This window comes from Lutjanus erythropterus, chromosome 19, assembly GCF_056507025.1.
Source record: "Lutjanus erythropterus isolate fLutEry1 chromosome 19, fLutEry1.hap2, whole genome shotgun sequence".
NCBI lineage: Eukaryota > Metazoa > Chordata > Actinopteri > Lutjaniformes > Lutjanidae > Lutjanus > Lutjanus erythropterus.
This window is the reverse complement of record NC_139335.1, coordinates 24319944-24464122: the sequence shown is the minus strand read 5'-3', so window position 1 is coordinate 24464122 and position 144179 is coordinate 24319944. Positions and strand designations below refer to the sequence as shown.

Here is a 144179-nt window from a genome sequence, read left to right as displayed (position 1 = left end):
TCTCTCTCAAACTGTCAAACTGCAAAAAACAAGCCAACAAAATGCTGCAGTAAAACTACAGTAGGTAATATTTTATGTATGGTACTATACTCTATTATAGTGTATTTGAATTATACACGGTACAGTTATTTAATTTGTACAGTTCTTTGAAACAACTTTACTGTAGCTTTAAGCAGTCAATAAAATGTAACAAATATTCAAACGTAAATTAGATGGTAATCTGCATAAGAAAAAAGAAATAAGAAAAAGAAAAAAAAGGTTACAGTAATCATATTTTGATCAATTTGACTCAGACATATGTTATCACTCAGTGATATCCACTGTAATAACAAACTGTTCTATGGGAATGGCTTATAAAAGTGTCTACTCCATCACCTTTCAAGGTAATTTCTTTTGCACTGTACATTTTAGGTGAGTTATATGTTGACACTGAGCTGTATCCACAAAGACTGAACAAACAACATCCACTGATGATTCTGGGGAAAGGTTAGTGAGTGCACCTTGAGTTCAAAATCCTTTTTTTTTTTCCTTTTGTTTTTTTCCCGCAGGCATAACCTTACAATATCTAAATTGCATTAATTTATGGCAAAGGGAACAATCAAGTGCGTGTGTGTGCGAGTGTATGTGTACACCACAACAATAGCAAAGCTGAGGCTTATTTTTAGAGACAACACAAAGGCGCATCTTCCCTGGAGTGAAGCCAATGGCCAAACAAAGCTGTGTTTAGGAAGAGCACACAAGCCTGTACATACACACAGGCACAAATGTACACACACAGAGTTTGGTTTAAGGATGTATGAGTGAATGATATTATCTAGGTACAAGTACAGAATTATAAATACAACCAGACTTCCCAGTGCAACAGCTATAATCGTTTGTATTACAGATTTAAACAATGTAATGAGGCCTTTTATAGACAAGAACTGGCTGCCTGTACACACTCAAACAAGCTAGCAGCTTTGAGAGGCAGAAAGCAAAACTGGATGAAAAATGCTGAGACAACTTTGCTATTTGCACATATTTCCCATTTGTAAGGCAAATTATTTGACAGTTTGGCCTGAGGGTGTCACCAGTGGGTGAGATGAGCTGGCTGTGTCCCAATTAAGGGGCCGGATCCACCACCGCCACACGTTTGTAGACCAAATATTGCACAAATGGGCCTGTCTCCTTCAAATGCAGACAGGAAATATAGCCTTTCTTTGACTGAATTTGGAGAAGAAAACCGAGGGTTTATCTTTAATGAGTTTGATGACATCCCATAGTGTTGGATCGTGGAAGTTGTTGTTTTTATACAACCACCACTGCAGATAAAGTCTATGACATGTCACAGGCTGGAAAAGGTTGTTATTAGGTTCACTGACGTTATGTTTAGTCACACTCACTGACTTCCTTTTTCACTGTCTGATATATCCGATATATCCTGTGTTTTCTGATGAATTATAGCAACTAGTGGCTAGCAAGAAACTCACCGTAACCCTGAATAAATTACAGATTTCTCTGCATTTGAACATTGTTGGAAACATTTGAGGTGATGTAAGTGCTCAACTCAACAAAATATACAGCACGTGTCCTTTTTTTAATGCAGAAATGTTACATATTATAGCTTATAAATAACTGAAATGTGAGTATTTTGTCCTCCTTGACTTGAAGACTTGAGATGTGCTACCTTTTCAATTTTTTTGTAATCTAACCATATAACGTCAAACACGAATTTAACACAAAAATATGTCAAACATATCAACATAATTGTATAATATACATAAGTTTGTTTCACTGGTGTATAATCACCTTAAAATAAGAATCGCTGTGTTCTCCTTACCTTAGAATAAATCGTTTGTATCTCCAGAGGGCATGGTTTCTCTTGCCACTAAATCCTACGCACTGGTCCTTTAACATGCTAACAATCATCAAGTTATGTTTGGCTGGAGATGCAAAGCTGTTCAATTCAGTTCCTGAATCCACTCGACTGATATTCACATCCTTCCATATACAACACTGTCAGTTATTTCTCACTATCTAGACTCTAAATAAAAGAGGAGTGGACCGTGCTTTTTAAAAAGGGTGGTGTACGTTTGTGCAACTATAAATGGATTTTCAGATAGTACATAAAAATGATGCATTCAGGGTCCAAATTGACAACAACACTGTTGCTACAGTACAAACAATATTTCAAAACAGTCATGAGACTGTTTTATTACTGACAACACAACCCTAATAACTTGACATTCCGTACATCTTAAAATAACATATTTTAACTACATTTAGTTTTGCTGACTACCAGGAAATGAGAATCCACACGACATACATTTTTCTATGTTCTGCAGAATGAAGCCCATTGTTGCAAATGAATTTGTTTGTTTGTGTGTGTGTGTGTGTGTGTGTGTGTGTGTGTGTGTGTGTGTGTGTGTGTGTGTGTGTGTGTGTGTACTACATGCATCAGGAACCTAAGAAAATGGTAATGCACACATAGACACACATGCACACAATTGTTTTCCTGCTGGGTTTAAAGACTTCCCTCTGACACAGGAATTCTTTCATGTTGGACACTGACATGGTTTTTAGGTGTGTGTGTCTGTGTGTGTGTCTGTGTGTGTGTGTGAGTGTAGTGGGGTGAGGGGGCGTTAACGTTTATACACGCATTCCTGCAGTGACAGCGCTGAGTAATGACTCCCACATGGCAGAGAGAAGTTTGGGAACACCTAATGAAAAGGTAAAAAAGGAGACCTCCACTCATCCCGCCAGTCTCTCTATTCTACTCTCGGCGCTTTCCCACTTGTTCCCTGGTAGTTTTCATCTGTCAGCACCTTTTAAAACCTCACACTGACCACTGGACTAATCCTCCTCCTATCAAATATCAGACACCTAACTCCTCCCGCTGCATCCACAGTGACTGAAAATACTTTCAAATTAACATTGGCACTCTGCCTTTAAAACCTCCAGGCTGTGCGACACATCACATCCGAACCTGTGAGAGCAAGAAGCCAAAGATGCAAAACTGTCCAAATACGCTTCTTCAGACAGAGACATTACTTGTGGTTGAGGAGCATTTGGTCACTGCATGGATTTAACTGCACTTACAGGCCATTAACAGCTGCTGTTTCTTCTTTAAAGCTTGAATCGGGTGTGAAAAAGCTGCCACATTACATAGTGCAAGTTTAAAGCTTCTTCCTTTCAGTCATTCATTTCGCTGCCTTCGTGGTTTCTTAACATTTTACTTCACCCATTTGTATGTTTGCTGACTGAAGGGCTCATAAAATTTAATTAAAAGTTGGGAGAGAAGAGAGGAAAAGATGGTCTGCAGTATACAACCAGACCCACTTTTTAGTCATTCTCCAATTACATTTTATAACAAAATATTTGGCTCTTAGAGTTAGAGTTGATGTAATGTGATATTAAAGTGATGGGTGGGGGGTTAGTATCCCTTCTAATCTTTTATCATCTATCTGCCATTTTCCCTGCATTGTGTGTAACTGCATGGTAACAGGAGGATGCAGATGAGTTTTCAACTAGGGTTGGGCCAATCGCAATCAATCCAAGTCATCAACCGCTGAGCCCTTTACCATCATAACATTGTGATTTAAAAGTCTTCCGTGTTTGAAGTTGCTGTAAGGCAGGAGTTGTCGGTGAAGAGAGTCGAAGTCATTCCCCTTCTGATAGACCACCATGGGCCCTTACTTCAGAAAAATGTTTGTATTGTGGTCAATGGCGAGACACAAATCATGTTTTGATCCCATCTGAATATATATATATATAAAAGGACAAGGAGTCACTCGACAACACAAAGGAAGAACTGAGTTTAAATTATTTATTTCTCACCACCTTAATTTCTTAACATCATCCAACCCTTAGTGTTTCTTTTTTTAATTAGTTAATTATCATGTTATCTTGTTATCATGTTTAATCTAGACCTGCAATGTGTTATTGTCAGAAAATAGTGAAAAATGTCCAGTCCTGTGTCTAAAAGTTCAAGTTGATGTTTTTAAATGTTTTGATTTGTTTAGTCCAAAATCCAGTGATATTAAGTTTAATATAATAAACAGAAAAAAGCTGAAATTCTTCATATTTCAGAGGCTGAAAACAGTATTTTTTGTCATTTTTGCATGAAACATTACTTGAATGCTTAATAGAGCAGTATCAGTGTAGTTTAATTCTTTTTCTTTAAATCACAAGTTAGTTGCTAGACTTACTAGCCTGACATGGCATTCTGCTTTACTAGTCCTGAATGTTGAGTCCTGCCTTCCAGCAAACTGCTGTGTATCTGTAATCTCCCTATTTCATGACATTTAATGTTCAGACTGCATTCTCCACCAGACTCCACGCAAATATTATGTAATGTAGGTGAGTCCCCATTTCTGCAGCCAATTTTGAAAAGTCTCCTCTGTCCATGGTAAACCTGGACAAAGTTGTTGTTGTTGTCAACCACAAGAGGGCAGCCACCCATGAAGGGAGGATGCAACAACAGTAACGTTCTTCATAAAAAATGCTGCTCAGGCAACAATGCAAGAAAGCAGCAATTGTATTCAGCATTGTAGCGAAGAAAATATTTGAACTTGACCCTGGATATCTTTTAAATAAACGATGATCTGATTTTGTTCACTTCATTCACGTTATTAAACTCATATAATCATTAAAATCCCTCCAAAATAAAAGCACCAACCATTAAACTTCAAGAAAAGACGCAACAGCAATGGAATGAAGTAATTTGAAGGCAATGTATAATAAGGTTATTGCAAATTACAAAACTCAATGGGAATATCATTTAAATTTAGCACTACCATATGGGCAGGATTATAGATGCACAGAAAAAAGTGTAATGAGTACAGCAGATACACTTTGCGCACATACACATTTCCTGTGTCCACTGCAAAAAGAACAGTTTTTCTTCCCTCGCAACGCACTAAACATTCATTCACTGCACGCTGACAGAGATACATTTATCACACACACACACACACACACACACACACACACACACACACACACACTGGTGTTTGACAACGCCCCTTTCATTTCCAGCGTCTGAAACTTGGAGTCACTCAGCAGAAGTTATGATCTGTGTAACAAAAAATACCCACAGGGAAGTAAAACTACTTTATGATAAATTAACAAATAAAATAGACATCTTGATTTTTAGAGAGATACTAGCCTACACAGATACAGACACAGCACGAATTATTTTTAGGAATATCTTAAAATAGATTTTATCTCCAACAACAGCAAATAAGATCGCCTAAAACTCACTATAAACACATCTGTGACCAATATAATAGTGTTGGTGTATCACAGAGGCTTTTGACAAACACAGTGAATGTGAATGGGAGATACATAAAGTTCCATTCAGCATTCAAACAACATGCAAACTAAAAATACAAAGTTTACTCACCGGGATCGGACTGGAAGGAGGCAAAGCTGTGTGGAGCTCCAGGTGTGACTGAGTGTCTGTGTGAGAAGGGAAATGAAGGGATGATAAATTGGAAGAAAACAGCCTCCAAACGTGACAAAACGGCAGCTGGAGATCTCACTGCTAGTCCCAAAAAAAAAAGTTAGAGGCGCACGTTCACCGTCGAGAGTGCGCGTGGGAGGCGCTCTAGAGCTGGAGCTGGGTGTGGTTTGGGATTTAATATGCTGGGAGGTGTGTGTGTGTGTGCGTGTGTGTGTGATTGGTGACACCAGGAAAGACTCGGCGGGAAAAAAAAAAAAGTTTCTATAAAAAAATCATTTGAGGAGCGACGGGAAGTTTAAAAAGTCTGTGTTTCCTCACATGGCAGGCTGACAGAAAAAAAGAGAAAAGAAAAGAGAGGTCAGACAGAGAGGGAGACAAAAGGAAATTAAAAAGATAAAAGGGGATGAAAAGTCATGAAGAGGAAGGTATTAAGAGCGGAAAAAATACTGAAAAGGAGAGGAACAAGAGGGGAATGTGGATATCATAGGTCAAATTATTTTGTGTGTATGTGTGTTGTTACCAGTGGAGGACTCAGGCTGTCTGAGGAGCAGGGCGAAAAAAAAAAAAAAAAAAGGGCACCAGCTGTGTGTGGTGGGTTCCACAAAAATCATTATGTATTTAAGGTGAAAAAGTTCCAATTCCTGGTTTATATTTTACCGCTCTGAGTGTCATTTGTGTTCAGTTCATGTGGTTTTGACTACGCTCTATGTTTTTAAGTTGTTGTACAAGTTTTTAGTTACTTGAAGGAATAATTTGACATATTGGGAGGCCAAATCTTTCCCCCCGTTTTCAGTCTTCATCAGTGGTGGAAAGAGTACTGAAAACCTCTACTCAAGTACAAGTACTATAAAACATCACTCAATTACAAGTAAAAGTACTAGTGTTAGAAAAATACTTAAGTAAAAGTATAAAGTATTTGTCAAAAAAACTACTCAGAGTATTAGTTACTTTTAACCGATGATGTCACCATCACCTTTCCAGACTAAGGCTCAAAATTTTCTGTATTTTGTTTTACCAATAGTTAAAACACTAACAATCAAATTAATCATTAATAATTGATTTGATACAAAACAAGTGTTTTTTTTTCCCCTCATTGTGATTGGCTGATTTCTTGTCTTCTTTTCTCTCATTTCAAGTTTTTATTTCCTTATTCAGCAAATGTCTCCAGCAGACAAAATAAAGCTAGATGAGGTGCAGTTACTGCCACAAGGATTGATTTTATATCCATGAATAAATTTTTAACTGGTTAAATTCTTAATGTAAAATCAATTAATGATCAGTCATTAAATAGGTTTTCTGGTTTTCTTTGGCTTTTTGCTAACAAATCACTTTATTGGCTACAAAAATGCAGATAAAAGGTTTGGGTATGAATTCAAATTGTACTCAGTACTCAAGTATGATTTTAAAAGTAACTAAGTAGATTACATGGCATGATGAATACTTGAGTACAAGTAAAAGTACAGATTTGACAATCTACTCATAAAAGTACAAGTACCCCAAAAACTACTTAATTACAGTAATTTGAGTATTTGTAATTAATTACTTCCACCCCTGGTCTTCATGCTAAGCGAAACTAAGCTGCTGGATTAATATTTGATGGACAGATATGAGGTGGTAGCAGTTTTCTCATCCAACTGAATTATTATTAGTTTTTTTTTTTTTTACTGTTCCCAGTGTCACAGCATAATTTTTTGCATTCATGGATTCATTTACAGCTGACGGCGTTAAAAACCTGTGTTTATACACTGCCACACCCACCTCTAAAGGCATATCAGCTTTGGGGCCGAGTCGACAAACACCTTTCCCGTCAAGACTTTCCATTTGCAAATAACATACATCTGGAAAATCAACACTTAACTGAAACCTCAACAATTAGCGAACACATGTAAGAGTTTGCTGTGTCATGACTGACTAAGTTTACATCATGAGGTGGTTCGATGTTACCATTGTGGCGGGATGAGATTCTTTAGGAGACAGTTAGTTGGGACAGGCACGAGGTAATGAAGAGGGCATTGTCAAGGCTGTTATGTAGCACATAATTCAGGCAGCCAGGACTCGGGACCGCCATGACTGCTGGAATGAGTCATCCAGCCTCATGTTAACAGTTTAACAAATTTTTAAATCTTTACATATGAAGTAAATGAGAACTTGAGCTTATAATTAATCACATGTTTGGCATAGATCTGATTAGCGGCACACAGACTGTGCATGAGGTCAAAGAAGTCAGTATTTTTATCCTTGGTGTTTGTTTTGACTTGTGAACCTATTTGGTCAAAATTGTAAATACCAAAAGTAAGAAAGTTTTATTCATGTGTTTTCCATGATACATTTCAGTTTGACTTTTAATTAAAAAAAAAAAAAGAACCAAACAAGAATACTTTGACAAAGTTTACAGAGTGCAGCTGACACTGACTGGTACATATTTCAAAGTTTTCACAGTTTAGCTTTAATGTTAGATTCAAGTCAGACTCTGAAGCTTTGAGAGTCCATTACATACCAGTTGTCCTCCTCATGTATACATGTTCATGTAGGAGACGGCAGGCAGGAAAGCTATTAGGATTCTCTTAAAAAGCCTCAGGACACCCGCTCCTGTTGCTGTGTAAAAATAGCAGGTTACCATGGACAAAAATTCTTGTTAGACCACAAATTGGTCTCAGAGTGTTTGCACACGTTCACATTTGTGCACATGAAGTGTGCACAGACTCAGACACATGACATAGCATGTACATAGGAACACACACACATAATGTTTTGTGCAGGCAGGAGAAGAATGGGTGGAATCTGTGAGCTGATGATGCCACATCGTAACACTTAATGCAATGGATTCTCTGTCTGATTTGCTTTCTGTGTTTTCCTCGTTGGATTCCTTGTCTGTAGACATCGACACACACGTGCACACACACAACCTGACTTGTTCTTGTATTTTCTGCCTAACCATCTGCATGTTCTTGTGCATTTATTGTTGTCTATTACAGCCAAAGACTATTACATTTCCATAAAATGACATAGAATTGCATTTTCTCTTTATTCTTTATCATCCCTCAATATTTTAAAAATAATTTGAACCAGAAGAGATCACTCTGTGGAGTGCAGATCCCTACCAGGCAACAGATGGTGAAGCACCTACTGCAATGCAACCACGACTGCCAAGTATCACAACATTAAAGTAATGTATTTTGATTACCTTCCATTGCTTTTGGATTACCTCAAGTGAAATTAATTAGCATAATATAATGTTTTTATGTTATTTGTAGGTTTATTAATTGTCAAGATATTCCTTCCTTTGTTAAATGCAAATGCACGTCTAGATTAATCGCAGTAATTATGTAAAGGATAATGAGCAGGTGTGATCGGTTATTATTGTGAAATATACTCACTGTACTTTATCCCACTTATTACATGATTACCTACCAAAAAAGAACAATAATTTGATACAAAATGTTAACTTAAAAATGATTTTGTCAATTTAAAAATGATTTTATTGCTCCACCAGAGTCTATGATCGGGACTGCATCCATAACAACAATCTGTTCTTCATAGCATATTTCTTAGACCCTGACTACAGAACCTTCTCGCTGTGAGACAACAGTGCCACCCCAGCCAGCTGGGGGCTTGGGGTTACGTGACTGGGGCAACTCCTTTCAGTGCGGAGTTTGCACGGGTACCAGCCCCCCATGATCCTATCAGGATAAGCGGTTATTGACAATGTATGGATAGAGTACAATAATTCTGTGCAATAACTGTACAGTGCAATTACTCTGTGTAATAATTCAATTTGTGCAATAACTCGACAATGCATATAACATTAATGTTTATACAAATATAGCACCAATACCAATATATCTATAAATATACATTATAGATTGTATATATTTTTATGCACCCTTTTTTAATATATATATTTTCTTCTATTTGCTTAATACTATACATTTTTCTATTCTTGAATGTACACATCTGTATTTCTGATTCTGATTCTGAAATGCTGCATGGACCAGTCAGAACCAAGTATTTAACAGAGCTGTGTAATAAGCACATTTAAATGTACCTTAAGTATAAACTATTCAAACTTCATACTCAAACGTCAAGCAAGCTAACATGAACTTATTTCAGTCTGGGTCTTGTGAATATAGTTCTTTACCCTGAAATGAATTTTAAAATTGTAATCCTGATAAGTAATGTCCTTTTTTTACCAAATGTAAATGTAACCTGATTATGTCTTTTTTTTTCTGTAACCAGAATGGAGTACAGTTACCTTTTTTGGTATCCTAATTACGTTATCCCATTACATGTAATCTGTTACTCCCCAAGCCCGCACACATAGACGCATAGATACAATCAATCACACAATTAAACCCTAGATTTTTATGGACAGAGTGATCAACTGTAAAATACAATCATAAAATTGGATTTCCCATAGGGGTATCTGTAGTGTGTCTTTATTTTATCTGTCACCTGTGTGTCAGCTTTCTGTTGAGCGTTTCAACATCGCATCGCTGTACATCACATCACTCACACATGCAAGCCCACAGCTAGTGCCTGTTTAAACAACAAAGCGATCCCATCATCCTCAGCTCCTCTGGCAATTGACCCTCCTACCACTGCTCTCACCCAAATACACTTTTACACACACAGGAGTGGTGGGAACAGGTTTGACCTCTCTGCCAGGTGTCAGGTGTCTGCCACACAGGTAAACACACTGCAGACATTAAGAGACCCACTCGCACTGTACGTCACTGTAGACACACACAGTATCAGTTACCTGCTATTGTTATAGACCTATAGGTGAACACAATAAGGTGAATACATCTCCACCCAAAAACCCTGTAATGAGACTTTTTAGTATGGTGTAGAATCTCACAGCAGATATAGATTATCGTTGGCTTATGCTCTTCTGTGTAGTTTTCATCTTTGAGATAATAGATATATGCTCAAAAATTATATTCAGTCGAATACAGAACAAAAACAACTGACAAAATAGTTTTTTGCAAACATACACTCACTTACACATCATCTTTTTTTGAAACCCTCAGTAAGTTTTTGGGAACTGAGAAATTGTTGAAGTTTTGGAAGTGAAATTCATCCTCATTCTTGCTTGATATACAACTTCGGTTGCTCAACAGTCTGGGGTCTCTGCTGTCGTATATTGCGCTGTTCTTCACTGCAAGCAGGCCAGTGTTGTGCAGAATATGTCTTGGCATTGTCTCATTGAAATAAACAGGGACGTCTCTGAGAAATACATTGTCTGGATGGCAGCATATGTTTCAGCATCAGTGGGGCCTTCAGATGTGACAGTTAGTCATAATGCTATCATGCCACAAACACACACCCATCCTCTTTTATCCCAGAGGACACGGCGACAATGATTTCCAAAAACAATTTGAAATGTGGCCTCATCAGGTGTCAGCACACTTTTCCACTTTGTACCCGTCTCAGATGAGCTCAGGCCCAAAGCAGTCAGCAGTGTTTGTGGATGTTGTTGATATAAGTCTTCCTTTTTGCATGGTTGAGTCTTAACTTGTATTTGTAGATGCAGTGACGAACTATGTTTACTGACAATGGTTTTCCAAAGTGTTCCTGAGCCTATGGAGTTTAATTTCTCCAGCTTCTCTGAATCTTTTCAAGATATCATGGATTGTAGATGGTGAAATCCCTAAATTCCTTGCAGTTTTGTGTTGAGAAATGTTGTTCTTAATCTGTTGAACTATTTGCCCTCACAGTTTTTCACAAAATGGTGAACCTTGTCCTATCCTTGCATGTGAATGATTGGAGGATGTCCCTTTCATACCCAATCATGATGCTGTCACCATGTTACTAAATAACCTGTTTACCTGAGGAAAACAGGTGTTTTCTGAGCATTACACAACTTCTGTTCCAACTTTTTTGGAACATATTGCAGGCATCAGATTCAGAATTCAGTTTGAAATTTAAATATCTTGTCTTTGTACTATATTCAACTGAATTAAGAATTATTACTATTATTCATTATTAATAAATCTTCTTTCGTTCTTTTACACAGAAAGAATTTCACCCACAAAAAGTGTAATCTGCAAATACAATACACATCTCCTTTTAGTATTGCTGGCTATGTATTATGTCAAATGTATATGACCGTGGGTCCTTCAGTGGGAAGACGTTTTCCATAGAAAAAATAGCACCTAAAAACTTCTGATTAAAAAACAGTCTTGGTTTCAGAAGAAAGGCAGATGCAGCCCACATTGTGAAACACTGTTTTAGACATGTTTTCCCCTTTCTGGAATATATGACCAAGAGGCTATTGCATAATAAAAAGTGGAAGAGGCCCAACCACTGCAAACTTACATGCATTTATCAATTATCAGTGGTGGAAAAAGCTTTCAAAACCTTTATTTTGTTAAATATATTTAAGTATTTATTTACCTTTATTTAAGAAAAAATACTCCTTCAAATTAAAGTGTGACATCAAACACTACAAATACAATTGAGCACTACATAAAAGTATTTACTGTGCAAAATGCAAAAACATTGAAACATGCATCTTATTTGTCTTTTTTTTTTTTTTTTTTGGAAAAGCTTCTGTGAAATCAGGCATTTTCGGCCGCAATAATCTCAAAAAAGCTTTCTGGGGGGACCAACAGTAGGTGAAATGCACAAAACATATACACACCGTGCACATTTAAAGTATTTTTCTTGCCTTTGACACAGAACTCCAAACTTTAAAAGAGATTTTCATGAAACTTCATACCAGCAATAACTGGAGCATGCTGCTGCCTTCCTTCAGCTACAGGAGTCCCTCCAGTGTGACCATTAAAACTCTAATCTCCCCACCGTGTGTCCTTCTCCAGCACTTCCACCACCTGGATGCATGCCAGACACACACACACACACACACACTCACACACACATGTAAAAACACACACGCAGGTCTGCAGCCAGACAGGAAGCACCCCCCCCCCCCAACGCTCCTGTTCCTGTTTCTCACAGCATGTGTGTGTGTGTGTGTGTGTGTGTGTGTGTGTGTGTGTGTGTGTGTGTGTGTGTGTGTGTGTGTGTGTGCTCTGGAGAGGCCTGCTACTGTAGGCAATCAGCAGGAGGCAGATTGAACAGCACAGGAAAAACAGTCCACAAAGACACAAGATAGAAGATAGTGGAGGATAGAAGCAATATTATTGGAGAGGAAAAAATACACAGAAAATTATACAGAGAGACAGAAATGGAGATAGCGCCCGAGTCAGAAAGATGTGATTGTGGAACAATGCTGGCGGTCAAACTGTTTTCTACACCTCTCTCCTCCCTCCCTTCCTCTCCTCTGTTAGCAGGGAGGGGGAAGCTCAGGCAGCACACACGGGTGCAGATAAATGTGAAAATTGACATTTATCAAAGTTTTAGTTAAATCCTTTCTTCCTCAATTTTTAGTTTAATACAAGTTGTGTACTTATAGGCCTACTATCATACAGACCTTAATGACAAACGCTGACATAAGGCCCATTTACACTGGACAAAAAAAACAACTAACACCCACTAACATCTGGCTTTTATCTTCAGCTGGAAAGAGTATAATCGGCATTCAGTCCTGGGTCAATTGACTCTGCAGTATAGTGCCAAGTATTTATCAGCTCCAGCTCCAATTGTCAACATCCGGGTGGACACGTTAATTTTCGCCCCTCTTCCAGTGAAGTTCGCCTCCGTCGGTAACTTCTGTGACTCTTTTGCGTGCATGTGTGCTGTTTGGCCTGATCTCGTCTGACACGGTGCATCAGCCCGGCACGGGAGGGATTTGCACCAGCTCGATAGTGTGTACTTAGACGTGTCTTTAGGCGTCTTTCCATCAACACAGACATGAGTTGAGTCTCGGCTTTCCAGCAAACATGACCAAAAAAAAAAAAAAAAACATAAAGGCAAACTTGTCTACTGCCAATGGAAATTGCCTACTTTATTCAGGTTTAGCCATGTTTTAAAAACCTGCATATACACACTAATTTTAGCATAAAAACCTTACAAATACTAAGCATGAAATAGTGACAGCTTCTCATACCTAAATGACAGAATAGGTCTCCCTGCACATGATAAAGCAAGATGCTTTTTCAGATAAATCCACTTTGAGATGATATTTTGGAGGTCAAAATTACCATCTTGGTGTGGCTTGTTGGCTAAAATAAAAAAAATGGAACATATGGTTATGTAACAGAAATGTCTGTTTCAGTGGATATAGTTTCAGGAAAAAAAAAGAGATTTAATTTTCTTATTTAGGTGGAGACGCAAATATTCAGCAGCTACATACCTCACACCTACACCTGCCTTGTGTGTGGGTGTGTGTGTGTGTGTGTGTGTGCGTGTGTGCATCAGATCTGCATTGTTTTATCTCCAGATCTGGAGATAAAAGATGGCACACACAGAAACACATGCTACTTTCCATTGGATTTGCATCCCCAGATTTTCATTCATTTGCTTAAGCACCTGGCCACATGAGGCGACGTTGGACAGAGAGACAGAGAGCTAATAGACGCACACTGGGATTAAACTGAAAATTGAAATTGGAGAAAGAAAAGTTACTGGGAGTGACTGTAAGATTTAGGTCAGGAGCCCGGCAATATCAGGGTTTGTCCCTCGAAAATGCATACAAACACATAAAGGAGGGCAGAGCCACCCAAACCCCACAAGTCAACAAGGAAATGACCACTGGCACAAGCTGCTCTGATAAGAAGGCCGCCATTAAGGATCTGTAATTTACACTGTCATCACAGTTTATCAGCACTTTCTCTCTCAGCAGATGAAAAGACACACCTACAAAAACACACACACACACACACACAAATCCGGCCTTGTTAACACAAATTTAAAACCACACTGTTAAGTCAGCATCAGTCTATACCACATAGTGTATTATCAGAGTAAGATTGGTAGCCATATGTTTGTGTATGTGTGCATGTGTGTGAATCAATGTATTTGCAGAATTACTATTCTATATAAGAAGAATTATTATATGGGAAAACAAAAAAGAAAAAGTAACAGAACTACTGTACTGTAATAATCCAAGTCTAATGTTTGTAATAAGACAAACTGACAGTGAGATCATATTTATTAAGTTTGTGAATTCATTTTTACACTTCCTTAAAGATGAATTTGTTTTGGTTGCCAAGAAATAGTTTGTAGTGATGAAATTGCATTAGTCAAATAAACTAAAGACCATGTCATGATGATCTTGCATCATCATGTTGAGCCTTGTGTGTGTGGATCACCATGGCAACATGTGAGACACTGTGACAGGAACTACCACAAATGTGCTTTTGAATACATTGCCAGGTGTTTATATTTCTGTCTGTTCATGGACAGATTTTGTCAACACGCATCACAACTGTCTGAGATGCAGTCAGAAAACTTTACAGGTGTGGAGTTGAGGCCGATGTGAGTTTGAGGCCGGGAGCGGCCCGACACGAGTCATGTGCTCGTGTAATAATGTAGTAATGACTATTATGGTTTAGAAGGTCAAAATGTTGATGGGCTTCATGGCTGGTGTGAAACCATCGCAAGATGATCTCGACATGTCTTCGACAAGCATACGCAGGGGATAACAAACCTTGGTGAGGGACGCCCTGGTAGCTCAGTTGGTCCAACATGCGCCACATGCACAGAGGCTTAATCCTCAGCAGCGGCCACGGGTTCAATTTCTAACCTGCAGCCCTTTGCTACATGTGTTCCTTCCACTCTCTCACCATTTCCCTCTGTCAACATCTGCCCTGTCAATAATGACTAATGACTTTTGTCCTGCTAGAGATCCTGCTAGAGTATGTGTCTCCAGGACCATATTTTGGATGGAGTAGGGAGTGAAACTGGGAAACAGTGATCCGTGACTTAAAACAAATGTGAGCCAGGGCGTAAAGCAATGGCCCCTTCCCAACTTCCTAGTCCTAACTTCCACCGCCCTTGCTCAGACCACACCCATCATCTCACTCAGGCTTCATTTTCGTCTCAACTACACACCTGTGAAGTGTCGTGACTGCATCTTGTGATTGTATCGCATTGATGAAATCTGTGCAGACAGACAGGCGTATAAATATCTGGCAAAGTACTGAGAACCACTTTGGGAATAGTGGTGTCTCCAGGAGCACATTTTACCATAATGACACGCACACAGACTCACAAGGTGAAAACAATACCAGCCACACACTGTCACGCCTCGTATTTATTATTACATGAGTGACATGGCACAGGGGTGTGTCCCTTCACCACCACCTAAAAAATAGCTTCAAGCATAATCAATTATTGAAAAAGCTTTTATAATTTGTGTTCCTGATAGCACAGTTACTCCACATTTAGCAGATTTTTTTAATTTCTGCGTGTAGATTTTTCTCCTGTCTTCAACGTTTCAAACTACTGTGTGTGTGTGTGTGTGTGTGTGTGCGCACAGAGGAATGTGGAGGAAAACACGTCTATCTAACACTGTGTGACCAGAAATAGGCTACTCGCCGAGCTAATCTTCCTTCCTTTACATAAACACTCTGACACACAAGGACACGCACATACACGACTGGCTTCCCTTCCTTGGAACAAAGACATTTTGAATGTCATCACAACTGCCACCCAACTGTCGAATTCAGAGACACAAACATATGACGAACCCAGGCCAGACAGAGAGATAACAATGGTTATTCTGGGGGTTTTCTGTTCAGGCAGCGAGACAGGACAGCTGAGAAGGACAGGGGACACCACCCAGCATCCCATCAGCCAACCCATGACCTCACCTCTCGACTGACCTCTGACATCCTCAGACATGCCTTCAGTGTTGTGATGGCGGCTGTTTGAAGTGTGAAGGATTTGGCAGGTCAAAGGTCAAGTAAGGATAGCATCCCCACATCAAATCTACTTTAAAACAAAATCAAAGTGAGTGATGTTCAAAAATGTGAATTTCAGCCTCTGGGATGATGTGATTATTGTCACCTTTTTACATGATGGTGCTGTCTCACTTATGATCACAGATGTTGTAGATGTTGTTTAAAGCCATGTTCATCAACCACGACAGCTTTTCAAGGTTAAATTGTGAGGTTTGAGTGTCATTGTTTAGGGCAGTGGCTCTCAAACTGTGAGATAAGTACTCACTCATTACCCAATACAGAGGCAAATTCCTCTTTCTTTGTCTTTTAATGCAAACTCCAGTTTGGTTTGCACAGTTGTTGGATTGTGAATTATTAGGGTGTTTGTGTGTATTTGTCTTTTCAGTTCCATTACTTCATTTTCAGGGTTGAGAGGGTTACTTTAAAAATGTATTCTGGTACAATTACTAATTATCTAAAAAAAAAAAAAAAGAAAAAAAAAGAAAAGAAAAGAAAGAATACCAAATGGTGAAATTATTCAGCTAAATATAATGTTTTATGTTAGCTGTCAGGTTTATTGTTTGTCCAGTTATTACTTCCTTATGCACAAATGCACATTTAGATTAATAGCCGTAAATATGTGCATTTAAATCTACAGGAAGGAACTTTCCTATTTTGTTAATTTTCCACAGCCATAACCAAAAAATATAACATAATGTAAATAAAATTTGTCCTTCTGCTTCATTGGCTAACGTACTACTCACTGTGAAATGTAAACAAAGACTTGTTTTACCTTATATTAAGAAAAATCTGATGCAGTGGCAGGCATTAAGAATGACTACATAGAAATATGGTCTTGTTTGCTTATGTAGGTCATATAGAGGCATCAGTATTAAACTGAGACTGTTTCATAGCCAGTTAAAAACGTCTTCTAATAGCTTTAAATGCACCTTGTTCTATGCTATTTGCACTTGATTTCTGTGTAGCTAACATTAATAGAGTCCTTGGATGATGACTGCATTTTCACAGTTGGGAGGCAGAACTTGCACTGTACTGTGATGCTGTTCCCTTTCTGTGATTTAGATTGTTTGATTAGCTCGGTCTGGGGAGTAGGGTGGCGTATGTGGTTGGTGGTTCGGGTTGCGGGCTGGTGAGACAGGGGCTGGGGGTTGGAGAGGATGAAGACAGAGTTGATGTCTGGGATTCCTTTGGCCGCAGCCCGACCAGAATAACTGCGAGAGGTATCTGAAATTCCTCGTCCACTTGGAGTGGATGTGTGTGTGTGCACATGCTCTCTATTGCTCAACTATATTGCACAAGATTGTAAAGATACCGCATGTAGCTTTTGAGCAAAAATTATTTGTATTTACAAGACATTTAAATCATTTTGGCAAAGTTGAGTTACAGCTCAAAAATACGCACAAAAGAAAATAATATTAAGAATGATCTAGACGGGTGACTAAGAGATTTGCATGGGATGTCATTCAGGGAGTTTCCACATGCAAACACACACACAAGCATTAACACAAATACATGCATCTACATGTACACAATATGTTCCTCATGATGGTTAGCCATTATTTTGCATAGTCCAATTTTAATGAGTGTGGGTGTGTGTTACTTTGCATTTTTGTGAGGTGTGGCCCGTCTAACGAACATTAATATTTCAAACGGAACATTAAACGTCTCTCAGAAAACTGCTTGTCAAAATCTTTGTCGTTCTATATGGACGAGCACATGTTGTGCGTGTCGGCCAACAAGGTGCAGTTAAAACAGCTAAATTAGTCTCAAAGGGGATGACCCCACATGACTGCAGCAGCTGAGAATTTCATAAGAGAGGGAGGACGGAGGAGGAATGGAAGGAAGTGGGGAGGATCTGATGCAGAAGAACGATGGAGGAGGAACTCATTCTGCTTGTGGAGAAATGTCTCTTACTATCAGGTCCCTCTGACTCTCTCAGTCATTTCTTTAAGGCCATGATGTCACAGCAGGGTGCTGCCATAGACACCTCAGTCAAATAACTCCATATCCATTTTCCGATCAGATCGGAAAGTGGATATGCCTGCAAGAATCATATCCATTTTCCGATCTGATGCCATTAGGCCAGTAGGTTCTGGAAATGAATTTCCTATTCATTCACTTCAGTGACATTTCAGAAAAAAACATAAATAAGTAATAATAAAAGGAGCCAACCAACTTTGAGATGAACTGTGACCATTAAACATTTGCTTCAGAGCGAAAAAATTACTGAAAAATGGAAAAAAGGCAAAGGTACAAGTCTGTGTACATAATTATCTTAAGAGTGAAGAAACTACTCATCCCATAAACCATTACGAATGATCCCATTTTTTTCTGAAATTTAATTTTTATCATTGTTATAGTGTTTATACCGTTAATAACAGTGTTGTAATATGTTGTTGCTAGCAGAACTACTTGTTCACAGGTGCGGTCAATATTTCTATGGTAACAGCGAGCTTCAACAATCACAGACATCTGTAAGACTTTGTCACTAAAAAATAAGAATGATTTTTCTTAGGAGTTTGCTGAAATGACTCATACTGACATTTTTCTTAAGAGAAGGACTCCAAACACTTGTCTTGCAAAAAAAAGTTGAGTGTGTCAACTTTTACTGCTGCGCAAATATGTCTAACCGCACATTCAAGTTGTTTTACCTTGTAGACAGCCACAGTAAGGCCGCACAATGCATTGTTTTTCCAGAGGGCAGTTTAGAGTCTGAACACAGCCTATATATAGATGACACAGACAAAAGCAGGAGTGTACCTGGAGCATTCAAATCAAGAACCCCATTTTTGAAATTTGATACTGCTGCATTAAATACATTAAGTACAAGGGATGATAACAATGAATTGATGATGAGTTAATTGGCTGTTAAGAATTTGATTAAGTAAAACTGAATAGATCCACTATCAATTTCTATGCGTGTTTTTTGATAATCAAGTATGTGTAGGCCTTAATATGTAACCCTGTCAGACAATGTGCAATATGTTGCTGTAGAAATGAAGATTTGATTGAGGAGGGAAAAATATACTTGGTATTGTTTGATAGAAGCAGATTTTTAAATATTTTTTATACTTAACTGATCTATCTATCTATCTATCTATCTATCTATCTATCTATCTATCTATCTATCTATCTATCTATCTATCCATCCATCCCTCCCCTTAAAATATGATGGTAGTCAATGGTGAGGGACAGATCATTTTTGATCCCGTATGAATTTTATCACAAATTACACATATGATGTTTGCCAAATTTAAAAGACAATTTTTATCGCAGCATCAGCGACTATTGGCTTTCGGAGGGAGAAAGTCATAACACCACTTATGTGACCATTGGGTGTGTAGACCTTTTAATTTCCCCGTCTTCACAGCTGTCTGCTTCATTACAGGTAACTAACTAACTTTGCTGCTTGTTAGTTGGCCAGCGCAGCTAACCTGTATCCAGTCCACACGACCATGGGGATGGACAACCTGAAGCCAACTCCTAAACCAACATAGAGTTGCTTACTGAACTTATGGACAGGTAAATACACAAGCTAACATAGTGGATGGTTTTCAGAGTTGATACCAGTATTGAACATATTTCAGTAATACCCAGTCCCACTGCTTCAGTGGATCCCTCTGAGTTAAAATGTTGGAGTTACAGGGTTTAATCTATTAATATTTCAGTGGTAGAGAAAGTGAAGAGTGAACAGTTTATATTAGTTTTTACTGTAATATCTTTATAAAATAAAATGAAATCCACAAACTTTGTTTCCTCCTGTACAGCATTATTTTTCACATGCAGTTTGTTGACAGCAGCCTGTCCAGATAACACCCATCTTTTTTCCATAAACGACTTACTTCCTCTTTCCTCTACAGTTGTGTGACATCTGTGCCCTGCACACACGCGTGCACACACACACACACACACACACACACACACACACACACACACACACACACACACACACACACACACACAAAACTCCCACTGTTAATCCTTATAGAAAAAGTGTGAGTTATGTTAAGGCTGGTGTGTGTGTGTGTGTGTGTGTGTATATGTGTTTGTGTGTGTGGCATTGTTCCCAGTGTGATGACTGCTTGTGCAGCCAAGGCTTAACTTTTGTGCTGAGTAACTCTCTGACCAAAATCTGACCTGAGTCTATTAGAGTGTGTGTGTGTGTGTGTGTGTGTGCGCGCGTGTGTGTGTGTGTGTGTGTGTGTGTGTGTGTGTGTGTGTGTGTGTGTGCGTTTGTGTGTAGACCACTTGCTGAATGGACAGAATGTGTCTGACTTCATGATGGACTAACTGAACTGTGTGTGTGTGTGTGTGTGTGTGTGTGTGTGTGTGTGTGTGTGTGTGTCTGTGTGTGTGTGACATTTAAAATTTGACAGATGATGTAACTGCTTTCTGTTTTAAGAGCTTCTTTTAATGCATTTTTGTTTTGTTTTGTACTGCTAAAAAAAAAACAGCAAAATTCTCTAATTTAAGCTTCTTAAACGTGAATATTATATCTATGACATTAAACTGAATATCTGTGGACAAAACAAGACATTTGCGGACATCATCTTAGATTTATGAAAAACTGATTGATATTTTTCACAATTTTCTGACATTTTTCGTCGCTTGTGACCAGCTAGAAGTGACGGTGTCTGCTTATTTTTCTGATAACTGCTTTGTTCTTGCTTACATCGCTCCCTCACTTCATTCACTCTCTACCTCTCTCATGCATTGAGTCGGGGAGGAGGGGCCGACTTTGAATGGCGTGCAATGGTGTGATGTGCAATACAGTTGAGCAATAGAGTGCGTGTGTACATATACATGCAATGGGATGAAGTGGAGGAGGAATTTTAGATACATCTCACAGTTATTCTGGTCACACACACATTTCATACACATGCTAAAGGAAAATCTAGATTCTTTACAACCAGAGCTCATAGATAAAAGTATATAATAAGCAAGGGGGGATATTTCATATCACTGTTATAGGGGTTCACCATAAAAATCTAAATTAAGTCATTACCTACTCACTCTCATGTTGTTTGAGGGTCAAGTTTTGTTTTTTAGTCCACAAAACACTGCTGGAGTTTCACAGGAAATGTGTTGCAGAATCTCCCCAACAGTGGTAGTGAATGGTGACCAGTTTTCAAATGTTAAAAAACAACAGAATAAAAACATAAAATGCCTCCATACAGCTTGTCAGGTGTAATCCAAGCCTCCCAAAGCCCCAACATGCCAAGCTGACTAAAAAACTGTCTGTGTGTGGTGGTGTACAAAAACAGCATGTCAAGGTATTAGGAGACTTGGATTATGCCAAAAAAGCAGTATGGAAGTATTTTATGTTTTTTTTTTTCAGTTGTTCTTGACATTTGACCACTGCTCACCATTCACTTCCATTGTTTTGGGGTTTCTGCAGCACTGTTTTCCTGTGACACTCCAGCAGTGTTTTGTGGATTAACAAAATAAACCCAATGTTCAGTTGGCATGAGAGCAAGAAGATAATGACTCAATTTTCATTTTTGGGTGAACTATCCCTTTAAGTTCATTATTTCATAATTTTTTTAAAAAGAATTTATTATTTAGCCAGTCATGCAGTGTTGTGCAGACACTCATCAGGTCCATATATAGTACATCCTACATCACACAGCATTTCAGAGAATGATAGAAAAAGCAAATATTTAATCATGGGAGGTAACAAGCGAGGGAGACAGACAAAAAACAGGAATGTAATGATGACGTGAATCGAACAGCTTATCTTGAACGAGGTACAGAAGAACCTACATTTATTTTAATCGTTTTAATTACACAACATGAATGAGGTAAAATGTTACAAAAAAGTAGGACTCTGCGCCCTTTATAGATATAAACAGCTCATTCAAAACTAATGAACAAGTACACACCAAGGAATGAATATTGTATTTCATTTGTTCCATATTATGTCGATGTAACCCATAAATATACACACTGGATCTTTAAATCAGTCTGTATATATTTGAGAAACTCCTCTCCTCTTCTCCCAGACTCTTTCATTTTAAATTCCATAATGTGCACTGTATACCATGAAACAATTTATAAAGTCACAAACTTCATAAGTACAGAGGGACTGTGATTGGGTGCCATATTTACATCTCGTGTCTAGTTCATTTAGTACATCTATGGGAGGGAGAGATGCTGTCATGTAAAAAAGAAAAAAAAAAGTCCTGTGGCAGGTAATGGACCAAACCACTGTGAGACATATGGGGGGAGCGCATTGTTTTGCATCCGTAATAAACACAGGTGCCCTGTCACAATACTGAATCTCACTAGCTGGCATTGACTAGACATCGCCAGACAACAGTGTTTATATTTTTCATTTTTTGATCAAAAATTATTGCCGTAGTCACTGGATAGTCGTCCCTCCCGTCCCCACCAAATTCTACACCCTTGCCAAAAAGTGATATATAGTTTGTTTTCTCTCTGTCTGGAGATTCAGCAGAGCGTTGTAAACTGGATAATGTCAGCCTTGAGTGTCTTCTCCTTCCATTCAAAGAGCTAATTCAACCTCTTTAGCTTCTCCATTAAAGGGTGTCCAAAGGCACTTGGAGGAACAGCGAGGGGGGGGACAGACATTATAGAATTTCACAAACTTCTCTTCCAAACTTAAATCTCCAGCTGCACTGTTGTTTTTCTCTGCTTGGACTTTCATCTTGCCTCGAGGGATAAATTACACACCTAATGACAACCCTGTCTTTGGTCTGTCTGTCTGTGCTGCACCCCTTGGTCTGTTTATATCTTTGTATATGTCTGTCTCAGCGTTTGCCCCAAGGACATTTATCACTTTTTTGTGGGAATAAATAACATCTCCTCCTTATTATTTTCGTTAACTACAAATCAGCCATATAGCCATAGTCAATTTATGGAAACATTATGTAATTTGACCAAACAAGTAGGCCTCCTCCTTTTGTTCTAAATGTCTTTTACAGTCTCTGAAATCTCAGTTTTTTTTTTCCTTTTTTCATAGACGGCATGCATCCTCTTCTTGGCAGTCTAAGTCTAACACAATCTAATTTTAACACAACGTGTTTTGGCCAACTGTTGGTTGACAGTCTACCATGCATGTGAAGGCAGTGAATACAACTTGTGTGAATAAGTTTGTCAGTTAGTGACGGATGGACCAACACAAAGAAAATATCACGTTACACACTCTCGACTGGGCAAACAGTTTGGGGGAGGGGAGGCGCGCACACACACACACACACACACACACACACACACACACACACACACACACACACACACACACACACACTTAAATACACAAACTCGGCCATGTAAAAAACACAGAAAGGTGTGTGTAGAAAGAATCAAGGGATGTTTAATTCACACACATTGCACACAGGTGTGCACAAACACTGTCATGCAGACAAATGATACTCTGCCGACCAATCACCTTTTCCTGCAAAGCCATTGAGCCAATAACTTGATCACAAAGTTTGAATGTAGGTGAGCAGAAGCAACAGACTGCAAAGAGCCACATAACAATATCAGCAGCCCTTTCTCACACACTTAGACACACACACAGAGAAAAAGAGAACAGGGAGAGACAGGGAGTAGGGGCTTGTACTCAAGGTCGCCCAGATTTTGTGAAAAGGAGAAATCCATAATATATTAATGTAACAAATCATAAAATGACCATAGTATGTCATCAGAAATTAAGAAAACATTCCAAGTTGAAATACTTCTCTGACGATAATGCTATAACTACAGTGTCCTTCTTAAAAATTTCCACTCCAGGCTGGAATGATGGAATGTTTTTGTGTGCCTGTTTCACATCATTACAGTTCAAATTAATGCTGAATGTTTGCTCACTGACTAAGTGCCTGTTTGTGATTCACAAGAAATCATTAATAATCTTTTAGAAGGAGTAGATGTTTATCATGGTTAAATTGAGAAATATGTTAATGGGGTCTGGCAGGAAGCCACTGAACTGTGTATCTCCATGTTAATGTGACATTTGAGTACATGAGCATAATAAAGGTAAGCAGGAAGACATTAACCTTTTCTCACTCTGGGACCTCAAACAAGAGATGTTTGTCTGTGTGTTTGTGTGTGTTTGTGTGTGTTTGTGCGCATAACTCAGCCAACAGCACTCCCTAGTGGACACAATTAATCATCTCAAGGCTCCACTAACTTCAGGACAATAAACTTCTGCAAAACACTTCCTGCTGCTCTCTCAGGTTAATAATCATCGTTGTGTAAAGACAGTACTGAGGAATACTGAATTAATGCTGATGCTAATTAATGCTAAGTTTCAAAAACACTGGGAAGAATTTAAATCAGGATAAAAATGATGGGACATCTTTCTTGGTGCACCACTGGGGCAGCTCTTTAAATAAGACAGCTATATTTTTAAGAATTCTTATCAAACAGCAGGTTAAAACATTTTGCTTGAATCTTTAAAGGTATGACCTCAATAATGTGTAATAATAATGTCAACTCATACAGTTTTGTTGCACTTTTCAGCAATATGCATACTTGTTTTATTTAAAAAGAGGATATGCTGCTGAGGAAGAAGAAGGAGAAGAAGAAGAAGAGAGCTGCAATGATTAATCAGTTATTAAATTAATCGGTTTGAGTAATTAAAAAAGGACAGTAAACGCTATATCTTTGTGGACACAACAAGACATTTGAAGACGTTATCTTCGGCTTTGGGAAACTGATCAACAATTTTCTTGACAAAGCAACTAATAACTGATTAATCAAGACAATAATCGACTAATTAATCAACTAGAAAATAAGTGTTAGTTGTTGTCCCAAATGATAATAATTACTACTACTACTACTACTACTACTAATAATAATAATAATAATAATAATAATAATAATAATAATAATAATAATATGTAACTGTAAACGGTATTTTAAATACATTTAACTGAAATACTGGTCAACTCTTAACTTTTTTGCTACATTTGATTGCTACATGTATAACATATTACATACTATGATATTATGATATGTTACTTACAGGACATAGAGATGTTAATTCAAGCCTCTCGCTGCTTTACTGTCTCATTCTGCCCGCAGACTGCAGCCGAACAGCATCGCAGATTCGTGTTGTGCGTATCCGGAACCTTCGAAGGGGGAAGACTTTGACGGGAGGACACAAAGATGGCAGACGTACCAGATAACGCACCAGAACGTGAGTTTTTAAATTAAAAAAATTCGGGGACTTTTACTTTCAAAACAACATGCATGGTTTCCATTTAGTGTTGTTTAATGCTGTTTCCACTGTAATGTTGGTGGATTTTAAACAAGCGTCTCTGTTACTGTTGGCAACGCAGTTACTATTTCTTCTGATGTTCATGTTTGTTTTGAGCGTTTTATTATCCTGACAGGCTATCAGCTAGCTAAAACATTCCTAAATATTCATGTAGACGGATGCTGCTGGGAGCTTTGGGGTAAAATTAAACGCTTGTTGCATAATGACGTTCAATGACGCAGTTCCTAAAGTCTCACAGTCATTAGATAAACGTCAGCGGATTCATGTCTTCGCAGAAGTTGTTCAGGTTGGCCTGAACAATATTGAATTAATCCACAACAATGTTCAGGCTCTACTAAATGTTTTTGGTGAACTGCCACATTCACGTTAGTCCCTGAAATGTTGCTGAGTCATTGTGACACAGCTCACAATCTGTGTGAAAAAACCTCATTAATTGAATAATTAATATAAAAATGTATTATTCTTCATCCTAGAAACAAATTCAATCCACTAAACGTCAAGTTTCTTAATTTAATTTCTTTAATGTTGTTAAAATCATTTTATGTATTGCTTTATTTCTATTTGTTAAGCCACAAAGTGTTTGCACTCAGCAAAATATTCAAACCCGCTTCATCAAATGGAATACTTTCTTCATACACATTTTTCAGAAATTTAATTTGACATATTTGGTGTGTATGGAAGCTCTCGTTTTCACTAGAATCTTAACAAAAACGTCCTGTGTTTGCACACCATGACTTTGAAATGATGTCCCACCAGCAGCAGGCAGTGGTAGGGATGGGATGAGACCACATCTTTGAACATTTTGCCCCATATAACTTAACATCAATCCTGATGGATCTTATCAATATTTTGGTACTGATCGGTCAGGAATCGGCACTGGTTTAGCATTGGTTCTAGACATCCATCTCAAGGCAGTGGGGTTAAACAGGTTAAAAACGATGGATGTGCTGATATTCAGTGTCATGCAATAGAAGAAAATAAATAATCTGCATAAATAAAGTTGAATTGACACGCCCACCCTAAAGAGAGATGTGTCATAATTAATCAGTCGTCTAGAAAAGGGAGTCATTTGACATTGTTTTGTTTGACAGAACTATTTGTTGAAACAGGAAAAAAAAACTTGCATTTTGTAACTGATTAATTATTAATCTTTAACTGATTAATCAGTCGTTAGTGTTTTCAACTACTGGTTAAGGAACATGCACAAAATTTGCAACCCTAGTCATCAACACTGTCATTATGTCAGGAGTTATTTTAAGCTCAAGAAAGAAAAAAACAAAACAGTCAGTTACTGTTATTATGGTTCTGACTAATCAAAAAGTTACAAAGAAGTAAAAAGAAGCAGCAGTATTACATAACTGAGTCATGTTGTGGGCTGTGTGTCTCTTCCTTCATGTAGTAGAGTATTTGTTCCTCAGTGCATCCATACAAATGTCTTATTAACAACTTAGTTGTTTGAGAGAGGGGAAAAGACTGTTGAATTGGTATCAGTGTCAGCAGATCCTTTAGGTTGCAGTATTGATGCATTTTTCTTAACCAGTAGTTGAAAATGTTAACAATGGATTAATCACTAATAATTATTAAGATATCAAATGCAAATTCTCATTTAATTTTTTAACCATTCTAGCAGCATATTATTTATGTGAAACATTAATTCAAGAAGCACAAACAGAATAATACAACAATGAGGCTCTCGCTTGTAATGTCTGCTCTTGTCCACCAAACAAAATAAAGTGAAATGGGGCGCGATTACTGGCATTTCAAGGCAGGCCAAATCAAATCTGTGAGCTCCAGAGAAATGGCATCCAAAACATGCATTATCAGTTAATTAATTTTTAGTTGGTTAAATTCTTAAAAGCGATTAATGATTAACCATTAATATCCATTATTATCCTGATCAATTTAAGATGAACCAGCAAGGCAACAGACTGATAACAGTTGATCTCGGTTTCATCCTTTCAGACTGCCCGGGTACACAAAGTGAGAAAGCAGGAAAGACATCAGCATGTGAGGGCTGTCCCAACCAGAAACTGTGTGCATCTGGAGCCACCAAGGCCCCTGACCCTGGTAAGACTGTTACCTCATCTTGATTATCATGATAACTTCATACACACAGTACAGCTGGACAGTTTGAGTGACTCGTGGTCGAGCTGATTGTTGAACAGGAAAAGTTAGTTGCTTTAAATGAGTCAATATTTCAGTGGAATCTTGTTTTGTCTCATTTGAGAATCTCACATTTGTCATCTCATCTCCAGCCATAGCAGAGATCGGAGCCAAGCTGTCGACAGTCAAACACAAGATCCTCGTGCTGTCTGGGAAAGGAGGCGTAGGGAAGAGTACCTTCAGCGCTCACCTGGCTCACGCCCTGGCGAGTGACAGCACAAAGGAGGTAAAGTAAAACCACAGAGCCATTCAGTGGTAGTTCAATAAATCAAAACAATTAGTCTGTCACATGATTTGCTTAAACTCACACAAATTACGTCTGGGATGATATTCTTTTGTCAGAGTCAGAGGGCAGAAAACTGTTCGTTGTCAGATACTTTGTTCAGCTCCACTACAGTTGTTGATATTTTTTAAATGTGTTGAATAAATGAATAATAAATTTATTTAAAGCACACATTATGTAGTAAAATTTTCAAATCTCCAGTCAGCTTTAAGCACTGACTTAATAAAGGGCCCTATGAAATCAGCTCTATGGTTTTTTTAACAATCAGAAGTCAGTTACAAAAAGATGACAACCCCTGGTTTATGCTGTACCTGAGGATTAGTGTAAACCCAGTTATTTTGCCTTGTAGAAATCATCTAACACCACCAGAGGTCACTGTAGACACGTTTTAGCTGAGGTCACACACCTGAAATCCTATGACCAGTTCAGCTGCTGTTATGCTGGTATCCAGCTAGTCTTTGATACAGTAATCAGGTCACACTTAGTACACAGCTGCATTTTTAACTCCCACAAGTTCCAGCTAAACCAGTTTTTAACCACAGCCAAACGCAATTCCCTTCATTGTTTTGGTCATGACTGTTTTGAATTCCCATGTAAACGGCTTACTGTAAGCTGTAGACCTTGCTGGTCTTGGTCTTTCTGAGGCGTACAAGACTTCAGAATGGAAAACCAAAAGAGGCTGAAAAATCAATTTTCAGATTTAGCTGGGTTAGTGTGGATGGACATATCTGTGTTGCTTCTGTATGTTTTCAGAGTTGAATTATCTGCCATCCTAATACCTACCTTATTCTGTGGGTTTGAGTGTTTCTGATGTCATGTCAACAGCACTGAGCTCCTCACGATGTCTCTGCCTCTACGAAAAACATGTGCAGCTGCATGTGTAGCTGCTGTGGTCCAGAGAATTCTCAGCCGTCCCCCTCCTCTTTGATCTCCAGTTTTATCTCTCCAGCCCACAGGTCACTTTGTTCTAGCCAGGTCACACACTGTAGCATGCAGCCATGAAATTCTCAGTGAAGTTTTTGAGAAAGACCACAGATGCTTGTTGTATATATTTGTGCTGGATTACAAAAGTTCAGCCCATCAAAGATTTCATTACGCTGGAGTCTAAAGAGTTTATGTTTCTCTGCTCTCTCTGTGATTTTAGGTTGCCTTGCTGGATGTAGATATCTGTGGTCCATCCATTCCTCGGATCATGGGCTTAGAGGGAGAGCAGGTGAGTTGTGGGCGGAAAGTTTTACAGTAATGTACTTTTAATAAAACTATTTTTACACCACATATATTCATTTTCTTTCTTCTGTGCAGAAATTGTGTTGTTTTTTTTTTTTATCAGCAACACAAGGAAACAGTAGTTTTTGCTTAGAGATAAATCAGGTTAAAGTAAGTGTTTATTTTCACAACAAAAATTGCTGTTGCGTTGCCCTCAAATGGGGTCTTTATTCACACATATTTACATATTTAATAATAAATAGGTAGATATGAAAGATCTTAGTGATAAACATTGCAGAAAGTACAAGAGCAATGTAGAGTGTGGAAATGCAATTAACAATAGAAAAATACAATTAAATAGCTTAAATACTAGTAGTATAAATAGTACAAGTAGTGAGGTGCAAAAGGCTTCAGCAGCAAAAACAGTATAGGGAGCAGTATGGCAGATATGGTCAATATATCATTTTATGTTGTTTATATTTTATTCTAAAATGTGTGGCATGGACGGGCTTACAACTTACCTTCCTTTGTGCAGCCCTGTGTTGTAAAATAACAAATACATCACTCGGCTTCCTTGATTTGTCCTCTTGTGCACAGGTTCACCAGAGTGGGTCAGGCTGGTCTCCTGTGGTGAGTCAATTTAAGTTTGTCAGGCTTTAGCTTTAATGTCTAATTCTTTTAAGAAGTTTCGTTTAACATAAATGTCTGTGTGTCTGTATGTGTCTGTTGCAGTATGTGGATGAAAACCTGGCAGTCATGTCTATTGGCTTCTTGCTCAGTAGTCCCGATGATGCCGTGATCTGGAGAGGACCCAAGAAGAATGGTATCTGATTTTGTGTGTGTGTAAAAATAAGTTTTACTTTTTCCAAATGTCCACTGTACCACTGTACACCCACCTGTGTGGTGTTTGTCTAAAACTCAGGGATGATTAAGCAGTTTTTGAGGGATGTTGACTGGGGTGAACTGGATTACCTCATCGTGGACACGCCCCCCGGCACCTCTGACGAGCACCTGTCAATTGTCCAGTACCTAAGCTCCACCCACGTCGATGGAGCCGTCATCATCACCACACCACAGGTAAGACACGCCCACTTGCTGAGACATATAACGTCACGGTTACTGCCGTTAGTAACATTAATAGCATTTACGGCAACTGTAAAGGGAAATTCCACCCTTAAATATTATCTGCGTCTACTTTGAATACTGGTGCTTTACGTTGTCATTTACTACATTTCCCAGAATGACTTTAAACCACCTGGAGTTGATCGTTTAGCCGGTGGTTTTTATGTAACTCTAGACAGTAATAATGGTAATGATAGTCACACCCAAAGCCACAAAGATATTAACTGACAGAGAATGAGAGCAGACAGCAGGCTACAATGCAAGAATCACAGCCCTTACTCAAAACGCAACATTCGTGCAGCTGCCTCCCATGATCTTAGGGCTGCTCTCCATGGGGACAGAACAAACAACGAACAAGCTAACAATGACATTTTTATAGACGAAGTAGGTTTTGTTGTAATGTCCACAAATAGAGAACATCTTTTTGAATTTGCTCTAGCAAACACTCACAAAAGAAACAGACGACATTAGAATAAGAGAGCGGTGACCTTGGTGGACCATTAGGCAGTGCAGTTTTAGTATTTTAAGGGTAAGATCTAATTTTATCTCAACTGGAAAACCCCAGTCCCACTCCACCACTGTGGTGACTATCACCAGTCGTCTCTTCACCTACATGTTTAAGCCACAGCTAATTCAGTAGGATACCACCTGTTGCCGGGGGGTAATTGAAAGTAGTTCTGAGAAGTGTAGAGGCTCATGAGGCAGATTGAGAGACTCATCTTATTATTTTAAGTGACGTTGTATGAGATAGTTATCGATAGTCAGTGTGTTACTGGTAGAAGATGGCGGCTGGCACACTCCCAGTTTGGAGAAGCAGCAACAGTACTGCTGTAGGAAGTTGCGCAATGAACTGCTGTGGACGGGGTCAGCAACAAAATATATTTTAGACACCTGAAAAAAGGTCCACCTTAAAAAAATGCTGAATTAGTTTAAGTCTTTGCTATATTTAGAATATTTTCTCTGCTTTACTTTGCCATCAGACAGCCCTTTTCGCTGCTGTATAAGCCAGATATCGCTCTGTCCAAATTAAACACACTCCATTAGCAAAATCAGTAGTTTAATCTCGCAGAACACAGGAGTTGCTGCTAAATTGCCGCCTCGATCTGTCAGTTTGTTTTGTGTGCCTTACATGTGTTTAAAAGTTAATTTAGATTCACCAAAGTCATGCAAAAAAAAACCTGAACCTGCAACTCCTGTGCTCTACGTAGTAAAACGACTGATTTTGCCAAAGGAGTTTATAAGCCATATCTGTCTTATATAATAGTAGCATCCCACTGTGACAGTCAGGTAAAGCAATGGAAATATTCTAAATATAGGGTACAATTAAACTGACTACATTTTGCTGATGACCCTGTCAACAGCAAAACATTGCTTGGCTTCCTACACTAGGACTCCCAAAACTGGGAAAACACATCAACTTTAGCCCACTTCAAATAATCCAAACTATCCCTTTAACCCAAGATTTTCATCAGCCTAAATTTTACCACATTGTAATTGCTACATGTCAATATTATAGGGACAACCAAAACATTTTGGAACAGTGAACATGTTACAGATATAGTACCCTTGATATAAAAGTTCTGCCTGAAATTTTAAAGAAACATGTTTGGCATTTTGTTCCCACTAAATTAATCTTGTTATTGCAAAATAGACACACATTGACAGGAAAGCAAGTGGCAGTAACTTACTTCCAGTGCATCTTTACGAAACAACTGTGCAGCTCCTGTGTCCCTTTCACTTTTTTACAGTGTTATTGAACTGCATGTGAAACTATCTGCAAAATGAAACTACTGTATAGTAACAAAAAGAGGGCACTATTTTATCATAAACCTATAAAAAGTCAATGCTTCATTGTGACTTTAAAAGATCCTGTAACACCTTTATAAAGCTGTAATCCATCATATTTAGTAGATATTTATTTACACAACACACAATAAAAGCAGTAAAACGGTAGCAACATGGCACATAAAATACAGAACAGAATGCAGAAGGAGAGATGTGTAGGCAGTATGAATTGTATTTTAACACATAAACACAGCACAGTTGTGTCAGTCTTTAGTTACTGGGTGTTCATTCTTTCACACCTGGTTTGATAAAGGACTCCTGGCAACATTAGGTGGGTTTGTGTTCCACATAGGCACCAAAAAGACTGGTGCCATAGCAACAGCACAGATTCAAACCTTTAGACTCGCAGACACGCCTATAAACATTTCATTCATAATATACATACATACATACTGTAAATTCACTGAGTCAGAGTTACATGCAGACAGTATTACAACAGTGCTCCAGTACTCATTCTATCTGACTCATGTTAATGTTAATTTAAAAAAAAAAAACAATGAATGCACTCATAGGCCTTTTCTCCTGGATTGCACCTACTAGCAGTGATATCAGGATAAAAACCAGGATTGTAAATATAATACTTGGTCATTGTTTTTGAGTGGAATTGGACTAAGGAGGGAGAGTTTTGAAAGAAATCTCTGGATTTCATGTTACAGTAGATTGTAAAGTCTTATCCCTGTACTGTTTGTTCTTGTTTAAGCTGTTACTACACTTGTTTTTTTTTTGTTTTTTTTTTGTATCTGAAAGACTCAAACCGACACTTCCTGGTGCTTAAATTAGGCCAGGGCCTATGAGTTCAGACAGCATTAGAATCACTTCCTCATTCCTCCAGCTCTCACTTTACCAAAACTAACCACACACATGCTGGGAATTACCCAAGAAAACAAGCCAGTTTTTTTCATAACAGGAGACACTTTTCCAGGCTTTTGTTTTGAAGAGGAATTTTGAAGTTTTTTCCAACATGGTGATAAATGGGAGCTGCCCAGTTTATCAAGACTAACAGCTTTTTCTCAAGGGAACCATAACAGCAGTTGTTAGGGAAGGGAAAACATTTTTTGAGCTAATCCTTTCTCTTTCGCTCTCTTTACTCGTGTCTTTGTTTCCTCCTTGTCTTGCTCTCTCTGCGTAGGAGGTGTCGTTGCAGGATGTGCGGAAAGAGATCCGGTTCTGCCAGAAGGTCAAGCTGCCGATCATCGGAGTGGTAGAGAACATGAGTGGCTTCGTTTGTCCATCATGCAAGGTTACTGACAGATGCACATGCACATACACAGTGATGCAATCAGACGGTCAGACAATGCAATCAAATTATTTTATGATAATGTGCATAAACTGGGAATACCGGTTTAATCTTAATCATCATGTTCTGTTAAAAATAAAAGAAGCAACTGTATAGAGAATGGAGTAGAGCTCAGATGCATGTGTCACAGAATTTGGTGAACTATCTGATCATTTAGGCAAAACAAGAATGTCTGGACTGTTTGCCAAACAACCACAGAAAAACACAGCACAGCAAACAGGAACTGCCGCAGGGCTTACAGACATGGTAGAACCAAAATGACCACACAGCTATCAGTTCATCTGTCACAGCAAAGCATGTTGGGACAGGCAGTTGCTGAGAAAGATTAAAGCTGCTCTGCCCTTCGTTTTGCGTCTCATCACTGGTGGAGCTGCATTTTGATATCAAGATGTTTGAATTCGTTTCCCTTTCAGTTTTAATTAGGTTACCGTCTTCCCAGCACCTACAAAGGGAGCGTGCAGTGCACGGGTTCTTTCAACCACAAGCGAACACACATACGAACCAGAATCTGTTTGTGTCTGTTGTAATTTTCCTCTCACTATTTTGTCCCATATCATGGTAATGGTATATTAGACCCGGGCAATAAAACAATAGTAATATGTATCTTCATCAAAAGCAATGAGAAAATTGTTTAGTTAAATGTACAATACTTTCACTTAAATACATTAAATGAAAACCACCATGAAAGCATAAGGTGAATATTCCATGCATATCTCTTGATAATCAAGTGTGCTACAACTGACAGGCAAACAGCCAGTAGTTTCACAGGTGTGTGGGCGCACCATCAACATGTGACACAATAACAGAAACAGAGTGTGGTGAAGAAATTGTTGATTAAAAAAGGCCGGTAAACTCACAGCATTTTATTTTTTAAGTCTACCTGTGTGCCTTGATAAATAAAGTGGTTTAGGGCTACAACTAATAGTTATTTTCATTGTTGATTAATTGGTTTCCTGATCAATCAATTAGTTGTTTGGTCTATAAAATGTCAGATGGTGATTATTTGCAGAAGATTGTAGTTGCTTATTGTTAAAAACAAGAAAACAAAAACCAGCCACCAGCTGTCATATCAAGAATGTGCAGTAATGTCCTGCCTTAATCACCTTATCTTTTCGTTCATTAGATCATGTGTTAATCACACAAGAGCTGCTCCCGTGGTAGAAACAGTATTGCTAAATCTCCTATCAGTGGTCACCTTTCTACCAGCAGTACATATCATATTGCCCAGCCCCTGGAGGCAGGCCTCTGAATCAGCCTCCCTCCTACGGACAGCTTTATATTTTAGATGCCAGTGACTGAGTAGTTGAAGTGAAGTAGATGAGACCGGACGGGACTGATTTTCCAATCCTACACCTGCAGATTTTGATTGTGAACACACCCATGAATATGTTCTATCCCATGAAATAAACTCTGGTATGCATCTTGAAACCATCTATTCACAATAACTGAATTTATTACTGACCTTGATGAAACTGACTACGAAGAACAAATTTCTACAGTTGCACAGATCCAGTGTACAACCTCAGTTCCAAAAAAGTCGGGATGTTGTGTAAAATGTAAATAAAACAAACAATGCAATAATTTTCAAAGCATTTTTTGTATATTTCTGTATACAGAATTTAATACAGTACAAAGACAAATATTTACTTTTCAACATAATTATTTTTTGTAAATATACATTCATGCTGAATTTGATGCCTGCACACCTTTCAAAAAAGTTGGGCAACAAAAAACAGGGGAAAGGAACAGGTTAATTGGTAACAGGTGACAGTACCATGGTTGGCTGTTAAAGGGTCATCCTCAAAAGGCTCACTTGTTCACACACAGTTTAAGAACAATGTGTCAACGGTAGTAAACGGTAGGAATTGAGGGATTTCACCATAGAGATTCAGAGAATCCAGAGAAATCTCTGCTTGTAGCGGGCAGGGATGAAAAACAACACTGAATGTCTGTGACCCTTGACCTCAGTCAGCACTGTATTAAAATTGCATTTAAAAAACACTGATTTTATAGTGGATATTACTACATGGGCTCTGGACCACTGACCACTGTCAGTAAACACAATTTGTTGCTGCATCTATAAATGCAAATTTAGACTCATGCAAAGTGAAAGCTATGAAGCAACCACATCCAGACACTCTGCAGACTTCTCTGGGGCTGAGTTCATCTGAGATGGACTTATGCAAAGTGGGAAAACGTGCTCTGGTCTGATGAGTCCACATTTCAAATTCTTTTTTGGAAACCGTGGATGTTGTAACCTCCAGGCTACAGAGGAAAAGGTCCATTCAGATTCTTAGCAGCGTGAACCGAAAATTCCAACATATGCTGCTGTCCATATGACGTCTTTTTCAGCAACATCCTGCTTATTTCAGCAAGACAATGTTAAGACACTCTGCATGTGTGGCTTTGTAGTAAAAAAATCCAGATACCAGACTGGCCTGCCCACAGTTCAGACCTGTCTCCCATTCAAGATGTGTGTTGCATTATGAAGCGACACCAGAGGCCCCGAACTGCTGAGCGCCTGAGGTCATATATCAAGCAAGAATGAGGCAGAATTTCACTTTCAGAACTTCAACAATTAGTGTCCTCAGTTCCCGTACACACACTGAGTGTTATTAAAATAAAGGGGGTTCAACATAGTTGTAAACATCCCCTACTCTGTTGGATTGTTTTGCTGGCATCACATTCAGAATGATTGTTTCAAAATGTATACCTAACTTTTTTTTTGTCCTCTCTCTTGCAGAACACGTCACAGATCTTCCCTCCTACCAGCGGGGGTGCTGAGCGAATGTGTGCTGATCTAAATCTACCCCTCTTAGGGAAGGTACCCCTAGACCCAAGGATAGCACGGAGCTGTGACGAGGGCAGGTCTTTCCTCAATGACGTGCCTGACTCTCCTGCTGCGCAAGTCTACCAGAGTATTGTGGAGAGTGAGTGTTTCCAAGAATGCACACGCAAGCATCCGTTTTGCCACTTCTCACTTACATATCGCCCTCATATATTGTAGATTTAGTTACAGTCCTGCATAAGTGTGTGACGTACACACAGACACCTTCCGACTTCCAGAGAAGTCCCTTAATATTTTTGATGACTAGATGTTTTACTTAATGTCCCAATTCCTGATTAAATGTAATGAAAGAAGAAGTGATGGCTTTACAAATGGGAAGCAGTCGACTAAAGGGGAAGAGGGCTAGATCGAAATTCAATAACTTTACTTTCATCATGAGATTAAAGTTGAGGAATCAAGTGTTTGTGGGTTGTATAACAGATGGTTCACTCAGGGTGATTACAAATACTTGTTTAAAAAAAGCAAATCCACATAAAGATTAATTCAAAGGTCTACACTATTTGTTTGTGTCCGTAGAAATCTTCATCAAACCCGTCAAAACTACCGTTCTCATCATCAAATTCCTCTCTCCTCCCACAGGTATTCAAGACTACTGTTCTAACCGTGTGACAGAGGAGCAGAGCACCACCTGAACCTGCTCTACTGACGATCATGTTGGACCAGAACACTGAGGTGGCTCACATGTTGACAGTGTGGTACAAATGATTAACTACTGAATAAAAATCACACACAGGAAAGCTAATAATGCAACATTCACCAAAGCCTGCCAGAATTATCTCAACATCTTCAATGATTATTTAGTTGTACTATGATGGGGACGAGTTAATGAATAGTAGAAATCTTTACAGCTTCATAATGATGAAGGGTCCTATCCAAATAAGCTTTTGGGGCTAAGTTTGAACATTAATGCTTACATTTCAAAAAACATAACTTGAAATGGAACACTTTTGTACTTGAGCTGTGATAAATTCATTTATTATTTTATATAAGATATAAGGTAATTTTAAATGTTTGTGTTAAAAGATAAAGCAAGCAATATTATTTATGTTGCTGACACTTGAAAAGACCAAAACTAACATTGCATCATGTTGTCCCTCCTTACTGCCTGGTCACACATGCACAAATGATCCATTATTAATTATCATTCACCTCAGCAAGCAATACTAACTTAGCTGCATTTGCATATACTAACCCACTGGTTCATACTGAAGAATTAAATCTTTAAAAACAGGTCCCAAGTATACTTTGCTGACAGCAGCTGAGTGCTGAAGTTTTTATTACTCAAATGGAAGTAAATGGACGTGCGTTTGTCTGGAACTATTTTCAGCTGCGGATTAATACATTTGGTGTTTGAGTGAGTATCAGGAGTAGAAGGAATAAGTATCGGAGACTGAGTTAACATGTCTGTCAGTGTAACAGTGTGGCTCAGTTGTATCATTTTAATTAATTTTGGACAACAGTAGCACAGAGGAATCTGAGGCTTTGGATACACAGGCAATACTTTATACATCAATTCAGTGTTGTTTTTGGTCTTTTTGTGGAGTTAATTGGCAATAAGAAAAATATAGAATATCACCAGATTCATCTTTTAATGTGAAAGTAAAGGTTCAGTCTACTGGCTCCCCACATGTCATGAAGACTTCCTTTAAAAAGAAGCAAAGACTCCCATTCTACTATAGTGAGCGATATGGTATTTGTGGAAGTAAATTCTCTGATCATGTAGTACATGAAGCAGTAGTATCAAACATTTAACCATTCCCTACAAGGCCATTTTGTTGCCCTGACACATTTGTATATCCAGTGGCCCTCACTGTCTGTGGTTGCACTGAATCAGTTGTAAACAGGATGAGAAAGTCAAATGATGTCACCATCAGTGGGATTTAAATTAAGTTGCTCAAGTAACCTAAACACAAAGCACAGTATAATCAGCATAACATGAAATCCCCCCTCTAATTTGATTCCTTTTTTTTCAGTGATTTGAATCCACCTTTGAAATGAGGAGACTGTAGAGATGTTATCGTTACAGACCACGTCCATGGTTTGCTTTGTCTCAGCACTTGTGTGGTCAATGTTTAAATGTGAATTCAGAAAAGTCCCTAAAAGTACCAGCATTTGGCTTATGGTGAGTTCAGATTTTCTTCACTGACGAGATGTAAAGTTCAGATGTAGTTACAACTTGAGTAACTCAGTTGATCCTGATTTATAGTAAATAGCAACAACATAACCTGTAGAGGTTGACTCCCTGTTGTCAATTACTGTTTTTCAATTATTTGATTATTAATTTGTTATAGACAATTGTTTAGGACACATATTGTTTTGTGTAATGTGCTTGCTTTAACTGATGTATAAAATAAATGACCAAACATGAAATAATCTTCAATGATATATCTATCAAAGTTACCAAACTACTAATGATGGTCTTTGTTGTATCTGTTTATAAATGAGAGATTACTTGAGACAACATGGACAGTTTTAGTCCTGCCTTGTTACCATGTTTTATTTGTGTGTGTATGTACAAATGTTCTTGTGTACTCTGCCATACATAGTTGTAGTTCCTCTGGGGTTCACTGAAAAGTACATGTGAAACTCCGAGTGTATCCTGCAAAGAGACAAAACAACATCACTCAGTCAAATAGAAAAAAAAAGTGTTTATCACACATAACCACACATTACTTTTATGATATATGTCGTTGCAGTCTGTTGAGTTACTACAGATTTGGAAGGTGAGGTGAGTTGGTTGCAGTCTGCAAGCTTACCACTAGATACGGCTGAACCCTACACACTGCTCCTTTAAGCAATAAAAGTTTTGAAACAAATACATCACTACTGCAAAAATTGTGGCATCTCAAGGATTCAATACACAGGAAACCCTATATAGAGGCTACAAAACAGGTTTCTCACAAAAAAAAAACATTGGAAGCAGTGAAGTGAACTGTTTAAATATGGGAGAGGATTAAAAAAAATAGTTAAGCATCTTCAAGAGCTTTGGGAAAGCAGCAGTGTGTTCCATTGTTCTAAAAATAAACTATTCTTAACACCAGGAAGCACCAGCAAATTTCAAAGTAATGATCCTCAGTCAGCCTTTCTATCATTAACTTTACAGGAACTTTACTAATACTGCAGGAATTGTGGCTGGGATGAGTTTAAGTAAATAGAGTCTGGTGAATGTAGGTTGCATGTAGGGCTGGTTATCAGAACTCGGTACCTTTAAGGGTATCAACTGAAATAACCCAATACCAAGTATTATCAAAGCTTCTCCAGTCCAGTCTCCTGCAGCTGATCCTTTTTGTACCCAGGTCTAGAAAAAAAAAAACAGTTTACATGGTCTTGCTCACAGCCAATCACAGCTTGAAAGTGTTTTTCATCAAGAAGAACCTTCAAAAAATGGTATCGAATGAAGTACTCTGTCGGTATTGGTATCACTTTAAGAGTACTGGTACGGGTATAATTTTTTAAACGATACCCAGCTGTCAGTGTAGTACAGTGAGACATGCATGGTTTAGCCAAACCAGTTCTAATCCTAAAATAGATAATAATGAGGACTGATATATTGACAAAGGTTCATGACTGGACTGGAGGAGAGAACAAACTGTATATCAATACTCAGTCATGTGTGACCATTTGCTGGATATTTGTGATTGGAAACCAGTAAACGTGCCAGCGTTATATTATGCTTGACTCCACATGGAATAGGGGAGCAATGCAAATTATGGACATAAACAAATGTATTTCCTCTATTGCGATATTCTGTTATGCAAAAAAAGTCCCTGAATCACGTGAACAATGACTTGTCAGACCAGAATAATGTTTTTTTTGGCTTTAGACGTGTGTGGAGTGTGATACAGCACTCAAAATGATATGTGTAAATCAATCACAAAGCAGTGTGTGTATTTGACACACAAAACAACACAAAACTGGATACACTGTTAAAAAAAAGTTGAGACAACTGACATGTTTTGTCATTATTTGGGTGCTTGAAAATTGAATCACTGCACTTGAAACTATTTAATTATTAAATATTATGCACTTTCTTTAATGAGTTTAAACTCAAACATTCAAGTTTATCCAAAGAACAAAAGTAAATTATCTCAGCACAAGATTATTCATTGGTAAAACGAAAGAGTTTGAGTTACACTCAGAAATGTATTGAAGTAATTTGCCTTAATTTTTTGAGTTTTCTCAAGTTTGTTGTTTTTACAGCGCTCCATTAGACAAACTTAATGCTAATTAATGCTAACTCACCTCCTAATAATAATGACATGTCTGCCTCCTGGTCATTAAAGAGGTACTGTGCACTTAAACATGTTTTTTGAACTCTAAACAAAATTTTAAAACTGTATTGTGATGAAGTACATCGCTACTGGTGTCAATAATTACATTTCTTAATAAATTTATAAAAATTAGCATTTCCAGCATGTCCAGGTTTGGTTAGCTCTAACTACTGCTGCACTGAGCTGTCAGTCTGTCTCTGCTCCGATGTGTCATGATCAAAATTGTGCCGTGGGTGGAGTTGGCTCAGACCTGGGAAGTTACTCTTTAAAATGTTTCTCACATGCTTTAACACACAAAAAACTGAAACCATTCTTAAACAAACTTCCCCTCCAGCCACACAAACACCTCCCTCTTTTAATGAAAACGCCTCCTTGACCAAAAGTATTGTGTCCTTTTAAACAATAAAACACAATCATCTCTACTAGTAGCTGTCTGCCATGCAATGTCAGCGGAGCTGACGCCGTCACCATGGCCCAGTTCGAAGAGGTTCTGGACGGAGTGCGGCTGGCTCTGACCTTGACCTCCCTGCTGAGATCCGGGCTCTGCTGGAGGATTTGGTGAAGGAGCGGATCATCTCAGAGGCCTACAGCAAGAGCTTGAGTCTGTGCCCACTTACTGCGGGGATCGCACCTGTCCCGGCTCGCAGCGAAATGGCATGCATACCGGGACTTGATCTAATTGATTCTCCAGGATCCACCATCCACAGACCCCTGAAACAAGGTCAACTCAACCAGGTCTGCCGAGCACCGTCCATCACCGACCACAACTGGACAAGTTCGGAGCCTGAATCACCAGTGGATGAACTTAACAGCGTAAGGTCCAGGTCAAACATCCATCCACCAGTGATGGACGAACATTACCTGAATCACAGGCTCTTTACTACACCGATACTGTGCAGTCATGGATTAAATGATGAAATAGCAGAACTGCTGAGCAGCACAGAATTGATGCAGAAGCCAGCAAGTGATAATGAAAGAATAAATGAGGGGAATTCAGAGAAAGAGAAGGAGTGGTTTGAGCAGGTAGAAGAGGCAGCTCGAAGGATAGCCGTCCCTCTGTGGCAGCACTGGGACAGAGGACGAAGGATGTTGCTGCCTCTGGTTCCTTCTATGCTTAGTGGCTGTTACACAAGTCAAAACACAGTGACAGACAGTGAAGTACGATGCCCTGTTTTGAATATGGAAGAGGAAACTGAGCTTGCAGTCGCATGCAGGACACTCAGCATGTATGCTGACAACTTTAACTGTACAGAGGCAGAGATTACAGACCCAAACTTCATGCTGGACACAGTGGGAGCCGCTGACATACCAGAAGGCCTCTTTTTCTCAACATACGCAAGCGTGGCAACAGCTGGATCTAATACGGATCATTTCGATGTCACTGGAGCAGCAAGGAGTGCCTCACCTGTTGAAGCCTGTGCAGCAGCTGACATTGCCAGGCTGGTGGGCGATTTCAACGTCCGCTGGGTGACCGACAAGACAACGGACACATCAGAGGACCTGCTCGGTTGGCCAGCAGACGTTCAGTGTGGCTTTCCAGGATTAACACAAGACTTTGCACATTTATTTTCTTCCTGCACACAAAAAGATACTAATGCACAAGATAACTCCTTTTACTCAAAGACAGATCACAACACAACATTAAGTACTCTAGACAATGTAGACAATGTTTCCAGGGCTGCTTATAGTGCAAAAACCTGCAGCACCGACGACATGACAGACTTCTTTGAGCACAAAGAGGACAAGGAGAGGGTGGATTTACACTGGGGTAAGTTTGGACTCAAATCATCATATCATGTCTCTGTGTTTTCTATTCTTCTACATCTCTTTGTCTTTGTCTGTTCTCATTTACATGATCTGTCCAGGTTTAGAGGAATAATGTTAAAAACTTGATAGCATGGTGGTGTGGGCATCTCCCATAGTACTTAAAAAATATATTTATATATATCCATGCAGGTGCTTTCCATTTTCCCTTTCCTGCTTTCCACCAAAAATCACAAAATGAAAGTAAACTGTCATCCACATGGGATATGTTCCACTTCTATTACAAATCAAGCTGACTGTGTAGTCTCTCCCTGTTTTATTTTAGGTGAATGCCCTGATTTGGTGGTTAGGCTGTGTCTTACTTTCAGTTTCATTTTGAGTTGTTCAGGGCAGTGCCTAGGAAAGCATTTGGATCCTAAAGTAAAAGTACTAATACAACACTGTAAAAACACTGTTAAGTGAAATCCCTGCACTGAAATTGTACTAAAGTAAATGTATGTGAGTATAATCAGTAAATTGTACTTAATACAGAAAAAATGTCCCCTTCTTGTTCTATATCCTGTATTATTTGAGATTATTATCACCTATGCATTCATGTAAAAGCAGGATTTTACTAATGTAGTTAGTAGAAGTGGAGCTCATTTTAAACAGTCAGGACTGCAACTAATAATTATTTACATTATGCTTTTGTCTGCTGATTATTTTCTATTAATTGATTGATTGATTGTTTAGTTTGTAAAAATCCTAAAAATAGCAACTAATGCCATCACAAATTACGCAGAGCCTAAAGAGATGCCTTTACAGTGCTTCTTTTGTCCAACTAACATATTTTTTTAGTCAGTTAAAAAAAAGCAGAAGGAGATTTTCATTAAATAATTTTATTTTTGACGTCATATTTTTTGGTTATTATGGTGAAAACAGTACTGCTTTTGTCCACAGGCCCTTTCCAAATCAACAAAATCTGAAAAATTCTTGCAATAGTTTTAATTGATTAACAAAATAGTTACCAGTTAATTTTCTGCCAAACGACTAATTGATTAACCAACTAATCATCTGAGCTGCAATAGTATATATAGAGTCAAAAGTGCAATATTACTTTCTGAAATCCAGTGGAGTAGATGTGGAAAGTAGGATGAAAAGCACAGTACATCAAAGTTAAGTGCTTGACTAAATGTACTTGATTACCTTTCGCCAGTGCAAGAGGGTGGTTCCCCTTCCCTAAAAAAATGCAGACTTAAGCAGATTTGTTGCCAGTCTATTGGGATTACAGAGTGTCTGTCCTCTGATCATAAAATATACTGCACACCGAAGTGCATCTTGTTTCTGTGGTGCAGATAATCATGACAAAACCGAAGGCTGTCTGTTTCAGAAATTATATAATTAGGAGTTCCTTGTCCTTTTCATGGTTGTTTTTGCAAATCAAGCAACACTTCCTGGATTTAGGTTTTTTGTTTTTTTCTGCTGTCACCAGCCCCACAAAAGAGCACCTGCTGGATCAGCCCTCAGAGCTGTGCAGTGCATCCTGTTTCTGTTATAAAACATAAGATACAATGCATTTGAAAAAAAAAACGATTTAGAGAACCAGTCAGAGGATAATACAGTAGCATTAGATAAGCAAAGTAGTGATTCAAGATTGGTACCAATCTCACGTCCCTGCTGGCCTGAAATATTTACACTTGTGTAATGGACTTTGTTGTGGGAAATCTGGTGTCTGCGTAAATGAAACAAAGGTTTGGCGGAGGACAGGAATGTTAGGCACAAATGGTGTTTCACTCAGCAGAGATGACTGTTAACACGACTGAATCACAAGGGTGGGACCTGACTTTCTTACAAAAGTGTGTGACGTACTGAGCTCTCTGTCTACACTTTATAGCTATTCATCTACCAGCAGTGAGCAAAAATTTTCTGCATGTATTCCCCAGTGAATGCTTCAAAACAACTCCGCGAATTTCATACCTCTGCCCCTCTCTTTGTTGTTGCTTCCACCCACTTTCTGTCATTTCACTCATCCTGTCCAGCTTCTTCCACTTCCTTACTCCCCCTTATTTCCCAGTATTAAGTGTGTTTCTGTGTGTGTCCACGTACGCCCGCTGTTTCTGAAGAAAACACTATTATGTCACTAGGTGGACCTTCAAGTATTAATGGTATGCTCCTGTGTGGCAGCGTGGCAGTATCTAAGTACCTTCCTGGCACTGATAAACAGGTAGAGCAGGTACTTTCCTCTTAACCAAAACTCCCTGTGTTTCCTTGTTCAAAACAGGTGCATGGTGTTGTTTTCACATGTTGTAAGGGGACACACACAGGGTAAAGGGCTCAATACTGAATCATGCAATATGACCACATATGTAGAATTATAATATTTGGAATGGAAGCAATACAAGAACAGTGGAAGGGACCTTTAATGGGTCACATGTGGGTGACGCATGCTAGACCTAAAGGAAAGAAGATTTAGAAAGAAGTTAAAGATTGTTCGATTATAATATAATCTATGAACTCTTTGAGATTGAAAATTATTCAATGAATTGTGAAGTCTTTTGTAAATAAATAAATATTTTTGGATATATTTTCATACACTTTCTTTTCATTGCAAGACAAAGGACAAAACAGGACAAGTACAAAACAAAAGAGTACAACAGCATGAAGAAAACAGGAACAGTGAGTACAGGCTAGTTAACAATTTTGTCATGGAATAACAGCAGGTTAGTTACATTAGTAATCATTGACATGTGCAGATGTGTGTGTGTGTGTGGGGGGGGGGGGGGGGGGGCTGAATAATGTGTACTTTTTCTCCACCAATGCTACTACTAATAGCACTAATAGTCATAACAATAACAATGGTGATAAATTAGAGAAAAAGTCTGGGGGAGTGCCAGCCCATCCACAGGCAGAGCTGCAGGATCAAGGGAGCTACAGAAGGGAATAGCAGGGTCAGTCTGGCAGGATCAACCACCGATATGAACTTTTGTATATGTATTTTAGAAGGTTTTTTTTCTTTTTCACTGATTGAATCAGCTGTGGGTCAACCCCAGACCCTCGTGGGAGTTGACTGACCCATACTGGACTTGATCCCTTAAAATAAACTGCTGCCAGACCCCACGGAGGGAGCCAGTTTATGAGGGACTGGCAGCCAGCTCATGATAATTTAAATGAATAAATCTGAAAACTTTTCACCGACCCCGTGGCAGAGTGCCAGGGAACCCTCGGGGTCCCTGGACCCCTATATTTGAGATGCACTGTCTCAGAGGACCCCAGACATGAAGGACTGAAGAAAAGGAAGTGACATGAGCTGATCAGGGACAGATATATCAATAATATTGTTAATAATAATAATGTACTATTAAAGTAAAAGGTGACATTTGAGTCTGGTGTTGGCTGTCTTCACATCTGAAGTGACTTTTTTTTTTTTTTTTTTTTTTTTTGAAGACACAAACCGAAACTTCATGTCTGATGCAGACACAGGCTGCTGCTGTTGCCCCTCACGGTCTGTGACACTGTCACCCCCCATCATCTCTGTATGGCAAAGTGAAAGTAAAAACAGGTCTCATTGTTAGAGCAGGCAGGTTGTGCGCACTTGGAGTTGGTTATGTGAGGGCGTATGCAGATATTGATGTATTGACCGCGGTGGGAATTTTTGTCGCACAGGCAACATACAGCAGAGTTTCAGAGGACCATCATCCAGGGGGTCGGCGGCCTGACAGGTACAGTGCATGTTATTCTGGTTCTGATGGCTCCGTTTTACGCGCGTTTATCCAAAGTGCGCAAGCATGGACAGGAAAAGACGTCGGGTATCTTTTCGTTCATCTACATTTCTGTCATGTGTGTGAGCCACTTTACAATGTTTTCCAGTTGTTTTACCGAATTATTTGCAGTGATGAAAGTTTAATAATCAGGGAATCAGAATGAGGATACAGGATGTCTAAAAAAGTTTTATTTTAAATATTTTTGTCTTTAAATAACGTCCAAGCGGATAATATCCGTTTGATGGGTCTTCTTGACCAGCGGCATCTTGGATGAAATTAAGAAAACTTTGAGCCACCGCACGGCGAGAAAACTCCATTACGCATGAGGTAACTGCTGCTGTCCGCCATCGTACTCCAAGCTGCAGGACCAACCTGAGGAATACTTTGTTTTTGTTTTTGTTTTGTTTTTTTTAAACGTTAACTTTAAAACAAACCAACCAAAAAAACTATTTAGTCTGGCATCTGTGTGGTGTTTCATAATGTTTTCTTATTTATAACTATTTATTTATCATCATGATTTGTTTTGTTTTGTTTTGTTGCGTTAGTCTCTAAACCTATTTTTGTAACATCCTACGTTTTGTCCAAAAACGCTTTTTGTCGAAGCACCTTGAGTTGTATAAAGTTTGACTGACTGACTGACTGACTGACTGATTGATTGATTGATTGATTGATTGATTGATTGATTGATTGATTATGTGGGTGTATCCTCCAACACATCGCCTGTGCGTAAAGTGGTGCGTGAACAAATGAGATGAGAGGTTGCTGTCAGGGGATGTCAAAATTAAAACAGGGTTTTTGTGGGGACTTCCAGAGAATAAAGAGAAAGTAATTTCATTTGGCTTTGGCAACACCGAACAAACGCATTCATACCAAGAACCAGCCAGTGGTTAGGGTTAGGGCTGGGTTAGCATTGTAAGAGTGTGTGTGTGTGTGTAGGTGTGTGTGAAGTTATGTGGCACCAACGTGGATTTCACTCATGCAGCTTTTCTCACCGTTGCCATGTGTTGTACTGCATTTAGTCATACTGTATATGTGTGGTTTATTCAAGAAGTTATGGTGACAGAACATACAACACTGCTATATTTAAGTTTGCATGTTACTCATAGCCGCTCTGTGTGTGTGTGTGTGTGTGTGTGTGTGTGTGTGTGTGTGTGTGTGTGTGGCCAAAGTCACCCCACTGCTGCTGATTTGAGGAACAACTGTACAGCACATGCAGACGATAATCTTGATATATCAGGAAACAGTTATGATGAGTTCTATCAAGCAAGGATGTGTCTTTGTCGTATAAACACTATGTTACCAGAGTTAGCAGTATTTACATACATACATATAACCAGGCTTGGGGAGTAACAGAATTACATGTAACAGGAATATGTAATCAGGATACAAAAACGCTGTAAGTGTATTCCATTACAGTTACAGGAAAAAATGTAATGTAATCAGATTACAACTACATTTAGTGAAATTGGGATTATTTGTCATGAATACAAATACATTTAGACATTTATTGCATATTTCTTGAAGTCTGAGTATGAAAAGCATACATAAAGTACATTTAAATGTGCATAATTACAGCTAAAATGTGCATTTGCACTTAACAAAGGAAGAAACGTCTGAACAAACAATCATTAAACCTTACAACCATAAAACTAGGGGTGTAAGAAAATACTGACTGACTGAGTATCACAATATTATGTTTTGTGATACTGTATCGATTCTCAAAACACTGTATCATGATTTTGTGATACATGGCAATGGTTCATTTTCAACCACTAGATAACAGTGTTGTTATCTCTTGTCACTGTTCTGACTGCATAAAAACTTTTTTTTCCTAAAATTAGATTTATAAAATCACCTTTAAGAATCTTATTATTATTAATATATTGCAATATATTGAATCCTAATCCCTGTATTATGGTATGTATTGTATTGCCAGATTCTTCCCAATACACAGCCCTATAAACATTATATTATGCATATCAGTTTCAGTTGAGGTAATCCAAAAGTAGCAGAAAGTAATCATGACTGTATTGGAGTGCATTTTTAAAGTAACGGTCCCAACCCTGCATACAGCATACAAGGGCTGGGAAATATATTGATATTTCATCAGTATCGTGATAAGAGACTATCATCATCATCTTAGATTTGGCAAATATTATATTGTGAAATGGCATAAGTGTCTTTTCCGGATTTCAAAGGTTGCATTACAGTAAAGTGATGTAATTTTATGAACTTACCAGACTGTTCAAGCTGTTCTATTTTTCACCTTTACCCACTTTATTATATCCACAGCACTGATGATTATTTATCACTAATCTCATCGTGTTAATATTTTGCTAAGGCACCAACGGTCATCCCCGCAATATTGTCACAATATTGAGGTATTCAGTCAGAGATATGTTGATATTTGAGCTCTACTGTTGGGTATTAAATACGCACAAAATAACTCAGAACAAACCAAAATAGGTAGACAGTGTGCCATCACAGATTTCATCATATGTTTGCACTATCTGAGAATTTACAGTCTGTTATTTTTAGTAAAATGTGTTTACTGTATATTGCAGCAAGATTATCTTTATAAGTCATATCACCCATCTCAACAACATATCAAGTCTGTGGCTGCCATCAGGACCCCAAACCTATCTGTGTTGAAAAGCTGCAAGGCCAGACAGCTGTGGCTAATTCTCCTTTAGTTTTTCATTTGGTGGAGCCGTTAGAGTCGTCCGAGTTTGGTGGCCCGAACAAACAGCGAGGAAGATCCCGGTAGATAATGACAGAGGGTGCCAAACATGGATCTGACAGTCAGACTGTCTTTGGTTATGTCTCCCCTACCTTATTAGCAGCACCTTCTTAATAGCCTCTTGTTGAAATACAACATTAGGGTATTCACTACCACTCCACTCCCAGCTAATCTAAAATGGAGCAAAGAGGTGTAGTGTGAGCTGAAGCCTACCTAGCAGCTAGCCAGCCAACTTTAAGCTTTAATAAAATTTAAATGGGTGAGTTATATAGAAAAGTCACTATTTATTTTGGCTATAGAGGCCAAAACCAAGCTTTAAAGTTGGGCATTTTATTATGGGGGTCTATGGGGAGCCCCGAGTAGCCATTCAGATAACTGCTGTTTTAGGCACTTCCATGGTGGCATCATGGAAAACTGCCTGTCTGTTTATTACAGGAACTTCCTGTCAGTCCTTGTGGTCTTTGAGGCAGCGGTCACTGCTGTTTTGTCTGCCGACAATCCAGCTGAATAGGCTCATCAGACAATTTACTGTGTTCTTGTTTCCAATGTACTTAGTCATCGAGTTTTAAAGCTCATCCTCCACAGTGATCCTATAAAAAATACGTGTTTGTTAATGTAGAGCTGTATCCGCTGAAAACCATCCCCATTTCGGGTGAGGAGACTACCTGAAATCATCAAAGTTACAACATTCACGTTCACCTCAATAAGCATGAGGTAAAAGTGCTAGTCTCACAATATTACATCTGCCTTTCATTTATGACTAGGTTAGGCTCCGTGTTTAGGGATGGCTTTGTGCTCCATGTTTGCTTGGCCTTTGTACTCAACGAACTGTTACTGAAGAAGAGAGAAAAGGGGAGGAAATGCTTCCAAGAATACATTTTTGTATTTTTTATATCCAATTTGTTTAGGATAAAGCAGCATGCTGACACATGATGGTGACTTTATATAGTGAGTCAGGGCCTGTCTATCTCTGAAATAATTCCACATTGAGACGAAAGTGACAGCCCACGGCCGCTGCCGACTACACAAAACTACACACTGTATTATGTAATGTGATCCAACCTTAGATGGCTTATCAGCTGATGATATCGTAAGGAGAACACACTTCTTTCACCCCAGTAGTGAGGCGTCATGTATTGTTTAGCCTGTATTTGGTGTGATGAATCGTTTATTATAGGGTGCATATATAATTTGCTCAAAAGTACACAATTAACCAGTCTGTCTTCTTTCTTTCTATGTTTCTGTGTTAGTCCTGAATTTGAATACCAAATTCTGCCAGTGTTTCATGTCAAGCTTGTTTGTGTGGGGCCTTAGTTTCACCTTCAGGAGAGTATTATGACACACAAATACACGCATTATAAATGAGAATGAAAGGATGTCAAATAATGACATAGTAGTACTAATACACAAATTGTCATGGAAGTCTTTGGCTCCAGCATGGAACACAGAAACCTCTTTGTTGTTTTTCTATTGACCTCGTTCTTTCCAGGCCTTCAACTGTTTATCTCTTCTGTCCCTCTGTCCCCGGTCTTCTTGCTTAAACCATTCTCTATGGTCTCTGACATTATTATTGTTTTGACATTTTATGCTTGTAGTACGTGTGGCAGGAAATGAGGGAGACAGAGATGCAGCAGAGGCTTGACTTGAACTGGGGATGTTGCTATTCATGGTCGATGTGTGAACACATCTCAGATCACCAGAAAAAAAAAACCTAGGCTGTCATTCTGCACATCTGAGAAACCAACAGACAAGCAAATCTACATAAAAGAATCCAGGGACTATTTATCAGATAGCTCAAAGCCTGTCAATGTTATGTGTCACTTTACTTGAAATGAAACCAAAAAAAAAAAAAAAAAGTAAGTAATCATAATGTAATGAGGGACTACTTAATAACTAATCATTATGATGTATCACTTGAAGGGACACAAAAAGAGTAGATAATGGTAAGGTGATGAGAGACTGCTCAGTAACTGCTCAGTATTATGCATCACTTTTCTTTAGGGAAGACAAAAAGAGTAAGTAATCATAAGGCAATGGGGGACGACTTATAACTACTCAGTTTCATGTATCACTTTACTTGAAAGTGACACAAAAATAAGGGTAAGGATCATAAGTAATGAAGGATTGGTTACTAACTAATCAGTATTATGTATCACTTGAAGGAACACAAAAGAGTAAGTTACCATGAGGTAATGAGGGACTACTCGCTAACTACTCTATTATGTATCGCTTTACTTTAGTGGGACACAAAAAGAGTAAGTAATGTTTAATAAGCCTTTCCTAGTTTTTTCCCATTCACCATGTGGTTCTTTGTTAATGATGTAGGACTCTTTGTGAGTGGGAATAAATGACTGTAACAGTGTAATGCTCATGTTTATCTAATCATCAGTTAGACAAAACAGACCCCTGGCTTGTCAAAGTTGAATACTTAATACACCTAACATTATGTAAATTGGAGTATTTGAATAGGCATTTCTTCATATTAGACTATTTGCTATTGGCATTTTCATAAATTGCCATGTATATTTTGGTCATTTCAGTGTCCATGTCTTTGGAGAGACTGTAAAGCGTTGATTTTGCTCTTTGACCTCAAAGATATTTGAACACATTTTTATCTGGTGCCTAACACGGCGGCATACCAACGTGCCAAAAGTATTATGTTTACAGTCAGATTCAGCAATGAGGAAATTGTGAAACCTAACGTGGGAATATGTGCAGAGCTTGAAAATGTGTAACTGTTGTTGCTGTTATGACATTTGCTAAGACGTGCCAGTTGACATTTCCCATGTCCTGCTCCTTGTGGAACCTTGGCCAACCTCCTTTCCTCTTTCCTGCACTTAGATATGCCGTGTGGTACTGTAGATTGTGTCTAGAGGGGAACCCCAGACTTGCAAAAGAACTTTGCGGGAGTTATAATTTTAACCTAAATCTTGATGTTTCCCGAAACTTAACTAAGTGTTTTTGTCACTAAGAAGATTGTGACCACAGTGTTGTCACATTAAAAAACACATTGTCCAGCGTGCAGGATGAAGTAACAACACGTAATGTTGGCCTGTCTGCCGGGCACACTTTCAGCATATTATGACACTTGCATTAATATCTTAATTTCTTTGAATATTTTTTTCATTTTACATGTCTGTGTCATCAGGTGCCAAGATGCTGGAAGTGGATCAGGACCCATTTATCTGTCCCGACTTGGGAGATCTACCAGGTTAGTGTTGTTGGAACAACTTGATAATTAATGAATCTTTAATGAGTGCTTATTGAACAACTGTGATTCAAGGACTATAGTAAATAATAGAGAACAGACTGGGGGATACATAATGAAACATTAGGGAATGATAAGAATATTTATATCTGTGAACCAGCATACTGTCCAGCTTTACACCAGCAACTGACTTATTAATTATTAATTACTTAATCATAAGTCTCTCGTTTTGTGTCCCCTCAAGTAAAGTTATATATAATACGAAGCTGTTACTAAGTAAACCTTCATGACTTCATGATAAGGGACTTCTTAGTAACTCCTCAATGTGATGTACCACTTTACTTGAGGGTTCACAAAAAATAATTAATCATCAATTATGAGTTACCTGCTGGTTCATTACCAGTTCATTCCTTATGAGGCTGATCCTGATTCATTCATCGTCAATATGAATAACAGGCCAACATGTCAGATTTAAATTAGAATCTAATGGCAGAAACAATCTAATGAAATAATCAAATCAGCCGTCTCTGGAAGATTTTCAAAACATCAATCAGAGGAGCTGAAATCTGGTATTCATGCACTAATAGTACAGATATCGTAGATCCTAGACAGGACAGCAACCTGTTACAGATGTTTAGTCTGATAATGCTTATTATTTGTGTTTTAGATGATTTATTTGAGTACATGAATGAGGAGATAGTGGGTAAGTTTATTTACTTTCATTATTTATACATATTCATTATTTATTCATTCATAGTCTACAGTCTGTAATAATATATACACACAATCAAGTATGACCACAAAGATTAATCTATTGTCTAATTCCCTCTGTGCATTATCTTACCCAGACCCAGACGTGCTCTTTGGCGATCCATGTTTGAATGTTGAGGATGAATTCAGCAGCGTTGGTAAGGATCGTCTTTTTAATTTGTGAGAAAAAGAAGAGTTGTAAAATTTTAAAACAAAGTCATTCGCAGGGGACCATGGATGGATAATAAACAGAAGGCACAGCTCAGACTGACCCCAACATATGTAATATTAATCTTTAGGATGCCATACTGTACATTTCTTCTTCTGTGAATTACTTTTTGGTAAATAAAATTAATATATATTCATTTTTGCATATTTCATATAACATCATATTTTTGAACTATTTTGGTCAGTTGTCAATGCCAATACAGAATACATGCACATATTTTTTCCAGCTGATTGCATACAACATCAAGTCTCTTTTGTAATGGAATTAACATACTATATATTATTATGCCTGCTCTTATCTTGATGGCTGACTGGCAGATGCAGACCTAAAATACAATGCATAAACCTCCACACCACAGACATACTCGTCTAGCGTGTGCATAGTTAAAGCGCCATCTTATTGGCCTGTCATAGAGGAAATAGCAGAAATGTTCATTTCAGGCCAATGCCAGTATTTAATGAAGTCCCAGTGTTTTTTGGCATCGCTAATATAAAAATTTAATTCATTTGCTGAACAATTATTTATGTCTATTTATTCATTTTGGTCACCTTTTGCAAATGTGTAAAAGTGGCACAAAAAAAAACCAGTTGTAAATTCAAAACTTGTCACAGATATGTGATAGGAAAAACTGGAAAGATCTTGCAATTATTGTTATTATTTTTTACAAGCGGAGAAGTGGGGTCTGGTAAAGTAAAAAGTAAAGTGGATGTCAGCAAAACATAAGGGTTAAAAAACCATTTTCATTTTGATGTTGCAAGTCACATTTGCCCTACGTTTTACCTCATGTGCCACTTCCTTTTTCAATTCTTCAAGATGTTTAGAGAAATATGCCTCACTGCCAAGATTTTCAGTACTGAAGTTCATGAGAATAACAGGCATTTCTGTGTTACTGTGTCTGCTAGTTGCTTCACTGAATCTTGTACTTCCTCTTTCATGCACTTCAGGTGACGTTCTCATGCCATTAGAGCCGCCCAGCCCAGAGAGCCACCAGCAGGCAGAGACAGTCAAACTCACTGACGAAACAAACAACAGGAGGAAAAGACCCGGGGGTAAATAACCAGCCGCTAACTGGACCCTACTAACTGCAGCTCAGTGTCTGCTCAGTGGTGTGAAAACTGTCCTGACCACGTCTTTGTCATATAAAAACTTCATTTTAGGATTGAGGCTGCAACATTTTTCAAGCCTGAACTAATGCATCAGTTTTATTTCCTTGTGTGGCAGGTTTACATGTTAATGTTTCTCCTCTCCAGGTCCCCAGTCACAACAGCACAGTGATGAAAACACACCATCTAGGCCAAAAAGGCAAAGGGCGGCAGGTAATCTACCCAGATTGCTTGTTTGGTTTTTCCCTTGTAACTGTGCCCATCTCATGCCCATGTTGCCCATGTTTTATCACTATCCTCTTTATAAGTCAGTCATTACTCCAGAGCAGAGTCCAGGTGCAGGTATCAACCAAATAACCATATCAGCCAGGAATAATTATAAAAAAAGAAAGCCAATAATAGAGGTCAACAGAATGTACAGATAAATTGGATGATAGGCACGTTAACTGCATTTCCTTCACTGTAATTATCCAAAAATAAAGATCAGTCTTTTCTGCAGAGCTTTCAAACAGCATCATACATGTTTTAGATTACATAATAAAAATCACTTATACTCTACATCACAACTTATATTTTGCAGCCCATGCTGGTGTGTTTTGGAAATTTGGATGTATTTAGACTATTCATTCATAATCGATATGTTAGGAAAATAATTCAGCAAACTTTTGAAACTTGAGTTGTACAGGTGGTCACAATAAGTATCAAGTTGCCATCAATCAATCTGTGTGTGCTGTAATGAATTAGAGTTTCTTTATTGTTGTGGCTGCTTCATACAACAGGAAAAATGCATTTAAAATTGATGGATTGATGGGTGGACACTGGGTTAAAAATTGATCCAAACCTATTAAAAGTGGATAAAACAAAACACTTATTTTGAAGACATGGGCTTAGGCAGGAATTATCTTTACTGAAGATGTTGTTTAGGATGATCATTTTATGTCCTTTGAACAGATGATGGCCAAATATAAAGTTCATAAAAAAGATTATGAGACAGTTAAGAAGCTGTATAACGTGTATTCAATGAAAACTAATTGCGCAAACAGTGGTGCACGAGCTATTTCAGGGCTGCCAGTTATCTAAGGTTGGAACATCCAGATTTTGCAGTCTTATGAGACAGTCTCACCTGCTGAAACTTGACGGTCTCAGGAGAGATTATGAGGAGGATGTAGGAGGGGGAATAGCTACTGAGATGTGGAAGGAAACTGTTGGGTCCTGCTGTAAGACAGAAAAGCAGTACAGACTCGTAGTAGTTACTGGGATGGCAAAACTAAAACTACGGGAATCAGATATGTGCTGGAGATAGGGGTAGAGGCACACATAGACACGTGCAACACGAATACCAAATGTAAGAGGGGGTTGATTTATTGGCTCAGCAGACTGGCCCTTATCACAAGTTGTAGGATTATCTTCTGGCATTGGAAAAGAAACATCATCCCATTTACTGAATGGTCTTGAAAGCAAAGTATAATATGATGTTGTGATTTTTGTGGTGGGTAAGAGTGTCAGTATACGATCTGTTTCATTTGCATGATCCCTTCCTGCACATGCTCAGCTGGGCCGCCATCTTGGATAGCTACCTATGGCAACACGAGAAAAATAAGAGAAAATTAAATAAATAGGTGTGCAAATTTAAAAAGTGAATGAGCAATATTGCCAACCACCTTAAATTACTTTGCATTGTTGTCCACAATGTTTCTCAAAAGATAAAAAAATAAGTAACAATAACATGGTGGGCAACTTTGCCAGATGATTTAAGGTGGTTGTATTGTATTGTAGGATATTGTCTTGTTAATGAAGTTTTCTTAAAAACTCACCGTCGCTGCTGTGTCTTGCTGCTTGCACAGAACAGGTCGGATGGCTGGCTTAAAGGCTAATAACAACAAACTACGCAGTTTGTCCAAGTGGTGTTACCGTAGGTAGCCATCCAAGATGGCAGCCCAGTGGGGCGTGTGCAGGAATGGATTGTGGTGCTGGAACAGAATTGTGTACTGACAGGGACAACATTTTTAATTCTTTAAAGGAATTGATTGTATGCAGAGTAAATATGGCACCAATCGTTAACTTTACCCAGTATCAATAGGGTGTTCTGACCCAGTGTTGGTGTTATTGATATTTTTATTAGTGTTGAGTTACTGGATCAAAGCAGCCCTTCTGTTGGGTGGTTTTCTGTCCATTGGTACTCGGTGAAATCAACCCACATTGCAGTGCTATATTGACCCCGCACTCAGTTTTTACCCAGTGTTTTTTATTTTGCATGTTGTAATGCTGTTTCTTCAACTCTTGCAGGTCGACCAAAAACCAAAGAGGCACAGCCTGAGCCAACTGTCACCCAAAGTAAGTTTTAATATTCCTGCTGTAAATGGATTCCTAGAGGAACAGATAGACACTGTATATTTTTAAAGGGCCAGTGTGAACAATTTAGTGTCATATAGTGGTGAGCTTCCAGAATGCAAACACCTCGCCTCATCCCCAGTTTGAATCAGTCTTCTCTGGGCTACTGTAAAAATAAACAGCTCATTCTAAGGAAAAGAACGCACAATGATTTTTGTTTTTAGGTGACTGTACACTAATGAAAACATACTTATTGTATTCCTTTTCTGCTATATTCTGCCAGTAGCTCCCCTTACATCTTACACATTGGACCTTTAAACATTCAAAAATTATTGTCTATGTCATACTAGATATCAACTGAATAGCAACTACAGTATTAAAATAATAATATAATACTTTATGCAGACCAAAACATGTAAGCACTGTAAATATTAATCAAATGCCATTGTACAGACAAGACATACCATGTGAGGCTACTGTTTTAATTGTCAACATCATGGAAAATAAGGGCATGCCTCAATGGTTCCTTGAGCTTTGAAAAAACATTGAATAACATTAGACTCATGGGTTAATGAGATGTTGGTTTGCTATGCTTGACTTGGTTCCTTCATGGCACTGGAATGCAGATCATGAAACAGGAAGTCTAATTCTGAAGCTGTCAGATAAGAGGTCACATTGCTGAACAAAAAGAAGAACTCTCACCTCACCCGACTTCCTCCAGATCACTTTGGTACTTGTTAGATGTCTGATAGAGCTCCAGTTTCATGAAGTCTCATCAGATAAGGTCTTTATTGTTGATATTTCACTGTTGTAAGTCCAGTGCAATCAGTCTTCTACGGCTGACCACTGAGCTTTCGTTTTCAAGTCATGGCACAAAATGTTTGACACTAAAGCTGTTGTTACATTCTTGGTAGGCGGGCTCTCTGTTTGTTTTCCTTGATTGACCTCCCGTTTTGATACAGTCAAGGTTACCCAAACATGTGAGCAGAGAACAGTAAGGATGTTGTCTCTGCTTGTTTTGCAGGCACTGACACAGAATCAGACCCAAGTCCTACAGAGATGGCAGGTGTCCCCACCGCTCCACCAAGAATCCTTCATTTCCATCACCCCATTCAGTTTATCACCATCCCAGACACTTCAGGATATCAGGTTGTTCAGACACTGAGGCTCTCTCCTCCGGTTATTAGACTTCCACTCCCCAATGCTGCTAATACACCTACTTACATATTAGGTGAGTAAAGTATCTACATATATTGAGTTACCATTTTTTTTAGGTGCACCTGTTCAAAGTAGTTCAGGCCGATGGTCCTGTAAAACATCCTGCTTGTGAAGGTTATAGTCAGTTAGCAGTTTGCATCTCCTAGTGGCAGAGACAGGTTTGTGCAAGTTAGAATCTATGGCCCCGACCACGGCTCTGAAATATTAGTAAATCCACTGTCTGTGGTGCTGAAGTAACAGATGAATTTCTTGTACTACTTTTTCTCTGAGTCCTGTCCCTCTCTCAGTTTATAAAAGGTAATAAAAAAAAAAAAAAAAAGGCTTTAAATTTCACTTTTATGAGTATGAAATTACCATAAAATATTTACGATTAATGAAAAATAAAAGTGATCAGACCTAACAAATAAAACCATCTGATTTTAACAACATATTATTCTCCGTTTATCTGACCTAGTGTAATAGATGTTATCATGTATTTGGTTACCTGGCATATTAACACTGGAACATATCTTATATCTTGTCATTAGTATGATTAGTCTTGTGTGTTGATCAGAGTTGTGACTAAAGGTTCGGATAGGTCGCAGAAGATTCACTTATTTCAAATTGGGCCGTGGCATTCTTAGGTTTGGGAATGAATGGTGTAGAGAAACCTTTCATATTCATTAAGATACTTTTTCTGCCAAAAATTCAGTCCTCATCCTGTTAAATCATATGCTGCCTTCGACTCATTTAGGCATGTCATATCACTATGGATGGGAATACTTTGTCTCTGTCTGGAATTATGTATCTGGTGACATACGAACTAATGCCCATTTAATTTGTTTTACTGTATCAAATATATGTTAAATTTGTTATTTAATATCTTGGGGTTGTACGTCACCCAGAATTAGGATCAGATTTAGCATTTAATACAAATATTCAACTATTTGTTTTTTAACATAGACTATACTGTACTGCCAGATTTTTGCAAGGATTTGGCAGGATGTTACGGGTGACAGAGACATTCATATAACATAGTAAACAAGCCAAGTTAACCCTCCGAGCAAATGTGTGCTATCTACACTAACAACATATCAAAATGTGTAAAAACTTTTGACTTTTAAAGACTGTTTGGGCATTTTGTGTATACAATATTATATTAACTTGCCTTTCTCTCTCACGTATGTCTATTTGTTACACATATATCGTATCAAAGGTATATAATGTAACCCTAACCTCTCTTCCTTATATAGTTCCTGCTGCTTCACCTCCCTGCAAACGCCAAGTGCCACCCCTCTCCCCAGGTGACAAAAACTTTAATCTTGGATGTGCATGTATATGTGTGTGTGCATGCAGAAGTCTCATACTGACAGTGTTAAGTGGTTTAGGGTTTCATAGTTTTGGTTGTACCCTTTACGCAAGACCCTAGCAACCTCTCTTTACCAACTACTGTATGTGAAAGCAGCCTGTTAATTTTTCTTTTCTTGTGTTGGTAGTGAACGGTGCAGTAGCGCCAGTCCAAATGAGTTCATCCCCAACAGGATCAGACACTGCCACCAAAGCCATGTCACCCCCTTGTGCCTCACCCATCTCACCGAGCAATGGTGAGTATCAATATATGTCTAATGTCTTTCTCCTTGTGCATATATTACTCATTGCTATGTAATAAATATCATGACATGCTGCATTTCAGAGGTGTCTCCATGTAAGGAATCCCAGCTTCCTCAGTCTCCCACTGTCCTTGATATTCCACGTAAGTACCACATGGTTTTACTCCTCTCCTCTGCTCCTGAAAGTATCGGCCATGCTTTATGGAGAACAGTTTAGTATTCAGTTGTGTTTGTTTTTCAGAGCCTGTAAAGGACTACATTCAGGAAGTCAAAGCCCACATGAGTCAAGCCTGCCAGGATATGGAGCCAGGCCTTAATCTGACCTCTCATTACATAGATGTACAAGTGTGCCAGAGAGATATCTTTCGCTCTGGAAAAAACACAAACAAACTCCTGGACAAAGAGATGATTATCATGGGAGATACAGATCGACAAAAAAGCTTATTGGGACGTAGTCAGGTAAGAGTTTCCCTTTTAAAAGATGCTTTTTCAACATAGCTAAAGTCAATACTATGAAGCTGAATATTTTGTATATATAAATGATTAAATCACTGGCTGCGGCTCACTGGTACGTACATATTTATTTTTTTCCTCTCAGATCTTCGAAGGCTCAAATGGAGACAAACCCAAAAGTTACATAATGCTACTTGGCAATGCTGGCATGGGAAAAACCACCCTGATAAGGAAGCTGTGCCTTGACTGGTCCGGAGACTGTATCCCACAGTTTGACTTTGTCTTCTATTTAGATGGAAAAGCACTCATTTTAACGGAGCCCATCTTTAGCCTTCAGACCCTCCTGTTAAACCTCTCCTCCTTTGCCCCTGCCTGCTTGAACCCAGAGGCAGTGTACGCTCAAATCCTCGCAGCCCCAAAGCGTGTGCTCATAATTTTTGATGGGTTTGATGAGTTGCGTGACTATGAAACTCTACTCCAGACTCAAGAAAAAGACTTGCTGACATCATTGCAGAGAGACAGTAAAGCACAGACATACACAGTGAGACAGTTATACTCTGCCATCCTTCAGAGAGTCCTCCTTCCAGGTTGCACTCTTCTGCTCTCCACCCGGCCAAAAGGCACTGCCAGCCAGCTACTCCGACGGACGGACAGCTTTTTGGAGGTGTGTGGCTTCACCCCAGCAGACATCGAGGCCTATTTGTCCCAGTACTTCACCGATCCTGGACTCAGAGCATCCGCTATCGATGGCTTGAAAAGCTGCAGCTACCTAAATCTCCTTTGCTGGAATCCCGGACTATGTCGGTTGGTGTGCTTGGTATTAGAACATTCCAAAAATCTGGAAGTCCTACCAAGGACTTTAACTGGGCTCTGCCATCAAGTGCTTCGTCTGAAAATAGAAAAGGACAGTGAGACCACATCGTCACAGGCTGAACCTCACACAGAAATATCTGTGCAATCTGTAGAGGAAACCGAGACACAAAACTCAAGTAGTTCTCAGGTGAAGAGGTGTCAGAAAAAGGCTCAGACAAAGTCTAGAGCACAGGGTCGTACTCGCACCCAAAGAGGAAGGAGGGCAAAAAAACAGGAGAACGAGGAAGATGAAGTAGATGGAGAGGAGATGAAGAGTATGGGCCAGGACATAGATAGAACAGAGGAGAGAGAGTTGCTATCCCAGCTGAGTTCTTTGGCCTGGGAGGGGGTCAAAGAAAACTCCTCTATCCTCCCCATAGAACGGACCACATCTGCCAAAATCAAGGCATTTGGACATAGAACAGGGCTCTTCTACTCTTACCAACTGAGGACAAAGCAGGTTGTCTCAAGTGGTGACAAAAAGGGAAGAAGAAGAAAGGACAGAGAAGAAACGGTAGTGGGAGTGACGGGAGAAAGAGGAAATAGACAGAGTACGGACAATGAAAACGCTGATGCTGGTAATGACTACATTCTGTTGTGGGCCAACCCTTTCCTTCAGAGTTACCTGGCAGCGGTCCATTTATCTCTGTCAAGGTAAAAGTCTCTTGATTCATTTGAAGGAAATAGTCCTCTCCTTTCCATTAGAATATTTGGATAAAAAGTTGAGTCATTGATTGATAGATTGAACTGAAGTCCTTATTAAAGAAGTGAATAAAGTCTATATCCCTTGTGAAAGACCATATCCCTGCCCACTCCTAGCCTCTGTATTCTTTCACTTTCAATGTCCCACCTTCTCAGGAGTTCCCTAACTCTTTCTCACTTTCTGTTTCCCCAGGACTGTGTCTGACCGGACGTTCCTCCAGACCCTTCCTTTCCAGTCAGGCCCAAAGGCACGTCGGCGCCCTCAAAGGGAGGAACTCGAGCTCACTCAGCGACTTGCAGTTGGACTTCTGTTCTACAACAGAACAGAGCTGCAGAGGCTTCACGCATACACTGCCTCTCGAGATACAGTGATCGGCAAGCAAGCTTTGATAACAAAACACCTTGAAGGTCTTTCACATGGTGACCTTAGCCCTGCCCAGGTCATGGAGGCTTGTCACTACGTCTATGAGGCAAGTTCCACGCATGGTGATGATAGCAGAAACAGTGGCGGTGCAAAATTAGTTGCTCACTTGGCAGTGAATCTTCCGGAAGTCCTGACATTTCGTGGAGTTCCACTCAACCCATCAGACGTGTTTGCTGTGCAGAATATCCTCGAAAGAGGGGGAGCTGAAGGTAGAAGCTTCTGTTTGGATCTGGAAGATTCTGGGATACAGATCTCTGGACTCAGAACTCTGGTTGGGCTCAACAACATCAACACATACAGGTAAAGTTTACAGTCCACATCTACATCTGAAAAAGCTGCTGGGTGTCAATTGAATTTGTTAACCCCCCCCCCCAATTAGCTGTTGTTCAGTCATAGCTTAGATAACCATAATACTGGTCTGTTAAGTGTTTAGACTGTGGTAAACACGTGTTGCGTTTGCTGAATACATAAATTAGACCATGTGTTCTATTTACAACCTACAGTAGTACAGTACAGTAAAGTAGTGCAGATTAGAACACCTGCTGGGTAGCATTTCCCCCACTGTGTGTGATCTAATCCTGGAAACAATCAGAGTTTAGGCTATCATTCACAGCTTTTTAAGGTACAATGCCCATTAAACACAGGTTTGCACAACAACCATACAAGGTCTAGTCCCTTTATACTACATGAGTCTTGAGGAGCTGCCCTGTGGTCTGGTCGTATTGCAGGGACACTCCTGGCAGCAGGGTGAACAGGCTGAGTCTTGTCTTTTAGTATCCTTCGGGCTTTGCATAGGCACCTCACCACCTATCCTAATAAAAAATCTTAAAAAAAAAAAAAAATCTTGCTTATTTCTAGTGTTTCCAGTTAGGATGCTTTCACTTACCTGTAAAAGTTGACAAGAAATTTGCTTGGGAATTTGGATTTCTTAGGTTTCCTCAAGAAATACAGCATTTGAGGACATTTACACTCCAACAGCCTCAGCCAAGGCTACTAACAATAGTTTCTCAAAACGGAACACAAATTATTAAGAATTTGAAGTGGTAATTCTGCCACTTTTACTGCAGTAGCTTTTCATGTACCAAGCGAGACTGGAAAGCTTGACAGTATAAGTTGCCTTGATTTGCTCAAAGAGATGTGCATTTTTTTTTTTTTGCTAATTATTCCTTCATCAGTGTCCAGATATATTCCATTGATACCAATGTCAACCCTTGGGTGTCTTCCAGGGCATGCATTGCTGATGTCATCACATTATGGGAGCAGCTAGAGCAGAGTGGTGAAGATGAGTTCCGACAGGGGGCGGTGTCCAAATTTAAGATTCACCCCCTGAAAGCCACTCAGGTGTGTCACATAGAGCACCTGGAAAAGCTGGTGAACATACATACGCACAAGAGACTTTCGGACAGGTAATAATCCCCCCCCAAACACACACACACACACACATACACACATTCACACGTGTACATTAACACGAATCCAACATATATTAGCAATTCATAAAAAAAAACCCAAACATACAATTTACACTACCTTGAAAAAAGTCTCCCCGTGAATCCTCCTGACACTCTTGTGAGTCACAATGGATCATGACTCTGCTATATCCTTCACCTCAGAAACCACCAGTCAAAGTGCAAGGGATGAGGTTAATAGCTAACACTGTCCATGCTAGCAGCTACTGTTCAAGTCCAAACAAGAAAAGACCTGGAAATATTCAATGCAGTATATGTAGTAGAGGGTCTTTGCTTTGCTATGTCTTTTCGGTCCTCTTTACTACTTGTAGATTTTTTTCTTTTTTGTATCACAAACAGTATTTTTGTTTTCACTCATTCTGTGGCTGTAAATTATAGACTGCTTAACAATCAACTGGCACTTTAATGTAAATAAAATGTTTTAGGTTGTCATAAGGCACGTTTCCGTTTCCTGGAAAACAATGATGTCTTTCTAACCTAAGCCTAATTCTAACCCCAAGTTTAAAACCAAGTTAAAACAGCCTTTAAACTTGTGGGGTACAAATGTTGACATATATTAGAAATGGACAACATGACAGCTCCCCCAAAGTGAAGTCAAAGCACCTCAATCGCCCCTGGTGGCTGGATGCAGTACAGGTCATAAATCCAGCCTCCTCAGTGTTAATAGATATGGCATTGGCCGAACAAAAACCTCAAAGTACACGTCAAATAGATGTTACCCAAAGTTGATTTCTCACATTTTAAGTAGAACTCATCATGCTAGTGTGTGTTCCAGTGTTCATTTTTTCTTAATTTGGTTTTAATTAGTTATTTGATGCTATAAAAAAGGAGGCTTCAAGCCACAGGTTCTGCTCACTGCTGTGCTCGCAATTGAGTCGGCCATCTGCATGGGCAGGAAATCGAAGGTGTGGCTCTAACCCTGATCACATTGCGCATCGTCTGCAGCGGCCATGGGTTCGACTCCTGCTTACGGCCCTTTGCTGCATGTCATTCCCCCACTCTCTCTCCCCCTTTCCTGTCATATCCTCAGCTGTCCTATCAATTAAAAATATTGCATCACGGAAAATATATTTTTTTAAAAAAAGGAAACAAGACATAAGACAAAAAAAAGTAACAAGACAGACTTGCGTTTTGTTAAGGAAGGTGAGTCCCCACAGTGTGAGTGTGTGAGCAGATGTATGTCCCCACAACATGAGTAATGCATTCCCATAGACACACACAGAAAACAAACACAGATACACTGAGTTACACTTTGCAACATACTAACTAAATGCGTCTATATGTGTATTGTGTTTACTTGTAGTTCCAGCCAGTCAGATTCCATTTTGGCAGAGGGAGTACCAGCTGTCAAAGAACTGCACAAGCTGGAGTTTGAGTAAGTAGCCCTGACATTTAAATTTATGACGACGACGACGATGATGATGATGATGATGAGATGATGACGATGACGATGACGATACTGTCTTTTCCTCTAGGCTTGGTCCAGAAAATGGTCCCCTGGCTCTTCCCAAGCTGTGGGAGTTCCTGCCGGGTCTACACAACCTACATCACTTAGAGTAAATATACACACCTTTACCTCAAATTTCTCTCTCAGTGCACCAATCTGTCTATGTTTATACTTTGTTTCAAGTGTCTGACAGTAGCTCTTTCTTTTTCCACCTTCAGTTTAGAGAACAGCAAGATAGGGGACAAAGGAGCAGAGAAACTGGCTGATGTTTTAGTCTCACTTCGTTTCCTGGAGGTACTCAAGTGAGTACAACTTGTTCCTCTTCTCACCCTCTCTTCTCAGGCTGGGGTGATATTTTAACACAAAATGCAAAATAAATAACTTTGTCTATTTTTTTAACATGAGTAAGATCTTTGCGTGTGGTATAGGTATTGAACTAAGTGTGTGCTCTCTCCTTCTGGTTTCTAGTCTGTCGCAGAATTGCATAGGAGACCAGGGGGTGAAGAAGCTGGCAACCACGCTGAAGGATCTACCCAAGCTGCACTGTTTAAGGTATATAATGTAAACACACAGGCACACACTGCTACACAAGTGTGCCCAAAATGACACATACTGTAAACCCACATATTTTCACTTCCCTTTCCCTCTCTTTGTTGTTTTTTCCAGTCTTTACAGTAATGTGATTTCCGATGAAGGGGCAGAGAGTTTAGCAGCTGTTCTGCCACACATGGCTTCCCTCACCGACCTGGAGTAAGACAATACATCTATAGCTGGATAACATTTTTTTTTTCACTGGAAATGTCTGTCACACTTTCAGTCACAATTTATATTACAGTACACTAATAAGACATAACAAACTGTACTGTGATAGACTTTGATTGATTAGACCCTTATTAGATTTTATTAGACAATATACATCATAAGAGAACTGCACTGTAAACTTAAGTGTAGTTTTTCCACAGTTAGACCCTTAATAAACTTAATTAGAGGGTAATTTGGGACACATTACAACCAAACTGTATTGAAAACTAAAGTGAAATCTGCTACTTCCCCATTTAAAATAGTATGTAAACCAGATCTACTAAGTAAAAGCCAAACTTAAAGAGGTTGAGGAATATTTTGTGTATGGGTGACTGCACAGACTTACTGTAATACTGTAGGCAGTGATTTGATCACAGAAGGTTATTCTATTATTCTCACACCAGCCAAAAAAACGTGTCTCGAGTAGCCACCCTGAAAGTGACTGGAGGGTGCAACAGCAATGGACAGTATGAGAAAAAGCAACGTTTTTTTAAACATTAAATCACGTAAACATTTTCTGGTAGACACCCCAAATAAAGATATAGATCTGAAAATTAGCATAATATGGGACATTTAATGAGGAAATACACTGTGTATGTGTATCTGCATTTTGTACTGAATATCATTTTCATTATACCTCAAACAATTTAACAGCATGAAAAGAGGAACTGTAACACAAGTAACTGTTGATCAGTTGATCTGTAGGCACAAATGTAATGATTGTCACTGTTAGCAGACACAGTAGTACACATTGTGAACTGTTTTTGGTTCTGTTTGATAGTGTGAAGTACAACAAGCTAACAGATGTTGGAGCACAAAGCCTGGGAGTCTGTCTGAGAAACTGTGAAAAAATGAGGACTTTGAGGTGAGAGAAACTTGTGTGTGTGTGTGTTTATGTGTGTGTGTGTGTGTGTGTGTGTCCACTAATATACATGGATGAGTGCTGAGGATAAATTAAGCAGTCTTACAGCCTGAGGGAAGAAGCTGCCCTTCAGTCTGGTGTTATGGCAGCACTTCTGTAGTGTCCTTTGGGCTCTGTGCAGACACCTCACCTGATATCGCTGATGCTCTATTGGCTGTTGACTGGTTAGCCAGCTGACTGGAATCCTGTGCAGCCAATGTTAGTGGTCGGTCCTTCATGTAGACGTTTATTTAAATTAAATCTTTGGACGATGACAGCATTTACACAGGTGAAGGAATAAGTTGCACTGCACTGTGAAGTTGTTCCACTTTTCTGATTTAAAGACAAAATTTCCACCCAGTTAAGCACTTTCTCACTCGAGGCCATGATGATGAATTGACAAGAAGGTTAGCTGGTCTCGCATTATGCAGGGCAGTATATTGTTCTTTATTTTAAAATGTATTATGAAGTTTTAATCCTGCGAGTAATCCCCATTTTTACTAAGTGTATTTGTAATCTGATTCCATCTTTTTTGTAACTGTAATGAAATACAGTTTGAGTTAGAGTCTTTAAGAAGTACTGCTGTTTCTGAGCCTTCTCTATAAGGGTGGAGATGTGTGTCTAAATGTATTGTTATATCATTTCTTTTTGTATCATGTCATGTCATATTTCATTTTCTTTTCTTTTCATCTCATCCCATCATAGGATGTGGAACCAGTGTATTCCATACGGAGTGTTTGAGAGGCTTCACCAGCAGGACAACCGGATCATTTTGCATTATTAGAACAATACGAGAACTCTTTACTACAAGGCCATGAGCCTTTTATCATGCATCTCAGGCATACATCTTTACACTACACAATACATTTTCTATAGCATGTATGCTTGTGAAACTAACAGGAACAAAAAGAGCACTAAAACAAAAACAAACGGCAAAATTCTTCTGCTGCTTTATTCAACAGATCAACTTGGCAAGGATTTCACTCCATGCAACAAGGAAATAATAAATCCTTCACAACCGTGCGGTACTCTACAGGTGCATGGGTGTGTGGTTTCGCTTGTTGCAAATTCCAGAAAAGCATTTGCACTATGACATTTCTCATGATGTTTACTAGTTTTTTGGTCCTCTTTGCTGCTTGTAGATTTTTTTTTCCTTTTTTGTGACACAAACAGTATTCTGTGGCTGTAAATTACAGGCTGCTTAACAATCAACTGGCACTTTAATGTAAATAAAATCTTTGAGGTTGTCATGAAGTACGTGTTCGTTTTCAGAGATCATTTCTCATGTTTACTGAATTCAGTACTTTATTAGTAACTTCTTTTCACTTCCTTCCCAACAAGTTTCTGTTCTCTATTTTGATTCAAGCTGACCTTTAACACTGTCATGATGTCTGTAGCTCTGAATAATTTATATTATTTTATATAGTCAAAATGTTAGACGTGTACAGGGGGCAGGCAGACTTCCTCCTATTGTGCGTCATGGTAAAATAAGGAGGTTACTAAACTAAACAGGCAACATAAATACTCGATTGTTAATTTGAATGTTCTTTGTGGTGACTCTGATGTCTCCTGAGATTTATATTACCCTTAAAGGTGCAGTGAGCAATTCCAGAGAAAGGTAGTCAGGTGCTGAGTGTCATTACCTCATCATCCAATAACGTGCGCTTTGCATTGGTGGAACTATGATGGCTGATTGTTGAGACTAATTCCTAGGTCATCAAATACTGATGTTTTGGGAATGAGACTCAAGAATCAACTATCCTACTGACCTGTGATTGGTCAAAGTTTTCCGTCATGCACTATGAGTTTGTAAAGCCTAAAAAAGGGAGCCAAGAGGAGGAGCAGAAGTCTAGTTTTCTCTCAGATCACTTGAATTAGATTACGCTTAAAGGTTATTATCAGACTTTTGTCCAATGACACCAAAACTAAACAGCCTACCCCAGCTTTAAGCGGCTGGAAACTACAAATGTTTATCAGGAAGCCTGTTACAAACTGGATGGTGTTGCGTAATGGGAAATAAAGGGGTTTTGACTAAAAGTCATTCTTTTCCTAATCTGCCTCTTGTAAGTCCCCGCTATGTCACGGACACGGAACACTAAATCACTGAAGTTCCCCTTTAAAAGTAAAATTAAACAAGTAGAAAATGTCACATTTCATCAAATCACAAGTTAAGATATTTGGACTTATTTCACTGAGAACGCTGAATTACCTCCCACATCTTTCATTTGTTTATCGGTTCAAATGAATGAATGAAGTGAACCAAAGTGGTAATTCAGTCCGATCAACTCCAAACAGATATTTGGATGTGACCCGTTTGTCATCTCCAACATTTTACTTTAATTACATATTTTTTCTCAGTAAGTGTAACAGATTACGATTACATTTATTTTGTAATTTAATTAGAAGTTAAAAAAAAAAAAAAAACACTTCTGTGAGTTCACAGTGGCCTTTATTCACCAAAATCTAACCAATTCATCCTGGAGTCCAATGAACATTTGAGTCTAGTCTGAAGAAATTCCCTCAAGGCATTCTTGAAATATTGCTTTCACAAAAATGAGATGACCCAAAAACATAACGCCTCTGCCTGCAGCTGTTGCTCGCATGGAGCCATAAAAAAAAAAGTTTTTTCAAAGATTTTCCAAAAGTTGTGAATTTCAGAGGTCCTTTACTGTAGAGTCATGAATATGTATCAAAAAAATAAAACAAAAAAAGTTTGGTTAATGTTGGATTGGTTCACACACACACACAATGATTTTCTGTATTTTACTACATTTGAAAAAGATATGGCTAGTATACTTAATTTCTTGCCTCATGGATCCCTGCATCCCAATAATATCAAATATCACTGGGTTACAGGTGAACTTTTTAATCCTCCCCTCAGTCCAGGGTTTTTGCAGGATTAACCAAGTGTTAAATTTAAGACTCTTTAAGACTTTTTAAATGCCACATTGAATACGATTAAACACCAGTTTCCTGGTCAAACCAGTCGAAGCACTTAACTACGCCAGAAAACTATTAGGGACAACATCTAAAATTCTATCTGGAATTTTTATTATTACTTCCCAGCAATAATTCCTATATGATATAAAGGAATTATAATCACTTCTTCTGCCAATGTCATTAGCACAGAATAGTAATCATTAAAAAGTAATGATTTAAATTTCTGCTAAAGTTGACACAAGCCCTTAGTGAAACAATAAGCTTTCTTTTGTAAGACTTTTCAAGACCTCCAGATATGTCAGATACAGCAGAACACGCCAGGTAGTACCAGTTGTCAGTCACAGACAGTATACTGAATATATTCCTGCCATACTGTGCAGATTCTAAATAAATATGAAGACCACAGTGCCGCTGTCTAATCTGTTGAGGATTTTCTTCATCAGGCACCGGCTGCTGTTGTTGTATGGAGCTCTGATGCTCTCTTGTGGATGAAACATAAAATTACACTCAAAGAGCACATGGAAACAAATAGATGAGCATGTCCACTTTAAAGAACAACTTATCTATTACTCCTCATCATCTAGTGCTTGATCATCAATAAACAAACATTTAATGTAACAGGTGAAGTAAGAGACAAAAAGCTGGCATTCGCTCAAAGTTTATTAAATACACATTGGAAAATAAATCTCTGTTATGATCCATAGCTTATTATAGCATGTGCATGTCTGCAAAGAAGTACATGTGGAGGGATGACACAAGCGCTGGGTAAAGGCTGTATGTTGATGATGATGATGAGGCGTCCAACAGCCCATGCAGAGGCTCTCATCCGTCACAGTCCTCATAAAGTCTCATGGTTTTCCACTAAACTAAGATGCTGTGAGCACAGTTGATCAGAATCTGACCAGCACAGTGGGGCATCATGCCTGGGAAATGGCACAGTTTTATACCTGCAACTAACACCAGTGATTTATAAACAGCTTTCCTTCAAAACAAAACTCGATCCTCCTGCTGCTTCACTTCCCGCTAGTTTTTAGAATATGGGGAGCGACTTGAATATTTGAATTACCAACAACTCATTGTACTGATGTTGATGTTCAATTACAAATCAGATAGCCTGTATATGTGGTTCACCTCCAGCATGACGCAGCTGGATTACATCTCTTGAATATTTACTTTTCAAACAGTAAGCCCTTACATGGTATTGATTCTATGACTTCTTGTTCAAAGTCCATACAAACGTGTTTTACAACATTTAATAATGAATATTAATATCCTGAGCTTTAGTGTCATGTGATCTAAATGCCGTTTCAGGTGGATTTTTATTCTGCCAAAAATATAATTCTTATGGACACTGATTTATACAAACGCAAAGACAATCCAATAGAAACATTAATCCAACAAACAAGAAAGAATTTGGTTATCAGCCATAATTATTCAATAGTGGTTGAACTCTGGTGTTTGAGAAACAGTCATCAGTGACATTTGACAATTTCTTACATCCCTGTCCTTGAGTGGCGGCATGGCTTTTTCTCTTTTGATTCATTACACAATGTAGCTTTAGACCCCTCTCTGGCTATATTTAATGTACCATTTGAGCGGAATAGGCAAAGTGTTGGTGAAACATCATCTGGGTGAAAGGTTGTCTAGCAGACTGTAATGTCCAACACAGTCAGGCAATGAAATTCCAGACTAAAGCTTGTTTAGAGTATGAAACGTGCATGTGCAAATATTTTGAAATGTTTTTTGTCTCTACAGCTTCAGTTATTTGGTGGACAAAAAAACACACTGCATTGATTAATACGCAGTTTGACAGTACTGAAGTATATGCTATGAGAAAATACTGGTTCCTCTGTATTGCGTCCAGTATCAACATTTAGTTAATTAGCTGGAAGATCATCACAGACCCACAGTATGTACAGTACTTTCAATGCTTACAAATATCTAGTAAATCAAGTTAACTATGCCTGTAGAAATGTCACTGGCACAAGGCGGTTTTCTTCCACCCATCCACCACACCTAACCACTGACCCTTCCTAAGACCTCCCCACCTTTGCTCTGTGCTCCAATGACAGTTGAGCAAGCTTGGCTCCTAGTTTAACTTTCTCCTTTTGCTGCAAAAGCAACAGATAGGGTCATTTCTTAATGTTGGCAAAATACTTGCTAACTGGCTGACTACTTTTAACAAAACACTAGCTAACTACGTAGCTAATTATGGATATAAATTTAATGGTTAGTTGGTTTGTTTTTTGCTTACATTAGCTTACTTGAGATGTGAATATATGCTGCTTTTACAGGTCCTCCACCAACACCTTTTCACTGTCAATTCACACAATTTGGTTCTTTTTTTTCAGCATGGACAAGCCTGGCATATATCATGCCTAAGTAAGTAAGCTAGATCACCTGTCATTGGAGCACAGAGTGAAAAAGGGTGTGGCTTAGGAAGGATTAATTACCTGATTCTGTGCATGATCTCACTCATAACTGCTAAACTGCCCCATTGCTTAAATCCAGTTTATTATTGCTGCCAAGAATAAACATTTTAGAACTGAATTCTAAATTAATAACAAAGTAAACAGGAAAGTGCAATAAAACATAAGTTTGAGAACTGAACAGATAAAAAACAAAACACAATCATGCGTTGAGTTTTTTGTGTCTAACGCACATTTTTAACATTATAAAAACAAACATGCAACAAAGAGAGGATCTGTAGCACTTCTTTTGAGGTTTTCCTTCATATGACATTTCATCCTTTGACAGAATTCATACTGATAGGTTTGACACATTTGGCCAGATGTGATCACAGCTGTCATCACTATTAACTTTTAGTGTGAAAATTAAATTTGTATATGGTCCAAATTACTAATGTGATATAGATTATCAGAAGAAAGAAATAACTCTCCCTAGATACTTGAATACTTTCCGTGTTACAGTGAAGAGTGTGGCAAGTGTGGTGTGGTGCTCCTGATTTATAAGAGAGCTTGAAGAGATTAGAGTTCTCCTATATATCCAGTAGTTTCACAGCCTGTGTCCAGTGTCAGCGTTATGTCTCACCAGTAGAGAGCCTAACTGTCCTCCTGAGAGTGTGTACATCCCTGAAGCAGACATACAATATGGTTGACCTCATAAGACACATTTTAAATATTACACCTCATGGACAAGTGAGCCTGCTAACTAGCGATGCATTCTGTATTCTGAAAACTTAAAAGGACAAAGGACAAACAGTTGGAACAAGTTTTTCTGTGAGTGATTAAGCTTGCAACAGACCTACAGTGGACGTTGTTGTCCCACACTTTGCCAGTTCTTCTGCGATGGACATCACACTGACTGTGGTGGCAAGTTTCCATTTATGTCCTTCAGCGGGCGGCTACTACTGCAGACCTTGCACAGTGTGTGTGTCTGAACTGGCTACAATGCAGATGACCTGAATCATGCACCACCTCTCTGGTAACATTCACTTTCATCCAAGACAACATCTGTCTCCTTCCTCTTACAGCACATAGTGCTTTCTTTTTATCTTTCATCGTGGCCACAGTGAGGGGCACAGATGTCAGAGCCAACCCCATGGTGTCTGACCAGGGTCAATAGTTTTTAGAATGGCAACAGACTGACTGCTGATCCAGTGCTCTTCCCATGGGACAGTCCCTGTTCATATGGCCGGTGACACTGACTCCATTCCTCAGGTTACCTTCTTTTGAGCCGAGACAACCTAGAGAGATATGACACACAAGTATTACAGCACATCAACACCAAAACATTTTTTATAGGCATGCACAATATGGATTATCTTTTTCGACTGATAACCAATAATTGCCTGCTTATCATTTTTGTATTTTAAAAAGATATAACCAAACCAAATCTGACATCAGAGCAGTTCTGAATAGACAAATTTAGTTTGTCTAGTAAAGCATATCAAGAAACTTCATAAATATAATTTGGCTTTTAAAGAGCATTTTGCCAAAACATTTAAAAGTTAAATACTTTGACAATCTGTCAAGTCAGATAACATTATAGCTAATATTTATCAGCTGATATATGCCTATACCAATATAGATTGATAAAGCAGGATCAGGGTTCAAAGTTCTTTTCACTTGCCCAGCTAGGCAATTAGTGGTTATCAAATAACAATGACTAAAATTGACTGTCATGTTGAGATAATGTCTTTGTCTTGTTCTGTCAGACCAAAGATATTTAGTTTAATATAGTAAATGGAGCAAAGTGTGAAATTTCCATTTTTAAGACACTGACAACAGCCTTTCTTGCCATTTTTGCATGAAAAATTACTTAAACAATTAATCACTTACAAAAAGCATTTAATAGCTTTTTTTGTATTACTTGCACAGGTAGGGCAAGTGACCCCAATATGGCAGTATCTCTAATTTCTTATAGCTAATAATAATGACATAAAAAGTTTGCAATTTGTTGACAAAAATAAATGTGCTCATGAAATACAATACAAAATACAGACTTGAAAGTTGTTTTCATTGTTTGCTCAGTCAACTGGGAGTCCTTGCTGGGTCTACTATAGAACATGTTTATTATAATTTTATTTCAAGCATTAATTAAAGAAAAAGCAAGACTTAAAAAGTACTCTGCTTACTTTTTCACAGATATGTCTGTGTGTGAACAAGGCAGCAACAGCATCCACTGTGAGGCATTTTCACCCCACATCACTGACCACGGAGTGTTCAGACTGTCCCATACTGCCCCGCACCGCTGCATCATCATCATCATCATCATCATCACCACCACCACTTAAATTCCCTTTTCGTCCTCCAGGACCGCCCTGTCACTCAAGATACCCCTCAAACACATCCAACTCCGTGTCCGTGTCATAAGGGACAGAGGCCGGGTCGGACAGTACCCCGAGGTCCACCAGCGCCTGGTCCATGTCCTCAGGCAGAAACACTATCCCCACATTCAGGACGATGTACTCCATCAAAAAGGCATAGTAGAGGATCAGGACGTTCACAAAGAACAGGCCCAGATAAAACATATATGGGAGTTCGTCCAACAGCGATTCTACCGAATCTAGCTGGGCATAAATTGGATGTGTCATAGAAAAGAAAGAAAGCCACGGTTTGAGTTCTTGTAGCGGACTGGAGTTGCTGGTGTCACCGCTAGAAATCGTTCTGGGGTGATGGTGCTGGGGCGTCCATTTCGGCTCGTCCCGACCTGCAAACAGTGACTCAGAAGCAGCTACTTTAGTATTCTAGTGCCAATTAATCTGTCCGGCCCAGAAGAAAACGAAGACAAGTAGATTTAAGGGTGTAACGTTCATAACTAAAAATAGCCTGCGGACAGTATCAAAATATCACGTTAGCTAGCTCGACGCATTCTTGACATTGGCTCTTTGGGTTTGCGGAATTCACGCCATGCCAGCTGGTTAAGGCTAAAAACAGTAGCATGCAATGCTAATGGACACTAAAGCGAACATTTCTACAAGAAGATAGGCTTATTGTATACACAACTGTGCCGGGAAAAGACGAAACACTCACGAATACACGTTTATGCCGATGTTTTTATAGCTAAATGTCCTTTCTAACATTTTTGCCAACTGCATCAAAACAGTCCTGGCCACAAAGCGACACCTGAAGCCTCGGCAGCTGATTGGCTCAACGTTCAGCAAGCTCTGCTGTGATTGGTGTCTGAGGTGTCAGTCGATTTAACGAGGACACGTCGCCTGCTTTAATCGTCACTGTTAACGTGGGAAGTGAATGTTGTAGTTTTCCTCCACTCGTTCTTGTATGCCGTATCAGGTCGCCAACGTGGCGGAAGAACAGCAACTCCCAGATAGCCCAGCCACTAAAGCTGTTACGTAATGATCCCTCAGTGCTGCTATCGCCGCCTATCACCTTCTGTTTGCTAAGTGGCTATCTGCACGGGAAAGTGGGTGTAATGGATAGATGCGGACACTAACCTCAGCAAAATAACGCGCCTGGTAAAACATAACCCCAGTTAAAACCGCAACCATGTTTGGCCGGTCACGTAGCTGGGTTGGAGGACAGGGGAAAACGAAAAACATCCACTCCTTGGACCATTTGAAGTGAGTAGCTAGCTTTAAACATGCTAGCGTTAGCCTCTATGATGTGATAACCGGTTGAGAACGACTGTTAACGTTGTGGTTAGCCGAGTTGTAAACAGCTAAAATAACAGAATTGTTAGCTAACCAACGATAGCTGTCCAAATGCCCAGTCAGCTAATAAATTCTGTAGTTGCTGTCTGTGTCGTTTCTGTTAATTTTGATAGATGTGAGTTAGCTTGGAGGGGTTAGCTTTAAAGTGAAAAAACACCCTAAAACAGAAATTACACACACAATATTCTAATAGTTTTGGCTAAAAAAAAAATCTAAGTATTTAACATTGACTGTCCATACTAGCTGAAAACCAACGCATCAAGACCGGAAGGACCTGCACAGGTGTTTTCAGGCATTCTAGCTGATTAGACCTCTGCTCAGGTTGAAGCTAAGTTGGGAAGTTCAATCAGAACGGCAGAATTTAAAGTTGCCCACTACAACAGGTGCAGCAAATTAACCAATCAATCCAGTTCCGTGTGCACACACCTATGGGGTCCTGAGAAGAATAAGCAGACAGACTAAGTGTAAACATCTGTGTGAGTGTACAGTGTTGGGATTTTAATTTGGTGGTTCTTATATTGCATTACTTTGAGATGATCCATTTACTATAAATTATACTACCTTATTGGGTTCATACATAAAAGATGCTCAGTTTATCAAAAGGTTACCAAAATAGCAATATGGCTAATTAAAATATCCAAATTGCAGAGTCTGTATTTTATTGATAAAGCACCATTCTGTGTCGAAACAGCATTATATTGAAGTACAGAGGCGCTGCAGAGATTCCCTGGCCTACAAATCTCATACTCCAGATGTGAGAAAACATGTTCATTTGGTACAGGCCCCAACATATGTCACGTTACCTTATTTGTTTTTCAGTTGCAATAAAATTACAATATGGCCAAGTGCAGTATCCAAATCACAGAACCAGAACAATTTTTTTTTAAAAAAAGGGAAAATGCCATACAGCTTGTAACAAATTACAATTTGCAAGAGTGATCATTCATACTAATCGTGAATTGTATCACAATTGCAATATCAATTTATTATTATTTTTTTTTACCATATTATGCAGCCCTAGGTCATCACAAGTACTTTCTGACATCCAGATAAATTGTATTTGAACATAGGGTTTGCAAGACAACTTCCACCCACTGGGGCAATCAGTGCTCTGTAAGTTATTTTGTTATTCTGGCTTGTGGCACAACTTCCACTGAGTCACTACAGTCTGTCTCTCTGCTGTAGATTTCTGTATATTCACAAATTAAAACTGTGCTGTGCTTTCACCACTTTGCTCCCTTCATCCATGTCTCTCCACCAGGTACATGTACCATGTCCTGACCAAAAACACCACAGTGACAGACCACAACCGAAACCTTCTAGTGGAGACTATTCGCTCCATAACAGAGATTCTCATCTGGGGGGACCAGAATGACAGCTCTGTGTTTGAGTAAGTACCAGTTAGGGTTGTTCCGATACTGATATCAGTATCGGAAAATGCTCCAGACACTGCCTCAGATGCTCCTATTGGTATCAATGTGTAGAAGACACTATGCACTGATTTGATACCACATAATTTTGGTTCTTCCGAGCAGTGTCCCATTATGCCTTTTTTATTTTACATGAAGGGGAAGTCATGTACTGTGGCATTCATTATTTCTATGTATTTTTTCCTTTTTTTTAATTTTATCTTTTTAGACTCACTAGTATTGGATTGGTACTGGTATTGGAATTGATATTGGGAAGGAAAAAGTAGTGTTGGAACACTTCTGGTGTCTGTCAATGTCTTTATGAACAACTGCAGGTACTAATATGCAGATGTGATGCCTACATGAGAATCAAAGTGACAGCTTTGCATTTGCTTGTCTTCAAATCTCTAATCACATAGGCGTGATTTGCAACTAGACCTTTATCACAACTTCCCACGTCGTAATTACGAGTTCAGTTTGAAGGCAGTATAAACACAGGTGTTACTAATGATGCTAATTATTTAGTGCACCATTTAGTGTAACAGAGCCTTTCCAGTTAGCCTACAATGCACAATGCAGCACCCTGACTCCGTCTGACCTGATTGAACAGAACCTTTATTAGTATCACTTGTAACACTTGTGTTTGCCTCGCTTTTTGCTGTCTGTTTTGCTCAGTCTTTGTCAACATTCATGCATCGGAACAGATGCACACTTGTAAACTATTAAACTATTTATTTTGAAAGAGCACCTTGATGACAGTCATGGAGGATTGCTCTTCATTAATTCTTGCAATTCATTCAAGTTTTAGGCGAACATTTTGACTTGAGAAAATGTTAAAATTCTCGGGTGAAAAATGACATATTTGTATTTACATTACAGAACAACATTCCTCTTTTCATTCTAAACCTGTGAAGTATTTCAGTCATTTTGAGCTCATGAGACCATAGTGCTGTGTTTTGTTTGTAATTATAAGAAACTCTGCAGTTAATGCTGCATGTCATCACCTCTGTGTATCCGTTTCGCCACCTCTGGCTTTGTTATATTATCAAACAGGAAATGGTTTTGAAAAGCAAAAAAGCCACAGAGTATGTTGAGAGCGATTTGGTGCTATCACAGAACCCTTAGAATACCATGTGCATGAACAATCAATCCTAATTTATTAGGTTCGTAGCTGTTCTTTTTTATTTTGTAGTCACTGGCTGCACGTATTTGCAGTTTAGTGAGAGTCAAACCGAGATGCAGCTTTATTGCAATGAATGGCACTTATATGCATTCATAAAAAGCATGCAATTTCTACAGTGGAAAGAACTGGAGTGCTCTTATTTTTCTAAATTCACTATTTATTGTGGGATAGCTAGATGAACATTAACTTGAAATAAAAAAAATTACAAGACTTTTTAGGGTGGAATGAGCACTATGTGACTATGAAATATCAACACAGTGCAGCACACCTGGTCGATGTGATCCCAGCTTTTTTTCTTTTTTTCTTAAAGGCATACTATGCAGCATTGCATAGACTTGTATAAATATTATCCCTGTAAATAATCACATGTAACCAGCTAGAAGTGTGTGCTTGTGTCTGTATCTGCAGAAATTCTTTGTCAGTATTTTTTTGTGGTCATATTTTGTGAATTATGTTGTGTTTGGGATGTTTCTGAGCTCCAGACTGATTGTCAGTGGGAAAACATTGTTACCAACAGTTACATCTCTGTCTTTGTCTCTCACCTCTGCTCTCTGTCTGTGAGAGATGTAAAGAAAGATAGACACAGGCAGATGTTTGGCCATGTTCACACAAAATCCACAATTGTGCTGAGGTGTGGGCCTATTTATTTGTGCTTTAGAACATAACTGCTGTGAATCAGTAAGAAAATACCATTAACTTTGCCAGAATCAAATCATCGATGTTGTGGGTGTGTTGTTTTGCATTGCACTGTCTACCAAGACACTGCAAGAAACTCTCTTTCTGATAATTATATTTCACCATGAATTATATCCTGTAACTGTTATTGCATACACTCTTGTGTGTTCAGCTTCTTCCTGGAGAAGAACATGTTTGCCTTCTTCCTGAACATCCTGCGTCAGAAGTCAGGACGCTACGTGTGTGTCCAGCTCCTCCAGACCCTCAACATACTGTTTGAGAACATCAGCCATGAGACTTCCCTATGTAAGTATTTGAAACAACATGGCCTGAAAAAATAAAAACATAAATATGATGTAATGCATTGCACTAAAATAGCCCTGCAACAAATAATACGTTTCTTAAGATGTTCCATAATTTTTGAGACTGCTGCTTTATTAGTTTGTGTGGTGACTCATTTATATGGTATGTTTTGAGGCTGTGGTCGTGAACACCATATAAAATAATGCATTCCTATTGTATTTAATGGTGATTAGATTATTAGCATCTCACTCTACAGATAGATCTTAATCAGTAATGCAGTTTAAGGCTACAACTAATGTTGGTTGTTTGTAGTTTGTGGTATTTAAATTATTGAAAGATGGACAGGATGTGTTCTTTGATGGATTTTGTGGGTTAACAGTGCAAGGCGTGTTGCACTGCCTTTGCTGAGTTATACAATGCATTAACAGCCTGCTGCATTTTTTGTTGTTGCTAGGCAACCAAAGCCTCAGCAGATGATATATTGTTGTTTATACAGTAATAACTTAAAGTTAAAAAAAAGTTTGTATTCTGGTAAATTGTAGAGGTATTAAAAAATTACAGTTGTGGTATAATGTCAACAGGAATTAAGTCTTTTCTCCTGTTCTCTCTATGCAACAGTCATTGTAGTCAAGGTTGATCTCTTGATAGTAAAGCAAAAATGAAAGCAGTGCATTGAAGCAATCCATTCGCTCTTAGATGGTAAATAGTAAGATTGTTGGCAGTTCAGCGAATCCATCTTCCTTAAACATTTCCTGTGGGAACAAGCCTGATCTTCTCTTCTCCTCTCTTCTCCTCTCAGATTACCTCTTGTCGAACAACCATGTGAACTCCATCATCGTCCACAAGTTTGACTTCTCGGACGAGGAGATTATGGCCTACTATATCTCCTTCCTTAAGACCCTGTCACTGAAACTCAACAACCACACCGTTCACTTCTTCTACAATGAGGTGAGGCCCTTCTGAAAGGCGAAAGATGAGAGACTGTCATTTGCATTTTGTGCAAGTTGACTTATCAGACTACTTCTATCAACCAACCACACTTCCCCTGTCAGAAACTCAGCTTCCTGCGTTGATGAGTTGATTTAGCGGATTTTGTCCACAAATCATGTTTTCCTTCAATAGATGATACAAATATCAGTGTCGCTTTATTTTAAGGAAATGTTTCATTTATTAACATTGCTAAAAGATGACTGCATTGCTGGCAACAAAATGTAGTTCTTCTGAAATAAGAGTTTCAAACTGTTGTTTTTCATGTGGTCTGTGGCTGTGGCTGTGTGTATATGTTTGTGTGGTAATGGATGGTAACCCCAAAGAATACGGACCACCTGAATGATCTCTGATGATAATTCCTGTGATGTTGATATCCTCCATTGTTTCAGCAGTATCTGTAGTTCTTCCATTGGCCTGTGTGTGCTGGGGAAAGTTATTGGTGTACTGTTGATGGTAGCTTTACCCCTGAAGCCAAAACCAGACCTTATGTGTAGATCTGAGAGTGTTTATGTATGTGATAAACACATTTTATTTAATTTATTTTCATGTTAATTTACTTAATTAATAAATTGTCAACGAAAGTAAAGCCTGCCTTTTTGGAATGCACAGGAAGACCTTTTTCATTTCTGGATGTGAAGTTTAAGCAACTTGGCTGACATTCAGTCAGTCAGAAGGAAAATAATTTTTAAGATGATAAACAACTTCACTGCAGCCTTTACCCCCCCACAGTTTACACTAGTTGTATGTATAATTCATCTCTCACTTCATTTATTATAATTAATTTATAATTTATCGATTTATAGTTTATTGTCCTCCAGAGGGCGCTGTTGGATAGCTGATTACTTTAGACTCTTCTGTTCCTGTCAGATCTACACAAACTACAAGAGCAGAGGACGCTCTCGGTTTGGGTTTGGTGTCAGGTTCAGGTTTCTTCATTTGCTGTGACCTCTGGGTGACTGTTAGCTCTCTGACCTGTGATTGGCTGGAGGTCACAGTGACTGAGGAATGTTTGAGGAGAGGATCAGGCACCGGCACACAGAGAGAGATGAAAGATGAGATGATGTAAAATACACAGCTGCTGGTTAGTCATAAGCATATTCTGTCATGTTTCAGGATGGGCCACAATCACCCAAATCAAAAGCTTATAATGTGTTCTTTTGCTTGCTAATATTTTGATAAGATGTGCAACCTCTATAAATCAGCAACAAAACAGGCTCACTCATCTGTCCAAAATAGAATATCAATATTGAGTGGATTTTAAGAACCAGAAAACATTTATCCTGAATTCTGTAGGACTTTAGTAACTCCACAATGCTACCTGTGGGCTCTTCGGTTACTGAAGATGGAGAATTTTTCCTCCTTTATTATCATGTTTACTATCTTATGATAATTCTGCAACACCTCAGAATAACCCCCTGCCTCGACCGCAAGCAAATTCGACACGTTTTTCACTCAAAAGAAACACTGTAATTTTAATCTATGTGGCTTGTGTCTGAAGGGTGTAAACACGACCTGAAGTGTTTATTTAGACTTAACGTCTGATTTTTCTACAATACGTGCATAAACACAAGGCTTGTGCCCAGTAAAAAAAGCACTGACAATGTATTTTATCAACATTTTGTAACCAGAGCAGAGTGTGGTCCAGAGCCAGAGAGCAGCTCGCTCCAGCCCACCTTCATCTCTTTCACTTTACCCAGCAGCTGGGACACAAAACACAACAAAACTTCTTTAACTTTTATTGCAGTGTTTTCATGGGCAGACTGTACATTTACTCTCGCTAAACTTTAACCCCTCTGCTCAGATTGCCAACACCTGTCCATTCTGAGTGCAGCCATCTGGACTTTTTTTTTCCTTTCTCCCTTTTGCTCATCCACACCCACTGTGCATGGACACACACTCTCTGCAGTGCTTATGTGTCATGTTGATGGAAAAATAGATCAGGAATATTCACAGATATCAATTGCCACCTCGTTTGCTGATGGACACTTTGAAATGCGCGGACAAAACAGATCTCATAGACAGACGCTTCAGTGTGGCGTGAACATGCAAGTGTGATGCTGATGTGACTTTTGCGGTCTAGGCAAGGGGTAAGTTTGTCTGTTACGTATCTGCTCAGAATGTATTTTGTGGAAAAAAACAATACTCAGTGCAAACTTCAATATTTTAAGAACATTTGTTCAGTTAAATAGAGAACTAAATACATAAAAATAAGTTTAATAAATAAGTTTGCTACTTTCATTAAGTTCTTTCTTATCAAAATGTGATCCTGCCCAGAATTTCTGTCTCCACTAGCTGCTTTCTCTCTCTCTCTCTCTGTGGTCATTTGTGGCCTGAGCGCGGCGGTGCAATGCTGTGCCTTGCTCACCGGCGCCCCCTCTCTGTCTCCCACACACAGCACACTAATGACTTTGCCCTGTACACCGAGGCCATTAAGTTTTTCAACCATCCTGAAAGCATGGTCCGCATCGCAGTCCGCACCATCACACTCAACGTCTACAAAGGTGAGTGCCAATATCGCATGCGCACATGCTAACCGTACATACACGTCCGCTGACACACAGACACATACACACACTCACAAGATGCTGGGACTGCCTACTGCCTTTCTTTGTATTCGTTCCCTCCTTCTTGCTGCTGCTTCTGGTGCATGAGCATGACTAACAGGTAACGCTGTAACAAACACACACTAATACACAGTCTGCTGAGTTTTTGGCCACAAATGTTTCATTGCTTTCTACCGGTTTTACTGTATTTGATTTATTATCAGTTTAAAAGAGTAGCTGTCTGCAAATGTGATGTAGTCTATATAATACCTTTCAGGCGTCGTACAATTCTTTATTTTTATGAGGTCTTCAAAAGGTCTTGTAACTAAAGAGCTTCATGAAGTAGCTACACTCGATTTGAATGTATCCAGTTATTACAGTAATACCATCTACAATTAGACACACATCTTCTCTAATGATATCCTAGACAGCAGGTCTAGAACACAGACTAGAAATTCAGTAAATATTTACTCTGACAGACAGAAGCTATTAATGTCTTAATAGCCAGCAGAATATTAGAATTACAGAAAATGTGTTGATAGACTTGGAGATCAAAATCTATACAGAGCAAGATCTGGCTGTAACCCTTGAAAATCTGCAGTCAGCCAGCAGCTGCATTGGTCTTTCTTGTTGTGCAAACAAGCCAATCTGACAGTTGATTGGTTAGTTTGAGGACAAGCGGTAGGATTTCATCTGCTGTTTATTAATACAAACATCTGACCTTGTTTTTGTTTCTATTGCGGCAAGCCAATTGTGATGAGCACTGAGTGTAGTAATAAGGTTATTCAGCCAGCCTTAAATATTCCTGAGTAATTACGTTCAGTACATTTGCATTTATTTTTTAGTTACTCACAAATCACAGATGTGATATATTTATTGTCTTATTAGCTTCTCTTGTATTAATCATGATAACTCACTAATGCTAAGTCATTGTCATCCTTTTACTTTTATATAAGCTACTGCAAGGAGTTTTTAACGGGTTAAGAAGTCTTAAGTTGTTAGTGATGCCTCTATATGACTTACATAAGTTAATGAGACCATCAATGAGTAGATTAGCTATTTCTGTATAGTTATTATTAAAGCCTGCCACGAGGTCAGAGTCTCCTTGAAATCAGATGAAATGAGCCTGTATTTACATTTTGCCAGGCAAAATTACAGTGCATTCTTTGTTAGCCAGTTAAAATTAAGGAGGAGCTTTTAATTTAGATAATTTTATTGCTGGCGTTAAATTTTGTGGTTATTACATTGGAAACACTGCTTTTGTCCACAGTGTCCTTCAAAATCAACAAAACAAAAGTTCCTTACCCTAACCCTGAAGTTACCAACTAAAAACATTGCTATTAACTATAAATTTAAATAGATGTAAAAATTACAAAATTAGTGTTTCATGCTGACGCCAAGTATATAAGACACCAGTAAACAGGGTTAAAATTCAATTAATTTGAGCTTTGCATGTGTGCTGTGTCCAACGTAGCATCACCACGAGGTTCAGCCTCACACCTGCACATATTTACTAAATGATAAAGGAACTAACCCTTGAAGTCCACACTACCCAGCATGCAAATATGTTGCAATCTTTCCACCCAAAAATCTATTGCGCATTAGCACTGCAGGTTTTTCATAGACCATCCTGTGGGTTCAACACTGCAGCGATGCTGTGAGTCTTCACACAACAGGATTCTTCTAAAGGCTGTGTTGCTCTCTGCACTGTGCTGTGTCAGCCTCTGCTTCTTCTTCCTGCCGTCTCTCTGGGCTCTTCAGGGCTTGGAGCTTCTTGCTGTCACTCCAGGGGAGGCGGGTGGTGCATTTAGCGGGTTTGGCTTTTCTGTACATATCATGCTTCTCTTCACTATACATAACATTGCCTTGACATACAGTCACTGCAACATATCAGCTCTGGCATCATGTCCGTCTCTGTACCTGTTTCTCTAGTCCTGCATGTACCCTTTGCATCATACAACTCTATCTATGAAGTCTTTATTCTTAACTCCCAACAGTGACTTCATTACAGTTAACACAACTGACTTTAACCATAGTAGAAATACAAGTCATTTATGAAGTAACCTAGTAGTGTGAGGAATGAATCATTACTGGGCTGGCAATGTGCTATGCTATAGTAAGGAATCTGTCAAACAGGAAAGCATCAACTTAATGTAGCAACTCAGACTCACCATCTGAGGATTGTCAGGGGATTACACAGAACATCTCTGTCCTAATGTCATCTTGAGACACTGCTGTAATGCAAAATTTTCATTGTATTGTGATTTTATGCAGTGAAAACTGTGACCTTTTCTGGCAAAAAAAAAAAAACGGATCAATTTCAGATTTAATCAGGGCTGCAACTAACAATCACTTGTTTGTTAATCTGTCGTTGTTTCCCAAAGCCCAAAATGACATCCTCAAATGTCATATTTTGTCCACAACCCAAAGATATTCAGTTTACTGTTTTAGGGAAGTAAAGAAACCAGTAATATTGCTTAAGCGATTATGACACTAGTTTGCAATTAACTTAATGGAGAAATCTGTAATATATTTCTGAAATAAATAATAAAATGACTACAATATTTCATCAGAGATTTAGGAAACATGCTAAGTGGAAATACTCGCTTCTCTGACAACACTGTCACATCCACTTTGTCCTCCTTTGAATTTCTATTCCAGACCAGAATAACTGTTTTAGTTTGCCTGTGTCATCTTATTTGTAGTTCAAATTAATGCTGAATGTTTGCCAAATGATTTATGATTTGTAAGAAATCATTAAAAACCTGTTTGAAGGAATAGATATTTATAATGTTTAAAATGAACAATATGTTAATGCAAGGAGAAGGCGGTCTCTGAAATCAAACTCCAGTGTGTGTATTTTCACAGAAGTGGGCATTTGTTTTCAGGACAAGCCTTACATTGACAGACAATTGGCAGTTATAAACAACTGAGCAACTGACAGTGTAGGATTCGTCATCGCTTATTATTGTCACATTACAGTGTTGAGCTTGTCTTGCGTTCGTGCAATGTTTGAACAGCCTGTCTGAGCACCTCAAGTCAGTGCAGGAGGGCACAGAGGGGAACAACTTGGTTCAACCATAGATTGTATATTAAATAGGATTTCAGACTGTTTAATATCTTGTCTATGGCTCCAACTATTTGGACTGCAGGACTCATTTTTGGATGTGCAGTTATTACATATTACTCTTTTAATGACTGACAACTAATCAATTAATTGTTACAGCTCTAAATTCAATAACGTTTTAAATTGACCTGTAACTTTAACTCATAACTCGCAGTGTCACAACATTGAAAACAGGACTGGATGTTGCAATGAAAACTTTTTTTTAACATGTCACTGTTTGATGCTTCTTACTGATTCCTTGGGTCATGTACTGAAACAAATGACAACCTGGAAAAGGATTTTAACCAGGATAAAGACTCACTAACCTAGTGTCATTTTATTCAAATTCTGATGTGTTACGTTTTCACTGTTAATGTCTTGTTCTTGAGGAAGCTGCTTGTTTCAGTTTTCTCTTGTTAAAATATTACATAGTAAAAAAAACAATGTTAACTCCAGAAAATAAGTTTAAAATGCTTAGGTAAGATAAACTCCTTTTCCACATGTGCCATTGTTTGCAATTTATTTTTTAAGATACCTGCGGGGTCCTTCCCAGCCTCCACCCCTCCACAGCCGCCCCTTTACTCACATTAACCCTGTGTCTGTTTCCCCCTCTCCCTCCTCCTCTTCAACAACCACTCCTCCTCCTCTTCCTCTCCTTGTCTCTCTCCTCCTCTCCCTCCTCCCTCTGCGCGCCCCATCTGCCTAACTCCAGTTTCATGTAAGTTGGTTCCATTCATTCAGTCTTTTTCTTAGGGCTTGGTATCCACATGTTTTGTTATTTTTTTATGCTGTTACCAGTTGTTAATGCAGTCAGTTATTCCAAATCACATTAAATTAGCCTATAAGCCAGTCAGCAGGTTGGCTAAGTATAGTTGCCATTAATGTGAGGATTATATTGTTGTTTATACCTCAAAATGTTAATTTAAAATGAGTTATTGTTACAAATTACATGTCAGTGTTTGTGGGTACCCAGCCCTATTTGTTCCTAATGGTGTATTTGTTATAAATGTACTGGTATGAATATCCTTGCAATTCTTGTTGTAAACCACTCTGTTTCACCCACCTGTGTACATGCAGAAAAACCTGCATGCCATGATTTTTTTTCTTGGGTTCATTGTTCCACAGACTTAATTTCAGCTGAGCCCCACATCTTTGTTGTTATTTTGGTGATGGGTTTGACAGTTTTGGTCACTGTTGTCATTCAGTCAATATCTCTCCCTGCTTTAATTCTCAATTCATCCACTAATGGACTAAGCTGGAATGACACTGTGACTCTGAGTAGTGACAGCTTGTGATTTGTCTGTTTGTTTTCTGCTATTATGTAATCCATTAATTCGATTTGGCTGCTCATTCACTACCTGTCCCAGTTTGACCTGTGTGTATTGGCATTGTGAAATTATTATCAGCTCTTATTTGCATTTGATTGACTACATGAGAAGGTGTTAGCCTACTGCACCAGGACTGTACACATCAAGTCAGCTAAGTTGTCATTCACAGAGTAGAAGTACCTTAAGTTGCCTCTCTCTTTCTGTTTTTTTCTTGAAGTACCATGTATGTAAATTGTAGTGGACAAATTAAAAAGGATCCTTAGATATATTGGCAAATGCTGTGTTACAGAGATGTCAGATCTTTCTGCCCTGTAAATTCCATATGGCTGTTGTTGCAGTGTAAATTTGAGGACATATAGCTTATTCTCCTTTCTAGGCCAAGTCTAACCTTTCCCTACCATTTAACTTTGATGTTGTTTCTTTATAAAAACCAATTCAGCCTCCGGTCTAATCTGATATTAGGGCTTTTATACTGTGGATGTTTGCCCAATTTTAAAAGAGTACTCCACCAATTAAATATTGTACTCCTGTAACATTGACAGTTGACTTGTGATGGATAGTTTAAAAAATTATGCAGCAGAACTACAGATGTTGAATCAGTTGAATCATCACTTTTATATTCTGTGCAATATTTTTCCTTGTAAAACTGTGGAGGCTATGTTATCTACAATGCACATGTAGGTTTGGTCAGAGATGTGGGTGTGTTACGCTAGTAGTGACCAATGTAGCCTTGAGCTTCCAGCCTCAAGCAGAATTGAGGAGCTACAGAGGTCTGGTCAGCTCATTTCTGTCTCCACACCCCCAGATTTTCTTTCATTTTTCTAACTTGAAGTCTTCAGCCCCAGTCAGTGCTGCTTAAAGTGACACTACTGCAATTTATCAGACTTCAACTCGAGTTACAAAAGGCTTTATGCATTTTTTTTCCTATAATACTGCCACAGACCTGTAAACACTTTGATGTGTGAAATCGGTGGAGTTCCCCTTAACCTTAGTTAACCTTTGCACAGGATTTTAATTTATACTATTTTTTTTATTGCCCTGTGACTAATCTTATGAAATTCATTGCTACTAATACAAATTTAGACTAAGTCTGCCTCAGATTTTCCTCTAATCTAAAGATAATTTATCTGAAGAAAGCATCATTGTATGACGCACATGTGATGAGCACAGTCTCAGATCAGTGGCTTGGATTAAACAGACAAAAAATTGGTTAGAAAAGCAGCAGCTTCTTGTGTAATTACAGCACGGGTAGCCCCTGTCACATGCTTTTCTCTTAATCCCACTTCAGTAGTATTCCCTTTTATACCATAATCACAATGGATTGACTGGGCAAATTCATGTACTTAATTTGACTAAATGTTGTTGGTTAATTTTCTTAAGTTGTCTCTTAATTTTAATGGTTTTCTTTCTTTTTTTAATCATATCGAACTCACATTCTGGTAATTCTGTGGGATCACAAAATGTGTGTGCGAGTGTGTGTGGGTATTTGATACATGTGGGCAGCTTTGGTAACAAACCTAACTCACAACTTGATCCTGGCCCTACTCTCTCTAGTGGACAACCAGCACATGCTGCACTACATCCGAGATAAGACAGCAGTTCCATATTTCAGCAACTTGGTCTGGTTTATTGGCAGCCATGTCATCGAACTGGACAAGTGTGTGCAGACAGATGAAGAGTAAGTGACATCTATCATTGACAAAGCTCGGTAAAGCTCACTGTGTCCTCTAGGGGTCAGGCTTGTTTTGGGTTTGTAAACATTATGTTGACATCTTTAATAAAGGCCATGGTGCTTTGTAAATGTGTATAGCTTGTATACATATGTAGCTGTGTATACACACACATTTACATTAAATTATATTTTAACTCACCAAATCACCATCCTGTAAGTTTCCTTTTAAGTGGTTTTCAGTTTAGAAGAATTTTGTTTTTCATTGTTAATATTGTGAATGTACCCATTCATCAAGATGCCATGTTTGTTAAATTTACCCTTATAGATTAACACCCAGGCAGGGACCATTTGATAGACAACAACTGAGGGTCCCCGTCAGGACTCAGATTAAATTTTTACTTGCCACTGTATGATTTTTTGTATTTTTGGTGGTCAAGTGAGCAATCCGTATTGTTGAGCCCTGTACTGTCAAATATTCTGCTTGGCTAGCTCAGTGATGTGCAGTTTTGGAGAAATATTTGCCCATATATTTATTAAGATAATGTACAATGCATGCATGAAGGCCATAACTTTTTCACCTGCAGGTGTTTTATTCTTGACCACTCTGCTTCTCTTTGTGTCCCAGACATAAAAACAGAGGGAAGTTAAGTGACCTGGTGGCGGAGCACCTTGACCACCTCCACTATCTGAACGATATCCTCATCATCAACTGTGAATTCCTTAATGACGTATTGACCGACCACCTCCTCAACCGTCTGTTCCTGCCTCTCTATGTCTACTCTTTGGTTAGCCCTGAGACGGTATGTTACCCTCTCCTGCTCGTCTAAATGAATGAGGCTCCACTGACGATGTGATGTAATGATGTGGTGTGATTTAAAGGACCATACCAGTGGTTTTTCATGTGAGCAGCGCTGTAATTATTAAATGTGTGAGTTTTTGTTTTTACCTTCCAAAAGTTCATTTTAGTAAACCATCAAAATCAATTCAGAGACTTGAACAATAGTAATAGTATTGCAGTATAAACTGTGATGTTTTTGGAAGTTTGATGTTAGATTACAAATGATTATCAAACATAAATCTGTTAAATTTGACAAAAATTCAATAGTTATCAAAATGTTGAGTGGTCTGTTGCATGCTTTGGAAAATCATTAACAAATCGAAGGTATTTGGCATAAACATAAAACCTACTGTTATGGTCCTTTTTAAGCTATTAAATGATCCAGCTCTGTGGTCTCAAGTTTAATCTTATTAAATCCTCTCATTTTAAAGTTTCTTGTATCTTCCTATTGGTACCAGCTATATGTGTGACCTTGACTGGCCTTTGATTTTTATTTTTTAGTCTGAGGAGCGAAAAATCAACCCTCAGGTGTCCCTCTACCTGCTGTCTCAAGTAAGCAACACACACATCAAACGCTACCATCACCAAAAACTGGTATATGTTATATCACAGTTTTATCCCCCAGAAATATGGAATAAGAGATTATGCTCTAAGAGTAAAATTAAAAAATATTGAGCTGCATGTGTGAAGTGAACATCTTTAGTTGCTTCAAACTTTAACTGAAATTTAAAGTGTACTGTTTAGATTTTTGATATGCAGTACAGTTATCATCCATATCCTGTTACTTATAAGGAGGCAGCCATATCTGTGGGGATATTATGGGACAGTTTATATAGAAGAAGACAGTTTTCATTTTTTAAGAGACCTTTTCTGGTACAGTTATGACTGTTACCACACAGTATATGGTGCTCCATTTGATTTCCAATAAAGATGTTTTTTTTACTCCGATTACTTTCTTATCGTGCATGTCTGTATGTTTTACAGGTGTTTTTGATCATCCACTATCAGCCAATGGTCAACGCCCTGGCCGACGTTATTCTCAATGGAGACCTGTCTGTCTTCACCCCACAGACAGATATACACAGCACGCACAAGAACACGGTACACACACACACACACGCTTCAGAAAACAACACTAACACCCTGTACACACACAGCACAGGCTAGCATGCAAAACAGAAACAAAATAATAGTCAACATAAACACCACTCTGTGAATGTGATTTAAAACCACACACACACACACACACACACACACACACACACACACACGCGTCACACAGTCACACAGTCACACTCCAGTGATCCCTCCTTTAAAACAATTTGCTCCATCAGTAGATCTATACAGAATAAATGAGTAGTTTTGAATGATAAACTATATTATACATATATATATATATATATATATATATATATATATATGTTATTTATCATTCATCAGTACTCCTAAAATTTCAAACATTTTCTTAAAATTTTCTAAAATCTTACATTAACATAAATAAGAAATTGTAGAAAATCTAAAATGTTGAACTTTAATTAAATTAATTTAATTTAAGACTGAGTTTTGACTGCTGCCTGGTAATTAGTCCTATTAATTAATTCATTTTAAGTTCAGTATTTAATCAATACCCTGACTTTTGTCAGATACAAAGTCACAGAATACAGAGAGCAGGACCCAGGAAAACCAAGTGTCCAGCTCAGTCAGCAGACACACAAACCATGAACAACAGGGTAGCTCATAAACTCCCCATCAGTATTTACTGACATCAGACTTGTAGAGCACAGAACACACGAGAACCTGGTTCCCACAATTCACTGTCATGTTGTGCTTTTTCTTTTTTATAACCAGAAGGGTAGTTCTGCTTCATTCTGTCAACACTAATTGACACCTGCATTGACACAAAGAAAAGGTGGCACCCAATGCAGCTTGCACAGTGAGCATATAGGGCCGCCTTGCTCTACACACACACACACACACACACACACACACACACACACACACACACACACATACACACACAGATCACTCCGGTGTTTCACATGATACACAATGATGATTTAAAAAAAATAAAACAAAAATATGCATGGCATATTTGCAAGTGTCACTTATGCTCCAAGTTATAAACTATGCATTCCAATATCTGTACTACCAGACTACTTAGTGTGCCAGGAATAGATTTAGTATGTCTCAATACAAAATATGTCAAATGCAGTATGCCAAAAATACCAGGATCTCCTACTGCATCCACTCAGATTTTGCAAAATGCAGTCCAGCATGCTTTTCTGGCTATGCTGACCCACAAATCTTTGTGATGGGTGTGTGAGCAAGTGGATCAAACTTCAAGGTGCAATGTTATGAGAAAGTGCCACTTGTATGCATGCTGCATGCAGCAATACATACTTTGTAAGGACGGCTGCAGTATGTGTTAAATGTAACAAGAAAAAGTATATGATTTAGGGAAAATTTAGTAGTGCTGGTCACAGTCTGGAGTCCCGCACATATATGCACACTTATGCTGGTAACCACACACACACACACACACACACACACACACACACACACACACACACACACACACACACACACACACACACACACACACACACACACACAGACACACACAAAGACTTGAGTTCCAGAAGTGCGTGTAGGTGGTTATGAGATCACGGGGCCATGGTTTTCTCCATGATTCGCCCACATCAAGCCAGCAATATGCAAATCACCTACATTGTTTTTCTTCTTTACATATTTTGCACTCTTTCTCCCTCATTTCCATCTCTTTTCTCCCATCTGAGCCTTCAGTTGAAATGTCCTGTCTGCTTTTTCTCACGTCTTTGTGTCATCTTTCTGTCATCTTTGTATTTACATCTGAGTCTTTGTTATTTCCCTTCTCTTTTTGTCTCCCTCTTTCCGTCTCCCCCTTGCCTCCCCCTTATCTTCCCCATCTGATTCCCTTCACCTCATATTTTCAAATTCTCTTTTCCTGTCATGTTCCACTTCTTGTATGACCCTCCCCTCCCCCTTCCTCTTCTTAAATTTTTTTTTTGACCATCTGTTTATGAAGCCAGGTGGGTGTGCTGAAGTAGTGAGCGTTTCTGAGAACTCTTGTGGTTATTCTCTGTGCTCTGTGTGTATGGGTGCTCTGTGTGTGTGCGCGCGCACGCTCTGTGTGTGTGCACACTCTGCGTGTGTGTGAGACCTGTGGCTGTTGTGAGAAGTGGCCTACCTTTTCAGTGAATGTGAGGAGAGGCGTGATGTCTTAACAATGTTGGTCTACCACAGGAGGCAGCCAGACCCGCACTATGCCTGCCAACTATTCATTCAGCTATGCTTTTCTCTGTATTTTGTGGACTTTAAAACATTTGCATTGCACTTGTCAAGATATTAGAGAAATATAATGTTTATATGTATACTCTAAAGAAGCAACTAAAATGTCACTGTCATGTGGCTTTTTTAGGCAGATAGTCCCTCTCATTTTCTGTGTTAGTTCTTGTGTTTTTTCTTTTTTCTTTTGGTCTCTGTTTTGTCACTGATCAGCTCACAACAGGAGCTTTGATGGCTTGCCTTCTTCAAAGGCACAACCGAATTAAGCCATTTAAATCAGGTTTTCTTATTCTGAACAGAAGACTAGTTACTGATTTAAATGGTGTTATTTACTATTATTTATTATCATTTACTTATCTATTTTTGTTTATTAACCTGCAGTGATGTGTGTCTATTTGTGTCCTTTTTCATTACCTGAATGTGCTTATATCTTTGTTCAAATGCATGTGTTGCATTCTGCATATAAGATTCCTGCATTTTTTCGCACAATGATTTCTTGTTAGAAAATCAACAATTGTGCATCCAAAACTGAGTCCTGCAGTCCAGAAAGCAAGTTGGTACCATAGACAGTATATTAAATAGGTTGAAATCCAATTTAATATACAGTCTATGGTTGAAACGAGTTGTTTCCCTTTGGCCCCTCCTCCTTTGGCTCAAGGAGGCTTAGGCAGGCTGCAGGAACACTGCACAAGATAAGCCAAACAATTTAATCTGACAATGACAAGTCTTAGGCTGTAAGTTGATCCACTGTATGTAACTATCAGTTGTGTGTCGATGTAAAGTCAAGCTCATTATCCTGAAAACAAAAGCCCACTGCTCCGAAACTATACACTTTGAAGTTTGAGTTCAGTAACTGGCTGCCTTACAATCTGCCAGACCCCATTAACATATTGTTTAATGCAATCAATATAAACATCTACTCCCTCTAAAGCATTATTGATAATTTCTTATGACTCATATACAGACACTCACTCATTTGGCGAACATTCGGCATATATTTAAACTATAAGTTATGGGCTGGAATAAATATTTCAGGGGAGGACACAGTGGCTGTAGTGTTGTTGCCAGTCAGAAAAGCAAGTATTTTAACTTAACATGTTTCCTTAATCTGTGATGACATATCATGGTCGTTTTATGATAAATTACAATAAACAGATATAGATATCTCCACAAAGAGATTTTTAGAAAAGTTTTACATAAGTACTCTTGTATGTTGGATTGTGGGTATTTATTGTTTCCACCACATCAGATAGACCTGTTCTTTTGTTATTGTTTGATTTATTGTAGATGAAACACACATGAGGCATGTGTTGTGTTTCTATGCAGGTGGTCAAATGGTACTTCCTGTTTGTCTGTGATGTGGCAGGAAATTAGGTCACATGATGGAACGGTGACAGAGCTGGCTCACCTAACCCAAATGTCTTTCCTGGAAGAAGTGATTCTGTTTTTTTTTTTGTTTTTTTTTTAAATACACGTGTTTCCTTGCAAGTGCACCAGTTAGATATATGATGTCAACATTTTCATATCTCTACAAATGTCTTATTTTTTTCCCCCAAATCATATGCAGCTGTTTTAGTTTTCTGCATTCATAAGTATATCTTTGACCTGCAAATGGGGTGTGTGTGTGTGTGTGTGTGTGTGTGTGTGTGTGTGTGTGTGTGTGTGTGTGTGTGTGTGTGTGTGTGTGTGTGTGTGTATGCGCGCGTGCGTGCGTGCGTGTGCGTGCGTGCGTGCGCACGCGCGTGCACAGTAGGTTTGCCGTACGTGCTCCCTGACCTCCATTAATTTCTCAGCATTGGCTCAGAGTGTGAGCGGTTTACCAGAACATAGTCAGCTAACAGGTGCAACACACACACACACACACACACACACACACACACACACACACACACACACACACACACACGTATGTGGTTTATGCCTGACAGCATACAGACTCTGTTTTTAGCTATAACTACAGTACAATCCTAAGTACTGAGATGTACTGAGTGTTACAGATAGATGGTACAGATATAATGAGATATAATGTTTTTAAAAGTGAAGTGGGCTACAGGATGAGTTAAAAAGACTTCTGAAGTATTCTGTTGAAATGAGTAGTTAAGGTGTTTAGCTATATTATGCTTCATAATAATAGTCGAAAATAGGACTCACTTAATCTGAAACGCATACCATTAAAAAACACATTTAACTCTTTGACAACCACTTCTCTGTATTTTATCAATTTTATCATTAGAATGAGTCGTAGTATAATATATTGTCAGTATCATTAGTTAGTTTTACTGTTAGCAAGTGTTGACATCTTTGCTCAGCAAGCATCTTATCTCTTATCAGCTGTTTCCTGTGTGTGTATCAGCTATTTGGTGCAGGTTTTAGGGCTGCATGTGAGAAGTTGATTTCTTCTAGTTCCAGTATGGCTTCACAGAAGTGACCTCAAAGCCCCTGATCAGATCTGTCTGTGTGTGTGTGTGTGTGTGTGTGCGTGTGTTTGTGTGCATACTTGTATGCTGTCTAGTGGTCATTTTCTTCTCTATTCTGATAAAGTTTATCAGGGAAGAAGTGGTTTGTGTGTTTTAACAGACTTTGATCAAGAAGATAGTGCAAGAGGGATTTACTGTAAGGCTCTCTCTCTGTGTGTGTGTGTGTGTGTGTGTGTGTGTGTGTGTGTGTGTGTGTGTGTGTGTGTGTGTGTGTGTGTGTGTGTGTGTGTGTTAGAGGATATAACCACATATCAGTTATGCAAACATGCTTTTGTGTATGTATGTATGTCTATGTTCTTATGCAATTCATGTGTGTCTGCATGCATCTCTGCCAGTAAAAGGTTGCAGGTGATATTGCTTTCTGGAAACAGGACAGTTTCTGGTCTCTGAGTGCCTTTACTCAAAAATATTATCATTACCCGACTAAACACATTCGTCCTCCCATTGTCTTTTTCTTACTTGTTTTGAACCATCAAGCTGCCTTTTGCATTCAGCACAGACTGGGAGGTATGGTGCTGTGTTGGGCTTTAACTAACGATTATTTCCATTATTGACTAATCTGTCAATCATCTTCTCAATTAATCAGTTAGTTGTTTGGTCCATAAAATATAGATCTTTGTTTGCCAGTGTCCAAGATAATGTCCTCAAATGTATTGTTTTGTCCAGAATGCAAATATGTTAACTGTCATAGTGAAATGAAGAAACAAAGTTACAGAATGATTACCATTTTATATTAGACATATCAGTGATTAGTCATTAAGCGAATAATTCCTATTAAGAATTTAACAGTTATAATATAATAAAATATATTAATTGATAATTAATCAGTAGTCTAGACATGGCAGGAACTGCAGCTCATTTGATATTGTTTTGTCTGGCATTGCCATTTGTTGAATAAGGAAATTTAAAAATTAGAAAAAAAATAGAAAAAGTACATTTTGTATCTATATTAGTAATAACGATTTATCAGTTTGGTGTTTCTTAGTGTTATTGACTATTGGTTAAGGAAAATGCACAAAATTTGCAATTGTAATTTTACTGTATGTTATGTCAGAAATGTAATATTTTGTCTAGCATAGCTATATGTTGAGTAAGGAAACTTCAAACGAGGGAAAACAAATATGTTTTGTACCTTAACTATCGATGATTAGTCGATTGTTAGCACTTTCAGCTATCGATAAGGAAAATGTAACTTTATACATAAAATAGAGTTGATAAAAAAATTGCTCTGTGAGCCTCACTTCCAGGCATATGTTTCCCATCTGACACCCTTGTCCCTTTGTTTCCTCTCTATCTTTCGCTATCCCCACAGGCCAGTGCAGGAGGTGTGCGTCGGTTCACCAAGCCTCCGGAGTCTCTGGAGCGCTCCTTGGAGCTGTCACGCCACCGCGGCCGCAAGAGGACTCAGAAGAGGCCAAACTACAAGAACCTGGGAGAAGAGGAGGATGACGAGAGGGCTGGGGGAGGGGGAGGAGGCAGCGGAGGAGGAGAGGAGGGCTGGGACGACGACAGCAGAGGAGGAGAGAGGGAGGGAGGCCGGGAGAGGGAGAAGGGAAAAGGTACAGAGGGAGTAGGAGGAGGAGGAGGTGGGAGTTCTAAGGGCAGCAGAGCGAGTGGGGAGACAGCGGAAGGTGAGTGTGTGTCTCGTTGGACACAGCAGTACAGGGCTGTGTTTGTGAGTGTTTCTTTACTCCCATCAATCAGACACAGTCTCCCATGATGCACCCTGGTTATCCGACAGCCACCACAGCAGCATCCCTCGTCTCCAAACAGAAAAAAGAGCGACTAACTCCTCAAAAGACAGAACAGCTAAAAAAAGATGAAAGCAGCCTAACTTTTACTCTAAATGTGCTCTGCTTTTTCGATTCTCATTTTGGGCGCTTAATTCAATGTGCGTCTGACTGCTGCTGTCACCTCAATGCATTTACTGTTTATAGAGGGTATGTGCTGATGCCACTTTCCTACTGGGTCACACCCCTCCGTCAGACTGAATGACCAAACATCCTGCAACATGGCTGCCTTTAGTAGAGGAAACTGCAAACCATTTGACATTACTATAAAGTGTGATTTGTTGGCAAGATTAAAGTGACAAAGACACCAAAGGATGTTCTGGTTGTATGTGGACAGATCTGTATATTTTTTCTTTATTATTTTTTTAATGTTATTAGAGAAAGAAGTTTGCATGCTGCAGTGCAAGGATTCGTGATGTGATACATGATTGGTGCACAGAACATAAATAAAAGATGCTAAATATTAATTCAAAGTAGCATTAGTCATTAGAAGTAGGAATGCTTGAGGTTTAATGTATTATTTTACCCAAAAATCCAACATACCTGGACTCCAGTTGTTTCTGTGAATTGCAGTGGTCGATTTGCTTTTCTTTTATTTAGCTTTTGTCAGTCTGTAAAAAGATATATTCTCATTTTAGATGTGTTTTTTTATTTCAAGCTGAAAGTTAATGCTGCCATTCACTAGTATTTTTGCCTTTCAGTAAGTATAATGGCAGTGACTCATATAACAAGAATGACACTGCCCACTGTGACATCAGGAGCATACCCTCTATTGCCAAATTCAGATTAGACTGTGGGGCCTCTTGAGCTTCCTGATGAGGCAGGATTTCATAGAAACAACAAATTCTAAGAACAGAAAAGCCTAAAAGAAAATGCAGAAGAAGAAAAAGCAAAAGCAGGAAAACATTCCTCTTTGCTTAGTTTTGAGATGAGGCCTCCCTCTGTCTGCTGCTTCCCCTGTTTGGCACCTTTCAGTTTCCCGTTGGTTACCATGGTACCACTTATCACATGTCCAGCACAATCTCCATGGCAGCCAACTGTCCATTTCCACGGTGACACACCATCCATCCTGTGCTCCTCACCTCTCCGCCTGTCTCTCACTCCTGCTCTGTGTGCATGTGTATGTTTGTTAGTATTGGAGTGTGTGTCTGTGTTAAGTAAAATTGTGACCATTTCACTCATCTGAAATGATTCCTTCTCCACTTTGACTGAATAGACTCTTTGCAGGGAGTCTTGGCGCTGTGCTGCAATACTTCTCAAGACCTAAATGCACAGAATTGTTTTTGACAGCACTGGCTTTAACACTAATAGCATCGTGGGCTGCAGTGGAGCAGATAGTTTCAAGATGAATCATGTGCCATTCGGGGTGGAAAAACAACACCTACCCTACTTAACTGATCGATAAGAAAAGTGATAAAAGAAGAATGTTTTTGAAGTTGTTACCAGAATTTCAAACTTTGATAAAATGCTAGTATAACAAAAATTATAGTTGATACCTCTTTCAATACCATGGCAAAGAGAGAAAAAAAAAAGAGAAAAAAAGTCAGCAACTCGAATGATAGGATTTTTTTTTTGTAATCAGCAACCTGCACACAGTGCTGGTACAAAGAAGTCACTGAACATTATCTGGTAAGCTGTACTGCAAGCCAAGATTCAGATCTGATCTGAAATGAGGTCTTGAATGAGTCCGTAGTTCATTCTTTTTTTATAGATTTGGTACTTTCTCAAGGATTCAGGGTTATATATTATTATACATCCCAGGGTTGTACACCCAAATAAGAGTTGTATTTCCTTAATAACACACACAAAATATGAAATATATACAGATGCTTAATTAAATTTAGAATGGAATAGGATAAAAATATAAAACAAAATAAATACATATATACATACCCAGGAAACAATTTAGTTTTTTTTTTTTGAAGGATAGATAGGTACTCAGGAGGTGACATGCTGTAACACATTAGCTGAAATATTACCAACATTTGACATACCTGCTTACATCAAATTTTATCCTTTGAAAACCAGTATTTTGTTCTCTACTCCTCTTTGCTGCAGTAACACGTCATCAAAAATTTGAAGTAGTGAAGGGTGAGAAGGAAGCACTTCAGAATGTACATTCATGATCACTGGTGACATTTTCTTCTTCTATGATGTGTGTTTCTGTTTAGCCTGTGTGATGAGAACAGTATGCATTAAAAAAGAACATTTTACACGTATGGACATTTATGTAATTAACTACAATGAGTGTATGTGTGTGTGCACAGAAATAGAGATGGTGGTGATGGAGAAGTGCAAGGTGTCAGAGCTGACGGAGCAGAACATCACAGATGAAGAGAAGACTGCTGCAGCCACTCGCACACACACACAGAGGAGCAGGTACATGCGCACACATCTGAACACACCGAGCTGTCAAGAGGAAAGACTGAAGTGTCCATGGACTGATGATATCTTCTGTCTATCTGCAGACCATTCCTAGACATGGTGTACAGTGCCCTCGACTGCACCAATGATGACTACCACGCCTTGTTTGTCCTCTGCCTGCTTTATGCTGTCTCACATAGCAAAGGTTGGCCTTTCTCTTCATTTATACGCATGTTCATTCCGTTGTTTGGTTATTGTGGTTCATTCTTGGCACACCAGAGAAATTAACGTAACTAGAGTCCATATTGGAGATGCGTATATGCTCTGCATAAGTGTTTATATATGTTTATATATGTGTATGTAATGTCCTACTTTATATTTGTATCTGTGTACAACAGTTTATAAGGTACACCTAGCTAAAGGTAATGAAGTGTAATACAAGAGGTCTGCAATAAATCCTACCTTCATGAAGGTTCTATTGTTCAGTTACAGTTCATGTAATAGGATTGCATAATTAGATTACAAAAAAGGTTACTGTAACCCATTACATTTGCAGAAAAACTGGGGATTATTAGCAGGATTACAATTTTAAGGTACATTTTAAAATAAATAATAAATATGCCATGCACAGGACACACATTACAACACGTCATGACTCTCACAACACCACTCTGGTCTCAATAAAACCAGCTAATCTTACAGTTCCCAAAAGAAATTTTTCACTATTTGGAAATTTTGCATTATTTTGTCTTTAAAGAGGAACATCAAAGAACAGTGATCATCATCCAAGACCTCAACATCTGATTTACAGGAATGACCTACTGCTAACATTGGCTATTTAGACCAACTGCTAACGTCAGCTACACAGACGAACCACTAACCACTCTTCATTGTCGGAGACCCCTCAGTAGACTGAGATTCTTCCAGTCGAGCATTCAGTTTTATTTTTCCTTTGTCAGTCAGTGTGCTTTACTATAAAACTGATAGAGGCTTACAAAAATGCACATGTTAAACATTTAATTGAGGAATTAAAAATATTTTTTTATACTAACTGGCGTACTTATTAAAAGAAAAATCCTTCTGACAGCATGTGCCATGAGAGAAGGTAAAATGAGTTGTTGGTAAACAAGTTTCTTTCTCATGTTTTAGCTGCACGATTGTGCAAAGAGCATTGAAACAGCATGACAAGCTGTAAACTGTAAAAAGTACCACAAACCACAAAACTAAGTGATTGAAAAGGAGAAGAGTGATAGTAATGGAGTGCAAGTGACACGCCTTAGAGTATCGTCGAGGATGCGGAGCAGGTAATGCTCACGTGTTTGCTTGCGCTTGTTTTTGCCGCTGACAGGCTCAGATTGTTATTCTAAGTGTTTAACTACAATATAGAAAAGATTGTGACTAGGAGAGCACTTTTTAAAAGAGTAAGCTACATACATACAGAAACAGCTGAATTGTAGCACTCGCCAAACTTACTAGACTCCTTTTGTAAAACATCGTCAGCATCATTCAGACTCGACACAAACAAAATTATACACACCAGAAACGTCTTGGTTCATCTTTCTGCTGTTCCAACAATCACTAACTCTGGTTTGGTTGAAATAAATCGCAGTATGAAGGAGTGCAGAACGTGCAAAAGAGTTTTAGTCGGGGGCAGCCCTAGTATTTATGTTCATGCCACGAAGTCTGCATTAATTTTTTTCCTCACCTGGTCTGCCTAACTGTCCTTCTGTCTGTCTGTAGGTATAAACCGAGATCTTCTAGAGCGCCTGCAGCTGCCAGTTCCCGACCAGGAGAGGAGCTCCTACAGCCTGGTGCTGGTAGAGAGACTGATCAGAGTCATGAGCCAAGCAGCACAGCCAGGTAACACACACACGGACACACAACCTAACATTTTTAATATCCTAAGTTATTTTAATTAGCGATTAAAGAAGCCAGGCCCTCAGTCTAAATCCAGTACCAGCCTTTTCTTCCAGGCTGAACATACACAGTCTGAAGAAAGACAACATGCATTATATATAGATTCTGTGCAAGTGAATGGAAATGAATTTATGTTGTTTTATGAACACATTATTGTCCGTTAATAACCTATTAGACATGATCATTGTACACCTTATTCCATGTAAACTTTGCTTTGTTAAGCCAATATAGAGCTACTGTAAGTTATCCTCATCACATTCATATATATTCCTCTCATGTGTGTTTGTAGATGGTAAAGTGCGTCTAGCTACCCTGGAGCTGAGCTGCCTTTTATTAAAGCAGTCTGTGCTGTCTGGAAATCACTGTATAATCAAAGATGTTCATCTGGCCTGCCTGGAGGTACAATACACACAAACATGTACATGTCTTACATTTCTTCTGCCTCAATAATAATTATTAATACCAGCAGATAAAACACTAAAATTATCAGGTTTGGAACTCACAAATATTGGGATAGTGTGCCTCTGTTTTCATATCAATCCCTGCCCCTCACCGCATCACACCTTAATATAGGCAGACATTTTTTGACCCCACAATGTTTAACTCAAGTCGGCAATAACAATAATAATAGTGATGAAATAAATAGATACGTATGAACAGCCAACGTTGCCTGAAAAAGCGCATGTACATTGAAGCAGTGAGTGCGTTTTGGCCGACAGGCTACCGTTTAGACTAAAGCTGAATTACAGTGCAGATTTTTCGTTTTTGGAGTGAGTGAATAGCGGAGTGGGATGAAATATGAGTTGAGTGTGGAGAAAAAATAAGTTGAGCGGTCCGGTGCGGCTTTGAGCGGCGGAGCGGAGGGGTCAAACACCTCCATGAGCGAGCGAAATTCTTACCGCTCCACTCCGCTCACATGCTCTGATGCACACACACCAAGAGTTTCATGGATCAGAGGGTAAGAGCAGTTCAGTAAAACAACTCCCTGGTCACTTCCTCAGAATCCATAGCTGCTGGGCCTCTCATTGATTGCTAATTTGTGGTTATGACCCAACCGACCCAACAGCAAGCCGAATCATCCTTTTTGCTCCTTCCCCTTAACTGTTCTTCTCCTCCCTTGTTACTCATTCTGACTCTTGTTCTTGTATTTCTCCTACCCAGCAGGAATTTTCTTTCTCGTCCTTCAGGGAAATTTTTCATTTCCTCTTCTGTCACATCAGTTCATTTGAGTTACAGGAAGTTGATGTGCTGTTATTTGTGTGTTTTGTTTAGTTTTTTTTTTTATTTTTATGTTTTTGTCAAATGACCACGGTCATTTTACAATAATTTTTTTAGCAGGTATGGCCAGGCTTTACTTGGTATTGATATCAGTCAGTTTAGCATCACCGGGGGGTTTCTGCTTAAAGAATTTCCCACTTCTGTCACAGTTAAACATTAAGGAAGAGGTTAATGTCAAGGATCTTGCCAGGAATTATCATTACTTTTAGTCAAAGTCAGAGTTCATTTTGCTTATTTTTTTTGCTACTTGTGACTTCTGGCTCTCTACTGCGTCCTATCCAACAAAGGCCAAATGCCAGAATACTGACTCAGAAAAATAACAATTCTGTTAAAATTTATGTACAGAAGGCCCTGGCCCTGATGATTCTCTTTCCGCCAAACTATGAGGAAATAGTTGACCATTTAAGCTACTAATCTCTGGCAGGAAAACAGACCAGCATTTCTAAGATGAGTTTGTTCAGTATCAATCTTGATCAGTCATATTGCTGTGGGATTTCCAGATCTTTCTAATGTCAGTGCAGGAAGAACATTGGCTGCACCTAACTATCCTTCCTTTATTTCCTTTATTTCTCTCTTTTTCTGTTACAAGAATTGGTCTTGCATAACACAGGGCAGGAGTGACGGAATGGCTGTATTTTACTTCATTAACTGCTGTTTCCCTTTCTCAGGAACAAGCAGGAAGCATAAGATACAGTTAGTTCTGACTTAATGTACTTAAGTAAGGTTAGGGGGTTAGGGTTACTTAAGTACTACTTAAGTTTCTTGTACATTGTTGTTGAATTAAACATTATTATATAGTTATTATAGTAGTATTGTTATTATATATACATAATATTCAGAATATATAGTTTGATATTCAAGCTAATATTTTGAAATTCAAATAAATGTTAATGTAAAATCATCATTTTTGTCAGTCCCACCACTATCTCACTCAATTGTTTTATGATTATTTCCCCCCCAGAATCCCTGAATTTGCAGCAGCATAGATTAATTCAATATTATTTTTCATTTTAGGATATAATAATAGTAATGATAATGATAATAATGAAAAAGGAGAATTTGTTAAAGTTTTTTCTCTAAATACATTGGTTGATTGTGTACATATAAAACACAATGTACAATTTGTGTCTTCAACGTGTTTGTTGTTTCTTATATTTAATGAAGATAGGTCAGCTTTGTTTCTGTCTGTGCCACATATGTGTATTGCATATGTGCAGTTATTTCATACTGGTATATGAATGTTTACACGTTTGTTTGCAGGGTGCAAGGGAAGAAAGTCTGCATTTACTGCGGAGATTCTACAAAGTGAGTGTACAGAGCAACACACACTCTTATCAATCCAATGCACAGACACATGCACCACTAACCTAAACCTGAGTGTTTCAGTTCCATCTACCCACATACATGCAGTATATAAACACAAAAAAGTATAAACAACAAGTAAAAGGACAACTGACAGCTGAAAGCAGACACCGAACTAACAATGTCTTACAAATGATATTAATGCAAAATATTTAGCATTCCACTGACTGCTTTAGCACAATAGGATTTCAGGAATACCACGGAAAAACTTTCATGTTTCTGGATGCTTAGACAGAGACAGCTACTGGGATGGGCAGACAGACAGAAAAACAATAATTTAGGGAGAATAACCCAGCCAGACAGGCAAACAGCCGATCTGCTGTTATAACCAGTTCTTCTTGAGAGGCATGTCAAAACAAAAGGTGAATCACACACCTGTTGTTAAGTATGTTTGTCTGATATGTGTCCATGGTGTTTGAGTGTGTCCACTGATAATTATTGAAACCATTTCCCTGAAAATGGAATAGGTAAAACTGAAAGTGTTTCCCATGTATATTATATACTGTCACGCACATGAGCAAACTGCTTTCTGTTTCTCTTTGAGTATTTGGGATCATTTTTTGAATCAGTCACAGGAGTTAGGTTTGACTTTCTCACAGTTTAACCACATGGACCATAAAGGCCCAGAGAGGCAGGAAAGTTCAGCATTTAGATTAATGATTAATGCACTGACTCCAACCTTTGAACACTGAAAAAAGAGGCTGTCTTGATGAAAAAATATACTTATTACTGAGAAACCATGGTTGCTCTCTTGTTAACTAGCCATAGTTGATTTGGTTAGATGAACATGATGAACTAATGATGAATGTGTTCATCATCACCATCAGTGTCCTGTACACTTAGATTTTGTGTTCAATCAACTTGACTTATCTGTCCAGCATTTCCTGTTTTGCTTCATTTTGCTGACGGGTGTCATTTGAGACTTACTCCCCCTGTCCCATGGTAATTTTAATATGGGGGATGTGCAAGAGTGCGCAGCAGATGAGCAGGATTTGTGCACAGTGCTCATAATATCATATCTGTAAAACGGGGGCCTGCGAGTTTCATGTCCCCAGATAAGAAACAGTCGTTGTTTGATAAGTCACTGTTCTGGAAGAATGTGGTTACACTGGAAAGCTGCCACAGGTTCAGAAATATGTCCATAAACACAAACAAAAAGAACACATAGATCATTAACCCCACAGAAACTCATACAAATCAGAAAGGGTCACGTGAATATGTATACTTCCATACACTGTTTTGGCACTCTGCCTGCACAGACTTGCATGAACAGATGAGTCAGCAAAGGATATTAGCATTGTGTGTGACGATACGGTAAAGATGGGGAATACATGAAAGGGAAAGTCTTAGCAAGTAATAAATATTTCAAGGACATAACGGTAGCTTGTCAAATATTAGCTGAGTTTTGACTGATCATTTTTATATGTGTGAATTAACATCCTTCTTTCTACTGGAATCATGACATTAAATAGATTGACATTGCAATACCGTAACAGGCCATGAATGACAATAATTATAACTCAGAATAAATCAGATTTTTGTGGCTTAGGGCGGCCTTTGTTAAATAATCATTGCCCATATCTCAATTTCCATGTTTCATTTCTGTATCTCTTCAGTCACTATCAAATAAAAAAGGCTATGCATCAAAAATGAACAAACAAACAGACAAATACAGTATTCTAGTGTAGCTTACCATTTGCCATGTTTTAGCGTTTTTAGTAGTGGCAGCTTTGATGCTGTTCCAGCATGATGCCTAAAACAAGAAAATGAATACATGGCGTACATAGAGGAGACTGTCTTATGTCCTGCGTCACAAGATGTTGTGTACCTGATGCAAGTTCTCATTGGCTCCCACTAGGTCACCCCATTACTTTTTGGATACACTAGCAAAACTGTAATCTAATAAGTTGTTTATTAACCTACTCTTTGCCTTAACGTCAAGATTAAACATACAAGACACCTCACAATTTCAAACAGAGAAGATAAAAAAAAAAAATTATGACCATCACTTTAGGTAGATACACATTTTTACTCCTCTTACAGCTGCGCTGCCGACTAGACTTACTTGCAGATTTTCAAATGACTATCACCTGAATGTTGATCAGTTCTAACCATCATAGAATTATACTGGAAATATGTACAACTAAATTTTTTTAAATGTGTTGGTATTTAGATGGACTACATTAATCTAACCAAATGGGGGTCTATGTTCTGGTAACAGTGTACAACTGTAAGTTAGTATCTAGCATCCATAGGCTTACAAACAGGCTTAGAAAGCAGACTGACAATTTCCATGTACAAGTCCAGCTAAATCCAAATTCACTGCAGCTGTTTTGTCCATCAATTTTGTACACATTCTTCTGTGGCTTCTTTTTAACTCTGGCTTCCACTATCATGTCATCCAAGGGCGAGGAGATCTTTCTGGACATGTTTGAAGATGAATACAGGAGCATGACGGTTAGTTCATTTGAGGTCACATTTATTTCAGTGTCATGATTTATCCAATATCACAAATATCTTCTGGGTGTTGCTAATGTCTGTGCGGGTGTTGTAAGTGGGCTTGTCTGTACATGTGTGTGTTGTAGAGTAAACCGCTGAATGTGGAATATCTAATGATGGATGCCTCAGTGTTGCTGCCACCCACTGGTACTCCTTTGACTGGCATCGACTTTGTCAAGAGACTTCCCTGTGGAGACGTGGAGAAGACACGGAGGGTGCGTCCACATACACTCAAGCTCAGTCCACATTGAACTCTTGCAGTAAATCTGAAATGAGTGGCTCTCAAATACAGCAGGTCGTTAGATTCCTGAGGCTTTGGGACACATGAAATCAATCATACAGAATTATTTTTACTTAAAGGTAGAATCTATAGTATTTGTCCAAGGTGTTTGTAAAGGCACTATAATGATAGCTGATTGTTGAGTCTCATTCCTAGAACATCAAATACTGATATTTTGGGTTGGTAAAGATCCAAGACTACAGCAGGGCAGAATGTCTGCAGATACAAACACCACCACACACTTCTATTGGGAGAAGAGGGATTTTGGACATAATGTATGAGTCCATACATTATACACATTATTATTCTGGGATATGGTGCATATTATGCCTTTAAATAATAGTTGACATTTTGAAATATCTATTTAATTATGCTGCTATATTAAAAAGCAGGTTGTACCTCATGTTACATTCTTTCGATTTTGAGCTTTGCCAAAAACAACAGCCTTACTGCAAATACATGCTCCACTCCAACACTCAGTCAAAAGATTAAATGGAACAGTCTGATCTTGACAGCGATAAAAACATGACTGATATCAAAGTCTCCTTTATAATAGGATTGTGGAGGGCTGTCTTTCTTTTGTTCTTTTCATTAGTTTGTTGTAGCTGTTGGTGTCAGATAGGAATGTCGATTGAACATAACACTTATAATTGTTTGTGTGGGACCTCTCCACTCTGTCTACAGGCTATCCGCGTTTTCTTCATGTTGCGGTCCTTATCGCTTCAGCTTCAGGGAGAACCTGAGACGCAGCTGCCTCTGACTAGACCTGAAGACCTTATCAAGACAGATGACGTCTTAGACCTCAGTAAGACCCACACAGAGCAACAGATCCAAAATATTTACAGTACTAAACCAGACCACAGGCTACACGTGACGTGCACGGGGACAACATAAATGACTAAATTAAGTCTAATTAGTGTAATAAAAGTATAACCCAAAACCTTGCTCTATAACTTTCTTTGCTAGATGCAAAGAAAGTTATGGAGCAAGAGCTGCCTTCCCTCAATCTACAGCATAAATATCAGTAACACAGCAGTGATTCTTTCTCCCTCTCTCTGCTTCTAACACATTCACACTCTGCAGTCTATAAGCACAGTCTTAACAATACAAAGACACATGCACATGCAAACATGCAGAACCACAACGACGCAGAGACAAGCATGTAGACACACTCACAAGTACCTACATACACAGCTTCCCACACACAGATATGTACACATGCACAGATAACCTGAATATTTTTCTCTTACACAGGTGTGTAGATGGTGTTATGGAAACTCACACGTGGTTAGCTTTGCCTTGCAGAATATCACAAGCACATTTGCACAGTAATGTGAACAGGGCTGATGACGCTGTCATGCAAGCATAATGCACAAATTCTGCAATTTTTTTTTTGTTGTTGACAATGAGCATTGCTTGCATTTATGGCTCCATGGTGCTGTGACAGCACTTGACAATAACAAAAGGTACATTTAAACATGTTAAGCCTCTGCATCATTATCAACAAATCCCATGAAAAGACCAAAACAACTACACAATTTATCCTACTAGCTAGTTTTGCCTGTAAAGCAAAAATCTTATATATAAACTAGCCAAACTCTAGTTATGAGTTACAAACAGTTTGGAAATGACATGAAGCTTTTAAGAGGTAACAACCAACACGACCACAACAGTAACCAGTACAATTGAAGGGAAAATTTGGCACTTTTAATGAGGATGTCCACTCAGTGTTAATGGTAAATATAGTGAACTGAAGCAATAATTTTCTTGGCGCATGCTCTATTGACTGAGAAAGCTGAATTCTCTTTTTGTGAAATCTGTTTTTCTTCCTGCCTTCAGTGATGTCACAGTGACGTCATTGCTGATCAGGAAGAACTACAAGGTATTTCAGCTTACATGTCTAGTTTCTGCCTCTGGGTAGCCAGGAGCCGCGCTAGATGAGTATTTTTGTCACTTAATGCTATGTTTTGGCCAACAAAAGAAAAGCTATAGGCAAGGATGTGGACATCAGAAGCTAAGAGGCAATGCATCATAGTACATGTTGGCACTGCCAGCATGACTCCATGAGCAGGAGAACTCAGTGTATCAGCAGCACTGATAAATTTATTGCTAAATTTGACTACAATTACCATAAACACTGGCTGGACATCCAGATGAAAAGTGCCAAACTTTCTCTTTAACGAGGTGCTGAAATATAGAAATAAAAGTAAAGTTATTCAGACAAATATATACACTGCCTGGCCAAAAAAGAAGTCACACACTATAATATTTAGTTCAGCATGCATTCGCCATGGCACTGTTTTGATATGCAATGTCAGAACATTTATTTCTGTCCAGAGTCCAAAAATCTATTAATGGAAAAACCTGGTCATCCATTATATTCAGGCTGTGAGCTGACCTCATTTTTTGGGCTCTTAATGTTGCTGAATCTCAACCTGAGCAACTGAAGCAACCTCAGATCATAACACTGCCCCTGCCAGCTTGTACGATAGGCACTAGGCATTATCGGTTGATCACTTCATCCGCCCCTCTTCTTACCCTGATGTGCCCATCACTCTGGAACAGGGTAAAACCAGACTCATCGGACCACATGACCTTTTTTCATTGCTCCAGAGTCCAGTCAGTATCACTGATAAGTGGTTTTCTTCAGGCTGCACAGCTGTTTCATCCCAATCCCTTGAGTTCTCTTCACATTGTCCATGTGGAAATGCTCTTAGTTTTACTATTAAACATAGCCATGAGTTCTACTGTTGATTTTTTTACGATTGGATTTCACCAAACATTTACGTGATCTTGGATCACAATCATTCAAGATTTTTTTCTGACCACATTTCTTCCTCAAAGATGATGGTTCACCACTATCCATTCTGGTTCTTAGTTCTTAACCTTAGTAGTTTCATAAGTCTCCTTTGTTGTTTTCTTTGCTTGATGCAGGCCAATAACTTGACCCTTCTGAAACAGAGTATTAATCACTGCAGTAATTATCCAATGGAAGGCTCTTACCTATTTACTCAGTTAAATCCAGGTGGTGACTTTTGTTGCCCAGGTAGTGCATATATTCTGGTGTTTAACCTAAACCAGAGCTTTAGGAAGACGGAGGAGAAGTGGAAAGCTGGCATCCACAATTTAAAACAGTTTCAGGGGAGGCTCATTGAATGGAAAATTTAAAATATTACTTTTGTTGTTTTACTTGATCAGTTATCAAAAGGGGATCACTGTGTGTGATTTTGGCTGTCTTATATATCAGTGGTTGGTGTGATCTAAAGTTATGTAAAACAGCAATATACTTAGTCATTTCAGTGTAACTGAAATGATCAAAATGTCAGAATCCACTATGTACCAATTTACCAAGCTTTCACACTTATAATAGAGAGTAGGAGAGTAGAAAAGAATTCCACCTCTCTTGTGTAAAATGAGCCTATTCTCTTGTATTTATTTTAATTAGCAGAATGTCTCAGAAAGAAAGTACTGTTCACCACAAATTCCCCATAGCAGGTAGTATGTCATGCAGTATCGATATTAAGTGTATTTTATGATGCAAGTATTGAAAAAACTGTTTTCCTCTATCTGTTTTCTTTTCCTCTTTCACTCTGTCTTTGCACATCTCTATTTTTCTTCTGTACTCATCAGTAGCTATGAGTACTCAGAGTACTATGAGAATGAAAGTTTAAGAAACGTTTTTACAAGTAAAATGTTGTCTTTGGTTTTATCATAGTTGTGATTTCAAATGATTAAACTTATGGTAGGTGTACAATTAAACTCACTTCTTAGAATTATACGTGAAGAGAAGACTTCATTGTAAATTCCACGGGGTTGTTTACTCAGCAGTGATGACTGTACCGGCTGTGGCAAATTTAGGTACTTGTAGCCTTTAAAGGGGTATCATATCATCTGTGATGACTGAGCTGCGGTTTCGGTACATTTTGGAAACACATTTGCTGAACGATTATTGATGTTAACTTGACAAAAGTGGCTGGATGAATTGATAAAACCAATGACAGAATAGTGTGCCTTCAGATAGGGAAATACTTTCTGCAGATTTGTCATGGTTGTGCTGCCATTTGTTCCTGCATTAGAATATTTCATTTCATTTTTTAAATTCATTTTTGTCTCCAGACATCATGGAACAGCCACAATTAGCTAATATGACCATCTGATCTAGTTTTAATTCCTGAAAGACTTTCCACTTTTGTGATGGCTGTGTTTTGAGGCTCTACTTTCATTTTTCCTTAGCCCTGGTAATGGAAACACCTAGTGTTTTTTTAATTCCCCTCTTTTGGGCTGGGGGTGATCTGAAGAAACCACTTGACAGATGGATGGAAACATACCTTTTGAAACCAAATGTCTCCCTGAAGCTTTACTTTCAAATCTAATTCAGTGGCTGAAACTGTAACTGTTTTCATGATTCCAAATGTCTTGTCAAAAGAGTCTGTGGCAGATTTAGGTAATGATAACCTTTAAAGGATATCATATGAGGTGTGACTTCCAGTAACATTCTGTAACTTGAAAAGATCATTTTAAACAATCTCTGTTTAGTGATTGGGATTATCTGTCCTGCATTTATCTCAACCCATGTATGATTACAACAAAATCAGTTCCCCTCTTGGGTGTTTTTCTTTTTTTTTTATAAAGTCACTGTCACTTTCATTTAAACAAGTTGGCTGACTAAGAACACTCTTTTACAGAGTAATTCTGGGGAGTGGGAGGGTTTTTCCTCATGAGTTCGGGGATTTAAACCTATGACCTTCCACCCACAAACACCTTTTTCTGACCATTAGGCTGCCACCGCCTCCACATCCTTTGGTAAGTATTGAATCACAGAACATTTTCTGCTCTTGGTACTTGTGTAGGTGGAAGGTCATGTTGCATTCCAATAGCAGGAACCTTGCCTTGTAAATCAGAAATTGACAATAAGGGTTGTAGCTGCTGTGGCAATGAGCCAGTCACATGTTGCATAGTTCAAAGGATGCTTGTAGTGATTGGCTGTGAGTAAAACCATACAAATAGTATTTTTTTCTAGATGTAGGTACAAAAAGGATCAAATGCCTGTATCATTTGACTTGAGAAGTTTTGACACTACAAGGTACTCAAATGAGTTATTAGGGCCTGAGCACCTCCAGTTCAAGGACCCTGTTGTTTTTGCTCAGATTACCCAAAAATTGATTTGCATTTATGGGAGCTTAAACATATTCAGAAACTGAAGAAAATTTGGCACACATGTCAGTCTTGGTGAAAATTTACACATCATATGTCTTTTGTTGATGGGCGTGGCCAAATGGCTTGATCACGCTCTCTAAACACCACCATTACTGGCATGTTTCACCGTGGCATGGCGTCAACTTTTGATATCTTGCCATGAAACACAAAATTGTTAGCATGTGGTCGCAGTCTCAAAATACCCCAACAGGTGCACGGTGCGAGGGCCCATATTACATAAGACAACTCATTTTACAGTAGCTTCATTATGAACAACTGCTTGATCTTTTGTTTTTGAGTTGTTTTTGGTCCTGTAGTTACTACACCAATTCCAAAAAACTTAGAACATTGTGTAAAACGTAAATATAAACGGAATGTAAAAACTTATCAACGTCAGTTCTATTCAGATGAATACAGTACAAAGATCAGATGTTTAATGTTCAAATTATTGTTTTTTTTTTTGTAAATATACACTAATTTAAAAAGATTGCCCGTGCAGTTTTTCATAAATGACTGAGCCATTCGAGGACGTCCCTTTAATATCCAATCATGACCCTAATTAACATGTTTATCTGTGAAATGTTCCAAACAGGTGTTTTTTGTGCATTTCACCACTTTTCCAGTCTGCCCCTGTCTAGACTTTTATGGAATGTTGAATGTGCTGGCATCAAATTTAGAGTGTATATTTGCAAAAAACAAAGTTTATCAGTTTGAACATTAAATATCTTGGTATTGCACTGTATTCATTCATTTGCAAATTATTGCTTTCCATTTCTATTTGCGCTTTACACAACATACCAACATTTTCTGAATTGGGGTTGCAGTTGAAAGTGAGAAATTGTTAAAGTTATTCAAAAAGTCACTTTTGAAGTATCTGATGTTTTATTCGTCTATATTTATAACGATCTTGCTCAAGTGTAGCCAGTTGACTATTGAGGATGAAATGACCAAGATGGCTTGAAATTCACACAAGTGATTACAGTCACTCTATTGTCTATTGTGTTGATCATACAGACAGTTAATGCTGGCAGCTGCTCAATGAATCTTTTGTCTTGTGGTTATTGTTAAACTCATCATATCCTCCTCTTCTTATTAAAACAGGTAGAACAGAGGGTGTTTTTATTATGTCATCCAGTTCAGAAGAAATCAATTAAAGAAGCAAATTTCAGAAGAACTCTGAAGAAGCTATGCAGCTAAAAAGCACCAGCAATGTACTTGTTGCATTATTGATGACTAATGATGGCACAACTGGTCCTGTACTGTATACGATGCAGTGAAACAGTCTTTTTAGTTGATTAAACATCAATATGCTGTTGGTTCTGAACTTCCTTTTTCTGGTTTGGGAAATGACTAAAAATTCACTTGACTAATACTTGGAAACAATGTATACCTCATGAAACCAAACCCTTCATAGAAAATGGTTGGATGAAAGTACTTTCAGCAAATTCAGTGGTTGAAACGGTCTTGTTTCAATGTGCACCCCCCCCCCCCCCCCCCCAAAAAAAACAAAAAAAAAAAAAAAAAAAAAAAAAACTAAACTACTAGATAGAGTGAACTTTTTTATCTATTAAAAGATGTCAAGTCTTTTTGACCTGGCAACTTAACCCACCTCCCCTTTCTGTAGTCAGAATTTAACTAGAAATTGGGGGTGGGAGGGTTTTTTCCCTGCTGGTATGGGGATTCAAACTATAAAACTTCCCCGTAATTACTTTGACCATTTGTCTGTTAGTGTCCTTTTGTTGCCACAGTAAAATGGGGACTACCTCTCCAGCTGCAGGTACTTTTCACTGCTTACCGTTTCAGTGGGTAAAGTGAAGTTCCTGGCAACCCCCATTGATCTATTAATGTTCGTTAAAGAGAAAGTCATATAACCAGATGGCCACATGTACGATTTACACTGAAAGCCATGATGTGTGCGTCTACAGATGTGTGATCTTGAGAAAAAGACTAAATAGTGTAAAAGTAGTGTTCCATAATAGCAAACACAGCACTGCACTGAAGGGGCCACTTAAAGTAACAAAAACTACTTGTACTTGAAGACATGGATCATTGGACCCACATCACATGTTTATCTTTTGTCACACTAGTTTACAGATGGATTAGTCAGCATTTTTGAGAACAGAAATCAAGGGACCCAAGAGCATAAATATTATACAGTGGAAGGGAAATGATAGAGACAAGAGAAAGAGTAGTTTGTCAGGGGGTTGTACATCAGTCGGTGTTGTGTTACTAGTTAGAGACAGAGAGGGTGGGTGACGTTTGAACCAAAACCAGTAGTGTCAAATCAGGTCACCATTAGTTCCACATTTCATGTTTGCTTTGCAGATGGTTTTGTGGTGAAGAGAAGCTGAGGCTCATCATTTCTTCATCCTCCTCTCAGACGTGTGGGAGAAAAGCATCTTCTCTGTCCTTTAAAGTGTGTGTAGCAGTCTGTCTGTTTTGACTGACTGTGTGCTTCTTTCTGCCTGCTCTATCAGTATGTCTGTACTGTACATTAGTGTGGACATAAAATAACACCTGGTCTTATAGTCAAACACAGCTCAGCAGATAACTAAAAATTACACTCATTTAATTAGGAGCTGTTCATAACAAACTCTTCTGTTTTTTCAGTGTTTCAGAGGAAGCACCACTGTATTCTTCCAGGAAGGTTTTTTTTTTTGTGACCATATTACGCATTTATTTTTTCTGCAGAAGATGAATCAATGTATTAATTTGTAACAAAAGAAAGAAGTAGGCAGTTAAAGCTATGGTGTCATTGCCTGTGGTTTTGCATTACTAATCGAGTATGTCCAGTAAAATGACTGTCATAAATGTGTTAGCAGGTGATGTTGTATTTCTGTAGTTTTTCTGAGCTGGATACATGCTTGCAAAATGTTTCGTGTATGCACACCAGCTTCGGTGCACGTGTGTGTTAATGTTAGAAAAAACTGATGAAAGATGTAGTGTTACATTTATGATTAAATCTGAAACTTAGTGGAAATGATATTACAGCAGGCTAGACAATATTTTGAAGAATATTAAACAAACTCATCTGCTGACTCAGATAAAACTGTGGTGTTTTATTAAACATATTAGTAATGATGCATCGTGTTTCAGACACTGGATGTCCATCCCATCTGTCCTTAGAATCAGCACCAGTCAATTTTCTCTGTACAGCGCGTTTGTTTGTATCTTTACCTTCACAAGTCAGTGGTGTGTTCGTACTAGAGGTGCACAAGAGCACACCAAAAGCTCTGTTTTTGTGGACTCAGCAGCACGGCCAGATCACCTTCAGATGTGCCCTGCCCCGCACGTCTGGATCATGCCAAATGCACTTCATGTCATGGCCAGACTCCCTTAGTGTACCAGTGGCGCACCTAGGCTGAGATCAGAAATAGGTTCAGAGGTTCAGATCCACTGGTTCCACTTTTCGGAACATGCTGATGACACAGTCTGCTCAGTTTTATTAAATTTGCCAGGTTAGTGGTTTTATGGACATTAACATCAGCCTGTGTGTCAGTCAGTTGCTCCACCACTTTGGTCCTAACTGAAATATCTTAACACATTTATATGTAACATATTTACGGTGCTAAATCAAAAAATGACAATTATGTGTTATCACAGATTAAGGAAAAATGCAAATTAAAATACTGGCGTCTTTGACAACAATGCTATAGCCAGCATGTTCTCCTTTGAAATGGCCATTCTTGTGCAGAATGTCTGTTAAAATAATTCCTGTCCTGGCTACTGACGTTTAGGCTTGTGTTTTGAGCACAGAACAATGTTCCTAACAGGTGATTTGTGTTTAGTTAAAGACCACAAACAAACCTGGACTTCAGTTACATAACAGTACGTTTACAGTCATGTCTGCTTGTCTTTTTCAGATAACAGTGACCTCATAGCTTGTATGGTGGTCAGCAAAGATGGTGGCCAGGCCCAGAGGTTCCTCGCTGTAGATGTGTACCAGATGAGTCTGGTCGAACCAGAAACCAAACGCCTTGGATGGGGTGTAGTCAAGTTTGCTGGACTTCTGCAAGTAAGAGAAAAATTGTGTGTTCATGTCTGTGTGGATGTTTAAATTAGTGAATAAAATGTTCAGGCATTAAAACCACTGATTTGTTTTTTATTCTGTTATTTTTTTAACCACTTCTTCTCTCTACTTTCTCTACTGCTGTGCTCATGCTTTGTTTTTTTAGTTTCATTCTCTGTTTTTATTGCCAAATCCTTCAGTCTCCACTGATACTCACACAATATATTACTTTACAGCTTACATTATTGTTTCTTTCTTATTCCTGTCTTGTTATTCAGTCTTTCTCCATTTCCCTCTTGCCACTACTTCTTGTTTCCTGGTTTTCTTCTTGTTTCCCTTCATCAGGTATTGATGTTGTTGTTTCCTGAGCCCTTCATAATAATTGTCACTGGAAAAGTACTAGAAATACATCATGAGAGAGGACACAGTAACATACCTGACCGGGGCCTCTGGGTGTAAGCATGTTAAGTCATGCTGTGTTCTGGTTACAGTGTATTCTGCAACACCAGTATAGCATAAATTTACTTTCTTGTGTAACACATAGTGAAAAGTGTTATTATACTGTAATCTACATAATATGTTTCCTCTCTTTTTCTGCTGTATGAATGTCAAGTTAACTACTGTTTTTTTTTTTTTTTTTAGTGTGAACAAAGTTTATAATAGTTTTGAATTTTCAGTTAGCTTTTGTCTGACATTGTTTTGACTTCTAGTCAGTTTTTTCCTAAAAGAAACTGATTTTATTTAGTTAAGCTTTACAACAGTTTTACTTTCAGTTTATGATAATTGAGCAGATAACACAAGACCAAGTAAGGCAAACTTTGGGTTGACATCAATGGTGCTTGATGCTTGAACACAAAAAGTCAAAAGTGATGGACAAAGTTTTCCCAGATGTTTATCCATCTGCCCATAGAATTAATTAATATTCTTTTTCTTGTTGCTGCTCATTTGCATACATTTGCAAATTCAAAAAATGTGCTACTAAATGCTCCTAATTCAGATATGAGTATCTGTGTTCTGTGTGTGTGAGCATGAATGGGCTACAGCTTTCATTTCATTGTGCAACCTCGTGTTGCAAAATGACAATAGATGACTATTGCAAACAAAACAAGAACTGAAAAGATTTCTGCTCACTTTTATTTTATTTTGATTGGTTTTGTAATTAGGCAATATAGTTTCAGTTTAGTTTTATTTTTCCTTGAAGTGTTTCCTTTTAGTTTCAGTTTTAAGTTACAATAAAAACCCTGGTATGAACTTAAGGTGAATTGAGCACAACTCACTTTCTTTCCATTTTTGGTGTTTATTCTTTCTTGTCTGTCTTTATCACTCAATTTATTTTCCTTCAGTTTTCATTCCCACTACTACTTCACCTCTGTCCATCTCTCTCTGCTGTTAATTCTTTCTAACATCTCCCTCTTCCCCATCTCTGAACAGGACATGCAGGTGTCTGGCGTTGAGGATGACAGCAGAGCTTTGAACATCGTCATCCATAAGCCCAGCTCCAACCCCCACGCCAAGCCCCTGCCCATCCTACAGGCCAACTTCATCTTTGCCGACCACATCCGCTGCATCATTGCTAAGCAGAGGCTGGCCAAGGGTCGCATCCAAGCCCGACGCATGAAGATGCAGAGGATTGCAGGTGAGTCAACATGAACCCTTTTAAGGCTACAGCCCTCACTTTAAATCAAAATGACCCTTTTCCTCTTTGCACAGAGGCTGAATGCTATTTTGAAGGTACAGCACTGGAGTTTTTACAAGAAATGACATGAAATGTTGAACAGAAAACACTGAGTGAAAATAGAATACTTAAAAACAGAAGTACCCAAAAATGAAACTATAACAGTGAAAAATCAGATTTGTACAACTACAGCTTAACAGCAGGCCCTGCTTCTACCTTTAGCAAGTCTTCGATATTACTTTTGAATTGAATTGAATTAAAATAATGATAAGAGAAAAGAAAAGACAAAAATCTAAATGAAGTTAAATTTAGTAGAAGTGAAGCCACTCTACAGAAATAAAGGCTAATCTCTTTATTAGGAGCTTCATAGTATCAGTAATTTCCCTGCGTCAAACACAGTCCTTTGTCTCTTGTCATTCTTTTGTTCAATTAATAACTTATAAGAATCTACTTCTTCTATTTTCTCTAGTTATCAGTTTCACATCAGGCTTCTTTTCTTTCTATATCTGTCATCCATGATAATTCCCCTTTTAAAACTAAATTTAACATGTACCCATGCATATTTCATCCACTGGCCAAAGTGGCTGGTCCTTCTCTGTGTACATTCACACAAAAATGTAACCCTGGATGTTTTTGTACTGTACGTACTGATTGGATTTACCATCTGGCACTTGTACTTCCCCTCCTGATGGTCTGATTCTTTAGAATTGCACACACACGTAATGAGAAAGTATTTGAAATTTTGCCAATGCAGCAAAGTCCAGGAGGATATGAGTCCTGCCAAAATAGCCTCTGCAGTTGCAAAAACAGTTTCAGATTCCGTCATCAACTGAACAGTCAAACACACACAAAAACAAAACAAAGATTTGTTGCATTGAATCTAATCATAGTAAACATGGAGGGCAGTTTTTTTGCCCTCTCAAAGTTTGAATTTAGGCCTTGTATACAGGCAGACCTCTTTAATCTCACATGAAGTCCCAAAGCTTGAGGCTGTAGTAGTGCTGTGTTTATTTCCCTCTTACACTCTCTGCTTTCCTTTGTGTGCAGCTCTGTTGGACCTGCCTGTGCAGCCCAGCGCGACGGAGGTGTTGGGTTTCGGCCAGACAGCCAACGCTTCACCCAGCGCCCTGCCTTTCCGATTCTACGAGCAGTCGAGACGGGCACCCAACGACCCCACGGCAAACAGATCAGTCTTCGCCTCTGTTGATAAAGTACCAGGTGACCAGGATCCACAGCCTACACATACTTTTGCAGTCTATACACTACTTCAGAGATCCAGACACACATCTTTTTATGTTTCTTTCTCTGCTTTAGATCCACACATAGTAGACACCAGAAGGGTTTGAATGATGTTACAAACATCATGAAAAAACCAATAAACTCAGGCCCCCTGTTAACACACAGGGGATACTATGAGAAATTCCATAATAAGTAATAATAGAACATCAGGTCATTGTAAATTTATTAAGAAGTTACCCTGACCTTCAAAAGAGATTATTATATCTGTGGAAATGGGTTTGTGATTTGATTTCTTGAGCAAAAATGTGACAGTCAGTCATTCTTGTTTCCATCAGGAGACTTGGATCAGAGGCCTTGTGAAGAAGGACTTGTATTCAATTTAATACAGTACAAAGACAAGATATTTAATGTTCAAACTGATAAACTTTATTGTTTAAGTGACTAAGCTCATTCTGAATTTAATGCCATCAACACAAAAAAGTTTTGACAGGGCAGCAAACGACTGGGAAAGTTGTGGGATGCTTAAAAAACGCCTGTTTGGAACATTCCACTTGTAAACAGGTTAATAGGTAACACATGATAGTATCATGATTGGGTTTTAAGGGGGCATTCTAGAGAGGCTCAATTATTCACTAGCATAGATGGGGCAAGGTTCACCACTTTGTGAAAAAATGCGAGGACAAATAGTCCAACAGTTTAAGAATTTCTCAACAGAAAATCACAAGGAGTTTAGGGATTTCACCATCTACAATCCATAATATTGTTAAAATCTTCAGAGAATCCATGCACTGCATCTAAAACTAAATCCAGTATTGGATGTCTGTGACCTTTGACCTCTCATGTGCCACTGCATTAAAAACTGCATTAAAACCCCTCGTAATTGTATAAAGGATACTAAATGGGCCCAGGAACACTCATGAACCCTGTTGTCAGTGAACACCTTTTGTTGCTGCATCTTCAAATGCAAGTTAAGACTCTAACATGCAAAGCCAAAGTCAAATGTCAACAACATCCAGAAATGCTGCAGACTTCTCTGGGATTAAGCTCATCTAAGATGGACTGATGAAAAGTGGAAAAACATGCTGTGGTCTGACAAGTCCACATTTCAGGTTATTTTCAGAAAGCATAAATAGTGTGTCCTCCAGGCTAAAGAGGAAAAGAATCATCCAAATTGTTAACAGCACTAACTTCAAAAGCCAGCATCTGTGATGGTATGGGTGTGTGTTGGTGCCCATGGCATCATGGGTAATTGTCACAACTGTGAAGGCCCCATTAATGCTGTAAAGTACATACAGGTTTGCTGCCATCCAGATGTCTTTTTCAGAGACATCCCTGCTTAGCTTATTTCAGCAAGACAATGCCAAAACACATTCTGTATATGTTTCAACAGCGTGACTTTGTAGTAAAAGAGTTTGGGTACTAGACTGGCCTACCTGCAGTCCAGACCAGAAATGAATGTATATTTAAAACAATAATGTTAATCAGTTTGAACATTACATATTGTGTCTTTGCACTGTATTGAATTGAGCAGAGGGAGACAAGTTTTTGCATTCATTGCATGCTGTTTTTAATTTAGGTTTACACATCCCAACTGTTGTGGAATTTGGATTGTATATTTAAGTATATTTTTTTTTATGTATATTTAAGTACTGCAGTTCTTGACTTGGGGGGGGAATTACTTTAAAATGTGGAGGGCCTAAAAAACAGGCTTCACCACTTTGAGAATGTTAGCAAGCTTCTATTTGAGTCTAAATTTGTTTAAATATATTCATAACCCCTTTAAAGCTCAATGAAAACCATCATGTTTTCACCTAAAGGGCATTTTTTTCTGATTAGTATTCATGTTCTGTGTGTTTTGGGTAACTTTCAGTAATATTTTCCATTTTAAGTTAATCTCCTCTCAGATTAGATTAGATTATACAAATTTAGGAACACACACAAGCACAGATGTGCACATAGGAAAAAAACTGCACCTGACACCTAAATCTCATAGGTGCATGATTACATGAGTGTGTATATACTGTGTGCCACACTATAATTCAGACTTTTAACTCCTGTCTTGTTTCGTACATTGATGGCTAAGAAAATGGCAAGATTCATCATCTGGAATGAGGATGTTATGCCTACATATGGTCACATGAAATAACTTCCCAGCCATGGTAACACATGCGTGTGTGTCTGTACGTGTGTGTCTATGTTGATGTGCGCCATCTCCAGGTTTTGCAGTGGCTCACTGTGTGTCGCAACACAGTCCCTCGCCCCTCTCCTCTCCCTCGCCTCCCTCCAGTGGGAGTGGGAGCACAGGAAGATGTGACTCTGTTACTGCGAGCACTATATCAGCTCAGAGCCCCACAGGTACATGTAGCTCACACACAGCACATCCGCATTCAGTACATGCAGAAACATGCAAATACGGTACATTAAAATCTACTATAATCTCAAAATGAATAACAGTTCAATGTAGCCAGAGCTGAGGTGTGGTCAACACAGTATATCTGCACTATGCAGCACATACATACCTCCTTTACACATGAGTATTGGGTGTAACTATGGTGCAATTCAATATATACATACACCACAAGAACCACAGTAGTTTGCAGTAGTGTCAGTTGAGCTGTTGGTATATAAAAAGTAGCAGAAAGACACCGTTTCTCTGTGCTTCCTCTGTCACAAGGTCATATAGAGTAGGCGTGTAGTGTGTGTGAATGTAAATTATCACATTCTAGCCCTTGAAGAACCTGTTAAACTGCGTACACATGCGTGCCGACATCTAAGTATGTTCCTGCTATAGATGAGTCAGCATGTATGCACACAGAGGTTTGTTTGGAGCAGTCAGGTTAACCTCAACTCACGTAAACTAAATACCAGAGCAGGTAAAAGTTAAACTTAGTGGAAAGAGAATTTAGGAAGGTTGAATATCTGATTGGCTTTATAACAATGAAAATGCTTTCTGAAGGTATCAAGTGTTTATACATTCTTTTCATAATTACACAAATACATGATTAAATGTATCATAGAAGGTGTCCAAATTAGTTTTTTTTTTGGATTTGGCGAAATCAGTCATCAGAGCATTTTATCTGTTCAGTGTGTGTATAGAGTGAGTGTTTCAAACACTGGATGAATGGATTCGTAACTGCAGCAAATTTTCCTGCATGGAAAACACATTACAATCATAAAAAGCAGCTTTAGTTTGTAACAACAGATTTCCAGTGATTTCAAATCTTATGTGTCACACAAGTAACATAGTCTGGGTTATGTCATTCACTCCTCAGCTTACATCTTGTCAGCCCAGTGCTTTGTAGCTTTGACACTGGCAGTTGTAAAACAGCTAAAATCTGTTGTATCTTCCATACTGCACCATTACACTCCTACAATGTAAGTATGCTTACATATTGTAGTTTACACTGTAGTACATAGTTAGTTCTGCCCACACAAAGTAGTAAAACTGTTGTTGCTGTTGCTATTAACGTCACTGTCTTGTGCAGTGTGTCCGCCCTCTACCTCTTTCTATGCCTCTGTGTCAGTGACACTCACAGCCAGAGGCATTATGTTTTCAGTTTGTCTGTCCATCCGTCCATCCATCCCATTCAAGGGAACGTGATATCTTAGGAACCCCTTAAGGGATTTTTTTTAAATTTAGCACAAATGTTCACTTTGATTCAGTGATGAACTTATTAGACTTTGGTGGTGAAAGATCAAGGTCACCGTGACCCCATGAAACTTTTTCAGACTCCATTTCCCATTGGTTGGCCAGCCCCATTTTCACCCCATTTCATCCATTTTATTTTCCTGTCTGGACATTAGCCAGAAGCACCCGTAACTCCAAGCTGGGTTATCATGGGTCTTATCCCCGCCCTCCCCCTCTCCTCCTCTTGAGGTGGTCAGCAGCGGTGCATCCAGATCGTCTCAGGATCTGCTGCTCTTTAATACAACCTCAGACTTCCTTTTACAATGTCTATGAATGTATTTCTTGTGACGTGTTGCAGCAGTGAAGCCAAAAAAAATCACAGAATAAGCGAGAAAAACTGTGAAATTTGAAAGAGCTAGCAGTCTGGACAGACATGGATGTCACATTCAACTTGACTGGTTGGTGGAGACCTACAACAGTGAGGCAGTAATTCTAGAAAAAGCTACTCTGTACAAATGATGCACTTGAAACCATCCCAACCTTGTCAGAAGGCTCATTCTTTACTTCATAAACAATGAAAACAAGAGGAGGTACCTGGTGAACACACTGTGCTGTGCTACTCAGCCGTCAGCCTGCCTGTCATGCATACATGGCATTTCTTGCTGCATAGCTCTTTGTTGTAACAAAAGTCTCCTTTGTGTGTGTGTGTCTGTCTCTGTCTCTGTGTTCATGTGCAAATCCCAAGGGTTCTACAGTTCCCACTGGTTATGGGTAGGGCTGTTATGGTATAGACTTTTTCTTACCACAGTGACAAATCAACATATTCCTGCAAGACAGCGATTTACAATGACTGCCTTAATAATATTGTTAATTGAAGCATACTTTCATAAGTGTAGCTGTAAGTGTAGCTCCTTTAAGTTACAGTGAGTCAGTTAAAACATGCTGTGGCTTCTCAGGATCAAGAAAAGTCTTGTTTGTTATTTCCCAACTGCTGAAAAAGTGAAAGAGGCTAGCCCTTAAATAAGCCGAGCAAGAAAGGCTAATGTTATGTAAATGCTAACACTAGTGTTATACCTTTACAATGTCAGCTTCAGTGAGAGTCTACCCCTTTTTTTGCACAGAGTAAAATAAAAGCATGATAATAACTCCAATACTGAATGTCTCCTGTTGTAATTTGTCCTTTTTTACATGATGAAAATAGTTGGTTGTTAGCATGTTGTTAGCCTCCCACTGGCAATCCCAAGATGTGTTGTGTCTGTTGACCAACCAAGCGGTCTCAACATGAGATTGACCCTTCAAAGTACATTTGCAATGACAGTAATTGACTCAACTCTGAAGTAAGCATCACATGACCACGGTAATGCAGTTATTGTCACAGCCATAGTTATGGGTTTATTCATGAAATTTTGAGAGTTATGTCTAAGGCAGAAAATTCTCAGCTGAATTCAGGGAACAGAAAATTTCACTTGCTTGAAATATTACCCAATTTAACTTTTTTCTACTTCAGTTGATGGTGGATGGTAGATTTAATCTGTTTTTTAATTGGAAGCTACACTTTATCCACCTTTAGATCATCTGTGCAGATGATTAACATTAACAAAGCTAGACAAAGATTTATATAAGAGAAGTCATAACATTTCACACCAGAAACCTTTAAAATGTTTCTTCCTCTGAGCTCACCTGTCTCACTCTCTCCTCTCCTCTAGATGATGGTACATTTTTGGAGCACACCACGCCCTCCTCCTCAGGTGGAGAAGGGGAAGGAGGAGGTGGAGAAGTAACACTGGTCTCCTCTACTCCCTCGGCCCCAGCTCTGGCCCCCAGCCTCACCCCAGCATCCCAGCCCACCATCTCCCTCCTCACCGACAACAACGCAGACGCACTCAGCGTGGAGTCGCTGACCCTGCTGCCCCCCGCCGACCCGCCACACCTGCATCCCTGCGCCAGTCACGTTCCTGTGACGCACTCCCTTCAGAGACCAGACACCTCCATTGCGGAGGAGGAGGAGGAAAATGAAGAGAAGGAGGGGGATAGGAGAGGAGAAGAGGAGGAGCTGCAAGAGGAAGAGGGGTCACCAACAGATGAGACTGAGACAGATGCAACGGTAAAAGAGGAAACTACAACGACAGAGCTCATCACGCCCACTGACGAGGTGCCAGATGAGGCCGAGGGAGTCGAGCCTGAGGGCAAAGACACACCTCTAGAGGTTAACAGAGACCAAGAGCAGCAAGACAGAGACAACTTGGCCACAGAGTGTGCAGAGAAGACAGAAGACACAGAGATACGCAGTGAAACACCAGACTCACCTGAACTGGATTAGTCAACACACACGCACACAGTCATGTTCATGCACTTAGACTCGCCTCTTCTCTCTCACACACACAGAGGACAGTGAAGTGTGATAGTAGACACTATCCAGCTTGGCTGCAGTATATTTTCATGTTGCGACATACAGGTAGTGTGTGATGTGAATAGTTCAAGGGGCTTTTTGAGGCATCTCAGCATTTGTGTTTGCACATGAAGAAAGACTCTTTTTACTCACACAGAGAGAAGACAGAGGACAAGACAGACACTGGTCGAACTCAAGGAACGCTTTAAAGCACATTTGGGTTTCTGTGTGTCTGGTCGTGTTTTTTTTTTTTTTTTTTTTTTTGTTTGTTTGTTTGTTTGCAAGCGCGTGTGAGGGCGCGCAACCAGCAACGTTTTTTACTCATTCTGATCGATTGTTTGTCAGCTCAAAGACACACACAAACACATGCCACCTGCTGCTGTGAACTGTTCATTCACCTGTGAGGTTTGAAAAGACCTGCTCTATTTTTATGTCTTATGTTCACTTAACAGTTCATCACCGATGTTCTGTGGTGGTGTTCACTTGTATGCTAACAGGTGCACACACACACACACACACACACACACACACACACACAGGCCCTGTTCAGACCTGGTATTAACGTGTCCTTTGGGATCCGGTCACAAGTGGACATCTTTGAATACAGGTCTGAAGGAAGGATTCACACCTGGCATTACAATACATCTCCAGATGCATTTTCAGTTATCAGATTTCACTTCCCCGCTTTGTGTCCATTTATTCATTCGTTCAAAAAAAACACACACACACTAAACTCTTGTATCAACGTATATAAGCCTCATGTTTTACCTGTGAGCAGCCTGACCCAGGAGTGTGATTAGGATGATGCACACTTAATTTCTCTGATTGCCTGGACACAGATGATGAAAAACGTAATTAATGGCAAAGTGCCCTTCACAGAAACACAATATCTTTTAAAAAGAAAGATGCAAATAAACACGTTTGCAAAATGTTTTTTACCTGGCATTGCAAGGACAAACAGATACAATACTTGAAACCACTTGATATATAACATTGCCGAATTAACAGTGAGGCCTAAATAATTATGAATTCGTCTCAGACAGCGTTTCACAAAGTTTCTTCTCACTCAGTAAATCACAAAATTGCACATTTTCTTATTGGGTTTAGTGTGTTCACATGCATCCACTTCACAAACGTCCACCATAAGAGAGCCCGTACAGAATTTGCAGAACAGTCAACCAAATGATAACCTCTCAGGACGTCCGTTGAGTCGGCAATCTTTTAATGATGCCTGGGACTCATTTCCGTTGACGCTGCTGAAAGAATGTGGTCACAGACGGCTCAGACCAAGTCTGAATGTGGTCTGAGTGATCGGACTTGGATGCATCCTGGGTTCCTTCAGACCTGTACTAAGAGTTGTCCACTTGTGATCGGATCACCCAGGATGCATGTTAATACCAGGTCTGAACACAGCCTTCAAGTACACACAGAGTCAGCTGCACTTGCCTTTTAACCACTTGCATGTCAGACCCCGTTAGCAGTTACTGCCACCGATAACTGCCATTGAATAGGGGTGTTTGTGGTTGTGTGTGTTCTTTATTTTGTTCGTTTTTTGTTGTTTCACATGTTAAGTAAGAATCCGTTGATTTCCCACTTACTAATTGGTGTAAACTGCATTAACAATTTGCAGCATCTTGAGCAAGGAGGGAGCAGGTCTCACACCGTAAACATTAATTTGATGTAACATTACATTAGCTGTAGCTCACCTAATCTTTTAATCAGTAAACATTTAGATGAATTCATCTTGGGCTATGCACGCTGAGGTGTGGAAGCAGCTTTCTGATTGTCATCACAGCCAGCACACAGTCGGTTTCTATCCCTGTTAATGTTGATCTCTTGAGCTGACGAGTTGCTTGAATGCAGTGTAACAAGAAAGTTTTGTTTTTTTGTTTTTCAGATATGCAACAGCAATCAACAAACTTTAACATCATAAGATTGGCTTTTGTTTGTTTCCTCCATTCCAGATCACTAATTTTTTTCTCTAATCCATTCTGTAGTTCATAACCTGCAGCGATTAGATAACATGTTTATTCACAGAGGTGATTCACCAGTCAGACTGACAGAATAAATGTCTTGATTGATCTAAATAGAACAAAGGCTTCTGAATAAATGGTAGAGTACTTATACATAATGATTAGTAGTTGACTGAGTTAGCAGTTAATATTATTCTGTCAGTCCATTCAGGCCTTCATTCATTCTCCATATAAAGCATTTCAGTCTGTTGTGACAGGCTGTTTTACTGATTGAAAAGCTTTGTGTTTTCAGATATATTTAGAAAAATAGATAAGTTAATTTGTTTGATGAATTGAAACTCTTGACAGCCTCAGAGAGTGATGCAGTATAAGAGATATGAGTGATATGTCAACTGGAGTAACATCCGTGTCTTCAGGTCTGCACATCGCCACGACAACACTGGGTTGAATGTATCTGCTGGTTGCCCCTCAGGCGCTGACCTGAGCTCAGTTTTACTCTCCATGTATCTGACAATGTCTTTCATGGAACACTTCAGTCCAAACTCAAAAAGGGCATATTTTTTGTCTTACCTTTTGTGCTATTTATCAATCTGAATTGTGTTGGTGTGAGTTACCAAGTTTTGAAAATATGAGCCATAGAGATGTCTGTCATCTCTCACATATAATGGAACTAGATGGCTCAAGATAATACGCAGACCTCGTTGTGAGCAGTTTCGTATAAGAACTATTTTCTTTAAAGAAAGATTGATTCTCTCTGGATCTGGTAGATTCCCTGGTAGCAAGAAAGTAGCAGTTCAGAAAGTACGTAATTGTTTTGATGGAGAATCTCTTGACACCACTTTCTGTTTTGCATCTCCTGGAACAACCTTCTTTCTTCTAGAATAAATTAGTAGTTGATGTAGGAATGACTTTATCTCTAGAAGAAAGAAGATAGTTCTAATAGATCCTGTTGTAGAAAGAAAGTAGTCCCTTCATTAAAGTAATGTCTCTGCATTATCTTTAGTAACCTGATCATGATTTCTGGACAGTTTTTCAAATGTATTTTTTGCTGCTTTGAGCACCACAAGTCAAGTGTCATAAAATCCCATTATATTTGAGAGAAGGCAGACATCTCTAATAGCAGCATATGAATAGCACTACAGAAAGGTGGAAGAATAAGCCTTTTTGATTTTGTGCTGAACTGTCACATCAATAAATGCTCACATCAGTCCAATAGCATCTCTTCATGATTTGATTGTCCAAACTGCTGGTGAACCATAAAGTACCAATTGTCAAACTAAAGAAGTGTAATGAGTATAATGTGGTTAATACCCCCCCCCCAAAAAAAAAGCATAGTGTTTGGATTGAGCGCAAAGGGTTATTGCAAACAATAACCAACATTATGATTTCTTCAGATGCTGTTTGAGGTCAGTGTCTGGGGGCAAACCCCTCCTCTTTTATCAGCTGAATAAAGCTTTACTACTGCAATAATCTTAAGAGCTAACCAATGAGGGGAGAGATGAATGTAACAGACAACTTCTCTCTCCAGACAGCTGTGTCATTTGATCAATTTGAATGGGATCCGTGTATTTTATCCTTAATTCATGACTTGATTTGTAACTAACAAAGCATAGTCACTGATTCTTTACAACATTTTCTCCTCATCCTTTTTAATCCTTTTATTTTCATCCTCTTCTCTCCTCCCACCTTTGCTTTTCAGCTCACGCTCTTCTTTTCTGTGCCATTAACACACAGCTGAAGTCTTAATGCTCGATCATTCTTATTTTTTAACTGTACAGTCATCAAGTTTGTAAAGGAGAAATTCAGAGCAATACTCTTTTTTGAGTCAGTCTCTTAGTATTTCCATCTTGCTTCTGTACATAGCAGAAGAATGATAGTGATGATGATGATGATGATGATGATGATGATGATGATGATCACTGACGTGCTGAAGAGGCTTGGCACAAGATGGAGAGCAGCTGCTGATGGTTGGAAGGAATATGCCGTCATGCATGGCGGCATGTTGCCTGTAACCATTGGCAACTTCTGTCCAAACATGCCATGACAAGCTTCCATTATTTAGTCTCTGATTGTAGTGTGTGTGTATGTAATATGTTTGTATGCTCTGTAAATGCTTTTGGCTTTTAAACCTGTAATTATTGTTAATGAACTGAAACAGAGGAATAAATAAAGAACTGCAATAAATTATTCTACTTAACAACACCTGCATGAGTCCAGTTATTATATTAGCAGACAGAAGAAGGTGTGTTTTGTCTGTTTTTCTAATTTTTTCCTCCTTCTTCACAGAATGGCGCTCTGGTAGTAACAGCAGAGGAGGTTCTCCTCAGTGTTTGAGCAAGAAAACCACAGGAAATATTAAAAAAGAACTGCAACTCCAGGAACACACGCATTTGTATACTACACTACTGAGAGTGCGATGGTTTCCAGTTATTGTGTTTCATGGCCAAAGTAGCTGGATTAGTATGCAGCAGAATTCACAGAAGATTCATGAGGCGATTTTATTAAAAATAAAAATGGGTTGATACTCTCATTTCTACAACAAACTATTTGGGCCACATTGAAGGGGGGAGGACGGTTAGAATATTTGGCAAAATGTCGGATTTTGGAGAAAAAGTTGTAATACTAAGAACAATATTGTAATTTAAATCAAAGTCAATATTTCAAGGAAAAAGCTTATGAGAATAAAATCACAATGTTGTTAAAAAAAAAAAGTTTTAATATTTAAACCTACTACAAGGAAGTTGTACTCGACCTGTGTGGAAAAAAACAATAGTGTTTGCACCACCATAACCACAAAATATAATGTCAAAAATGTAATTATGGAAAGGAAAGTCTCTTCCTGCTTCATTTTAACTGGCTAATGTCTTACTGACTGTGACTTTGCCTGAGGAAATGTAAACACAGGCTCTTTTTATCTAATTTCAGGGAGAGTGTGACCCTGTGGCAGCCATTAGGACCCGTGGATGGTTCTGTTTGGTCATGTAAGTCACACAGGGGCATCAGTATGAAAGTTTCATAACCACTAAAACCTGCTTGTTGTAGCTCTGATGAGAAAAAGGGAATATCTTTAAAAGAAAAAGTTGTACGAATTTGAGATTTTAATAGATGATGATAGATGAGCTGTCTGTTTATATGTCAAATGAGTGATGTTGAGGATGATGACCTGAAGTTTCAACAATAACACCTCATCTTCTTATCAGAGAAAATGAAAGCATTTCCAAGGTTTATGAGTCAGTAACCAGACCTGCGGGGATGTGGTTTTCTTCAGACACCTGAAAGCAGAGTTCAGTCACAGCACCAGAAAATGATTAAAGCTCTGTGGGATTTTCAACCGAAAAAGCTGCCAAAATATATTTGTCCTGGCATGATGTTGCTGTTCTACACACTGATGATACAGTAGTATCTCACTGAAATCATCTGGCCAGTGGCGGATGCAGGGTGTCTGATGAGAAGCAACGAACACAGGTCATGATTTCCTTCTAAGAGTAGTCACAATATGCAGTTGTACATTTCTTTATAGCCAGACCATAAAAGTGTGAGATGGGTCAGAAAAGCAGTGAAATTCTGAAGAGCAGGTCTGTACAGGAAAATGTGTCACGTCCTACACTGGAGTTCCACAACCAGGAGTAAACTTGTCTTTAAAACAGTTTTTTAAGGTGTTGACACATCTATTTGCTTCTGACTTGAACTCATACTGTTGCGTGTGTGAGAGATACTCAGAAGACTGTGATCATGACGTTGCCCTAACACTTTCTACCTCTGGGTTGTGTATCTGTGGCTGCTGCAGGAGTCCTCTGTCATCTTGTGGTCTGTATGTGTTGCTTTTATCTCGGTTCCTCTCTTCAGGGAAGTCTGGTTGTGTGTGCGTAAACATGTGAATGGGTTCCTGGTACTGCAACCATACTGAAATGCTCTATGTGTATCTGTGTGTGTGCGTGCATGTTTTCTCTGCACTAAACCACAGTCACAGCTCTGACTTTAAGTTTTGACTGTCGAGATCTTGTTTGAAGATTTTTTCTGTGCAGTAAGTGTGTTACGATCACTGATATGCTACTTCTAGATATAAGCCCTGATTTTGTTTGAGATGTTTTATAACGCAATAGAATTTAGAGGTACTATTAATTTAAGAGTGACATATTTTTATTCATTATAACATAGCACACATGATTTAGGGGCCTCTTTACCAAAGTTTATATCAGCCAGCTTAGCCTAGCTTAGCACAAAGACTGTAAACGGGGGGAAAACAGCTCGCTCTCATGAAGCCTTGTCATCACCAGGCAACCAGCAGAGACTCCAGGAAGTTACTGTTTACATTCAGTGTTTCACACCAAAATGGACTGCAAGAGTTCACACTGGTTAGATGCCTTGTTTTCTACCTTCAGTTGGTGCATTGCTACACTTCTTAGTGGTTTTTTTTGCTTCATAGGGAGTTACTGTTTACAGTCAGTGTTTTGCACAAAAATAGACTGTAAGTATCTTTCAGGCCTGACAAACTTTTTTATTCCTTCCACATCATTTTTTATATTCATTTTATAACCTGCATTGTTTACATCCACATTCACAGAGGCTAGATGTCTTCTTTTCTATCCTTAGCTGGTGCTACCCTCCTTTGTGTGTTTTTGCTTCACAGTGCCATACGTTCCACTTTGAACACGTTGTGGAATTAGTAAAGGGGGGCCTGAAAGTAAAGCAAAAGTTTTACGTTTGGGGAAATACCCCGATTGACTTTCTTGGTGGATAGTTAAAGCTACTATAAGGGACTTTTGTATTTTGTTGATTTTGGAGGCCCCTGTGAACAAAAGCAGTAGTGTTTCTCATTTCCTCCTCCTCTGCCATCATTTCAAGGAGAATCCAACCTGGTGGCAGACGTTAAGAATAACTATATAAAAATAGCCGAGAGGAAGATTGATACCATGTTCCCATGGTTCCCATGTTCTGTGATCATGTGTTATGTTAAAAATAAGGCTACAGTCAGACGTTGGATTAGTTTAGCACAATGACCGGAAACAGTCAGCGTAGTTTCCACAAAACTTCCCGCAAATCACCGCAAATCAGTAATCATCATCATGTTCAGAGTTATCCTACTGACAAGAATTTGTTAGGAAATAAATCCTGAGAAGCCTGAAGAAACAAAGGAAACCGGTGACTAATGGCAGTCATCTGAGATCTCTCGGAATAAGAATTGGTTTGTGAGGCACTTTACTGGTGTTTAGACACAGAAAAGCCTTGTGCAAAAAACATAAGCAACCAGTGAGGCTGTCAGATAGGATAACAGTCTTTGTAAAAGCTATTAGCCTTTGGTACCGAGGAATAACCACATCATACTGCTGTTTGAGGTTTTGTCTGGACTTTGATTCAACAGGCGTGGTGGGCTAAAGGTCTGAGAGGGGAGTTCATAAACTGGAGGGCACTGGTTCAATCGCACGAGCGGCAGGGTTAAATCTGGCTGGGGAAAGTGAAAGGAGAAGTGGGTAACCCCACAGCCCTTAACCCCTACTGCTCATGTTCAGTGGCTCATATCAGATTGTGTTTGTACTGGGAAACTTCCAGGTGCAACTGTGTGAATGTGATCACATGATCAAGATTAAACACAATGATCACGATACCAAAAACAGAACGTCTTATTCTTTTTTTTTTATTTCCCTATACTTATTCTCACACCCTGTTGGCCTCTTTGTGGGGATCTTTCTCTTGAGGTGTCACTTTTCAGTTGATTTGTGTTGAAGGGCGTGTGTGTGTGTGCGTGTGTGTATTTAAAGGACAGAAAACTCCGAGCAGAGGATTCCACAGAAATCAGCTGATAAGCGCACAATCACAGAACACCTCACTTCACCTTTCACTTCTCAAAATAGTCGGGAATGTCCTGAAAACCGAGAAGCCATGAATGAAACTGCTATGTGTACGATTTACTCATCACTACCCCCAGCCCCTCAAGAACACACACATTCACACACGCACCCTCTGACCTCAGTTTCTAGGTAAAGCTTAAAAAAGTGAGGATCAATAATGTGCCTGTTAAAATTAAGATATTGTAATCATAGTGTTTACATCACTGACTCATGTTCCAGCGTGGTGTGTGTGTGTGTGTGTTTGTGTGTTTGTGTGTTCTACCCTTGTCTCTTCCTCAAGCTGAGATAATTATATCCTCAAACTTCGCAGGCTTACTTGAATTCAGTTTTGAGTATCATACTCAGTATGACTCAACATTTTGACTGTGTGTGTATGCATGTCTGCATGTGGCAACATTTGTCTAGACCCAAGAGAATAAAAAAAATCCCCGTAAAAGATCACAAAGGCTTATGGTAAGGTTTGGTTTTAGCGTTGGAGTTCTGGTTAGGTATGAGGAAGGGGTTGGAGGTTAGGCCAGGTTAAAACCTCAAGTACGCTATACTGTCTGAAAAAGTGACACATACTCTCATAAATGTCACGAAACTGCAAAATTTGACAAGATTATTCAGCTTTTTAAAGATAATACCAGTTGCGGTCATAGCTTATCGTGTTTGTCTCCATCATTGTTGAGGCCACCCACACATTCTCTTATACATTGTCTTTTTTCCCCTCTATTTTATTTCCATTAATACAGACATGGATGTCAATTTAACTCAGTTAACACTTAAAGCAATAATATGAAACATTTCTGCATTAAAATGTCTAAAAATGCTAGACGTGTCATATATTTTGTTGAGTTGTGTATTTACATTATCCCTGATAATTCCAACAATGTTCAAACAAAGACAAATCCATGATTTATTCCAGGTAAGGGTGTGTGCGCCACCTAACTTAACGCCATTAAATTGTTTTGTTGTTGTTTTAATGTGACTGAGACCCCTAGCGATATAATTCACATTTTGTGTGTTTAAAGGAATAATTTGCAAAAACGTTTATACTATAGGATATTCGCTTTCTTGCTGTTAGATTAGAAGATGGATAACACTCTCTGCATGGTAATGTCAAATATAAAGGCTGAACCTAGCAGCTGTTAGCTTAGCTTGGAACAAGGATTGGGAACTGGGGAAACAGCTAGCCTGGCTCTGTCCATCAGTGACAAAAATACACCTTTAAATGTCATTAATCAAGACATTCTACAATCTAATTTGTACAAAAAAAGGACAAACCAGCAGAGACTTTAAGTTACTGCACCTGTTCAAGAAATAACATTAGCTAGTCTGGCATATCACCCTCTTAAATCACATTTGATGGTTTTACACTCTGTTGCTCCAAACTTAGGCACTACACAACTCAACTGTTTTTATTCTAACCCAAACCATGGTCTTTTTCCTAAACCTAACCAAGTATTTTGGTGTCTAAATCCAAACAAATAGTTTTTTTCCTTAAACCCAACCAAGCTGAGACTTTTTAATAACTTCAACCATTTGTTTATTATTGTTAACATGGTGACAAAGGTGACCCGCCTATGAAGACAAAGGTCATCTGACCATTGTTACCATTACAAAGGTCACCTTACAAAGGTCTTTTGATACTATTTAAGTGCGTGTCAAAATATACAAAGATATTGGGGGCAAAAAACTCCAGGGAGAATGTGTATTTTTGGAACTATGGGCCTTTGGAGCAGTGGGATTTTTATTTTCAGGATGACACGCTGTCGGACTAATGGACTTTCAAACCAATGTGACATTTTCTTATGAACGATCATGAGTAGTGTCAAACTTATAACTCTCAGGAAAAAGCAAGTAGTCTCTCTCCGTTATTTGGAACTCATTAATGACGACAACCCCTGAAAATAAAAACGCATCAGTGGTACTGTTGGAGGTACATAAGTATTATATTTTTAAGATATTAAATCTTAAACAGAGTTACACTGAGTGTCAGCTATGGACAGAGCAAGTTCAGCCAGAATGAAATGAAATCACAATGACATACGTTCCGCAGCTCTGCACACCGTGTGAAGAGATGAGCTGGCAGACCAGCGAGGGGAGGACGGCCTGGCAGAGAAAACACAACCACCAGTGTTATTCTTGTGAAGACGCTCAGACACCTAAACTGGTTGCTACATATTTTAGACACATTAAACAGTGAATGTTATGTTGTTTTATTCTGTGCTTGAACTCTGTGGTTCAGGAAAGAAAGAAGTTTCATCAGCTTCTGCTGCAAGAGATTAGATGAATGCAACAGCTCTGTGTAAGAGTGTGTAAAAGGTGTGTAAGGTTCCTGTTAAAGTCACTGTCCTCAGTGTGTTTCACACGCTGTAGCCACTCCTTCAAGCATGGCTTCACAACTCTTGGCTGGGCTTTGATCCAATGTGGCAGTAACTATAAAAAAAAAAGATTGTATAGTGAGTTTGTCAAACAGACACGTTTCTATGAGTCACGCTCTGGAACCAGGTATTCCCACCTGATCCAGTAATGCCCCACCCAGGAACAGAAAGGTGATATTCAGTCAGCGCATACTAAACAAAGGCTGTGCTTTGTTTAAAGTTTAGATGAGTCTGGATTATTTTAAGTCGGCGTATTACCTACAGTAGATTGGGTGGTTGGCACAGCCCCAGTTTGGCGAAGCAGAGAGCACCAGCACAGACGCTGAGCAATATACGGCTGTGGAGAGCCAACGGTATTTAAGCCATTTAAAAAAGATCCACTTAAAAAAAAATCACTTTTAAGTCTACCCTTTATTTAGAATATTTTCACAGTTTTACACCAGGAAACTGCTGGTTTATAAGTGAATGGCGAATGGCAAAATCAGTCATTTTACCTCGCAGAACACGACTTGCTGCTCTACTGCTACATTGATCAGTTTGTTTGTTTTTGTCATTGTGTGACTTTGGTGAAACTATTCTTTTACAACACTGAAGTCACACAATTACACAAACAAAAACTCGAGGTAGTCCAACAACTCGCGTGTTCTGTGAGGTAAAATGAATGATTTCACCTATGGAGTTTGGTTGGTTTGGAGAGAGCAATAATAATACGTTTTGCTGCTGACCCCATCTACATCAGTTCACTGCTTAGCTTCCATGCTAATACTCCTCTCTGGGGGCGGTGCTGATGGCCATCTACTTTAGCTAAGAAGCGGACTATGGACATACTCATATAAACCTACATCAAATAATACGAACTATCCCTTTAAAAAGCAGTCATCTTTTAAAGTTGTTCTTTGTGTACTGCCTGACATTTCAAGACCACTTTTATGCTGTATGTATAGTCTTTAGACCCCTTGTATGATTTTTCTCAACAAGTTTTCACTGTTTGCTTCAACATATTACTTTTATTCCATTCTGCTAATTTACATACATTGTTTTAAAATATGTGCTGCATACAAGGAGTTCATCATAACTCTAAAATGACATGCAAACTGTGACTCTAACCCTGACCTTGATCTAACATATCTCTGTCAAACCACTAACCCAAAAAATTTCCCACTTCCTCCTGAGGAAATTTTAATCTGCTCTGGGTCCTCATCAGGTTAAAAGCACTGCAGGCACACACAATCACATTATGTTCATTCATTATGTGTCACCTCTGCCCCTGTTTCTGGTAAGTGTGTGTGCGTCTAAGCGTAACAGTCCATTTACTACCAAAGCAGCCCCACCCACCTGTCACTTTACCCTACAGAGATGAATCACTGTGGTGACGATACTGTATGCTGCCTTGTCACACTTCCTGTCTGTCAGTCAGTCTGTCTGTCCTACTGCCAGACATCGCGTGGTTAAAATGTGATTGTTAGGATGGGCGTGTGTCTCTGTCCCTCCCTCTGTCTCCACCCCTACAAACTATTATCACTCGTGCACACGATGACATGATGTAACCAACAGAAAATACCACAGACAGAAAAATCAAAGACAGCAAAGTTTTAAAGTTTTAAATACGTTTTATTAAAATAATATAGAAAATAAAGTATAAAAATAAAAGTAAAAATAACTTCAATGTTGAACAGGATGTGTGATGCATTAACATACAGTACAACTTAACACCAGACGTCATCGCTCCAATACCTGATATGCTTCACAATATTTTATCTGGGTTGCACTCAAGCTGCGCTCAGATTTTATGAAGACGTCAAGTGGTATTTGAGCCATTGTTGCTGGCCAACATTCACATGTGATGTAAACATTCAATGATGTTAGAGTATTAAAATCTGCTACAAAAATAATTCCTTCTGGTACCTGTGGTGGTTTTAAGCGTACCCTCAAACACACCTCTACATTTCTCCAAGTCCACTCTGTTGATGCCCTCACTGTGCTTCCACAAACTACTTTTAAATCTGTTTGTGGCCACAAACGGGCAACAACAGCCCCCGCAGTTTCCAACAGAACAGTCACAATTGACCCCAACAGTTCCATTATCTGTGTAATAGCTCCATCGTGTCTGTAGTTTTCTCTTAATGCAGCGTTTTTCAACTTTCCATGCTTCCTCAAGACCAAAAGGTGCTCTGTCCATGTGCAAGTGGGTGTTGAGTCTCTGGAGGTAATGTATGTTGAAATGTCTTGCATGGACCCCGTCCGACTGGAGGCCGCCTGCTCTCGACTGAGAAACGTTTTGTAGCTTTTTAGCTCAAAACAGGGAGCTGGTGATGCAGTCACATCAAACACATGATGGGCAGGCTTCACAATGCGCTCCTGTTCACTACTACTTGGAAAAAACTGCCTTCTTGAAATGAAAAATAATACTATCAACACTTTATAAGGCAAGTTTATCACAGTTTGTAAGGGAATTCCAACAGAAAGTCTTGTGCCACATGGGTGAGAGGCAGTTCTGAGACCTTGCTTGCTCCACCGCACAGCTCCATGATGCGCTTTCTGCACAGATCCTGCAGTGTTGGCTGCCATTTCCTGTAGGGGACACTCAGGCTCTTCTTGGGAGAGTTGACGTAGTACTCCAAAAGAGCAAAGAGTGTTGGGAAGGAGCGCTCGTTGCCTGCCAACGAGAACTTTTGCCGATTGTAGGTGATGCGCACGCTGACCGGCCCGCTCTTGGCGTGGTAGGACAGAGTGAAGAAGACGTCCTTCTGCCGGCTGTCGCGGATGAGGAAGCTTCCCAGCGGAGCGTCCCGCAACATGCGATGGGCTTCCTCCACTCCCAGAGGGCCCCAGTAGAAGCTGCTGCGCTCGAGCTTGGACGCTGTGTCCGTGATGATGTTGCAGTCCTCCTGGCTGGTGAAGGTGGGGAAGTGTGTCCGGTACGAGGACACAGATCTTGGACTTGGATCTGGAGCGTCCCGGCGCTGAAGCTGCTCGGACTCTGTGCGGTGAGTGCTGAGAGCGAGCTCCTGCCTGGCCAGCGATGATGACAAAGAGGACGATGAGGACGAGGACGACGATGAGGACAAGGAAGATGAGGAGGAAAAGGATGATGACGAGGACAAGGATGACGATGACGACAAAGATGACGATGAGGACAAGGATGATGATGATGATGATGATGAGGATGATGACAAAGATGAGCTTGACAAGCGGGTCTTGTCATGGCCTTCCACTGTGCTGTCGGCTACCATCCTACAGGGGAGAGCGGCCCCAGACCCTCTCCCATCTCTAACCACCACACTGACATCCTGAAAGAGACAAGACAAGAAAGACAGTTATTATCTAAACCACAAACATTCATTTATCAATATCAATGACATTTTTACAGCAGCCCTGTTAAACTTAAGACAGTCAAGAGAGGCACATTCCTGCCAAAAAATAACAAAAGCAAAAAACCTTTAAAATCAGGTTTCAGGAAATGACCATTAAAGGCCTTAAAAGAAGAAAGACCTGTGTGTGTGTATGTGTGTCAGAAATTCAGTCTAGTTTCCATTGATGGGTACTGTATTTGATATGAGTGGAATCTGCGGTTTGGCTAGAAGACAGTCAACTCTGATGTCAGCCACAGACGAATGACTGTACACTGACTGTAGATACACACACACACACACAATAAATTCTTAATTTCGAACACGTAAAAAAGAAAAAAGAAAAAAAAAAAACATAAAATAAACAAGACTATCAATAAAGTTCAAGAAACGATAAACATTTACAACAAACTCAATAAACAAATAGTCAAGTATGTTAGAAAAGGAGTGAGAAGAAGTGTAAACTAGTTTATTCTTACAACCCTTTTCTACTCTTCGCTATCCCAAAAAATGTCCAAAACTCAAACTTTTTCAAACAAGTGGCAAATAAACAACAGACACCAAACCCTCGTAAAATGTAAACTGTGAGTATTTTTTCTTCGGCAAAAAGAGTTTTTCATGGTTTGAAACACTGACCTGACTGGCCTGAACATGTTGGACTGAGTGAGGCGATGATGAACATCTGATGCTGCTCATCATCAGCTGAGCGAAATCTACACAAACCCGCTTATCCCATATGGACAGGGCTATTATATGGACAGGGTACTGACTCACTTTCCTCCTGACCAGTTCAGTGTGAACTAAACTAAACTTGGCCTACGACTTGATCAAAAGTTGCTTTAAATTCCAGGAAAAGGTAATGATTACCAGGTGATGACGTGTGATGTCATTCTGGGGGATTTTTTTTTTTTTTTCAATTCCAGACAATCAAATATGATTATGATTTGCACAAAATTCAGATTCTGATCATATTTCTACAATTTTTTTATTTATTTATTTATTTTTTTTAACAGTTTCCACACCAAGCTGATGTTAACAGCTGGACAGTGGGAGTCAAACATTCACTTTTTCAACCAGCTAACACACACGTTAATGCATTTTAGCCCCAAAAAAACAAAAGTCCACGCACTCGCAGTCTTTAGCCAGTATTTTTCCCCTGCACAGGGCCCAGAAAAAGAAAGAAGCTGTAATGGATTTTTTTTGCAAACCTCCATTTCTAACCTTCAAAAACAGGCAGCAGTGTTGCATATGAACTCCACTTTGAAAGCTCTTACCGTTTTGTTCTAACAGCAGCGGCGCTTTATAGATCCGTTTGTGCTTAATCCCAAAGTGCAAACCGAGCAGCAAATAATCCTGCACGCAATCCGTGACCAAGGTCGCACCTGACAGATCGGAGGTAATTTGTCGATCTTCTGGCTGAGACTCCCAGCCGTCAAATCATCACGGTCTTGCGTCTGTGAGCTTTGATAAACAGTGAGCCGACTTTATAGCTTACAGCCCCCGAGCTCCGCCTGCCTCTGTCTGCTTCCTCGAACATCCTCTTCACGGCAGCGGAGTGTTTCTGTGAAATAAGCACGTAAATCGAAAGTGAAACCAGTTCAGAGCAGCAGCCCCCCCCCCACCTCCCCCTTCTCTTTCTAGTGCTTTGAAGTCACTTCTGATTTGGAGAATTTCAAGAAAACCGCAAAACCACGTGACGGTAAGACGTTTTACAGAAAGACAGGTGACAGATTCGAGTAATGGCATATTAGATATGCGCGTCTTAGGTGTTTTTACTTTTTCATGATCATGTTAATGCCAGGCGTTATGGCAGTTACCCCTCCCTCTTTGTCCCTGGCAGCCTGTCCTTATGATAACAGTGGTTCTCGATCTGGGGGTCGCGCGATAAGTTTTATGGGGGTCCCCAGATGGTTGTAGAGAAAAAAAATTATTGTGGTCAGAACCACAGAATGAGAGCAAGTCCCTAAAAGACACTCCAAAATTATAAACATTAAGTAACATCTGCATTTTTTTTTAAACCTAAAATAGAAAAACTTAGCAAACTACTCAGTCCAGCACTAGGCATGATGGGAAATGAGGCTGTATTATAGACTGGGCAATGTTTTTTTTTTTTTTTTTTTTTTTTTTTTTTTTTTTGCAGTGCTGCAAATTACTGAGTAAGTTTATTACTCCTTTAAAAAGTAATAATAGCCTATTACTTTACTTATTATTTGGTATCAAAAGCAATATTACTGTATTACTCTGGAACTATGTTGCCCTCCAAAGTTGAAGAGCTGATCCAGTGAACTGTTAAAAAAGTTTTAATTGTTAAGCTGTGAACTGTGGTGGAAACAAAGTCTGCCTCTCTGAGTGTGTTAGATTACATCACCATGTATTCTCTATTGAGAGGTTCATGTTGAATTTCTCAGGAAGATACTTTGACTTGAAATAGTAAGGTAAACACAGGTGTTTCCAGGTGATACCAAACAAGGTTAGGTTCCATTCAGCTCAAACTGAGTCAGGGTGCTGCTATTGTGTGTGTTGGCCCACTAGAAAGACTCTGCTTCACTAAATGGAATGGGACCTTTTACAATCAGCCTTGGCCCCAGCAGTGAGTTTGTACTTTCACAAGCTCTCTTTGCTTTTTTCGGCTTTAACAGAAACAAGGGAAAGCTCACCGAAAACATCTTGATTTGTCACTCAGTTAAAGGTGAAAATATTCTTGTCCAGCTTGCAATCGCCATCGCCCTCAGAGTCCAGGTCGGAGCCGTTTTAAATCATCTCAGTACGTTGCCTGCAGCATAAATACTTATACTCCACCTGTCCTCTCAGCTGCAGGTTTGGCCAGACTGGAGACATAATAGTGCCTCTAACAACAGTTAGCAGTTACTCCGTATTTTACGTGTTGCTTCTTTAATTAGTATTATTGCTAACACTTTTCTTTATCTTACTATTTAAGAGCTGCCGTGACAAAAGTCTGTTCATTCATTCCAAGTGGGTTATACATCTGGTTTTACTTCATTTCAAAAGAGCACAATACGTGGGTTGACAATTTATATCAACTGGTATATCAGGCTAATTCATGTCTGGTTTTGACATTACTGTAGTCTCAGTTGTCAGATTTTGTGTGCAAATAAACTTCGCAATAAAAAAAAAAAAAGGCTCAGCACATTTTTTTAACCTTTGGTCTACAAAGTTAGTCCCATTTAGATAATGATCTCAGCAGACAGAAACTATTTATGTATGATATCAGATCATACAAGAAGGGAAATTTAAATCTGTCTATTTACAGTAAATATTAAACAAAAAAAAGCAGTAGTAACAAAAAAGTTGACTCAAAGCCACGAGGTAAATCAGTGCTTCTGCTGCACTTCTTCATTTGTTGTTAATAGTAAGCTCTTCTGCAGAAACGTGTTTCATGGGGCCTTGAAATTTGGGGTGATTCATCTCAGAAATGCTCATATTGTGACATCCAAAGAGTCATTTCACTATTTTGACTTTCAGAATTAGGCCACATTATGCCATTTCCATTGTGAATCCCATTTTTTTTTAAATGATTGTGTTTATACTGATTTGTCATATTAATAGAATGCTGATGACACATTGTAGTATAGTTCATATTCCTCTTTTTGGTGGTTTCATTAGTGAGGCTCAGAGGTGTGTTATTTCTCAGTAAGCGCCAACTGTTTCACATAAAGTCAAATCTGTCTGCAGTAAAAAAAAAATTCCCGTCTAATTTGATGATGTCTAATTATATCAAAAAGAGCCCGTTTAAACAGAGTGACCTTGTGACACAAGGCTCAGTTCAGAGCAATATGAAAATGAAGTTCAATCTGATCTGGAAGCAGCAGCTCCCAGACAGTGTTTGTGTATTGGCAAGTAACTGCACAATAGGTCATTTATGTTACATTACAAGAGATGACAAGTAAATTCTAAATATATCTGCACATGAACCTGCAGGGCGTCAAGCCTGGCTCTGCAGTTTAGTTTTAACTGAAAATATGTTCATGCTTCCACTTATAACTTCTTGTAGTGAAGAGATTTCCATGGTTTAAAACAAAATTATATTTCTGGCATTATTATGGTATCCTTTTTCTGCTGCAGCATTTGTCTTGTCGAGTGCAGCTTCACATGAAAGAGGGAAATGAAAGTTATTCTTAGTCTGCTGCTGGCACATATGGGCATCTTAAGTTTGATCATGGTTTTAGAGGGAGACATGAAACTAAGCCCCCGGTGGTTGTGGTGTCAGGCTACAAAAGAGCATTCCAGCTAAACAGAAAGTTAAGGAAAGACTGGAGGTCAGCTGGAATAGCTTAAAGAGGTGGCGACACGCAGGCAGGCAGGCAGGCAGACAGGCAGGCAGGCAGACAGACAGGCAGCCAGATGATACCAATGAAAAGCTAAGCAGGTCATAGTGTCCATCATGTGTCATGGTTAGTTTCGTTTTTATCAGGACTTGTCTGACTCAACTAGTTCTCTTATTAGCCTCCTGGTTCCATTATGAACAGTGTTACTCAGGAAGTGTAACTTTTTACTTCTTATTAATTTAAAAAGTTGTAATATTGCTTTATGTATGACTTGGTATCAAAAGTAATTAGTCACATTATATTACATATATGTACTTATCATAATAAGATAGCCTACCTAGGTCAAAAAGTAACTCAGTAAACTCTTGTATTGCTTGTATTAGTAACTAATAGAAGTACCGTGAATAAAAAACTCTCTTGGACACTACCCATGTAATCTTCTCTGTGCTGCTTTTTGCATCATTGGTGTTGTTTTTCTCTCAGCGCACTGCATTATGGTATATTATATTATAGTATATAGTGCTTGATTAGTTACCATCAGCTGTACACTTCTTTTCACAATGTATTGTGGGATATTTTGAGTCCACACTATAGGCTTTAATAATACTCACTATAAATTCAAACAGCAGTACAAAATATCAAGCTCACTATACAGAGGACTATGTCATGAGTAGTGAGTGATTTTGGACATTATTTTATTAAAGGAGCAATATGTAGCAGTTGTGCATTCAGTACTGCAGTCCAAATAGGTATTTGGAGGTGCAGACAGTAAATTAAACAGGTTGACTCTCTACACGCTGTAGAGTTTGACTTCAGTCACAGCCTACCAGACTCCATTAACATATTGCTCAGTTTAATTGCTATAAATATCTGCTCCTTGTAAAAGATTATTAATGATTTCTTACAACTCGTAAAATGACTCTTACTTACAGCAAACATTCAGCATTCATTTTAACCATAGTTAAACTGAAATGGGCAAATCTTAACGGTTATTCCAGCCTGGAATAAAAATTACAAAGGCTAGCTGGCCAGTATTTCACTCAGCACGTTTCATTTCTGATGACATATCATGGTCATCTTATCATTTAGTACAATGAATATGTTGAGTATTTCTCCTATAATGATCAAAAAGTAGTAGTGATGGTAATTTTACATATCACAGTCAAGGTAATTCTGCATTTTAAAAAGCTGTACTCCAACTGAATCTAAATCTCCACCTGAACTGTCTGCGGTGGAGTTGCATTGTGGGTAGTGAAGGGAGAAGAATGTGTGCAGTAAAGAAGACAATATATTTAATCTTGCAACCTCTATTTTGATGACTGTTATGCCAAATCAATGGAGAACTCTTTGTAAGGTGACTATTAACCTTCAGTATTATCAACTTTCATGAAATAATCATCAGTCTGAGACTTGTTTAAGGGCGTTATTTGTATCTACACTTTTAAAACTCTGATAACATTCACAATGTAAAGTTGGGGCATGCAGAATACACTGCAAGTTTAATGAAGGAGACAGAGGATGGGAGGACTGCGAAAACTGCTCTCTGGTTGATTCTGC

At 38.9% G+C, this 144179-nt stretch overlaps 5 protein-coding genes across 7 annotated transcripts; 3 read left to right on the top strand and 2 right to left on the bottom strand.

The window, feature by feature from the left end:
* The first annotated feature begins 25299 nt into the window (after positions 1-25299).
* On the top strand, positions 25300-36433 carry nubp1 (nucleotide binding protein 1 (MinD homolog, E. coli)). The gene is made up of 9 exons (XM_084744424.1): positions 25300-25414; positions 27458-27562; positions 27751-27884; positions 29086-29154; positions 29745-29777; positions 29880-29970; positions 30070-30224; positions 33244-33354; positions 36155-36433. The coding sequence occupies exons 1-9, from the start codon at positions 25384-25386 to the stop codon at positions 36416-36418; spliced, it is 993 nt and encodes a 330-aa protein (XP_084600550.1). The 5' UTR covers positions 25300-25383; the 3' UTR covers positions 36419-36433.
* Positions 36434-41063: 4630 nt separating this feature from the next.
* Positions 41064-67794, top strand: ciita (class II, major histocompatibility complex, transactivator). Its single transcript, XM_084744191.1, has 22 exons — positions 41064-42298; positions 51923-51985; positions 52650-52685; positions 52831-52890; positions 53906-54010; positions 54212-54277; positions 56351-56398; positions 57420-57626; positions 58846-58896; positions 59089-59196; positions 59286-59345; positions 59444-59661; positions 59801-61161; positions 61403-61933; positions 62860-63039; positions 64406-64477; positions 64578-64658; positions 64768-64851; positions 65018-65101; positions 65216-65299; positions 66132-66215; positions 66957-67794. Exons 1-22 carry the CDS (start codon positions 41182-41184, stop codon positions 67033-67035), a joined length of 4779 nt encoding a protein of 1592 aa, XP_084600317.1. The 5' UTR covers positions 41064-41181; the 3' UTR covers positions 67036-67794.
* Positions 67795-71688: 3894 nt separating this feature from the next.
* Positions 71689-74247, bottom strand: dexi (Dexi homolog (mouse)). Its single transcript, XM_084743406.1, has 2 exons — positions 73789-74247; positions 71689-72897 (listed from the first exon to the last, which is right to left on the bottom strand). The coding sequence occupies exon 1, from the start codon at positions 74245-74247 to the stop codon at positions 73978-73980; it is 270 nt and encodes an 89-aa protein (XP_084599532.1). The 3' UTR covers positions 71689-72897; positions 73789-73977.
* Positions 74248-75095: 848 nt separating this feature from the next.
* clec16a (C-type lectin domain containing 16A) lies at positions 75096-125021 on the top strand. Of its 3 annotated transcripts, none has more exons than XM_084743404.1 (23): positions 75096-75234; positions 76586-76714; positions 78764-78897; positions 79694-79842; positions 82280-82385; positions 88416-88539; positions 89159-89333; positions 89873-89923; positions 90356-90472; positions 96485-96731; positions 99230-99341; positions 99431-99531; positions 101067-101186; positions 101533-101642; positions 103782-103826; positions 106290-106340; positions 106469-106597; positions 107347-107467; positions 115722-115873; positions 117299-117503; positions 118590-118760; positions 120999-121136; positions 124116-125021. In XM_084743404.1, exons 1-23 carry the CDS (start codon positions 75161-75163, stop codon positions 124727-124729), a joined length of 3375 nt encoding a protein of 1124 aa, XP_084599530.1. In that variant the 5' UTR covers positions 75096-75160; the 3' UTR covers positions 124730-125021. The 3 variants fall into 3 exon arrangements, with proteins under 3 accessions (XP_084599530.1, XP_084599529.1, XP_084599531.1); XM_084743403.1 differs by having other exon boundaries at positions 96485-96803; XM_084743405.1 differs by lacking the exon at positions 120999-121136 and having other exon boundaries at positions 96485-96803.
* A 12257-nt stretch (positions 125022-137278) lies between these two features.
* On the bottom strand, positions 137279-139447 carry socs1a (suppressor of cytokine signaling 1a). Its single transcript, XM_084744743.1, has 2 exons — positions 138973-139447; positions 137279-138276 (listed from the first exon to the last, which is right to left on the bottom strand). Exons 1-2 carry the CDS (start codon positions 139033-139035, stop codon positions 137422-137424), a joined length of 918 nt encoding a protein of 305 aa, XP_084600869.1. The 5' UTR covers positions 139036-139447; the 3' UTR covers positions 137279-137421.
* Between the last annotated feature and the right edge of the window lie 4732 nt (positions 139448-144179).

Bases quoted from the DNA above. Each gene is read 5' to 3' on its own strand.
- nubp1 (XM_084744424.1), top strand. From the start codon at position 25,384: ATGGCAGACGTACCAGATAACGCACCAGAAC. The intron at 27,563-27,750 runs GTAAGACTGTTA...TCTCATCTCCAG, and splicing joins CACCAAGGCCCCTGACCCTG to CCATAGCAGAGATCGGAGCC. The intron at 29,155-29,744 runs GTGAGTTGTGGG...TCTTGTGCACAG, and splicing joins TGGGCTTAGAGGGAGAGCAG to GTTCACCAGAGTGGGTCAGG.
- ciita (XM_084744191.1), top strand. From the start codon at position 41,182: ATGGCATGCATACCGGGACTTGATCTAATTGATTCTCCAGGATCCACC. The intron at 58,897-59,088 runs GTGACAAAAACT...TTGTGTTGGTAG, and splicing joins AGTGCCACCCCTCTCCCCAG to TGAACGGTGCAGTAGCGCCA. The intron at 61,162-61,402 runs GTAAAAGTCTCT...CTGTTTCCCCAG, and splicing joins GTCCATTTATCTCTGTCAAG to GACTGTGTCTGACCGGACGT.
- dexi (XM_084743406.1), bottom strand. From the start codon at position 74,247: ATGACACATCCAATTTATGCCCAGCTAGATTCGGTAGAATCGCTGTTG.
- clec16a (XM_084743403.1), top strand. From the start codon at position 75,161: ATGTTTGGCCGGTCACGTAGCTGGGTTGGAGGACAGGGGAAAACGAAA. The intron at 90,473-96,484 runs GTACACACACAC...CTATCCCCACAG, and splicing joins ACAGCACGCACAAGAACACG to GCCAGTGCAGGAGGTGTGCG. The intron at 96,804-99,229 runs GTGAGTGTGTGT...GTGTGTGCACAG, and splicing joins GAGTGGGGAGACAGCGGAAG to AAATAGAGATGGTGGTGATG.
- socs1a (XM_084744743.1), bottom strand. From the start codon at position 139,035: ATGATGAGCAGCATCAGATGTTCATCATCGCCTCACTCAGTCCAACAT. The intron at 138,277-138,972 runs GTCAGTGTTTCA...TGTCTCTTTCAG, and splicing joins AACATGTTCAGGCCAGTCAG to GATGTCAGTGTGGTGGTTAG.